General features: G+C 42.8%; 1 protein-coding gene across 3 annotated transcripts; it reads right to left on the bottom strand.

Annotated features, from left to right (window-relative positions):
• Positions 1 to 46,363: 46,363 nt before the first annotated feature.
• Positions 46,364 to 132,120, bottom strand: LOC116514874 (carboxyl-terminal PDZ ligand of neuronal nitric oxide synthase protein-like). Of its 3 annotated transcripts, XM_032226671.1 has the most exons (12): positions 131,691 to 132,110; positions 113,579 to 113,650; positions 93,498 to 93,590; positions 91,193 to 91,251; positions 89,608 to 89,716; positions 78,684 to 78,825; positions 71,993 to 72,150; positions 70,868 to 71,035; positions 69,619 to 69,784; positions 65,132 to 65,284; positions 50,446 to 50,743; positions 46,364 to 47,210 (listed from the first exon to the last, which is right to left on the bottom strand). In XM_032226671.1, exons 1-12 carry the CDS (start codon positions 131,811 to 131,813, stop codon positions 46,748 to 46,750), a joined length of 2,004 nt encoding a protein of 667 aa, XP_032082562.1. In that variant the 5' UTR covers positions 131,814 to 132,110; the 3' UTR covers positions 46,364 to 46,747. The 3 variants fall into 3 exon arrangements, with proteins under 3 accessions (XP_032082562.1, XP_032082563.1, XP_032082564.1); XM_032226672.1 differs by lacking the exons at positions 113,579 to 113,650; positions 131,691 to 132,110 and having other exon boundaries at positions 91,193 to 91,264; positions 93,498 to 93,586; XM_032226673.1 differs by lacking the exons at positions 46,364 to 47,210; positions 50,446 to 50,743 and having other exon boundaries at positions 63,152 to 65,284; positions 131,691 to 132,120.
• Between the last annotated feature and the right edge of the window lie 12,059 nt (positions 132,121 to 144,179).

Raw genomic sequence — 144,179 nt, 5'->3', positions numbered from 1 at the left:
AAACACTTTTTTTAAAAATCTGAATGACCAAAAAAATAAAAGGAAGCTCAACTAAAAGAATCCGAACGTTTATACGATTTGTTCCCTTAATGGTTGTTTCACCAGAGGACTTTTTTTTCCCCCTTTCAAAGTTACATTAATTCACTCCAAACTGGATTTGCTGCAGTAAAAGTATACTTCTTGAGTTTTTACAGCTTTTCCATAGTGGGGCCCATTTCCTGCTCAGTTGAAGAGAAAAACCTGGCCTCAAGATGAAATGACTGCTTAACATTACACTAAAACATCTGGTACCATTTTATACACAGACCCATGTCTGAGAGCAGGCAATTCCAGCGGTCTCACCAGCGGCACAGTACATACCCAAACCTCCCTAGGGTGACATCATCCCATATATGGATGCTCAGGCCCAACCCTCCCCCCCCCTCCTGGTCCTAAATTCATTGCCAGATCCACAGTCTACTGCAAATGTGCCACGTCAAGGCTAGAAACTGTAGCCCTTCAGTGCATTTGGAGAAGTGCGGAGAACAGACCCTGATGCAAGGAAGGAACTTTTTAACCCACAGGTGAAAGGCGGATTAATGTAACCCTAACCCCAACCTGCTCCGTCGCCCCAGTGTTCAGACTACCTGTTCAGGACAATGCTGTTGTACAGTAGTCTGCACATTGGTTAGACTGGGCAAGGGAATCCAGCGATACCGACGCCAGAGGAGGCCTTGAGAAGACCAGGATGGCTTCTTTCAACTTTTGAAACCCAGAGCTTTGACTTCACAGGTTTTGAATGCTAGGAAGTAGGGGCTCTGTCCAAGCACATGGAAGACTTTTCAGTTCTGCATGGAAGACTTTCGGGTAAGGCCTCTGTGCTTCAGATGAGCTTCTGACCTACCAGGAAAGAGTAAGGGAAAAAAGAGGGGATCTTCCTTACCCTGTTCTGGCAGGCAAGAATAGAGGAGCTCTTCTAGTTCAAGTGCAAGACAAACAAAAATAGAGCTTAAACATGCAGTGTGCATATTAAAACCCAGAGAGCTAAGGCAACAATGCATTTAGAAGTACAGTTGAAATAGTGCTGATTTGAAATTTTAAATTACTAATACTATTTATGTATTCCTTGTAAACTATTACCCATAACTAATGTTGAAAATGTATGTTTTGTGTTTTACTGATATTTTTTTGATGTTCAGATATTTCAGAATTTAAAGTGGAATTTCAGAATATTATTTTTATTTGTGCGAAAGAAAACTAAAGAAATTTAGCCGCAGCCTCATTAAAAAGCAAAGTTGCTTATAAAAAATATCTACACTTCCATTCTGATCCATGGAAAATATTTATTTATAAGCAGCAAAATCATTTCTACTCTCCCCTTTTCCCCAACAGAGATGCTCACATTTCAATGTTATTGTGAGCATTCAACTTGTTCTACGCAAGCAAACTTCTAGACGCAGGCACACAGATAAATTGCATGCAAATCAAGTATTAGCACATGCCTGAGATGGCAGGTAGAATCCACTCAGAGTGCAGAAATGGATCAAGCCTCCAATGCATGAGATGCTCTTTGGTTTTCCACAAACAACTAGATTTCTTGTTAGGCTACAGAGCTAATGCAGCCTACCTCTGCCCCTCTTTCCCTCCCACTCCAACCATATGTCCTGAACTATTTCATATGGAGGCAAGAAATCACCCTAAGAAAAAGTGCTCAGAATGGAGTGCCAGATTAAAAACTTTTTATCTTTTAAAAATGGTTCTAGTCAGTTTATTATCTTCCAAAGCGATAACTACATGGAAGCGCTTCTAAGAAGCCTTTGGCTAACAAGATGGACAATGGAATTTGAGAGAAAGAATTTGGTTCCTTTGAATGATGAGAATCATTAGAATTTGTAAATAAATGCAAACATTTCCTTTGGTGAGTTTCCAAACTATCCAAAGAACTGGGAAGGGAGGGGGGAGCATTCAGTACTGAATGAGGACTGAGAATACTGTATGCAGAAAATGTTTATGCTGTGATTTGATAACATCTCAATTTCATAGGCCATTTCTCTAGACTTGCTATTTGTTTATTTGGGGGAGGGGGAAATCTCTATTTCCATATCATAATTTAATAAATGTTCAAATTCTCTATGAGAAAGATTTTTATGTTATAGTTACAAGCAAAGTATATCTGCCATGATTAAACATGCAGTACTTCCTAAAAAACAGTTAACTTTCTCTAGTAAAATTTATATAGCTTCAACATTTTATGCTTCATTGTGTTTAACATGACTTGTTGTTATTCCAAACACAAGACTAAAGATTCTTACAGAACACAGCCACTATGTGTCTCCTTCTTGGGGAAAATCCTGTCCCCAACAGATAGAAAATATGCTCTGCTCCAAAGACAGTTTTCCTTGTGGAGTGAAGAGCAACTGAAGAGCTTTTTCAATAAGGCAAAAAAAGCAAAACCCTTTCTTCACTTGTGCCGATATTCTGATTTGGCAGTTTTATGCCTGATATCTGTAAAGGAAAAGCAAAATGTATTGATACAGACAAATTATTAATAGATGTGTTATCTACTTAGATACTATTACTTTTTTTCATTAAGTTTACTACTGATCTGCCTGTCTATAACTATAATTCATTGTCACTGATTCTGTTTTCTCATACTGGATATAAACCTATGCAGTCTGCTCTTGCACATTTTTCTGGATTTACTCCCAAGAAATCATTTATGCATACTATATAAGATTTTATAGCAAATGCAATCAACGGGAGATTTCACTTTTTACTACATATAGGAAACAGCAAACATCCATTAAAAACAAAAAAGACATAGCAATTGTTTTTTTAAAAGGAGTGATTCACTAGAACAACACATGCTCTTTAATATTTTTAAAAATCATTATTTTGATTGCTAGATTAATTTTCTGATCTGTTTCTAGATTTGAAAATGTTAATAGCTCACTATTCATTTGATTTAGGGAAAAAGAAGGTCCCTCTCCCCCAGATAACTGTAACAATTATAAATAATGAAGAATGTTGTAGAAGTTTCTAACTATATATTATATAATTTTAAGTAACATTTCCAGTCTAAAACTCATTGTGGCAATAAAAACAGGAGTAACATTGCCGGCATCCACTATGTAAGTACTTGCTTTGCTGCATTTCCTTTCACATCCCTCATTATTACAACTACAACCCCACCCACCCACCCAAAAAAAAGCTCTCTTAGCAAACAATGCAGACAAAGAGGATGAACAAACAAAAATCACGGAGGAGGGGGATAAGCAAAGAAGGGATTTTAGACTTCATGATAGGAATCAGAATCATTTTGAGTTTTAAACTCGTTTGAAATCATTACTATCAAGTAACAATACTTAGTAGGAACTAAAAAAATACAGAGAGTCAAGAATGCTTAGTGAGTGAACATTTGCAGATGTGATTACTGAGAAATGAAATCTGTAGATGGATTGCTGTAAAAGTAAGGTTTCCTGGGGAATGAAAGTGCAGTTTTTAGTAGTTTTAAGTAGGAAAGCAGAGGCTTCTGGAAAATTCAAACTGAAATTAAGGTTTATGGGTCCCAGCACCATCTAATCATTCATTGCTTCTGAACAATAGTCTGATATAGGAAAAAAATAGCCCTACAGTCCCTAATAAATTATCAACTACAATGTAGTTCTTTAGATTGAATATATTAAGCAGTCTGGATCTTTCTTTGTCTCTCTGGCATCTATGAATATGATTTCACCATAGAGAATAAATAAGAGGAATGGTGAAACTATTGGAGAGAAGTTACTGTTGTTTTAGAATTAAATGGTTAGGATACTATTTTCCTAATTAAGTAATAATACATAGATCAAATAATAATTTAGTGACTTACATAAAGATCTTAAAAACACATCTAAATTCAAGTATCAGAATCAACAACAACAAATTTTGTTCCATTCATTTCTAGATTCCCCTATTATTGCGTCAGAGCAATGATTCAAACATTTTCACCAGTTCGGTATTCAGACTATTTCACTGAGGTATGTTTGCCAACCACCCAAGTTTCCTTATCTTATAGAAGTTCTACAAAAGTAAACAAAATTCAAATTATAGGAATTAGGAACCATGTAATTAAAGACAAATAAGTAGCGTTACTCAGCAAGATTTATGAATTATAATAATCTTTCACATTTTCAGTGCTACCCAAGTTTTCCAACTTTTCACATCACATAAATCCTAACATTTCTATTTATGTGATAATTAACAAATGGTTTGTTTACTTGAAACAAACAAACTCATGCAAATGGAATAGTTCATAGAAAATTGATGAAGCATATTTTCATTAAAGATATATAACTAAAGTCTACATATTAATCTATATAACTCCACTCCAGAAACATGTAGAATTACCTGCAAACATAGGAAATAAAATATTAAGAAATAACAATTTTAACGTAAACATGTATCTTTTCAGAACAGTTCTACAAATTAAATCTAAGTGAATATGATCACAAGCCAAAAATCTACCAATGAAAGGCCTATGTAACCTGTGAACATCAGCTATCTACTTTATAATGTAAACTGAATTGGAGGAATTTTATGATAATATTGCATTCAACTGAGTTCAGAGTTTTAGTTATTAATAATGTTTCATAAGAATGTATAGAGCAGTGTTTCTCAACCTTGGCAACTTGAAGATGTCCGGACTTCAACTCGCATTCGCTGGCTGGGGAATTCTGGGAGTTGAAGTCCGGACATCTTCAAGTTGCCAAGGTTGAGAAACACTGGTATAGAGTATTATAAAACCATGAGCCAGAGCTGTGTAGCGCAATATAATTAGAAAAAAAAATTAGTTTTAACATAAACATGTATGCAATTCTCTCTGTCTCTCTCTCTCTCTCACACACACACACACACTTACACACAGCAAGACATCAATAGAACTCAGAGGTAAAATGGTGGCTTCAATTGTTGTGTAGATATCACAATATAAAGAACATTATTTTAATTCTAAATTAATAACAAAATTTGGGTGTGGGTGTTAATTTGTAGTAAGCCTACTACAAAGAACTGAGAGTGTTAGCATTTCTTTGTATGCAATATATTATGTAAGAGTAGAACATAATATTTAAGTTATGAAACTACCACATACACCATTTAGGAAATGGTTTCTCCCATATGTAAGTCGTAATGTTCATTTTTAAGTATTGTATGTAGATTTGGTAGACTTCCCTACCAAAATCCTTGTGGAAATGCATCTTTGCTCTTAATGGCAAGTATTTTACTGTTTTAAAGAACAACACCCCATGATCACAGAAGAATCATCAAGACTGCAGACAGTTGAAGTGGATTCAGAAATTGTTCTTTGGAAAGAAATTTAGGGCCATGCTTCCTTGCAGTCTTTGTATATTTTGCAGCAACTGTAAAAGACATATTCTGAATAAAGTAAATATTGTCTCTGTTTGATAGCTCTTTAATGTGTTAAAGCTTACTTTTGTAATGTGTCTTTCTCTGCAATGAAGTCAGTGCTCTTAATCCCAGAGTTCCCTGTTGGAGCTAATGGGCTGGCTGGATAGAGTTGTCATGTGTCTGCCTGTCTACACTTGCTGTGCAGAACATCCTCTCACCTGTACAGCAGGCACAGACAGGCAGTCACATGACAATCCAGCCTGAAAGACAACCAGCCAGTAAGAGAGCCACTCTAACCAGAGCATCTTCATCATGTCATTTCTGGATCTCAGTATGTTGGTTCAAGTATTAAAATCATGTAAACAGTTGATTACTAGTTTGTACAAAGTTTTGAAGACAGTCAGATATGAACAGTACCTACAAAACTACAATAAAACCAACTGCTGAAATCTTTTTTTTACTGTGCTTTCTATAGTTCTCATTTCCTAGTGACCATTTGAGTACTTCATGCTAAAATACAGTATCCTTTGTTTCATGGCATAACTGCAAAAGAAGATGGATGACACCATCTCTATTTATGCCAAAACATGGAGCAAAACAAATTCTGTTATTCTTTGCATAAATCAATCATAAAACAACTTTAGAGGACACAAATGTTAATGTACCCACGCCCATACTTTAAATAATTTCATTTAATTTAATCTCAGGATACTCGGATATTGCCATGTAAGCAGTGAGAATGAAATCCATTATTTTCTCTTTGTATATAAAGTGGAGAGAGAGGGAGGGAGGGAGAGGGAGAGAGAATCAGGCATGCAAGGGTGGGAGGATGCCCTTATCTAGGGAGCCTCAACCCAGGTTTTCTTTTTCTCTTGTTAGCATTGTAGTTATGTTAGAAATACAATGGCATGCTACTTGTATGTAATGTGATTTTGGAAAAGGATAATTTTGAATTTGGAAAGTATCTGGGGATGTCAGCAAAATGTCTTGGTCATGTAAGTATGGGAATGGGTGTGTGCATATGTTCATTAAACGGTTCCACCACAAAACCACATTCGACTAAACTGCGCTCGACGAAACCGCGTAGCTGACATCATCAACAGCGCGACAACAGCGCGGAGACAGAAGCACGCTGTAAACGCTAAACCTAAAATTAACCCCTAAACCTAAACCTAACCCCCTAAACCTAATCCTAAACCTAACCCTAAACCTAACCCTAAACCTAACCCTTAACCTAATCCTAAACCTAATCCTAACCCTAAACCTAACCCTAAACCTAACCCTAACCCTTAACCTAACCCTAACCCTAACCCTAACCCTAACCCTTAACCTAACCCTAAACCTAACCCTAACCCTTAACCTAACTCTAAACCTAACCCTAAACCTAACCCTAAACCTAATCCTTACCTTAAGTTGAATCGGCTTGCTTTCAAAGCGCTATTTAAAGCACCCTTCTTTCTCCATGCTCGCTGTTGTCGCCCTGTTGATGACGTCAGCGACGCGGTTTAATCGGGCGCGGCTTAGTCGAGCGCGGTTTTGTCGTGCCACGTCATTAAACTAGGGCATGGAGATGAAGAAATAAGTAAATGAATAAGGACACAGATAATCCAAAGAGAAGAACATGATGTAGAATATTTGGAGGGCATTAGGGAGACACATTCTCAATTAATGCTTGTAACATCTATTTCACCAGTCTGAAATATAAATCAATATACCTGCTTACTGGAGTAAAGGAAAATATACCAACAAATAGCAGATAATAAAAAGTTGCTATATAACTATTCTCCATTGCCTTATTTTCAAGAAAATGTCAGTATGTACCCCAAGGCCTTTCAGTTAGGATAATTCATTTTTCTTGACTGCCATGATAACTATGGTGCTGTCATAATAGATCCTTGGCCCAATATATCTAATGGATATCCTTGGATGTAGCTTTGAGGGGGAAGAGAAAGATGATGATTTGAATGAGATGAAGTCAACATCAATTCCCTCCTCGAGTTAAGTCACATTCTGCAAAGATTTAGTTTCTGTCCATTTTCTCTTTGGAAGTAGGAGAGGGATTGTTTAAATGGCTGCACATGGAGGTTGAAGGGAGCTTTCCTATAGATTTTTTTTCTTCATAAAATTAATGCATCTGTCGTTGTCTGCTCCCAGTGGCTTGTATGTCTGGTAAGTGACATCACCTTCTTCTGGAGGAAATAACATTCTTTCCAAAGTAGGACAATATAAGTTACAGTCCTCCAAGCATTGCCTGAAGCCACTTAAGCTTCTCTGACAGAAAAAGTTTTATTGTGAGAATGATCATTTTAGTTGCAATTAATTACTTTACATAGTATTTGGGACCACACTGCTGAGCATATCACTCAACTATTGAATGAGTTTAGGATTAGGGCTGCAATCCCAGTCCTCAAAGGATCAGATTTGTAATTTGAGAGGGCTGTAATTAGAGCCGAGGTGGCGCAGTGGTTAAATGCAGCACTGCAGGCTACTTCAGCTGACTGCTAGTTCTGCAGCTCGGCGGTTCAAATCTCACCGGCTCAGGGTTGACTCAGCCTTCCATCCTTACGAGGTGGATAAAATGAGGAGCCGGATTGTTGTTGGGGGCGATATGCTGACTCTGTAAACCGCTTAGAGAGTGCTGAAAGCCCTATGAAGCGGTATATAAGTCTAACTGCTATTGCTGTTGCTATTCTGGCTCTACTGTTGTAACTAAGAGCTATGTACATTTACCATTGTACGTAAATAGGGAGGAGGTGGAGAGGGTTGATAGTTTTAAATTTCTGGGCATTTATATCTTGGAGGACCTCTCATGGACCATGAATGCTAACATACTTGTGAAGAAGGCACAGAAGAGGCTGTACTTCCTAAAAATGCTAAGGAACATAAATCTATCTCAGCATCTACTTCTGTCCTACTATCGCAACACTATTGAGAGTGCCCTGACATACAGCATGAGAATAATTAAAACTGCCCAGAATATCACTGGGCTCCAGGTACCAGCCCTGGATGACATCTTCGCATCTCACTGTTTGAGGAAGTTGCATAACATTCTCAGAGACTCTACTTACAATTTTTTTTAGACTGTTGCCTTCTGGCAAAAGATACAGAACAATTAAAAATAGGACCACAGGTCTTCTGAATAGGTTTTATCCCAGAGCTATAACTGCACTCAACAATGAACTAAAGGGCCACCATCAGTGAGCTATTGGACAGCACTACTTGGTCTGTTGTGTGGATGCTTGGGTGGTTAAGGGGTGGGGAATTTTTGTGGGGTGGGTGGGGGTGTGTTTGGAGATTGTTATGTGCGTTGGGCCTGGTCTCTGAGTGTTATGTGGATTTCATTGTATGTGTATAATGTGTATATATGTACAATGATAATAAAGTAAAGTAAAGTAGAGCTACAAGGTGATTTATTCTGAAGTTAAGGGAATTACCCCTAATCAGTTCAGGCCAATGAATTACTTACTTAAAACATAAGCTTCCAGAACAAATAAACAGCAAGCCATCTTTTCTTTTTTGGATTTCAGGCCTGCCCTACTTTGGATTTGGATTTATTCGATTTGTATGCCGCCCTATTCCCAGAGGGACTCAGGGCGGCTGAACAAAAGCCAAGGGGAGGGGAACAAATACAAAAAGTAAGACAGAAACAAGACAACAATACAGACAATTTAAAAAACACAACAAGCACAACCAATTCGAGTAGGGGTGGAACTCGGGAGGATAAATGGGAGCGGGGATTATACGGAGTTTGCTGATATGTAGCCATAATAACACTCTTCTTAGAAAGTCAATGTCGCTTTTGTCTTTGCACCTGGCCAGATGTGGATGGAAGGAATCTGTCTTCATGGCAGTGAAAGATTGGACCATGTGATGAACTTGTGGGTGTTGGGGGAGGATCTTGAACTTTCAACCGGGTGGGAAAACTTGGAAGCTTTCAGATTCGGGTTTTCCCAGATATGCCAACATGACATCTCAAATAAAGTGGAACTTTGAGGAAACACAAGCCTCGGAGTTTTATTTCATTGGAAGTGCTATTTGGAACTCTGATACCCTTCACTAACCTTTAATGGTTTCCAAATAGACATGTCTTGCAACAATTATTAATATAGTCTCTTGTTTAGGTTATTACAATACAAGTGGACCTGCACTGGGAGCCCATCAGCTAATTGAGAATTGGTAATAATTGATAACTGATTATTGATGACAACTGATAATAGCTTTTTGCTATCAATATAGTTGCCAATCTCAAATGTAATTCCAACTTTGAACATTATGTAGACTAGTTCACATTAACTATTTTTTAAAAAAAATATTAAACATATTTCAACATTTCCACCACATTTCCACTCTTTACAGCATTCCAATACTGGTATTACTCATATTTACATCATGGCTATTTCTATTTTCTTTCTTTCCAATTATATACATCACTCTTCTATATATTGTATAATTATTCATTATAAACACACACACACACACACAATATCTTTTAGTTATTTGTATCAATATTCACAAATGCATACCATACCTTTCCATTTTGATATAATTCTTCATACATGAACTTTACATCTATTTTCAAGCCAATTATACCATATGTTCCAAATCATGTAATAATCCATTACTTCTCTGTCTTTTAATTCCATAGTTAACCTGTCCATCTCCGCACAATCAAGCACCTTTTTTATTACCATTACATCAGAGGGAGTGTTATCTTTTTTTCAGTTTTGGGCAAAACGTAATTCTAGCTGTGGTTATTATGTGGAGTATAATATATTGGATTTTTTAACTTAGATTTTCTCTTATTATGCCTAGTAAAAATAATTCTGGTTTCAGTTCAATTTTTTGTTTTGTAGTTTCCTCTAACCATATCTTTATTTTGATTCAATATTCCCTGGCTTTTGGGCAGGTCCACCATATTTGAAAAAATGTGCCTTGTTTATATTTACATCTCCAGCATTCAGCCGATCTATTCGGAAACTTTTACGCCAGTCCTACCCGAGGTAAATGCCATCAATAAAACATTTTTTATAAATTTTCTTTATATGCTGCTGACATCATTAATTTGTAATTTTTCAATATATTTTTCCCCAATGTTCTAATTCAATTATATAGCCTAAATTTTTTGCCCAAATTATCATGGTCTCTTTGACTGTTTCTTCCTCCATTTTGAATCTCAAAAAGTAATTATATGTTTTAGTTATCATTTTTCCTCCATCCCCTGTATTATTTTATCTAATTCTGGTTGCTCCTTATAGAAGCCATATTGTTCTAAGTCTTTTTTGTATTTTGTCGGAATTTGCAGGTATGGCCACCAATCTCTGTTACTTGACAATTTAACTCTTGATTAGATTCTAATTCTCCTTGCTCATCTAATAGCTCTTTATTTTTAATTTTTTATTTTATTTATTTATTTTTAACATCCCATAGATCCATCTTATATTACAACGGTCCTACTTCTTCTTCCCTCCCTCCCTCTTTCCTTCCCTCGTTTCTTCTCTCCTACTCCCCTTCCTTCCCTCCTTCCTTCCCTCCCTCCTTCCCCTTCCCTCCTTCTCTCCTTCCTTCCCTCCTTTCTTTTCTCCTTCTCTCCTTCCTTTCCCCCTTCCTTCCCCCTTCCTTCTCTCCTACATTCCCTCCTTCCTTCCCTCCTTTCTTCTCTCCTCTCCTTCCCTCCCTCCTTCCTACCCCCCTTTCTTCTCTTTCTTCTCTCCTTCCTTCCTTCCTCCTCTCCTTTCCCTTCTCTCCTTCCCCTTCCTCCCCTTTACCCTTCCCCTCTTCTTCCCATTCCTCCCCTCTTTCCTACTCTTACATTCCCTCCCATTCTTCCTCTGCCTTTCCCTTTCTCCTATTCCTCTCCTTTCTCCTCTCCTTCCTATCTTTCCTTCTACTCCTCCCTCCATCCACTCTATCTAATAGCTCTTTATATGTTACTATCTTATTTAGATCGAGTACATTGGGATATATCACTGCCTCCATAGTTGATAGCCAAATTGGAATTTTAATATAATGGTTTTTCTTAATTTTCCCCAAACACATAGCAGAGCATCTCTCACTTGATTCCTCTGAAAGTATGTGTGTGATTTGTTTTTCCCTTCTCAGATTGTCAATACCCTTTTGTTTTTTAAATTTATCCAATCTTTAACTAAGTCACGACTGCTGCTTGGTAATAAAGTTCCCAATCTGGGAGTCCAAAGCTTCCCTTGTTTCTGCTGTCTTATAAAAGTTTTAATTTTATTTGGGATTTTTTCCCCTAGCCAGATAAATTTTAATATTACTTTATTGAATTCTAATTTTATCGGTACTGTTTGAAAGAGGAATAGGAGTCTAGGTAATATGTTCATTTTAATTATAGCAATTCTTCCAATTACTGATATCTTTAATTTCCCCCAATTGTCCAGAGCTTTTTTATTTGTTGTATTAATTTATTATACTTATCTTCTTTCATGGATGAGCATTTTGCTGCCAGCCAAATTCCAAGGAATTTCACTTTCTTAACTATCTGTATTTCCAATTTCTCCTGCAGTTCCTCTTTCTGATGATGGGTAAGGTTCTTAGTTATTATCTTTGTCTTATCTTTATTTATTTAAGCCCTGCTACCTTGCCAAATTCTATTTCTTTTATTAATTTAGTTCCTGTATCTAGTGGGTCTTCTATAATAAAGACCAGATCATCTGCAAAGGCTTGCATTTTATATTCTTCCTTTTTTATTCTTAATCTATTTTTTCTTGTTGTTGACTAATACGCGTCAATAGTACTTCTAATGATAAGGTAAATAAAAGGGAAGATAGTGGGCATCCCTGTCTTACCCCTTTGGCTATATTAAATTTTTCTGTTATTTCCCCGTTTAGCAATATTTTTGCTCTTTGTATATCACCCTAATCATCCCTACAATTTTTCTCCAAAATTCATGATATTTAATTGATTAATAAGAAACTGCCAATTTAAATTACCAAACGCTTTTTGCGCAACCACAAATATCAGTGCTACATGTTTTTTGGGATGGGCTTCATAATATTCCAACACAATCATTATCATTCTCGTATTATTTCCCAATTGCCTTTTTAGTAAAAATCCATTTTGATCAGGGTGAATAATTTTATTTAATATTTTTAAAATCCTTTCCACAATTACTGTGGCAAATATTTTATAATCAGCATTTAATAGTGAGATAGGCCTATAATTTTTGATCTGCTGGTTGTCTGTATCCTCTTTTAATATTAATGTGATATATGCCTCCATCCATGAATTTGGTAGTCTGGCTTGTTTTAGCACTTCGTTATATAAGTCCAACATTGGCATTTCAAGTGGCTCTTGTATTTTTTATACAGTTTCACAGGGATTCCATCCAGTCCTGGTGTTTTATTATTATTTTTTGGTTTTTAATTCCTCCTTCATCTCTCTCTTGGTAATTTTATCATTCAACATTGCCCTTGTTATATCCGGTATTGTAGACAATTCATCCACAGCATGTCGATTCTTGACCAAGAGTTATGGGGGTTTGAGAAAAAGGTATATTGAGTCTTCTTTGGGTTTAACTCTCTCCATGTATCTTGTAAGTTTAACTCTTGTATCATTTCAAAAATGTATTTGGTAGTGTTCTTCTTGTTTTTTATTACTTATATAATCTTTCTCAGTATCTACCACTGTATTCAAATCTACTATTAGGCATATATTTTCATGATCTATTATTTTCCTATGCAATTTATAGTAGAATTCCTTTTGATTACTATTCGGTGCATAGATTACTGCAAGTAATATTTGTTTTGAATTTGTTATTATTTCAATCAGTAGTGTTCTTCTTTCTTCATCGGCATAGATCTGTTTCAGTTTCAGCCCCCTCATTTATATATACCATTATACCCTTCTTCTTTTGCTTTGCAGAGCCAGATGAAGTCTCCCAATTTTAGGTAATTCTAAAATATTACCATGTGTACCTCTTAATGTGTACCCCTTGCAAGCAAATAATATCCATATTCTGTTTTTGAAGTTTTGTCAATATTTGTTTTCTTTTTGCTGGGAAGTTCATTCCATTGATGTTAATTGATAACATCTTAATTTCTTCTTCCATCTTATTGTTTATATGTAAGTCTTGGTCCTCTCTTTGCCCTTGTCTCTCTCTGCACTCTTGTTCTCGCACCTTCTCTTTCATGGCATTCCATTTCCATCTGTTCTCTTACGTCTTGATCTAACTCTTTCTCTTCTGATTGCTGTTCTTCTTAACTTTTGCTTTCTATGTTTTCTCTACTATCTTGTTTTTTATCAACAGCTAGATAATGTTCATAGAATTCTTGTGCTTATCCAGAGTATCAATTTTATTTTTTTTATCTTGCCATGAGATCAGCATACCTTCTGGAATAAGCCATCAGAACATCACCTTATATTTAACCAGTTGCGAGGAGAGAAAATGGTAATGCCTTCTTTGTACCCTAACCCTTCTTGGAACTTGCTTTAAAGTTAAAATTTCTTTCCCTTTGTAGGTCAGCGGTTCATCCCTTGTCCTCCTGTATACTTCATCTCTTGTTGTTTTCTTTGAGAACCTCATATGAACTTCCCTTGTGAGTTCGTGCCAACGTGCATAGTTGGTATGGATTCTATAAATCTCATCTATGTTGTTTTGAGTCTCTTGTTTACTTTTCTGTAGAATGTCAGCTAGCAGTTCTACCATAAGCTTTAATAGGTCTCCCTCCTTATTTTCTGCTACATTTGGAATCTCAGAAAGAAGGCTGATTTCTCCATTTCCAAGTGAGCTATTGCCTCTTCCAGATTCCTATTCTCTGCCATCAGTTTTTGTTCCATTGTTTCCAGTTTCTTCTCTGTTTGTTCCATTCTGGCTTCCACTATATGTGTTTTCTGTTCATTTTTAACTATAGCCTCTTGTATCGTTCCTATTTTATTGTCCAGTTTACACATGTCTCCTTTTACCTCTCCCATCTCATACTTTATTTCTGCATGGTTTTTCGTTATTGACTCCTGTGTTTTCATCATAGATTCTTGGATCATAATAAGGGTTGACTGCATGTTCTGCAGACTCAATGTAGAGCCTGATTTCTCATCACCCAACATACTTTCTATTGATTGCTGTCCCAATTGGGAGGCTACCATTGGTATTGGGTTAGATCAATGGTTCCCAAACTTTTTCAGTCTACCGCCCACTTGGTGCTACAAACTGATCCTCAGTGCCCCCCACCCAGTGCTGGAATTCAATTTTTTTTTACTACCGGTTCTGTGGACATGGCTTGGTGGGTGTGGCTGGGGGGGTCATGTGACTGGGCAGTTTACATGATGGAAGGAAGATAGCAACAGTAAAATTCAAAACTGTAACTGTAAATTGCACATTTATTCAAAATCCAATTTAAAAACCTTTTTAGTTAATGTTAATTCAACAAAATTGTTGAACATGATCCAGTGATACCAGGTTTTCAAAGTCTGATAGTCATTTATCAAGAACCTTAGTAACTAGTAACTTAGTAAACTCAGTAAAATTTAGTAACTACTTCATTGTTCAGTAAATTCTTAATGTGATGGATGGGCTTGATGAAGTGATACCAGTTTCCCAATGTCTGGTTTTAAGTCACTTAGCAGGAGTCTTGAATCACCACATTCAGTAATCTGGAGTTGATTTCTTTGCTTGGAAAGAAGTTGGATGACCACACTGAAGCCATGTTCCACCAAATATGATGTTGGAAATGCAACAAGGAGCTTCTTAACCACTGTCCATAGTGCAGGATAGTGATCAGAAATTTCTTTCTGTAACCAAACTCTTGATACATCCCTGCAATAACATCACTGTAATTTTCAGTTTCATTAATTCCCACAATATCAACACTAGCTTTGCTACTAACCCCTTCCAAACCATCTGCATAGTCTTTAAGATTTGGTGGTCTAAATATCAAAAACGGTTGACTCGCATCACACATCTAAGCAAAACTGAAGTACAATCTATTTTTCCTTTTTTTAAAAAAAAATCTCAATTTTAAGATTTATATTACTGTTTTCATCCAGTCCCCATCCAAAAATGGCAAGAAACTCAGGTGTCATTTTTTTAAAGCAACCATGGACAGATAATTGCTCATCCTTGCCTTAATATTATTGGCCAAGTTTCTTATTGGCTATGCTAACCAAGAGGTGCTCTGGTCATTGTTAACCCTGCTGCAAAATTTATGTGTGCACATATCCACACATACAAAGGCATACAATATAATCTTATCTCCTTCAGATTGCCAATTATTTTGCACGACACAGACATTCTGCCTTTAAATGCTTACGTGGTTTCAATGGCTAAACTTCTGCTCGCTGAACCAACTATTCAAAACCAATAATTCCACAAGGAGAGTAGATGGGAATGGGGATATTTCAAAAACTGAACACATATCCATTTCAAATGTCAATTTACTCATTTCCGCACATTCCATTATTTTTGGATAATTTCCTCCTGTGTTGGTATTTTTTCATTTTTCCAATTTTTTGCAAATACAATTCATCTTTATATCTTCCTTTTCCAATTCTTGCATAGATTTAAGTTCACCCTCTGCATTCAATATTTCACCATATCTAACTGTTTGTTACTTATTGTATATTATTGCGTATGAAAAAACTTCAATCGTTGATAGCCAGACTGGAATTTTTAAATAATATTGTCCTTTAACCTTCTCCCAATTTAATAGCAAGGCCTCCCATAGGTAATGTCTTTTAAAATACCCCTGTGTTTTAGTTCCCTTGTATCATAAAAAGGCATGCCATCCCAGCAATAGATCATGTCCTTCAAGAGTCAATAATCTGGTATTCCTTAGTGTTATCCATTCTTTAACCCACATCAAACTTCATCCTGATAGTATAGTTCCTAATTGGGCAGGCCCAATACTCCTCTTGTTCTTGCATGTTGTAACAATTTTAATTTTATTCTTGCTTTTTTCTCTTGCCATATGTACTTCAACACTATTTTATTTAAGTCATCAAAAAAATTCTTTCCCTAGTCTAATTGGAATAGTCTGGAGCAGATATAAGATTCTAGGTAGAATGTTCATTTTAATTGTAGATATTCTCCCTATTATTGATAATTGTAAATTTTCCCATTTCTTCAAGTCCATCACAATCTGTTGTTTAAGTTTATAGTAGTTGTTATCTTTGAGAGCATTGCATCTTGCTGTTAAATATATCCCCATATTTAACCTTATTCGTAACTACATCTCCAAAGTTTCCGCCAACTCTTCCTTTTGTCTTGTTGGTATATTCTTTGTCAAGATCTTCGTTTTGTCTTTATTTGTTTTCAATCCTGTTACTTTCCCATATTCTTCTATTCTTTCTATCAATTTAGGTGCTGTTTCTAATGTTCTAGGATGAAGACCAAGTCATCTGCGACTGCTTGTAACTTGTATTCTTCCTTTTTAATTTTTAATTTTCTCTTGGTCATATAGTTTACCATAGTATTCTTGTATTTTTTTTTCTTCTCTTCATTCCCACAACAAGTTTGTCCTTGTTCATCCATTAACTGCAGTATCTTCTTTGAGTCTCTCTCTTTTCTCAATTTGTATACCAACCATCTGTCTGGTTTATTAGCATTTTCAAAATAATTCTGCTTAGCGCCCCTAATTTTTGGGCTAATTCCTCCTTTTCCATTAACTCAATTTTGTGTTTAATCACATCCATTCTTACTTAAATATCCTTCTTTTTGGGGGAATTCTGGAGTTCTTTCTTAAGACTCTTATATTCATTGTCAAGTCCTTTAAGTCCTCTGCACCTGACCAGAACTGGATGGGTGGAACTGCCAGCATGGCAGTGGAAGATTGGGTCATATGATAGGACTTGTGGATGTGGGGGCAGGATCTTGAACTTTCAACTGGGTGGGGAAAACCGTTAAGCTTTCAGATTTGGGTTTTCCCAGATGTGCCAACATGGCTCTCTTAATAAATTGGAACTTTGAGCAATATTTTGCCTTGGACTCTGATTTAATTTTGGATGTTATTTGGAACCCTGACATTAACTGAATCTAGCATGTATCTGGCATTTTTAGGAATCTAAAGTGGCCTCCTAGTTTCGCATCATGGCTTCGCTGTAGAACCTGCAGCCTCAACCCTGCGGGGACATAAAATTTGGACCCCTTCCAGGCTAAGCCATCTTTCATCATTAGGATGTCCTTGTTATTGTTGAGCCACGGGTCTGCCAGGAGCAACAATTAATATAGGGGTTAACATAACAGAATTAACTCCCAACCCAGGGGGACCTTTGGCTTATCAGGAAACTTATCATGGAATTGTTTTACTAACTTATCCACTTTTAGGTTCCAGCTTTTCAGCAAAGTAGCTTCAGACAAAGGGTACTCCTTCCAATGCACTAAATACTGTAAGTGACCCCTATACAAAAAAATCTAAGATTTTTTTCACCTCATAATGTGTTTCCCTTTCTATCACTACAGGTGGAGGAGGAGGCTGGTTGATGGTCTTATGCTGGACCCAATTACTGGCTTCAATAAGCTACAATGAAATACTGGGTAAATTTTCCATATAATTCTGGGTAGACTGGGTTGAACTGTACCTGGGTTAATTATCTTCACTATTGGGAACGGACCTAGAAATTGTAGGCCAAATTTCTTGCTAGCTATTCTTAATGTTACGTATTTAGTAGATATGAAAACTTTGTCACCCACATGAAAGGGGGGTTGGAACGAGTGGTGTTTATCAGCTTGTTTCTGCTGCTTCCACTAGAGCTTTTTTCATATTTTCCCACCCTTTTTAGGGTGTCCATCCATTCAATCAGAGACATGGAAGAGAGAGGTTCTCTAGGCAGCTCAGGCATGGGAACAAATTCCATGCCACTGGTAATTTGAAAAGGAGTTAATCCAGCGCTGCTGTGGACCACGTTGTTGTACACCACTTTGGCGAATGGTAGCAAGTCCATCTTGTTTATAGTCCACCTAACACTGGATGTATTGTTCCACCATTGCATTGGCCCTTTCTGCTGCTCCATTCGTGCACTCTGTCACGTATTTCCAGTCGACTGGTTCCTCCCAATCCACAGGTCTCTAGGATTTCCACTTTGATTCTCAGGTCACAACCACCCTTGGTGGAATCAGAAAGAACTGTGCCTCAGTGACCTTCCCCACTTTACCCTGCCACAGCTCAAGGTGGGGCCTCCCAGTTGCAGCTCTTGCACTGGTGGCTGCTCTGTTTTTTCCTCTCACCATTTGGATCAAGTCATGACCATTGCATTCTGGAATCCACCAGAATCCCCACCGGCACTTCTTTTAAGAGCCAAGGTGGCGCAGTGGTTAAATGCAGCACTGCAGGCTACTGCTAGATCAGCAGTTCAGCGGTTCAAATCTCACCGGCTCAGGGTTGACTCAGCCTTCCATCCTTCCGAGGTGGGTAAAATGAGGACCCAGATTGTTGGGGGCAATATGCTGACTCTCTGTAAACCGCTTAGAGAGGGCTGAAAGCCCTATGAAGCGGTATATAAGTCTACTGCTATTGCTATTGCTATTTTGAAGGGGCTGTTCCAGACTTGGCTGCTGTCTCCACTTTCCACTCTGCACCAGTTATCATCCTTTTTTCTCCCCTTGTAGCAATCTCAGAGGTGACCAAGTAGGCTGCGCTGGCCACACTGGCTATTGGCAGCTGCACTCACTTATCCTTCCTGGAGCCTCAAGGCTATCTTGCTGCAGCTGCAACTCCCTCTGCCCAACTGAGCTGGTTGCCCATCCAGTCATTCCAGCTACGGTTGCTCCATTGAGTTGGAGCCTATTGCTTCCTGATCAATTTCTCCAACAGTCGCCAGGCTCACTGCCCTGTTGCCCCAGAACATGCCAGGGACCAGCTTTTCTTGCTTCTCCAAACTAGCTGTTATGGCCCCATCGGAGCCCAGTTTGGAGGAGGAGGGAGGAGTTGGAACTGGGACCATTCGAATGGATGGCACATCTCCCTTGGCATGGAGAGGCCAAGGGCTGAGGACGATGCTGTCCTAGCCCCTAAGGCATTGGGGAGGTGGTCAATCAGGCGGAGAGGCAAATTGTCTAGATCCCTTTCAGTCGGGGTTCAGATCAGTGTTTGGGAGTGAGACTGGATTGATCATGTTCTTATACATAACATGACCTCTGGTGGGAGCAGGAGGTAGTACATCCATCCTGGCACTTCTTGACTGTCAGCAGCATCCAATACTATTGATCTAGGCCAGCTCCAGGAATTGGGACTGGGCAGCATTTTATAGTGCTGGTTCTCTTCCTTTTTCCAGGGCTGGTTCCAGTCAGTGTTGATAGAGGGAGATAGATCCAGCCCTGACCTCTACCCTATGGGATGCCTCAAGGTTCTGTTTTCTCTCTCCTATTTAACTTTTACATGAGGCCTCTGGGTGAGGTGATCCATTGGTTTGGAGTAAGATATCATCAGTACACAGACAATGTACAGCTTTACATCTCTACCCCAGGGCCTTTAAGTGATGCTGTGGATGTTCTACACCAGTGTCTGAGGATTGTTGGGGACTGGGTGGGGTGAAATGGGTTCCAACTCAATCCTAGCAAGATGGGGTGGCTGGTATTTGAATCCCCTGGGGACAAGGTTCTTCCATCTCTGGTTCTGGGTGGGATTGTACTGCCCAAGACAGACCCAGTGCACAATCTGGGGGTGGGGGGCTCCTGGACTTACTGTTCCTGCTTGATGAGCAGGTGACAGCTGTTCCTAGGAAGGCTTTCGCACACCTTTGGGTGGTGCAACAGTTGAGCCCATATCTGGACAGCACATTCCCAGTAATCTCTTTGTTAGAGTACTGTAACATGCTTTACATAGGTCTGCCCTCTAAGACCATTTGGAATTTCTATTTGGAAATTTGAACTGGCATGGAATGTGGCTGCATGAATAGTAAATGAAGCCAGATACATGGCACTGATAACATAACTTCTGCATGACCTACATTGATTATAGGTGTGTTTCTGGCAAAGTGCTAGAGGTTATTTTTAAAGCCCCTGGGACTGGGATGGCTGAGAGATTGCCTTTTTCCAAGATTTCTATCCATTCAACTACCTCAGCGGTTCTCAACCTATGGGTCACGACCCCTTTGGGGGTCAAATGACCTTTTCACAGGGGTCACTAAGACCATTGGAGCTCTAAACTTTAGACTCCCCCTCGTGTTCCTTGAAATCCCCCGCGGATGGGCTCCAGAGTCATTGCCGGCTGCGGAGAGCATCGCCTCGGCTCCACACCATGGAAAACATAGGTGCACATGCACACCCCATAAAATTACAGCCTCAGAGACTTCGTAATGGCGGCAACTTGTTCTTACTTGCCCGGGCTTCTGCAGAAGGTGCCCTCCGAAGCCCTCCAAGGGTACTGCCAGGTACTTTTAAGAGTGAGTAAGTGAGTGAGTGAGACAGACAGACCAGGGGTGGGTTACTCCCTATTCTCTGGTTTGAATGCGGGCGAGTGGGCAGTTTAGTGGTCCACCCTCTTTGCTAGATCAGGCAGGTGGAGAAAGGATGCATGCAATAGTTAAGGGCCCTTGGTGGCAGGGGTGCTTTATCACAAGCCTCCTTTCTTTCTCTGCCTGCCCGTGTGAGCGAAGGAGGTGCTATCCCCATACCGCCCACTCGCCCGCATTCAAACCAGCCCGCCGCCTCCTGTCTTTCAGCATGGGTTCTCTAGAGGGGGGGTTTCTTTCCAAAGACTGGCTTCTTTCCTTCCTCCTGCCGCTGGAAAACAGACATTTTCACAGCGGCAGAAACACAATCCTGGGCAGTCAGTTCTGGCTTTCCCTTCCGCAAGAATGTCCCATTGTTGCTGGAGTCACTTTTGCTGAATCCGTTTCGGTGGCGGGACTCTTGCCATCACTGAGAGCTTTGCTGGCAGCCACTTCTTGCCATTGCCGCCACGTTGGATTCAGCAAAGTGGCTCCAGTAACAATGGGACATGCTTGGGGAAGGGGGAGCAGGAACTGACTGCCCCAGATTGTGTTTCTGTCACCGCTGTGAAAATGTCTATTTTCCAGCTGCAAGAGGGAAGGAAAGAAGCCAGTCTTTGGAAAGAACCTCCCTCCCCTCCAGAGAGCCCATGCTGAAAGACAGGAGGGAGCAGGCTGGTTTGAATGCGGGCGAGCGGGCGGTTTAGTGGCCCGCCTTCTTTGCTAGTACGGGCAGAGAAAGAGAGGAGGCATGCGATAACCGAGGGCATGAATTCAGTGCTGGATTCAGAAAAAGCAGCTCCATCAACAACGGGACCAATAGGGGGTGGGAAATCCATGCAGAGGGAGGAAAACGCATGCATTCCCCACCCCCTCCATTGGAAACGAGGCAACTGTCAAAGAGAAGAGGGCTGTAATGGCTCCTCTCCTAACTTGAGAAAGAAAAGACTCTTGAAATGGATTTTTTCGAAAGGAACCTTTAATCAAGCAGGATGGAAATCATTAGAAGCAAAGCAGCATCTGAAAACCTTTAGGCCATGCAAATGGGATTAATCTGATAATGACCCCTTCCCTTTGTCTGAATGCAGATTCTGACCAATACACAAGTGTGAAGATGCTTCCTTAACTCTTCTGCCCTGGGAGTCAATAAAGCACACGTTCCCATGGCTATCTCTAGTTAGACATCAAAGTTATATATCCCACATGGCTACCATAAACATCCCTCCAGAGATGTTGGAACCTTCAGTCTCCCGGTGACAGGAAACCAGTTGTAAAGTTGTAAAACTCAGTTGTTTCAGATGTAGCTAATGATTTAACTCCGAGGCTCCTCTCCTCCTAATTCAATGGCAGTATCACTTTTAGGGATCTGACAAGGGCAGCGCTTGTCATGTGGGCTTGTGCAGCAGCTGAAGAACGGGATGCAAGGTGACCACTGTGTGTGTGTGTGTGTGTGTGAGAGAGAGAGAGAGAGAGAGAGAGAGAGAGACAGAGAGACAGAGAGACAGAGACAGAGAGAAGGAGAGAGACAGACAGAGAGACTGACAGAAGCGCAGAGAGAGAGGAAGGAAGGGGAGAGACATTTTTTTCTCTGTGTGTCTCTGTCTCTCCCCTCCCTTCCTCCCTCTCTATCTCTCTGAGTGTGAGATAGAGAGGGAGGAAGGGAGGGGAGAGACAGAGACACACAGAGAGAAAAATGGGGGAGGGAGGAGAGAGAGACAGAGAGGGAGGGAGGAGAGAGACAAAGAGCCAGAGAGAGAGAGAGAGAGACAGACAGACAGGCACAGAGAGAGAGAGAGGGACAGAGAGACAGAAAGAGAGAGAAAGAAAGGATGAATTGGTGGCTGTTTTCTTTTTTCTTTCCTTTCTTTCTTTTTAAAAGAAAGGCACGCTTTCCACTTAGAGCTGGGAGACTGCTCTTAAACTTCCCAGTGGGAGTCATGCCTTAAGTAACGGGGGACGACTGACTGGAAAAGTTGAGGATCTTGTTTCAAGCGGTTAATCACTATGCTTTAATTATGTTCAATTTATAACAATAAAAATACATCCTGCATATCAGATACTTTACATTACGATTCATAACAGTAGCAAAATTAGTTATAGAGTAGCAACGAAAATAATTTTATGGTTGGGGGTTACCACATGAGGAACTGTATTAAAGGGTCGCGGCATTAGGAAAATTGATTACTAGATTAAGCAGAAAGGGCATTCTGTAGATCTTATTAGCAAGGGACCAGGAAAATGAACTTTTTCAGCAGTGGCCCCTGATCTGTGGAACATCCTCCTTCAGATATTAGAATGGCTCCAACCATATTAAGTCTTTCATAAGGCCTTTAAAACATGGCTATGTTTTGGGGCCTGGGTGCTGGATATGTTTAGGGCCCTGTTTCCTGGTTCTGGTTATAATTGGCCAAATATCTTGTCCCTATCTTTATTTTATCTGAATGTTTTTAGTATTTTAGTGTTTTTACTAACACTAAGTATTTTTAGTACTTTTAATTATAATATTTTTTAAATTGTAAACTGCCCAGAGTCATTGACAGAAATGGACAGCTATAGAAATTGAATAAATAAGTAAATTTCTTCTTGAAAATTTCTTTGCAATCTGTAACATTAATTTGAAACTATCTAATAAATACTTTTTTTTAACAAGACTTTGAGGAAAAGAAAGAGGAATTTGTAGCAAACCAATGTCATCCTATGGCTGATGTCAGCTCTTCAAGGTAGGTCAGATCTGGCAACAAACTGTGTATGAGCTACTGGAATTCTATTTTACTGTGATGGAGGGATACACTACTAAAATTATCATCATGACCTTTAACTAGTGAAACAGTGTCTCATAGGATTTTGAACTAAAGTACCTCAAATGGACTACAGCTAGTCCTCAAGTTATGAATGCAATGGAGCCAGTCCATTCCGTTCATAACCCAGGGATTCATGGGAGTGACTCTTGTACCTTGAATGGGATCACTCCCTGAGCCCACACATTCACTAATTGAATGTGAGGCTCGTTAAGTGCACATGAGGTATTTCAAGATGGGGAAGGCAGGGGGGCTAGTGATGGAACAGATCACCTGCCTAATTCACCCAAGTCCTCCCTGATCCACTGAAATATCTCATGCTCTCCACAATTCCCCCTCCCCAAACTGCCCCCCCCAAACTGCCATGCCAGGTCACTTACCTTGTTAAGATCTAACTCTTACCTTGTTAAGATCTGACTCTCAGCCATGTGCACCCCTCTGCAATTGCATTTGGGCCTCTGTGATCCTTCCCCGACCTGTTGCCAGCCGAAATGAAGCTTCCGGGAAGGAAGATCCGGCCCTCCGATGCTTTGTTTGGGCCTTCATGGGCCTCCTCCAACCTGTTGCAGGGCGAAATTGAGCTTTGGAGCTTCCAAGGGGTGGATCTGGCCCTTGGAAGCTCCATTTTCACCTGCAACGGGCAAAGAAGGCCCACGGAGGCCAAGACGGAGCATCGCAGGGGTGGATTCGTCTCTCAGAGGCTCTATTTCGGCTGGCAACCTGCCGGACAAGGTCTGCTGAGGCCCAAATGGAACTGCAGAGGGGCGCAGGTGTGTGAGAGAATGGAGAGGAGGCTGCTTGCTAGATCTTCACAAATTAAGTGATCCGGTGAGGCAGCTTGGGTGGGTTGAAATAAATTGTGGGGAGCATGAGGCCTGAATGGAGCTTCTGAGGGGTGGATATGCCCCTCAGAAGCTCCATTTCGGGACTTCCGGGGAGGAACTTGGCCGTCGGCAGTGGCTTAATTGAGCCGCTCCCAGACTTCTGGTTCGTTATCTAATTAAACACCCTTTAGATAACTCAAACTTCAGATAAGAAGATTGTAGTGAGCGTCTCAGCTGGTAAGAACTTTTCCTTGCAGTTTGTAGCTTTTTTTTTCTGCTGCAAACGAGGGGGGGGGTTGTTTTTTTTTAAGCTGAGTCATCTCCGGCCAGATCTCTCTGCTGTATTAACGGCACAAGGCCAAGAACCCCCCCTTAGGACAAATTAATGAAATTATTTTTTTTTCTTATGAAATTAATACAAGCAGAGCTCATATTTGAGAACTTTACGTCTGTTTTTTTAGGTAAACTCAAGCTTCAGTGTTAAATTTTTTTTTTTTAATGGCGATTCTCCAGACTTTGTATTTGCAATGATGATACATTCCGGCAGCTTTTCTAATCAGCCTTATTCCCTTTGAAGAAACGTTCTTATCTAATTAAAAGTTATCAAAGGCCCTTTATTGACACAGAGACATTCCGAACAGGGCTTTTCTCTGTTTTTTGTTTTGTTTTGTTGAACTGTTTTGGCGTAATGCCAGCCCTTTGAAATCCTCCGTAAAATTCTTGGCAAAAAAAGGGAGAATTTTTTCCCCTCTTCTCGGCATAGTGGTTTGTTAAGTGCTTGAAGCAAAGATATTATGGCTTCCAAGTCGAATCCTGCGAAATTACCTCCTAAATCTGCTTCTCCCATACCTGGCACAAAGTCACAGCCCCCACCTTCTATGCCCCCTAGTGGAGATGTATTAACAAAAGAATTTTTGTTGGAAATGTTTAGAGAATCAAGGGAACAGAATTTGGAAGCTCTCAGAGAGTTCAGAGATGAAATAAGGAAGGAGATAAGCAATGAGATAAAAGTCTCATATGATAAATTTGATACCAAGATTACCAAAATAAATGATGATATGTTGGGAATTGTAAACGTACTCACAGAATATATTTCTGGAATGGAAGAGAACTTAGAAACTCTCAATGAAGCTAAAATTAATTTGACATCTAAAACCGAAGAGGTGGAACGAAAAGTTGAAAATGCTGAAAAACAAATGATTATGATACAGTATAACCAGATGGAACTTGCACTAAGAGTTAGGGGGCTGCGCGAAGAGAGACAGGAGAAATTAAAGCAGATGTTTTCTGAGGCCTTTGACTGTCTGGTGGGAAGACCGGGATCCAATTTTGATTGGCAGATTGATAAAAATTTTCGCGTCAACTCCTGGGCGGCAAAACAAAAGCAACTCCCCCGAGACGTGGTAATATATTTTGTTACAAGAGAATCCAGAAATAAGATATTACAAGAGTCCTACAATACCAAGCTTCAAATTGGCGGACAGGATTTGATGGTTTTGAAAGAGATACCACCTCAAATGCTAAGAGCCAGAAGAGACTATACTTTTTTGGTAGAAGAGCTCAGAAAGCGTCAGATACAGTACAGATGGGATGCCCCGTTTGGCATCATAGTTACATTTGATAAGCAAAGATATCGTCTCAACTCTGTATGGAAAGCTCGAGATTTCTATCATAAGATTTTGAAAGTGGGGCACTCTGAACCATCGGGATATGGAGAAAAACCACAAGCAGGACAAGAGAAACAGCAAACTACACAATCACCAGACAAAACATATCATCTCCCCCTCCCAGAAGGGCAAGGGGTTAAGGAACAAAGATCTAACCATATGACCACCAGACAAACAGAAAAACAAGCCACAATGCAACAATCTTTACAATCTTCGGCCATTGACCAAGGAGCTACAGCAACAAGCTCAGAAGCTTTGGGAGGAGCTAGACCCAAGGTGAGACAGGCCATGCGGGAGGCTCTAAAAAAGCTTCAGGCAACCAAAAATGACAACTAAGATTCTGACATGGAATGTTAATGGACTGAACTCTCCACAGAAGAGAAAGAAAATATTTCATTATCTTAAACAATCTAAGAATGATATAATTTGTTTGCAGGAAACTCATATCAAAATAACTGATCAAAAATATCTGTTCAATCCCAAACTTGGTCAACACTTTGTGACCTCTGCTATGGAAAAAAAATATGGTATAGTAGTATACTTAAGGAAAGACATTAAAGCTGAGCTAATCAAAGCAGACCCCTTTGGAAGATATATCGCATTAGATTTAATCTTAGAAGGGAAAAAGACACTGCTTTTGGGAATCTATGCTCCTAATCAACAACAAGATGGATTTTATAGAAATCTCCATGCTAAATTAGTACAGTGGGACTTTAAGTCGTGCATACTATTGGGTGATTGGAATGGCGTGATTGACATCAAAAGAGACAAGAAGACATCTCGCCCGAATACTAAATTCCGAGCTAAACTACCCAAATCCTTTTTTGACATGATAGACGACTTCGAACTGCGAGACGTTTGGCGTGAAAGGCATGCAGAAGAATATGACTTTACCTTCTTCTCCGACAGACATCAATCTTTTTCAAGGATCGACTTTATATTAATTACTAATGATTTACTTTCTAGGATGAAGAAGACAAAGATTACGGCCAGAGTCCTTTCGGATCATAACCCAGTCTGGATGGAGCTGGGAAGGGTAGTTCAGGCTAGAAGGTCCTGGAGGCTGAATGAAAATTTATTCAGATATGTTTGAATGTTTGAATGTTTATTAACATTTGTAGGCCGCCCTTTTCCCTGATGGGACTCAGGGCGGCTCACATAAAATCAGGAAGGGGGAATACAAACAATGACGTAGACACATAATAAAAGTAATAAGCAACATTCATTCATCATTCGGGAGGGGCGGCTATCCTTGTCCCCAGGCCTGACAGGCTAGCCAGTTCTTAAGGGCTGTGCGGAAGGCCTGGACGGTGGTGAGGGTACGAATCTCCACGGGGAGCTCGTTCCAAAGGGTCGGGGCTACTACTGAGAAGGCCCTCCTCCTTGTAGTTGCCAGCCGGCACTGGCTGGCCGATGGAATACGGAGGAGGCCCAATCTATGAGATCTAATTGGTCGCAGGGAGGTAATTGGCAGAAGGCGGTCTCTCAAGTACCCAGATCCACTACCATGCAGGGCTTTATGAGTGACTAATAGCACCTTGAAGCGCATCCGGAGATCGACAGGTAGCCAGCGCAGCTCGCGGAGGATAGGTGTTATGTGGGTGAACCGAGGTGCACCCACAATCACTCACGCGGCCGCGTTCTGCACTAGCTGAAGTCGCCGGATGCTCTTCAAGGGCAGCCCCATGTAGAGCACATTGCAGTATTCCAGCCTAGAGGTCACAAGGGCCCGAGTGACTGTTGTGAGAGCCTCCCGATTCAGGTAGGGTCGCAACTGGCGCACCAGGCGAACCTGGGCGAATGCCCCCCTGGTCACAGCCGTCAGGTGGTGGTCAAACGATAGCTGTGGATCCAGGAGGACTCCCAAGTTGCGAACCCTCTCTGAGGGGTATAAAATTTGACCCCCCAGCCTGAGTGATGGAATATTGGTCGAATCTTTGGGAGGGAAGCACAACAGCCACTCGGTCTTTTCTGGGTTGAGTACAAGCTTGTTAACCCTCATCCAGTCCATAACGGCCTCAAGGCCTCAGTTCATCACGTCTGCCGCTTCATTGAGTTGGCACGGGGCGGACAGATACAACTGGGTATCGTCCGCATATTGATGGTATCTGATCCCGTGCCTGCGGATGATCTCTCCCAGCGGCTTCATGTAGATGTTGAATAGTAGGGGGGATAAGACCGAGCCCTGAGGCACCCCATATGTTAGGGGCCTAGGGGACGATCTCTGCCCCCCCACTAACACCGACTGCGACCTGTCCGAGAGGTAGGAGGAGAACCACCGCAACACGGTGCCTCCCACTCCCACCTCCCGCAGTCGTCGCAGAAGGATACCATGGTCGATGGTATCGAAAGCCGCTGAGAGGTCAAGGAGGACCAGGATGGAGGAATGTCCTCCATCTCTGGCTCTCCAGAGATCATCGGTCAATGCGACCAAAGCGGTTTCTGTGCTGTAACCGGGTCTGAAGCCTGACTGGAAGGGGTCAAGATAGTTTGCTTCCTCCAAGGACTGTTGGAGCTGGAAGGCCACCACCTTCTCAACAACCTTCCCAAGGAAGGGAAGGTTGGAGACTGGGCGATAGTTATTAAGAACAGCTGGATCCAGAGATGGCTTCTTTAGGAGGGGTCTCACCACCGCTGCTTTCAGTGCGGCGGGGAAGTTCCCCTCCCAAAGAGAGGCGGTAACAACCGCCTGGATCCAGCCTCGTGTCACCTCACTGCTGTTAGTAACCAGCCATGAGGGACACGGGTCCAGTACGCAGGTGGAGGCACTTACAGCCCTCATGGCCTTGCAGATATGAAAAGTATGTTAATGATTGTAAAAAATTGTTATCTGAATACTTTGTTTTTAACATGAATAAGGGTACACCTATGGAATATGTATGGGATGCAAGCAAAGCCTATATGAGAGGAGTATTGATAAATATAAACAAAATACATAGACATAAACAAGGGCAAAAACGTAAAGAATTGGAAGAGGAAATCAAAGGGAAAGAGCAGGAATTAATATTGAACCCAGGTGTTACAAAGACTAAAGAAGCAATTTCCATATTAAAATCTCAATTTGATATGCTGATCTCTGAACAGGTAGCCACCAGTTTATTATATGCTAAACATAATACTTTTTGCAATGCAAATAAACCTGGTAGATGGTTGGCTTATCAGATCAGGAAAAAAAGGAAAATTCGAAATGTATCCAAATTGTGTTACAGAGGGAAGGAAGTGTTTCAGCAGGAAGAGATCCAAAAGGGATTTCGAGAATTTTTTACAGAGTTGTATAAAGGGGACAAAATTAGGGACTTAGATATAAATAAATACTTAGATAAAGAGAAAATCCCCCTAGTTAGCGAAGAACATAGGTATAGGTTGAACCAACCAATAACCTCTGGGGAAATCCTGCAGGTAATCAAACAATTAAAGCTAGGGAAAGCACCAGGTACAGATGGCTTAACAGCCGTTTATTATAAAAACTTACAGTTAGAAATGGTAGAACCTCTTAGAGAATTATTTAATAAAATTCAATCGGAAGGTAAAGTGCCCCCTTCATGGAAGACAGCGTTCATATCGTTGATACCTAAAGAAGACCAAGATCTTACTCAGCCGAAAAATTATAGACCTATTTCATTACTTAATGTAGATTATAAAATTTTTACCAAAATCTTAGCAAATAGGTTAATGGTGGTTATCCAACAACTGATACATACTGACCAAACAGGTTTTATACAGGGCAGACAGATGAAGAGCAATGTTAGGTTAATTACTAATGCTTTAGAATACTTGGGAAAGAATAATCAAATTCCTGCCGCATTCATATTTTTGGACGCTGAGAAAGCCTTTGATCGAGTCAATTGGCAATTCTTGTTGAAGATACTGCAAAAAATGCAGATAGGAGATGGTTTTTTAAGGTCAATTGGTGCAATATATCAGCAGCAAAAAGCCCAAATTATAGTTAATGGAAGTTTAACAGATTCCTTTCAAATAGAAAAAGGTACAAGACAGGGTTGTCCTTTGTCCCCACTATTGTTTATTATAACTTTGGAAGTATTGCTGAATAAGATACGGGCCTTGGATGCCTTAAAAGGGATCAAGATCAGACAGCAAGAATACAGAGTCCGCGCTTTTGCGGACGACTTGGTCATAATATTGAAACAACCGCAGGAATCCAGTAAGGTTTTAATGAATACGATTAATCAATATGGTCAAGTCTCTGGATTTAAAATCAATTTAGGAAAAACCAAAATATTAGCAATGAATATGAATACCAAACAGAAGGAAGAATTGGGAGTGATGTTAGGATGTGAAGTTGTTAAAAAAGTCAAATATCTTGGAGTTAATATTTTAACTTCAAATGGGAAATTATACAAGCATAATTATGAACCACTCTGGCATAGTATACAAATGGAGATGAAAAGGTGGGAGAAACTGCATTTATCTTTGTTGGGAAGGATAGCGGCCGTGAAAATGAATATTTTACCAAAATTTTTATTTTTGTTTCAAATGTTACCAATACTCAAAAGAGATGTGAACCTTTTAGAATGGCAGAAGGGTATCAACAAATTTGTATGGGCAGGAAAGAAGCCGAGGGTTAAGATGAAAATAATGCAAGATGTACATGAAAGAGGAGGATTGAAATTACCAAATTTAAAATTATATTATGATGCAGTGGCTTTATCTGCAATTAGTGATTGGATCCATTTAACCAATGATAGAATATTGAATATTGAGGGACATGATTTGGTATATGGTTGGCATGCTTACTTGTTATTTAACAAAAAACTGGATAAGAATTTCAAAAATCATATTTTAAGAAATGCCTTATTGCGGGTTTGGAAAAAATATCAACATAAACTAAATGACAAATTGCCCATGTGGGCAATTCCTAGACATGCAATTGAAAATATGAATATAGAACAAAAACACGATAGAACCACTTATAGACAACTTCTTATTACAGAAAGTGGGGTGTTGCAATTAAAATCCTTAGAGGTACTTAAAAAAGAGAAGGTAGTTCAAACGTGGTTTCAGTATGGCCAACTACAGGCCAGGTGGAAAATAGACCAAAAAATAGGTTTTGTAATAGCTGAGGATAACTTGTTTAAACAAATAAGAGATCAAAGTTTAATGCACATAAAGAGGATATATAATGTATTAGTACAGATGGACTCAGAAACCGAAATGGTTAAAGATTGTATGATAAAATGGGCTCAGAATATTGAAGAACCTATAATGCTGGACACATGGGAAAAAATATGGGTAAGAAATGTAAAATTTACACAAGCACAAAATTTGAGAGAAAATTTTTATAAGATGTTTTATAGATGGCACTTAGATCCCAAAAAGCTTGCTTCTATGTATTCAAATGTTCAGCCTAAATGTTGGAGATGTGGTTCTTTTGATGCTACGTATTTTCATATATGGTGGACATGTCGTAATGTTAAGGCATTTTGGATAAAAATTTGGTGGATCCTGCAAAATATCTTCAAAAAAAGGATAAAATTCACTCCCAAACTGTTTTTACTAGGTATATGTATTGACTTTGTAGCAGTAGAGATTAATTTGGTTCTGTACTTAATAACGGCAGCAAGACTCTTGGTGGCGCAATACTGGAAGAAGAAAGACCTGCCTACAATTCAAGAATGGACTTTGAAGGTTACAAACTTAGCCAAAATGGCAAAAATTTCAGCATATCTTAAAGAACATTCAAATGAGAGGTATAAACGAGACTGGAAAAAATGGATTGATTATATACAAAGCAAATACGGGACTAGGAAATTCCAGATAGCTTATGCTTAAAATTAGTAATAACTTAAATTGTTAAAAATTTGGGTAACAGCAAGAAGCTGAGTTCAATGTAGAGATATTTTAGACTGTGATTGTCAAAAAGTTATACCATGTATGGGCTCTGGGAAGTCGGGGGGAGGGAAGGGAGGCGGGGATCTAGGGGGAGGGGGGAGGGGGAAAATATAATATGTGTTAAATTTTAAAGCATGATTGCACTTGTATACTGTGGTGTTTTTTTAATGTTAGTGTCAAAACAGAACAAACTGAATATATTGGAAAGTAACAGAAGTATACCGAAGGGAGGAGCTGAATGAAAGAAGAAGGAGAGTAGAGAGAGTGAGAGAGAGGAGGAGGAGAAGGAAGGGAGGGAATGGATTAAGAGAGGGAGTGATAGGGTTAGGGTTAGATAGAGGGGGAGGGGAAGTAGGTGTAGAGGGGTATGAGAGAAGGAAGAATGAAAGTTGGAGGGGGATGAAAGAGGGTGTATGGTGGGCTAAGGCAGTATATTGGGTTTGTATTGTAGGGGGCATTTTCTATAAAAGTGAGGGCTGTGTTTATTACCCAATGTTATATGCCTCGGTTGCACAGTAAACATGTGATTGTATAGAATGAAATGGAAATAAAAAAGATTTGTATTAAAAGAAGCTCCATTTCGGCCTGCAACATGCCAGGCAAGGCCTCTGGAGGCCTGAACAGAACATCAGAAGGGTGGGTCTGCCTCTTAGAAGCTCTATTTTGGCCGGCAATGTTCAGGACAAATGTTGCAGAGTGTCTGCTGTTGTTTATATGGGCAAACAACTACTGTGGTGCTGCAAGATTTGTAATTTTGGAACTTGTTCACAAACGCTAAGGGCTGCTATCATGTAACTTTGAATGTCCGCTAAGGGGATTACCTGTAATTTACAGAATGTGTCCAAAAGGTGGTACCCATGACTCTTGAGGGAATAACTTTTGGGAAACTTGTGGCTGCTCCATTGTTACTGGCTACTTCTGGGCTGATGCTTAAGTCATGTGATTTTTAATATTCTCTGAGTTTCACAGCCAATGTGATAGAATATAAAATAACAGAGGTGGAAGGGACCTTGAAGTTCTTCTAGTCCAACCTGCTGTTTCAGTAGGGGACCCTATGGCATTCCAGACAAACAGTTGTCCAATCTTTCTTGAAAACCTGTAGCAATAAAGCACCCACAGCCCCTGGAAACAAGCCATTCCATTGTTCCCAAAGTAAAAAAAATCACCTTGCAGCAGACAGGTAAGTAGCTGTTCCTGTGTGGGGAAGAAGTTAGGGATTGCAAAACTGATGTTGAGACCCTAAAAAGTATGCCAATAAGGGTCTGGAGGCTAAACCATATGAACAATTAAGGCAATTAGGTATTTCTAGGCTGTTGAAGAGAAAGATTAGGGATGACATGATAGCAGTCTTATGATGTTTGAGGGGCTATCATAGAGAAGGGGGGGGGATTGACCTACTATCCAAAGTATCTGAGGGCAACACAAGAAGTAATGGGTAGAAGATTGGCAATTCTCACTGGCTCAAGGCTGACTCAACCTTCCTTCCTTCCGAGATCAGTAAAATGAGGACCCAGATCTTTGGGGGCAATATGCTGACTCTGTAAACCACTTAGAGAGGGTTGTAAAGCACTGTGAAGCGGTATATTAAGTCTAAGTGCTATTGGTATTATTGAGAAATCCAACCTAGAACTAAGGTGATTAGCACTGGGTGTGATGTGTTGAATCAGTAAATAGTGGTCAATTCATGTTTGCCAATCACCTGGGCCCATCCTAATGAGGGCCTCTTTTGACGATCTTACCATTCTTTCCGCCTGACCATTGGAGGCCGGATGGAATGGCACAACCAGGGCATGCCTGACTCCCTGAGATGCTAGAAAAGTCTCGAATGGCATAGCCGTGAATTGGGACCCATTGTCAGAGACTAGGACATTGGGCAGGCCGTGCATGGAGAAAAGTCTCCATAGTACCTTGATGACTGATTCCGCTGTAGTGGAAGTAATCAGGACTACTTCTAGCCATTTTGAGTAAGCATCCACAACTATGAAGAACATTTGGCCATGAACTGGTCCAGCAAAGTCAATGAGTACCCTGGACCATGGTGCTTGTGGTCGCTCCTACTCCTTAGCGGGTGCCTCAGGGGGAGCCAGTCTGGACTCCTGACAGGGTGTGCATGTAGCCACCCATTCTTCGATCTCCCTGTCCATATTAGGCCACCAAACGTAACTCCTTACTAGAGACTTCATCCTGATGATCCCAGGATGCCCTACATGTAATGCTTCTAATACTGCAATGCGCAGTTGGTTAGGAATAATTACCCGGTCCCCCCACAGCAAACACCCGTTGATGACCAACAATTCATCATGTTTGGCAAAGTAGATTTTGAAATCAGCCCCAACAGGCCTTTTGAGCCACCCCCTCCCCACTCAGTTCAAAATTTGCTTGATAATAGGGTCCTTTGCAGAGTGGCGTGCAACGTCACTAGATGAGATGGGTCCGGTTTCCATGCAGTCAATGAGGAGGACCAATGTCTCGGGGGTGGGATTGGAAAGGACTTTGGGCAATGAGCAGCGGTTCAAGGCATCCGCGTGCCCTAAAGTAGAGCCAGGTCGGTGAATGAGGCGGTAGGAATAGGCTGCTAAAAAAATAGTCCACCTGGTCATGCGGGGGGATAATGATACTGGGGTGGGGTGATCCCCAGCCAGTAAACCCAACAATGGCTTGTGGTCTGTAACCAGTTTGAAGTCTCGGCCGTAGAGATATTCGTGGAATTTCTTTACTCCAGCCACTGCAGCCAAATCCTCACGAAGTAGCCAACTACTAATTGGCTGTAGTTCCTCTCTGCGGCGGACAATGTCTTGGAGTAAAATGCAATGGGGGCTTCGGTTCCGTTGGGCATGCGGTGGCTGAGGACAGCACCAACACCAAAAGGGGAGGCGTCACAGGTCAACACCAATGACAGGGTCTGGCTGTATTGTACTAGGAAAGAGTCTGCTGACAAGAGTCGTTTTACTGTGGCAAAGGTGGCGGTCTCGGTTTTGCCCCAGGACCATTTTGCGTTCTTGGTTAGGAGGCGATGTAATGGCTCAACAACAGTGGCTTTCTGTTTGAGAAAGACACTGTAGAAATTAAGGAGCCCGAGGAACACCTGCAGTTTGGTCTGATTGCGAAGTGTGGGGGCGTCTTTGATAGCTTTGATTTTTTGTGAGGTCGGGTGAATTCCAGACCCATCGATCATGTACCCTAGGAATTCGACCTTTGGTACATTAATTTGACATTTTTCTTTTTTGAGGTGGAGACCCTTGTCTCTAATTCTGGCCAAAACTGTTTGTACGCGTTTTAAAAGTTGCACCTCATTTGCAGCCGATACCAAGATGTCATCAAAATAGGGGATGACTCCTGGAATCCCCTGCAAAAGTCGTTCCACACTTTGGAACAGTCTAGGGGTGATACTAACGCCAAATTGCAGGCGGTGGCATTTAAATGCACTCCTGTTCGTCACAATGGTTTGGGCCTCCGCGGTAGTGCCATCTACTGGCAATTGTTGGTATGCCTGCACCATATCCAATTTTGCAAAGATTTTTCCTAGGCTCAGCGAATGTAGTAGGTGCTGTACAATGGGTACAGGGTAGGCACTTTGTTGTAGCGCTTTATTAAATGTGCACTTATAGTCCGCACAGATGCGGACAGACCCGTCAGACTTGACAGGTGTCACAATTGGCGTCTCCCAGCGTGTGTGATCTACTGGCTCTAAGATGTCCTGGCTCAAAGCTTATCAATTTCTTGATAAGGTTTTAGCCTAATTGGGGCTATTGTGGGGTCCAAACTAAAGGAAATTGGGGTTCCTTTGTACTTATACAGACCGGTGCCAAAGACGTTCTTGAACTCCTTAAAGATGGCTTCAGCGCCGTCATTCCTCACGGAATTGATTCCGGTCACTTCCATCCCCAAAGCTTGGAACCAATCAAGCCCCAGGATGCTCTGAAGGTTTCCGCTGACCACCATCACGGGGAGGTTTTCGCAGAATTGTTTGCAGTTCACCCAGAAGGTGCCTTGGCCCACGATGGGGATCTGATTCCCCTGGTAATCGCGCAGGCGGATGTCGAGGCTTCGGAGGTGTCGCTTCTGTAGCTTGGGGATCTCTTGCTTTAGGACTGACCATGGGATTATGGTCAGTGATGACCCGGTGTCAATCTCCATCTCACATGGAGAGTCCTCGATGAGGACAGTGACTTTCAACTTTTTGGGGAGCTTGGTGCGGATTTGTCTAACTGGAACAGTGGCATTCAGCTTTTTTGGCCACCTGGTGCGGATTTGTGTGGCAGACGTATGGTTGGCAATTCTATCGTCGCCTTCTGACTCCCATGGGTACTTATGCCAAGACCCTGGCTTGGGTCACTATTTACAGTTTTGTGACGCTTTGGGCTGTCTTGTGGCGGTAGGGAAATTGCTGCAGCACACCTTGGCGATGTGCCCCTTCTGCTCGCATCGCTGGCAAGTTGCTTCACTGAAATGGCAGGATGATCGGGCATGGCCTCCTCCACAGCTGGTGCAGGGCGGAAATTGTGAATTGAATTTTCGCGCCGGCTTTGTGTGGCTACTGCGCATGCAGTAACTGTCCTCCTCTTCGCTTCCAGAGCTCTTGGGCTCTGTAGTCTCACAATGTACGCGGGTACTTTTCCGTGTGTCCTGAGGTGCGCTCTGATGCTGTAGGGTTTCCGTCGATTTGGCGGCTGATTCGGATGCCCTAGCCTTGTCTAGTGCAATCTGCAGAGAGAGGTTGGATTTAGCAAGTAGCCTCCTCTGCAGAATAATGTCTTGCACGGCGCAAATTATGCGATCCAGAATCAGCTCGTCAAGGTCACAGAACTCACAGTAGGCTGCGGCTTTTTGGAGTGCCGCCACATACTTATTGATAGATTCGCCCTCCATCTGGTTTCAAATGTTAAATTCGTGCCAGTGAACTTATTTGGACGACTTGGGCATGTAATGGGTCTTCAGCATTTGTTGTAGTGCAGACCAGGACACTGTTTGTAGTGTGGTTGGTTCCGAGAGGTTTTTCGCCGTTTTGAACACTTCCCGGCCACAGTAACCGAGGAACATGTTCTTCTTACGGGCTTCTGGAATGCCCGTGAGGTCATTCGCTTCTAGGAAACACTTGAATCGGAGCATGTACGATTCCCAGTGCTCGGTGGCTGGATCATACGGAGTTGGTGGGGCATGCATAGCTATCCTGATTCAATCTCGTCGTGTTGTTCAGTGATGGCTTGCTCAATGCCGTGCAGGATACTCCAGCCTGGATGTACTTGCAGGATCGCGTTTGCTCTTTTTGTTCGCCTAGTTGCTTTCCGATCTCAACCTTCGTCGCCAGTGTTAGATCGGGTAAAGGAAGGCACATCAAGGCTCCAGTAACAACAGCTCTTTATTGCAAGTCAGGTAAACATCTGGCTGGAGAATGGTTGGGCAGCATCCCCTTTTAAAGGGATCTGTCAGACCTCTTGACCAATGGGGTTAAACCTCTGTTCCCGCCAGAACAGAGGATCTTGGTGGAAACCTCTGTCAGCGGGGGGGGGGATATCTAACAGTAAGATGCTGGCTCTTGTTGGGGCAGCTTTCCCTAACACAGCTCCCCTGTCACCCCTCCTCCTCTCCAGAGATCTGTCAATCCCATTTCAGATAGATGGCGGTCCAATCTTTTTCTTTAAAAATGCCAATGATGAAGCACCTGGTGATACTTATTCAGTTACTTGTACTTACAAAAGAAACCAGATGCAAGGAAAGTTAAAAGGCCCAGAACTCTCAGTAATGGGGGGAAGGTGGGGGCTGCTGAATCCCATGCTGGAACCTTTTTAACAGTGGCAGGAGTGCTGTGGAGAAGGTTGGGAAGCTTGATCTTCCCAGATGACAATATTGGAAGGAGAGGACCTGGAGGCATTTCCCCTATATGGCTTGGAGAGATGGGCAGGTGCCCTCGGAGAGAGAGGGGGTCCTAGAAATATCCTGACCCCATCCTGTTCCTAGCTTTCCAAGTGATGGGGAATTGCTTCCTCTTCATCCGGACCTTTATAGCCTCCAGGCACTGGGTGATTGCCCAAATGGCATCGCCTGACTAACCAGGCATAGTAATAAAAGACAGTGCGTGGGTGTCTCAGGGATTGGTGTCTTCCTGCTCTTTTGTGATATTTTCCTAATACTATGAAACAAGAATCAAGTATTGCACCCTGTTCTACCAAATGACATCACCCAATTATTTCATCCACAAAGGAACTGGAGGCTGCAAAGATCGGTGTGGGGAGGAACATCAACCCAAACAATAGGGAGGTTTTGGCCCACCAGGGTCATCGTTCATATTTGCTCACAGGGCAGACAAAACCTCACCTTCTCCAGATGTTGCTGTCTACAACAACAAGGAAGAGAAGAAGAGCCTAGCTTTCTCCCAAAAAGCCCAACCTATAATTCCAAATGAGATCAGGCTGTGTGGTGGAGAGAGCCCCTGGGCATCAGCCCAAGAAACAGTTGACAAAGACAGAGGAAGAAAGGGGTCTTGGGGGACAGTGTCCATTGGCTGCCCATCCACTGACTTCTTGGCAAGCAGTTGCCAGGCAGAAGGAGCACCACCCTTGGTGTGCAGGGCTGGAAAAAGTTTGGAGGAGTGACATGGGGGGGATAAGGAAAACTGGGGTGTCTTTTGAGATTCTGGGAAGGGGAAGTTGAGAGAATTCGAATCTGCAGATGCATTAAAAACTCCATGGATGTAGGCAGAAAGGAGGATTTGACACTTCTTCCCAGAGGAAATTTGCTTCTTCCCATCCTCTTACATTCCAACTTGGTGCTGCCGCTGCTACTCATCCCCCACTCCCCCAGTGCTGGTAGTCAATTGCGGAGCCAGCACTGTTTCTCCCCAGCCAGACACATTGCAACCTGGAATGGAAAGAAATCCACGAGGCTTCCTGAGCCCAGTGCTGGAACCCGGTGGGGACTGATCCACTCATCCCAAAAACAACTTCCTCACCTCCTTTCAGCTCTGCCTCTGCAGCCCAGTCTGGCTGGCTGTGTCCCATGAGGTGGTGCTGAATGAGGATGTGCAGAGCTCCCCCAGCAGATCCTGGGACAGGCCGTGGCACGACAAAACCGCGCTCGACTAAAGCGCGCCCGATTAAACCGCGTCGCTGACGTCATTAACAGGGCGACAACAGCGAGCACAGAGAAAGAAGGGCACTTTAAATAGCGCTTTGAAAGCAAGCCGATTCAAGTTAAAGTAAGGGTTAGGTTTAGGGTTAGGTTTAGGGTTAGGTTAAGGGTTAGGATTAGGTTTAGCGTTAAGGGTTAGGTTTAGGGTTAGGTGTTAGGTTTAGGGTTAGGATTAGGTTTAGGGGTGTTAGGTTTAGGTTTAGGGGTTAATTTTAGGTTTAGCATTTACAGCGTGCTTTTTTCTCCGCACTGTTGTCGCGCTGTGATGATGTCAGCTACGCGGTTTCGTCGAGCGCCCTTTAGTCGAACGCGGTTTTGTGGTGGAACCGGGACAGGCTACTTGCCCTGCCCACCCTCCAGTGGTGGGTGCAATTTTTTTAACAACTGGTTCTCTGCCCTAATGACTGGGTGGGTGGGTGTGGCTGGGTGGGCATGGCCAGGGGTGTGAGGCAGCACTCAGTCTCCTGCAGCACTCTGCCAGTCAAAACAGGACATGGGGATTAACTACAAAATGTGGGCTTTGCTTTGTGACATCCAGATCCTGTGAGCAAGGGGTGTGAACTATACAGAAAATACATTTTTGTTTGGTTATGAAGAAATATCCCCAAAGTCAGATATACACTAAATGTACATCTGACATGACTTTTAGCTACACATCTTCCCAGCAAATAGCAAATTTTGAAGATCTAGGTAAAGAGGATTCATTTTAGGATGAGTAATCACAGTTTGCATGTTGGAGGTGCCTTAAGGAATGCTGGGAAACTCTGTATTTTCAAGAACATTTGAGGGAGGGGTGTAGAGAATAGCCCTTCTCTGCCTGAGGCTGTAGAGACCTGGCACCAATCAAAACACTGTTTGTGAAGCAACTGATCAACACTGACGGGGGAAGCCATTAGTATATGAAAATAAGAACAAACTCCACTTCCTTCTAGTACTGATGATGTTACTTAGTTTGGTAATGAAACATTTGGAAGAAAACCGTCAAGCTCAGAGAGCACCAAGGACTCCACAGTTCAACCCTGAGCTACAAATATTTTCTTCTATCGATAAACACTTTTTGGTTAGAAAAACTCAGAGCCTACCTTATATGAGATGACTCCCAGTGGAGTTCATTCTAAATATACAGAGAAGGATTTTTCCATTCCTCTTTTACTTACTTCTGAGCAATCATAATGCAAAAGCTTCACTTCCACCTATTCCAGACTAATGATAATGCAAAATCCTGACTTCCACCCCATCCCAGACCAATGATAAACCCCTTAAAACCTGGCTGTTCCGACAGGCCTGGGACTAAAGACCTGTAGCCCCACTCCGAATGGTATGATTGTTGTGTTTCTTAACTGTGTATGTCTTATATTTTGTAATTTTGTTGTTTTCCCCTCCCTTGAATTGTGAGCCGTCCTGAGTCCCTTTCAGGGAAAAGGGCGGCATACAAATAAAGTAAATTGAAATTGAAATTGAAAAGCTTCACTTCCACCCCATCCCAGACCAATGATAATGCAAAATCCACATTCCCACTCCATCCCATTCCCTGACTAACCTGTTTTTCAGTACCGTTCTCCTGTGTGCAGGGCAACAAAAGAAGACCATGTGACTTCCAGTTTAAAAAAACTGGAAGTTTTTAGACCTTCCAACTCCTTGGGTGCGTGGGTGGGAGATCTCATGAAGTTGGAAGGTCTAACTGAACTTTTTTAAAAAACTGATGGTCACATGGTCTTATTTTGGGCTGCAGAGGGTGGCAGTCTCTCAGCTGATCAGTGTGGCTCCCAGTCAGGTACCTGCAACTTTCCCACCCTGAATGGCAACCCAAGGGGGAGAAGTGTAGGGCAGGGGGAGAGCGGGGGTGGAAGTGGGTGGGCGCAGGGGTGTGGGGGAAGGCTAGCCAGTGGTGGGATTTGCCGGTTTGCCAAACTAAGCAGAATCTTAACATCTGGCTCGCCTGAACCAGTGTGAACCGGCTGCAGCCCACCACTGCCTCCCTCCTTGGCTCCCCAGCTGCTCTCCTTGGGTGGGGCACCTGCAGGGTTTTGGAAATGGAGTCCCCAACTCAGCCCGGAAGGGAAGAGGCAAAGAACTGGCCAGAGCCTTAATCCCTGCAGCCCAGCTGCCAGCCAATGAGCAACTGAGGGGCCAACAAGCTGCAACTGCCCAGGGAAGGAGACCGGCTGGGTGGAGGTGGGCAGGGGCCAGCCCCTTGCTGTTTCCATGGTGACCCCATGGGTCAGATCCAAGCACATCGCAGGCTAGATCTGACCCACAAGCCTTGAGTTTGACACCCCTGCTATAGATGAAGCAAGCTCATCACAAAGTTGTTGTAAAGCAGTTACTAATGTTAAGTGATATTACAGTCCAGAAAGACTGGGAAAGTGGTCTAAAGGGACGTTTTCCTAGGAAGTCACAGCTGTTTAAACATTTATTGTGAGGGAGATTACAATTCTTAGTATTCTTTTTAGATATTGATTCTGAACCATAGCTTATTATAAACCGCAACAATGTTAAGGTGCAATAAAAGCTTTTATTGTGCAATCTGAATAATTAGACAAAACCTGCATATATTCCTTTACTAACTTAGATTATATAACTAAAAAGATTTAAATCATTATTTTAAAAAGTATGATTTTAGCTGCTACTTCTATTGCAGGTGCTCCTTCATTAAAACAGTGAATTAAGTTAGCAATAGCAATAGCAATAGCAGTTAGACTTATATACCGCTTCATAGGGCTTTCAGCCCTCTCTAAGTGGTTTACAGAGTCAGCATATCGCCCCCACAGTCTGGGTCCTCATTTCACCCACCTCGGAAGGATGGAAGGCTGAGTCAACCTTGAGCCGGTGAGATTTGAACCGCTGAACTGCAGATAACAGTCAGCTGAAGTGGCCTGCAGTACTGCACCCTAACCACTGCGCCACCTCGGCTCTTTATGCAAGTTTCTATGTATCAACATACAAGTCCTGCAGGATCACACCAAAGGCCTATGTCATCCAGTATCTCTTCACATAATGAGCAACCAGAGAAATGTCTTTAGAAAGTTGTCAAGAAGGACATGAGTGCAATAGCACCATCACAGCAGATCCCTTTGTTCCCCACTGAGAGGCACAGCAAAATACTGGAGACGATACATAGTCACAATAATTACTATTCTAAAAAAAAAAAAACATTATACATTTTCTACAGAAGGACACAATATCTTTTAAAAACAGGGTTGAGTTTCAGCATTACATGTCTGAAAATGTGGATACTTCAATAGGTGGCCTTAGAAATTTACCAGGAGTCCTCAATTTATGATGAGCCATTTGTTCAGCTACTCAAAGTTACAACACTGCCGGGGGGGGGGGGAAATGGACTTATGACCCATATTCAAAATTACAACGATTGCAATACGTGTGCAGTCACATGATCAAAACTTGGGAGCTCACCTAGCCGGCTGCACTTATAACAGGGATACATCAATTCCCCCACCTGCCTCTTCCCCCCTCCCTCCGCTGCTCCTTTGGCTGCTCTGATTCCTGCTTTGTGGAGTGGCAAGCAGCCGAGGAACTACACTACTGTGCGAAGCCTCAGCTGCCCCAGCTTTGTGGTGAACATTTGTTCACCTAGTTGCCTTCTCTTTCGGTGCTAGCCTTTCATTTTTTGCATCCAGCCACTGTGGTTGAATCAGAAATGCCTTGTCGCGTCTTTGCTGTTCTCTTTTCAGTCATGCTATCCCACACACTCTAGCTCAGTGTTTCTCAACCTTGGCAACTTGAAGATGTCCGGACTTCAACTCCCAGAATTCCCCAGCCAGCGAATGCTGGCTGGGGAATTCTGGGAGTTGAAGTCCGGACATCTTCAAGTTGCCAAGGTTGAGAAACACTGCTCTAGCTTCTATGGAGAACATTTCCTACACGTGGCTCCTTGAGTCTTTGGAAAGCTGAGCTGCCTTCAGAAAGCTTTTGAGGCTTGCCAAAGAATTGGGAATGTGGCATGTTTTTGAAGAACACTAGGTGTCCCTATTCTCGCAATACTTTGCAAGATCTCAGAAGCTTTTTGAAACCATGTGTAGGAAGCCTTCGCTACAGAAGCTAACCTAGCCCCCAGCACCTTCACATTGGACAAAATGACTTCTGACCTTCCCCACTGAGTAGCATTCTTATTTGTGCCGTGCTGTTGAGCCAGCCTGGGGAGCCACGTGTAGGGAGTGTTCGGTTTGCTCCAGGAGGGTTTTTTCTTTTTTCTTTGCAAAAGGATGTTCTGTCACACTATGGCTCGGGGACCGTTTTTAGGGTGGGGTGTTTTTTGTATGTGAAGTCAGGGTGGGCAGGCCTTGTCAGCAACAGAGAAAGAAAACCGTGGAGGTCAGGAGAGCTAAGAGTGACGGGGCTGGAAGCGCAGGGTGGTGAGGACAGCTGTAACTGGGATTAGTCTGGGGTGGCTCTGGCTTCCCAGGGCATGGCAAGCAGTCCCAGAGCCATGCAGGTCTGGGGCTGCTTGTCGCCACTCAAAGCAGGTGCAGGGCAGCCAAAAAGTAAGACATTGGTGAGTGAGAGGAGTTGAAGAAACCAAGTCCAGAATGGCTAGGATTCTAGTGGTCATTCGCTTAACAGCCCACTATTTTCAGTTAACGATAGCAAGGGGGAGAGCTGGAGTTCTTGTCATTATTTAGTATGATCCTAAGATGTCTCACTTTATGACACATTGCTTAACAATGGGAATTCCGGTGCCAATTGTGATCATAAATCAAAGACCACTTGTAAACTGCAGCTTCAACTTGCTTATCTTTATATATATTTATATACAGACCTTCTGGTCCAACTCCCTGCTCAAGCAGGAGACCCTATACCATTCTGGACAAATGGCTGTCTAATCTCTTTTTAAAAACCTTCAGTGGTGCAACACCCACATGTTCTGGAGGCAAGCTATTCTAATGGTTAATTGTTCTGACGAGAAATGTCTCCTTAGGTCTAGGTTGATACACTTTGTTTGTAGGCTAGGAATAAAATAGATTTTTCTAGTTACAATCGACAAGAGTTGTGCAGAATTCCCCCTTCATAAATTGGGATAAAATCAAAACAATAGACAGTAAACAGCCATACAATGTAATGAATATAATAATCAGTATAAAACCCAGGAATAAAACACCATCAGCAAAATAATAACTTCAAATTACTTGAGGAAACAATTGGTCAAACCGCTGGACCTACTTAAATTGTAGACATCCTAAATGCCAAAAAGAGAATTAAAAGCTTAGCAAGTGCTGTTCCATAGAAGGATGGCAGCAATGGAGAAGTCATGCTTTTGTGGCTTCTCAAAGTGACATTCCCTGAGCAAGAGGATATGAAGAGAACTTTACCTACTTGATCTTGAGCCAGACAGGATGATGTTATTGGGAAAAGGCAGATATCCAGATCCTGAAGCATGAAAGGCATTAAAAGTGACAACCAGCAGCTTGAATTACACCCAGAAGCCAACCGATAACTAATGGCAACAGCAATTACATTGGTGCAATGAGAAATGTTTGAGACTATTTGGGCTGCCTCATTAGTTTTCAAAATTTCTCAAGAAAAGTGCAAAAGTCCAGTTGAGAGGAGACTAAGATCTGAATATTGCAAGCAAAACTATTCATTCGAGGAGTAGTTGTAACTGTTGCACTTATTTGCCACTCACTCCTTGAGTAGGAACTATAAAGTTATGGCTAATCCCTTTCAGAGCAATGCTGGGTGCAGAATTAAAATCAGAGCATTTCTGAAATTGGGAATGAGACTTACAAACCAATCTATCTCACTGGAATTAAGCCTCAACTCGGTCCTCGTCATCCACAACTAATTAGGCTTCAAACATCTGGACAACATTTCAACAGGATCTCCTGCTTGACCCAAGGTTGAGAGGTAAATCAAGTATCATCATCAAACTGGTATTTTATGCCATGACAACAGATGGCCTTCTTCTGGGGCTGATTAAAGTTGAGGAGATGAATGGATGGCTCAGAACTCTGTTTCTGTATAGGAATTGGCTCCTTGCCCTTCCAACAAAGCAGAGGTGGGTTCTGGCAGGCACTACTTCTGTTTTACTTGTGTGCACGCCGTGCACGCACTTGATGTGCACTATGCACACATGCACAGTGCAATAAAAATTATTCTGCGCATTCGCAGAAGTAAAAAACAAGATGGTGGCCCCTATGGCGCCACCCGGAGAACTGGTTCGGGGCCGTGGCAGGCCTGGGTCACTGCTGGCTCCAGCGACCCAGGCCGCCAAACCACTACCGGTTCAGCCGAAGCGGTCTGAACCGGTAGGAACCCACCACTGCAACAAAGGCAATGTGCTTTGTAGTAATGATTCAAGAACTACAATTTTTTTGATAAACTAGCAGCATTAGAAAAAAACTTCATTTACTGAATTTTTGCCTAGCTTTAAAAGCACAAAAATGAATTTTCTATCAAAATTTTTCATAATTGTTCTTCACAATCTTTGCTGAAGATATATTCTTCAAGCAACCAATGTCTCTATTTGACATTTAGTGGTATTTTATTTCAGTAGTTGATTTTTTTTTACAGTAATCATGCATGCTATTTAGTGTTTGATCGCACTGAAAACTAAAATGCAGTGGAATGTCACAATGCGTTTCTAGTTCTTTTCGTCAGCACTTCCCATTTTAGTGAAACTATCAGGGAACCTCTGCTAACAGTTGATGATTTAGACCGGAGGTGTCAAACTCAATTTGATTGAGGGCCGCATCAGGTTGGTTTGACCTTGGGGGGCTGAGGTTGGCATGGCCAGGATGAACGTGCCCAGCCTGACTGCATTCCTGTCGGGGGCACCTTTGGTGGTTCAAGTGCTCTGCCAGCAAAACAGGCTCTAGAGCTCCATTTTCGGCTGCCATGGCCTCGTGCAACCCTCTGGCAGTGAAAAAGGAGCTCCCCACAGAGCTCAGGAGCCCATTTTCACTGGTAGAAGCACCACAGGCTGGTCCTTCACTGTTTCCAAGGCAGCCCCATGGGCCAAATCTGGCCCTCTGGCCTTGAGTTTGACACCCCTGAATTAGACTTATCTTGGAGCTTGAAGCTCAGTTTACCCAAAACCACTTCTACCTTCAGCCTGATGCATCATAAACATAGATTGGGCAACTTTTGTAGACCTAACTACAAAAACAGTCAATATTCTTTTGTGGCTAAACCATAAAAGAAGGTGAGGGTGGTAGTTAGGAAACAGTATTTCATGGAAGCTTATTGTACACATAAGAAGAAAAAAGATGTTTCCAAAGAATCGATTGGTATAAATCACCATCCAATAAGCTGATACTAATTAAATTACTGTGTATAACACTGGGGAAATTATATACAATCAAAAGGAATATTCAGCAATAACTGACAGTTGAAATAGATTTCATATTTGAAATTTACTAAAATCAAGAAATGCAATAGAAACCTCAAATTTTAAAATGTTCACTTTGGATGATCAAACAGGAAATTTACTGACTTTTAGATGTCCATGCATATTTTTTTTTTTTGATTTGATAAAAATCCCTGTGGGAAAAAGAGAGCTAGGAATTAGAGTAATAACAGAAGTAAACTTGCAAAAATAGCTAGATTCCGAGCAGACTTCAATATTAGAAATAATAATATGAGGATTTATGTTGCTTTTTCAAATTTGGACAAGTTCCTATATGAGATTGATACCAGTTATAGGTGCATATAGAAAAATGCATTGGGAATGTTCATTGTCAATCTCTGTCAGCGAGGCACTGCTGCAAATAAGGCAGTTTTACTCAAAAGACAACAAGTCTGGATTATGACTTTCACTTTCTACGGGTGGTATCTTTGCTTCTGAAGGCGCCTTACAGCTTTGGTGTTCAGGAATGTTTTTACCAGCACTTAAATCAAATCTAAGAGCCACATTTTCTGGGAGAGTGGAAGAAGATACACTGTGAATTGCACTTTGTTTGGGCTCCATATTCTCCTTATGAATGAGATCAGGCACACATGTCCTATTGCTGGTTCCAACTTCCATCGGGGTCAATGAATTAATCTCTCTAAAAGCTGCCTGTGTATTAGTAGGTAGGCACTGAAGTTCCTGGAGCTCCTCAGGAAGTAAGGTTTGTGTAGTCTTCATCTGTGGTTCGGAAGCAATCAGCAGATCTTGAGTGGTTTTCAGAGCTCTTGGAGCACGCTTTTTGGTACTTAACGGGGGCGGATTAAGTCTTGGAATTACACTTGTTGGTGTCTGCCTAAAAGTTCAGGAAAGATTAAAAGAAGTATTACATTAAAACTCTCACTTAAGCAAAAGCATCTCCTTGTCTCCTTTCCATCCAGTATTTATTCTCAACTGCTTCCCAGGCAAGGGAAATTGTTAAACAAGAGTCCTAAATATCAGTGCTCAAATTGACATGGAGTTATTGGCAAAATTAAGTTTTTAAGTTGGTTGGCTAAGAACAAAACTATTTTTCAATTTGAAAAATACCTGTCACTGAGCCTATTCTAGACCCCTCCGTCTGAGTTGTTGGATTCTGTGGCCAAATATGGGCTCTTCCACTATCTGCTATATCGTGAGAGGTGTATAATGTGATGATTAGCCACCAAAGATATTGTTCACGATTGGCAACTATATGCCGCTCTTAGGTTTACATCCCTAGTTGAAAGAACAGCCCACTAGAATTTGACTTGCAAATTGTCCTATTTCCTCTTGGACTCTAACCTATACTCTGTGAGCAGAACTGCTAAGTTTGCAGTTAAGGAAGTTGATCTAAGAACTCATTATATCAGTCAAATTAAGGTATCCTGTAAAGATGATGTATTTCTCTGAATGTTGATTCTTTATCATTATTTATGTATAAAGAATGTAAAATACATATGTATAAAACACATATGTATTTTATTACTGTATTTTCTTTTATCTACTTTACCCTGGAGTTAGATTCTGCATTTTATTTTTGTTTATATTTTTGTCATAAGACTAATCAATTAATCAGTATCTACCCTTACCTTGCAATTAATAAACTAATAACTATCAATTCTTTTGTAATTAATCTCAGATTACGGATTTGATTATCAACAGCTTTTTCACTAAGAGACAACTTTTAGAATTACTAAAAGCGTTTTTTGGCAATCAAGAAACACTCAATACTTTGGCAACTGGAATATTTTACCTTCAGGAAGTAGAGATGATATCTAGGGAAGACATATTTTTAATGTCTCTAGAGAAAGCATCTTCCAAAGGTTCCACACAGTAGTCCTAGTGCTCATATACTTGGAAAAAACTTAGCAACCTCCCCCTTTCCAAATTTCCTCCATCAAAACCCAACTGTGATTTCCTTCATGTCTCATTCTAAGCCACCACCATCAAAGCAATTTATGTATGACTAGCTGAATGCCCATGCTCCGCTACGAAAATATTTGATCGGGCTTGATAAATCAACATTTACAGCTTAAAAATTAATGCGTAGTTGTGGATTGGCCCCTCTTCTCCCCTTCTTTCCTTCAGGCTTGCCCCACAGAAACCTCTTCTCTCCTATCCCCTTCTCTCCCTCAGCCTTGCCCCACCGAAACCTCTCCTAACCTATCTGCCTTCTCTCCCTCAGGCTTGCCCCACAGAATCCTCCCCTATCCCATCCCCTTCTCTCCCTCAGGCTTGCCCCACAGAAGCCTCCCCTATCCTATCTCTTTCTCTCCCTCAGGCTTGCCCCACAGAAGCCTATCCTATCCCTTTCTCTCCCTCAGCCTTGCCCCACAGAAGCCTCCCCTATCCTATCCCTTTCTCTGCCTCAGGCTCCTCTCCAAACTCCCAGCCAGCAGACCAGATGAGTTCATATATTAACCGCAGTTAGAATTGTATTTGCACAACATTGGAAAAGTATAGAGATTCCTATTGAGGGGAAGGTGATAAGGAAAATATTAGAATGTGCAGAAATGAACAGTTTAACATTTGCAATTAAGGAGAAAGAGCAAACTGAATATTATAAGATTTCAGAAGTATTTTACCAATGGTTGGAGAATAAAAAACGCATTTGGAAATGAAGAAGGCTACAAAATAAATAGACAATATATTTAGATAGAGATATAAATAAGATGAAAACTTAGTTTGTGTATGATGAGAATAATGATGTTTAATGTTAATATGATATGATTACTAGAAGATATTAAGAAGAAAAAATGAGTTTTATCATGTTTAAATGCTTAATATATTATAATACTAAACTTAGGAAATAATTTTAATATGAATGTGAAAGATGTGGTAAATGAGGAACGATGTTGCACAGAGATGTTTGTACCCAGACAACACACTGCATAAGGAAAGATGGAATGTTTATTTTTGTAACTGAAAAATAATAAACTCTTTATAAAAAAGAGAGGGGCCTGCCCTATCCCATCCCCTTCTTTTCCTCAGGCTTGCCCCACAGAATCCTCCCCTATCCTATCCCTTTCTCTGCCTCAGGCTCATCTCCAAATTTCAGATGAGTCATGCGCTGGCCACGCCCAAGTGGCAGTTTGAACAGAAATCTTTTCAGGAGGGGAAGAAATTTAGGTTCAAAGATATGCTCTTGAATATTTCATCAGTCAGAATTTCCCCTCTGCTTTGCATTTGTTATAAGAAAGTTACTTGTCATTCAAGTCCTCCGGCTTGGCCTATAGCAATATCTCTTTAATTAGTAGTGAAATGTAAATGGAATCATTTAACTGAACCTTCTCCTCTAGTTCCTTCCTTAGCAAAGGTAAGACTAGGGTTTGATTAGTTAGTGGCAGAGAACCAGGAAGAAATGATTGTTTTTTTAAAAAAATTGCCCTTCTTGATATACCCCAGATTTATTTATTTTATTTATTTATTTGTCTTGTATGCCGCCCACTCCCGAAGGACTCCGGGCGGCTCACAATAGACAAGGGAAGGGGGATAAATAGACAAAGACAACACTTTAAAAAAGAACGCAACATTCACAGTTTCCGTGGGGCTGGATGTTTCACAAGCCCCCCGGCCTGCTGGAGCAGCCAGGACTTGGTGGCTTTGCGGAAGGCCGGGAGGGTAGTAAGGGTCCGGATCTCCACGGGGAGGTCGTTCCAAAGGGCTGGAGCTGCAACAGAGAAGGCTCTTCCCCGGGGAGTCGCCAGCCGACATTGGCTGGCAGATGGAATCCGGAGGAGACCTAACTTGTGAGATCTAATCAGTCTATGGGAGGTAATCGGCAGGAGGCGGTCTCTCAGGTACCCAGGTCCGATGCCATGTAGGGTTTTATAGATAACGACCAGCACCTTGAAGCGGGTCCGGAGACTAATGGGTAGCCAGTGCAGCTCGCGGAGGATAGGTGTGACGTGGGTGTACCTGGGTGCACCCATAATCGCTCGCGCGGCTGCATTCTGAACTAACTGAAGTCTTCGAACACTCTTCAGGGGCAGCCCCATGTAGAGCGCATTACAGTAAGATCAGGGAAAGATGAAAAAATAACTGCTAACAAACCTCATTGAGCCACTTACCTATTTTCCTGGTGTTGACCTCCCAGCAATGTGCCTTGTCCACAACAGAGGGCTGCCTCAGCACGTTCATTGACTTCTGTTACCCCAAAGATGCTGTGGTTGGTGGATTCTTTCCTGCGCAGGAAATCACTGACTTTTGCACCAACAGTCATGCTGAGGTTTTTTAGATGTTGGCTGCCAGTTTTCCACTCTGACTGCACTCGCAGATTTGTACCAGTGGAGGATTGGAAAGCAGATTTGACAATGGGCAACTTTGCTGCCAGGGTAGTGTTTGAATTCTCAAACATACTTTGGTCAACTAAAAAAGAAAGAGAATTTCTCTGTGAATAGGAGTGGTGCCAGGCAGAGACATTATCCAAGAAAACAATGGAAGCAGTAATGGAATTCAGGTTGGTACCTGTTGTAAAAATGTGGAAAAATCTCTTTCTTTTTCTTGTTGATCTGCTGTGTTAAATTAAAAGGAACTTTAATATTTACTAACAAAAGTTGGACTTTATGCAAGGTCTGTAACATTTTTTTCCTTGTTCCTCCCCTAATTCTTAATTTATTTGAATTTAGTGAATATTTTTAAATATCTTTAATCAATCATAACGCTGATCCAATTTATCCTAAGACAAAAGAGAAAAATCTGGTGGAGACAAAGAGGGAATTGTATTTCATAGATCTGGTCCTCTGCAGCAGCTAAATTCATGTATCTGTCTTTCTTTCATCTTGATTTAGGAATTTTCTGCCATGTAGAAATAAGTAAGCAAATTAACATAAAAGTAGTAACAAATTAATTGATCACCATTAATGGTCATATTTTATTTACAATCAATGCATCTTCAGGGATAGCTTTGAGGCAGTAAAGGAATTTGAGATGTGTTTGCCAACGTGACCAGTCAAAACCGCGCTCGACTAAACCGCGCCCAATTAAACCGCGTCGCTGACGTCATCAACAGGGTGACAACAGCCAACGCGGAGAAAGAAGGGCGCTTTAAATAGCGCTTTGAAAGCAAGCCGATTCAACTTAAGGTAAGGGTTAGGTTTAGGGTTAGCTTTAGGGTTAGGTTTAGGGTTAGGTTTAGGTTTAGGGTTAGGTTAAGGGTTAGGGTTAGGGTTAGGTTTAGGGTTAGGTTAAGGGTTAGGTTTAGGATTAGGTTTAGGGGGGTTAGGTTTAGGTGTTAATTCTAGGTTTAGGGATTACAGCGTGCTTCTGTCTCCACGCTGTTATCGCCCTGTTGATGATGTCAGCGACACGGTTTAGTCGGGCGTGGTTTTGTCGGTGAACCGTTTGCCAAATGATCTGTAGAGAAATAGACTATATCTGAGGGAATAAAGAAAAAACAATTGAAACACTATTCTTTGTATTGACTGGAAAAGCCCAAAACTGAAAATTCAAGATAAAAACGTCTGTGTTTTAGTTCTTAAGAAATAGAAGTTAGGAGAAGCAAAATTTTCCATTCATATTTCTGGCACTTTTACGATGGTTGCAGTGTCCCACAGTCACATGATTACCATTTGTGATCTTCACATCCAACTTCCAATAAGCAAAGTCATTGGAGAAGCAAGCAAGAAGTTGCAAGTGGTGATCTCATGGCATTGCACTTAACAACTGCAGATGATTCACTAATGATTGCAGCCAGAACTGCCATATAGGTCAACAAACTGCCAAGGAGGTGAAATTGAACATTGGTTAATATCTGGTAAAATCTATGTGATAATGGAAGATCCAGCAACATGAGTAGCACCAGGCAACTACAGGCCAATTACCTGCTCACCAGCAACTTTTAAATTGCTACCTGGAGTTATAAGTGAAGATCACTGAAGTTAGTATACTATACCATGAAGACTTACAGGTAGTCCTCAATTTCTGATGGAATGAAGTCTACCCATTATGGTTGCAAGTTGAGATGGTCATCAAGAAAAGTATCCACGTAATTACTTTGCTTAACCATCTCAATCATCGTTTCAGTTAAGTGGAGCCTATGCTGTCTCAGGCCTGCATTGTAGCACATCCCCAGCTCACATGTGGTCTGTCCCAGGTCTCCCCCACTCTCTGAGGCAACCTGTACTCCATTTCCTACTCTTACCCTTCTTGGGCCTACATCCCACCCCACCCTACCCCACTGGGTCCCATACCCTTCTCCTACTGCTGTTATGGCTCAGGTTGCTTACCTTTTCCACAGATCTCTTTTGGGAAGCTATCCCTACACCATGTGACCTTCCTACACTTCAAACTACATGGCGGATTAGACTAAGTTGTTACAGCCCACACTAAACATGCTTACATTCTCCAATTTCTTCAATTGATGCTTGTCAGGCAGGCCAAAAAACAAAGGTGGTAAAGTGATTTTTCAAGCTGATTTCTTCATTGTTCCACTTCTATAGATAGCATTTTGCCAAAATGGAGCATTTTATCTGCATCTACTATATTCTGAGAATTATTAGGGAGGGGCTGTCTTCACTCTTTCTCTCACACAAAATATCTTGTCTGAGCTGCTGCTTATTCATCTGAAATACACCCTCTCCCTCCTGGGAATTCAGCCTACTACAGTGATGGGCAACCTTTTTGGCGTGGTGTGTCAAAAATCGGCAAAAAATCGAGCATAACTCGCGTTGTGTGTCACTTCGACAAAAACATAATTTTGCGCAATTTATAGTTTAAACTACAAAAATATATAATTGCAATATAATTGTATTTAATAAACCAAAAACAAATTATTTAACATAGCTGCTTAGTAACTTCTTTGTTCATCAGTCGATTTTGTATGTTGCCCTTGATATTATTATCAGTATCACTTACCAACGGTCCTGCTTAGCAACCAAAATGTTGGCTCAGAAACTCTGGCATTGAAGCGTGCAAGTCTTAAAGCTGTCAAGTTACAAGAACCTTGCACCCCTAACCCTTTAGGAAAAAAACCCCAGGGGTCTTCAAACCTGACAGCTTTAAGCCTTGTGGACTTCAACTCTTCAACTAAAAGAGAGACTGATAAATATTAAAAAAAATAAAACCAAAAAGCAGCTACTGCAGTGGCTTAGAATTTTACTCAATTACTGTTGAGCCCATGGAAAGTTCTGCAGCCCCAGGAGCAAAGGAAGGGGGACGGAGAGAGAGAGGGTGGCTGTTTGGGGTGCTTGAAACCACCTGGCCCTCCCCAAAGGAAACCCTCATTTGCAGGATGAGCCTCGACTGGCTCTGCCCAGCGGGGTTACCCCAAGCGCCATTGGGCAGCGACGGATGCTTATCCTTTTTCCTTCGGCTGCTTCAGCTGGGACTTCAGACACCCCAAGGGAGGGACTTTATCGGGCCTCCCCCTCCCCACCCTTTGAATGAAGGTGTGATATGGCTCCTCCATCCCTGCTCTTTAACCCAGCCAGAATTACAGGAGGGCTGCCCCCGTTCTGCTTTCCGGGGTGGATCTTAGCCGAGGGACACCAAGACCCCAGAATGGGTGGGGGGTGGGGGAAGAGCTTCTTGACGGAGGCCACGATCGACTTTTGGAAGTTGTGTTTTCGTAAAATAAGATTAACCTTTGGATGTGTTTGTTCCGCTCGGCCAGCGGCGTTTTCTCCCACTTAATCCCGGCGGATCCTGATATCTGAGCTGGAAAACTGCAACCCCCCGGAAATGATGACGCCCCACTGAGTAGCTGGGACTTGCAGAAAAAGGCTGCAGAGAGAGAAGCGTTCGATCCGTAATCCGTCTGTGGGGGGCGCTGGGGACAGGCCGGGCCCCTTCTTCCCACCTCTATCCCCCCCCACTCTTGAGGGACAAGCCCTTTCCCCTGTCCCAACGGTGGAATTTGAGGCTACCTCTGCTTTCCCTCTCCCTCCCTCAGTTGTGCAGCAGCGGCAGCGGCAGCTCTCAGCCTGGGCGGCAGCGTCACGCAGGCTGTCGAAGGAGGAGGAGGAGGAGGGAACCAAAGAGAGCTTTTACCGAGTCTGTGCCCCACAGCCAGGACCGTCCTGGCGCCTCAAGCCACGTTTCTTCCTGTAAAGCCCTTCTGGCGTCAAGTGGAACTCTCGGGTTGCCCGAAGGGCTTTGCAGGAAGAAACGCGGCTTGAGGCGCCAGGACGGTCCTGGCTGTGGGGCGCAGACCCGGTAAAAGCCTCTCTTTGGTTGGTTCCCTCCTCCTCCTCCTCCTCCTCCTCCTTCCACAGCCTGTGTGACGCTGCCGCCCAGGCTGAGAGCTGCCGCTGAAACAAGTTTGGGGAGCATGTGCGTGTCACCCGAAATGGCTACGCGTGTCAGCACTGACACGCGTGTCATAGGTTCGCCATCACTGGCCTACTATATTCTATTGCCTCTCTTATTCAACACATTTTCTTCTTGTAAAATTAAATTAGGGCAATAGGTCTCCTTGTTTATTTGTTTGTGTGTGTGTATGTGTGTCTGTGTACACCTAAAATAAAGAATTTTTTATTACTATTTTTACATTCTAATTGATAAAATTCCAATGACAATCTAAAGCATTGTTTGATGATCTATTTTTTGTAGAATTAAAGTCTCAGCTTATCTCAGAATATTTGAAATCACTTATTATTAAAGCTCCCTTATCTGAAAGGTTTACAATCTTTATTAGAAAAGAACTATCCATGTTTTCCAATTGGCTGAATAATTTGCAAAACGCGGCATACAAAGGTGTCGTCTGTGTAATTCCCAAAAGACCAATTTTGCTTTTCTCTCTTTATATTCCTACCCAGATGCATTGAACAGGTGTTTGTTCTCAAAATCTTGAATTTCTACACAAAGGGCTTATTAACATTCCTCTAAGCCTGATCCGAGGTGGCGCAATGGTTAGAGTGCAGTACTGCAGGCCACTTCAGCTGACTGCTAGCTGCAGTTCGGCAGTTCAAATCTCACCGGCTCAAGGTTGACTCAGCCTTCCATCCTTCCGAGGTGGGTAAAATGAGGACCCAGACTGTGGGGGCAATATGCTGACTCTGTAAACCGCTTAGAGAGGGCTGAAAGCCCTATGAAGCGGTATATAAGTCTAACTGCTATTGCTATTGTTTTTATTTTCAATTTTCTTCAATCTTACTTTCATTGAAAGCATTATTCATGTTATCCTCAGATACAAAGTTGGCAGATGTCTTGCTGGTCACTGGAACAGCTCCCTCTAGATTTATGGAATCATGGAATCATATGGCTAGAAGGGACCATGGAGGACTCCCTGCCCAATCCTGGAAAAATGGCTGTCAAATCTTTTCTTAAAAATCTCCAATGATGGAGCATCCACAACTCTGGGAGGTAAGCTGTTCCATTGATTAATCGTCCTTATTGACAGGAAGTTTCTCCCATGTTCTAGGTTGGATTTGTCTTTAACAAGCTTTCACCCAACAAGTTTTTGTTCCTGCCATCAGGGGCTTTGAAGAATAAGTCAACCCCTCATCTCTGTAACTGTTTAAGTACTCGAACATAGTTATCATATCGCCCCTAATTCACCTCAGTCAGGCTAGAAATTACCAAAAGGTCACCTTGAGATAAAACATATGCTCCTTTTCCCATGAAAGCTGATTCAGATCATTGATAGTTTGCAAAGCAAGTCCTACTAGTAGATGGGACTGGAGAAATGCCCGAACTGCAAGGAATAAACAAAATTGCAAAGTGAGAAATGGGCTGAGAGTATATTTCAGGAACCTAAACAAAAGGGAATACCGTCTCTGGTCTCAGACTGTCTCAGACCAGAGTTAGTATTTCCACAAATATTTCACTGGGTCAATAAATGGTTGAATTTGTACAGAACGTTATCCTTGTTTTATTTTGTTTTGTAACTTGGAATGTTTCATTAGTTTAGCCTATATGGTTAGTTTATGGTTCAATATAGTGTGCGAACATAGCCAGTGCTTGAAAATGAGAAAATCTGAAAGAAAGAAAAAGACTATGTCAGTAGAATAACTAAGACTATATATTTAATTTTTCCTTTTAAAAGGTCGTAATGTATGTAGTTGCAAAAATGAGGACCAAATTTACAAATCCCTCAACAGATTCAGTTAAAACTCCCTCATTTTTCTACTATGCACTCATTCACTTTCAGGAAACATCCCACAAGCTCTGTTCCTTCTCCCTCTGCCTAGCAGGCTGAGTCAGAAGCCAAAATTCTCATTTCAGCAGATAAATGTTGCATTCAACAACTGGAAGAGACTGCATAGCACATTTTCCAGCTCACAGCACAGGAAACAAGAGATGGATGTCTTGAGAGAAGCAAAGGTGCATTTGTTACATTGTTTAGGCTAGCAATGTCTTTGATTTCTTCTCCATTTTGCACCAATTTTGAAAGGAATTACTATGTAAGAGATGTGAGAAGAAAGCAGTTAAACGGCGCATTACATTTCTGTTTTTAAGAGTGGAAATGCCAAACATAGTGACCTTGTGTACATTAGTATTGCCTGGCATTTTAAAAAGTTTAGTAATTCATAGTTTCAATTAAGATTAAACACCCTATGCAGTGTACCCAACTTTACTGCCAGCTATACATTTTGGATCTTTGCAAAATTTTAGAAGACCCATGTTAAGTGGCAAACCTATTGATGGTGAACTATTTTGCAGGAAAATAGAAACTAAAAAAGTGCAGACAGTGTATGTTTAATGATGCATTTGAAAAAAAATTGTATGCCTCTAATTCAGGACTTGGTCCAATCAAGACATTTAAAAATCTTGAGTATACTTGTCTACTCCTTTCCAGGTTTGCTGTAGAAAGCACCAATCCAAAATAACTATTCTCATTTTGGAGCATTCTGTATACTGTTCAGCTTGTCTATTACTGAGAGTTAATCCTGTAATTGTTTTTTTTAACTGTTATGGAAGAAGGCTTCTGTACTGACATAGGCTAAGATTTTTCAGCATTTAAACCTGCAGTAAAAGTAATTCCATGTATGATCAAAGAAGATTGCTTAAATACATTGTTAAGATGGAGGGTTATGTATTTGAATATATGTCTACATTTTCATCTATCTTCAGATTCTAAACTGCAAATATTTAGTAAGAATTTTATAATATTCCTCTTCTGAAATGATTGCCTGAAAATAGGAAGCATAACCTGTGTTAATTGAAAAGCAGATATAATAACAGCTCTTAAAACGTTTTTTGTATTTCTGCTTGACCCTTATTTCTCATCCTTTTAACAGCACTTTGCATGTTTAACTTCTTTCTAGGAAGAAAGGACAACTTGCTTTGAAAACATGAGAGTTCACTGCAATTTATGACAAATATATCAATACTCCAAGTGAATTTTCGGAGTAATTTTCTTCCTGTGCTATTTCTCTTTTACACTGCAAGAAAAAAAACCCTCAACATTTAAGCATCTGAAAGAAAGGAACAAATGATTAATTTCAAATGATTTCTTAGAAAAAGTAAAAGAAAGCATCACTCTCTTTTCCTGCATGTTTAATTGATATCGTTTATGAGCAGAAAAGCGTTCAATTTCTGATTTACTGCGTGCCTAAACACAGAAATCTCTTGTCTTCCATTATACAGGAATAACTGCTATGTAGCCACCAAGAGCTTTAGAAGCTCCCTAAGTTCATTCTGAAGAGATCTTAAGTCACTTCATTGTAGAGTCTCATTTCTCAGAATCACTTCAAAAGTACTGGCCACCATCATTTCTCTTACATTTCCCCATTAAGTAAGAGGTAGAATCTGGATACTTCCGGTCATGGGAAGTCAACAGGCTCCAAATGATGCCACTAAAGATCAGCTCCTGTTAAATTATGGCATATATTGTATGTTAACATTCAAGTAGTCCAATCACATTATTCTGGTTTCTTATGCGTTCTCTGCTGCTCTACTTCTGTATCCTGTTGAATGTGCTTTCTCACAAACAAATATTTATTCTCTTCCATGATAGTGACATTCATTAAATGGTTTTCATAGAATAGGGGGAAGAGCCGAGGTGGCGCAGTGGTTAAATGCAGCACTGCAGGCTACTTCAGCTGACTGCAGTTCTGCAGTTCGGCTGTTCAAATCTCACCGGCTCAGGGTTGACTCAGCCTTCCATCCTTCCAAGGTGGGTAAAATGAGGACCCGGATTGTTATTGGGGGCAATATGCTGACTCTGTAAACCGCTTAGAGAGGGCTGAAAGCCCTATGAAGCGGTATATAAGTCTAACTGCTATTGCTATTGTATCAGCATTTCAGAACAAATCAGTTCCTACCCCAAATTTGGTTATAGATGTTGTCTGCATTTGAGACTAACTCGGGATGTTACAGTCTAGTGGAATTAGTGTACCAAAATATTATAAATAGCTTTGAGCCGCTATATTTTTCTGGATACTTGAGTCTTGGATAAAGAGGGATGGTGAAGTTTTTGCCTTTGATACAACAAAGGAATCACTCAGTTTGAATCCACCCAGGAGAATTTCCAGGCTAACATGACAAGAATGATCATATGGATATGTTACCATCATTTCATGAAATCTGACCTGCCACTCTTAGCAAGTGCCTTGGGGCAGGAGGTTCCTGTAGGAAACTTTTTGTGTGAAAGAAAGTTGCTTTATAGGAGAGATACAGGTCTGATATTTCTTACTGACACCTCTCTATTGACAACATTAGCCACTGATTCCCATGCAGCTTTTCTCTGCAGAAGAAGATGCCTTAGCTGCAGCTTTTTAGGAACCTTGAACAAATCACCCATCTCTTTTCGTGATTCAATTCACAAAATGTAAAAAAAAGCAGGTTTGCAAAGAACAGAGAAAGTAAAGGAAGCAAAGAAAGCAGAAACAACAGTTTTGCTTTAGAAATAAGGAAGATTTATTTAGCAAAAGCCAAAAAGCCAACATCATCACAACCCTGGGCTTAAGTGCACTTACAGAGAAAATAATTCCATAATAACCATTGATCTAGCAAAAGAACACAAGAGATATAGAAATACCAGGGGGCTTTCTGAGGAAAATGCATGCAGTATAAAAATACACTAATATTAGGAGATCAGACTGACAACCTGAGTTGACTCCTAGGGATTCTGTTCTGGATTTCCAAGTGGGTGGATGGAAGCCTGCTAGAAATGGACTCTGCTAAGTAGAGCTGACGGTGTTCTTTTTACAATTGTATGTTCATCTAATGTATCTGTGAGTACCACTGCTGAGGATGCTATTGCTAGTGCTGCATTGATTGCTCTAGCTTTTGCTACTTTCAGCCTCATCTTCTTAGTGTCCCATCTCCATCTCTACATCCTCATACTTGCTTTCTTGCCATATATACTCTTTCCATTTCTCAACATTTATTTCCTGTTTATGACCACTCACTTCGTTGCCTTGGCTATGCCCTTAGCACAGCCCTGAGATTAATTTTTCACAATAGCACCTGGCCTGAGCACACAGGAGTTGGGAACGGTCCTTCCTCCTCTCCCATTACTTTTATCACGATTGTCAGACACCAGAGGCCACAGTGCTCTCTTTCTATCTTTCAACTAGGTTTGCAGGATAAAAGATAATGGTGAGGAAATAAGTCACTCATCTAATTCATTCAGAAGGCACTTTCTCCCTGAGTTGCATTCCTGAAAATCCAGCTGAAGAATTAAGAAAGGGCCTTGATTTATGGCTTATCTGCTCCTGTTTTAGCAATGCAGGAATGGGTTATGTTCTCTCTACTTCCCATTCATGTGATGCCACAATGAAGCTGATTTGATTTGATATATTCCTTTGAGATATAGTGATTTAAGTGTTTTTGGGAGACCAGGGTACATTTTTGGCTTTATGGGGAACTAACTTAGAAAAACAAAGAAGCTTTGCTGAAGTTACACACCAAGCAAGAAAGGAAGAGTTAGGAAAGGAACATGGGGCATTCTCCTTATTCCTGGCCCATTACCCTAGGGCAGTGGTTCCCAAACTTGGGAGTTGAAGTCCACAAGTCTTAAAGTTGCCAAGTTTGGGAACCACTGCCCTAGGTTTTCACCTGAATGGCCTGGATCTCTGAAAGTAGACCTTCAGAGGAAAGCAAGGGGAGTTTAGGGAGGAAGGCTAACACTCCCACACACACACACTGCAACATAAAGGAAAGGCTTTATTTTCACCTCGGTTTTCTTCACAAATACCCATTTCAGGTTAGGCAGGACAATGTCCATTGCCATTGGTGTAACCCTTACAGCCAGGAACGCTTCCATTCTTATCCCTCAGTCAGCTACCACACTTTTCAAACTTCCTACAATTTCGTTAGAATCCAGGGCTGTTCCAGGAGATATTCAGAAAAACTATGTTGCACGTAACCTCCTCCATAATTCTCTTCAAGAGTTCTCAGTAATTTCAATTCGCCAAAAATATAAATAATATTATAATTAGTTTAATGGAAAAACACAACAGGCATCTGCTGTATGTTTGAGGCCACCTGAGGTCCATTTGACTACCTCCTATAACCAGCATCTGCTGATTTTGGGAACATGCAAAATGCCCAGATATGTATTACTTCTGACCTCCCATTGCTGCTAATCCTACTCTAATTAGAAAGTCTGGAGGTAACAATTCCTTAATCTTAGGTGATGTTTTGTGAATGAAATGACACAGCTGACAAACGAAAACAGGAAAGCAAAGCAGAATTTGTTTGACAATTTTTGAAAAAGAAAAATGAAAAGAAAAGATACTTGGCTCTCTGTCATGAACCCCTATTGAACCCCAATTTCAGTTTGAGGTACTTCCAATGGTAAAAGTAGGAATGAAGAAAGGGCCACCACTACCACTGACCACCAATTATAATTATATACAGGAGCATAATTTGGAATATTTCTCACTATTCAGTACAAATTAAATTGCCACTTTCTTTGCACAGAGAGAGTTTAGAACATAGAACAATAGGGTTGGAGATGCTATATTAATCTGGACAAATGACTGTCCAATCACTTCTTTAAAACCTCCAGTGATGGAGTACCCACAACTTCCAGAGGCAAGCCTTTTCATTGATCAACTGTTCTCACTGTCAAGAAATTCCTCCTTAGTTTTAGATTGGATCTCTCTTTAATGATCTTGACGTGGTCAATCCCTTCTCCAAAGTACCTGAGGGCAGGACAAGAAGCAATGGATGGAAACTAATCAAGGAAAGAAGCAACCTAGAATTAAGGAGATATTTCCTGAGAGTTAGAACAATTAATCAGTGGAACAACTTACCTCCAGAAGTTGTGAATGCTCCAACACTGGAAGTTTTTAAGAAGAGATTGGACAACCATTTGTCTGAAATGGTATAGAATTTCCTGTCTTGGCAGGGATTTGGATTTGAAAACCTCCAAGGTCTCTTCCAACTCTGTTATTCTATTCTATTCTATTCTATTCTATTCTATTCTATTCTATTCTTCTAATTCTCATATGTTTTAGCCTCCAAATCCCTAATCATCTTTGTTGCTCTTCTCTGCACTCTTTTAGGGTCTCAACATCATTTTTGCATTATGCTGAACAGAACTAGAGACAGTATTCCAAGTATGATCTTACCAGTGCTGTATAAAGTGGTACTAACAGTTTATGTGACCTTGAAAATATCCCTCCAGCATAGATAACCTAGGATTGCATTAGCTTTTTTTGGCAGTTGTAGCATACGGTTGGCTCATATTTAAATGGGGCTCTACTATGTGTGACCCGTCAAAACCGCACTCGACTAAACCGCGCCCGATTAAACCGCGTCGCTGACATCATCAACAGGGCGACAACAGCCAGCGCGGAGAAAGAAGGGTGCTTTAAATAGCGCTTTGAAAGCAAGCCGATTCAACTTAAGGTAAGGGTTAGGTTTAGGGTTAGGTTTAGGGTTAGGTTAAGGGTTAGGATTAGGGTTAGGTTTAGGTTAAGGGTTAGGTTTAGGGTTAGGGTTAGGGTTAGGTTAAGGGTTAGGGTTAGGTTTAGGGTTAGGTTAAGGGTTAGGATTAGGGTTAGGTTTAGGTTAAGGGTTAGGTTTAGGGTTAGGTTAAGGGTTAGGGTTAGGTTAAGGGTTAGGGTTAGGTTTAGGGTTAGGTTAAGGGTTAGGATTAGGTTTAGGGTTAGGTTTAGGTTAAGGGTTAGGTTTAGGGTTAGGGTTAGGTTTAGGGGGGTTAGGTTTAGGGGTTAATTTTAGGTTTAGGGTTTACAGCGTGCTTCTGTCTCCGCACTGTTGTCGCCCTGTTGATGACGTCAGCTACGCAGTTTAGTCGGACGCGGTTTAGTCGAGTGCGGTTTTGTGGTGGAACCCTACTATGACACCTACATCATTCTTACAGTTACTGCTGTTGAGACAGGTACAATCTATTTTATACTTGTGCATTTGATTTTTCTTGCCTATGTGCATTATTTTTCTCACCACTGAATTGCATTTTGTTGGGTAGGACTTAGCTTTTAAGTATGTCAAGATCCTTCTGAATTTTGAGTCTATCTTCTTAAAGTGTTAGCTATTTGCCACAGCTTGATGTCATTTACAAATTCTATGAGTTCTCCTTCTAAATCATTTTTGAAGTTGTTGAAGAACACTGGGCCTGGGGCAGAATCCTGAGGTTCCCCACTGCGTGCTTCCCTCCATTTAGATGTAGTTCCAATGAGGACTAGACATTGAGTGCAGATATGTATCCAGCTGGTGGTGATGCAGTCTACCCCAGATTGTTTTACCTTACTAAGAAGTTTGCTGGTCTACTTTGTCAAATGCCTTACTGAATTTCAAGTAAACTATCTGTTTGTGACAAACCCATGTTGACTTCTAGTGATAGCTTTGCTTGTTTCTAGATGCTTACAAATGCAGTGCTTGGTTATCTTTCCCAGAATTTTCCCAGCTATTTATATCGGCTCATTAGTCTGTAGTTTATTGGATCCACTCCCTCACACCCTCTTTTTGTAGATTGCAACCACATCAGCTCTTTTCCTGTCATCTGATATTGCCTAACTCTTCTGCAGCTTTACCTAACTACTGTATTCCTTAAAATTACTACAATCAAAACTAAAAATCTAGTGATCCATTTTGCAGAAATTATTTCTGAACAAAAGCAAGCTCTACCGTGTTCCAAAAGTGCTTTTTCAGCAGGCAACTGGACTCTGTTTTTTCTTTGAAGACATTTTGCTTCTCATCCAAGAAGCTTCTTCAGCTCTGGACATCACAGATCTCAAGCTCTGCAGTCTTAATTCCCAAGCAGCAATCACAATATCAAGCAGAAAATATTTTAACTGCTAATGGCTAAGAAGTTAATTTGGGTACATTTCAAAGGACAGATCCATGTAAATGTATCACACTGCCATAACATAAAACAAGCACTAAAGGACATTATTTATCATTTGAATTAAAATACAAGCTAGAAAGGAACTTCACATGCCAATTTAACCCTTTTCCACATCCGCTGCAGGCACAAAGGCCACTTGTGTATTTGGGCTATATGCAAATGTCATATCAGCCACACAATTATGAGAGCAGAGTCTTTACTAGACAATCAGCACCCAGTTATATGTGACAGAATCTATCATGTGGAGAAGCTATAGGTGATTGGCTGTGCTAAACCTCGTTGCATCAAAGATACAACTGGGTTCATACATTGCAAAGGGCAACCAAATGAAAGACAGTAGATAGGTTTACACATGTTAAATTGGAACCAAATAAACCACTCCCATGAGATGGTTTATTGAGGCGTCAGGCTAGCCACATAGTGTGCATTTGTTTGAGATGGATGACGGAGAAACTGATTTTACAAGAACTTTCTACTCCAAAGACAAAATACTATAACTATTCTTTTGGAATTGCGGGAGCCGTTTCTAAAATGTATTTATGAATGACCAGGTTCAAATTCCAAAAGGGTATGGATGTCAGGTTATCCACATGTAATTTGATCGAAGCGGAACCATTTTCTTCAAATTTTATAGGCATGAGGCGGTTACCAGTCCTTTCTGAAGATTAAATAGGGAGGCTTAAACAGGAAAGGCAGAAAGTTGAAAAGTTTTGGCTAAGAACAGGACTCTACATATTCTACCCACAGAAGGCAGCACAATACAAACGAGGCAATTCTGTACCAAAGTCAAACACATTGTATACAACGTGTTCTCCTTCCTAATGGCATTTTGAAAACCAGGCAAATGAAATACATTATTCGACTTGCATAATTCATTCTATTTCCCACATTTATAGGGAGAGGCAAAGGGAAATATTGTACACTAAAGACATGCCTCCAGGCCTCTAGTATCTTCTCCACTCCCATTGCTGGCTTTGGGTTTTTATTCATGTACTTTCAATACTAGCCTTTCACTCTCAAACTTGCTTTTCTAAAAGAAAGCTAAATTTTTGAGATGCCAATGCTCTAAAGTGATAGAAGATCAGAGATGTGGGACATCTGAGGTAATACTTGTTCTGTCAGTAGAAAAAGAGTTTTTCAAGTGGCCTAACAGTATGGACCAGGAACCATAATTCCTCCAAAAATTCACTCTTTCACAAGAAGAATCTGTACTCAGAAGAGAGAACAGAAATAGACATGCTTGTTGAGACCTTTTAAAAGGAAATGTAAACATCATTTTAGATATCATCAGACCTATGACACTTCCTTTTCCTTTCAAAGGGCAATCTCATCTTCCAGGCTATCTCCCAGCCCCTGATTGTCCAGGACATTAAACAGGTGACGTGGCTCCTTTTGGGCCCATGAGTCCCACTCCTCGCTCTCATCCATGTTGGATTCATACTCAGAGGCAATACCAGACTCATGAAATTTGATGAACTCCAGGCTGCCCAAAGGAGGGTCCATACTAGGAAGGAAATGGAAGCATTCCAGCTTCACCAAATAGTCACTCCTACCTAAAGGGCTGCCCAGAGAACTGGAAACATTGGAGAAGCTGTTGTCAGGCTGAAGAAGGTGGGTGTCCTCAGGCATAGGGGTAGTGGGATCACACAGAACAGGCAGGGCACCTGATGGGTAGGTGATTTCCAACAAGTTGTCTTGAGAGTCCACTGCAAGACAAGAAGAAAGAATGGTGCATCAGAGCAATTACCTTTGCTATGTTTATGTCAGTGAAGATGGCTACCCTAACCATCCAAGAGAACAATTACCTGTTGCAATTATTTCTGCTGCTCTTGAAGATTACTGAGAATATATGGTTGATCCAAGGGTATGACTGCAAAAACAGTTTCGGGTGCATCACGGTATGCTTATAACACATCTCAATTCTCTCAGCTGCACTGATTATTCATAAGCCCACTAGTAATCAATGCAGGTCACAGAATGGAGGTGTGTCACAAGCATACTTGTCATGGTTGACTCGCTACATAGCCCCTCTCGCAACCAGACAACAGTAACGAGAAGGGGGAGGGAATATATTGGAATGTAAGGGAGGCTTGGGAAGGAAATGTGGAAAGCAAGGGTGCCAATTGGAAGCCTGAGAAGGACCCAGCACCCCGAGGTCACCAGCTGAGAATATCCAAAGCAAACAGATCGTTCCCAAAACAAAGGGGGTGCAAATGATTGAGGGACAATGGGAGGTCCAGGGGAAAAAGGGAAGGTTTTCCTATGCTGTTTTCCAAGAACAAAATAGTTAGAACTGGCTTTTTTTTTTTTTACTTCTGTACTAATATGGAATTTTCAGTAAAGTTATACTCTTGGTAAAAAAAAATGTCCCAGAAGTTTATTTTGCTGTCTAATCCAGTTGTCATCTATAAAATCTCACATAGATTTGGGCCTTGTATTTATAGGACAATCTTTCTGCATTTGTCTCTGTTCATCCCATAAGATCAGATATTGTGGATGTGCCAAATGCCCCATGAAGTATACCTAAAGAATGATGTTCATAGTCAAGAGGTTGATTGACTACAGCCAGTCCTAGCATAGTGGAAAAACTGAGGATGTGTCTCAGGGAACTCAGGGTCCCTGTAGCGTTCTGCCAACTGGACGGCTCAGTAGCAGGAGACACCTCCACACATTCAACAAGCAAAGTCATTTATGGCAGCACCTATATTTTTTTCAGGAGAAAAAGGGTGGGTCCCTTTGTCTATGTGTAGATTGCTGTGGGCTAAATGCAATTTGCATTTCAAACATCTACTGACTGCCACTGATGAAGGACATGCTCCCCCACCTAGCCAAGGAGAACATCTTCACCAAATGATATCTAAGGTAAGCATGTTACCGGGTATGCATTAAAGAAGGAGATGAGTGGAAAACAGCCTTCAATTCACCTCCCATAGACCGATTAGATCTCACAGGTTAGGTCTTCTCCGGATTCCATCTGCCAGCCAATGTCGGCTGGCGACTCCCCGGGGGAGAGCCTTCTCTGTCGCAGCTCCAGCCCTTTGGAACGACCTACCCATGGAGATCCGGACCCTTACTACCCTCCCGGCCTTCCGCAAAGCCGTTAAGTCCTGGCTGCTCCAGCAGGCCGGGGGGCTCTCAAAATATCCAGCCCCACGGAAACTGTGACTGTTGTGTATTTTAAAGTGTTGTTTTGTGTATTTATCCCCTTCCCTTGTTTATTGTAAGCTGCCCGGAGTCCTTCGGGAGTGGGCGGCATACAAGACCAATAAACAAACAATTGCTCCTTAGGGTGTTTTCAGTTCTGAGTGCTGCCCTTATGGGTCTAAGGCTGCCTGCAGTCTTTATGCAATTAATTAACAAAGTCCCACATGAACAATTATATAAAGGGGTCCTAGTTTATCTCAATATTTTGATTTACACTGAAACTATGGAGGAAATGTGAAACTGATTAGAGTGGTAAAACTCTGTGTTATACACAAAACTAACCAAATGTGAGTTTCACAAAAACAAGATCGACTATTTGGGTTACTGCATTTCCCACAAGGAGATGGACCCCGAAAAACTGCGAGCAGTACTAAAATGAGGAATACCACTTACCAGAAAACAGCTTCAAAGCTGGAATTTGCCTGGGATTTTCCCATTTCTATCAGCAATTCATCCCATCATTCGCACCAATAGTGCTACCAACTACTGACAGGGAAAACTGAACCCAAGCCAACCTTCAAAGGGGCAATGGAACGCCAAATGTCAGCCGGATCTCCAGCATGGGTTTATCCTTTGATGCTTGCTTGATTTGGGGAAACTTTCAATATGTAACTTTTGTGTTTTTGGCTCAGATCTTGCTTTTCTTTCGCCACTATCATTTCAAACTCAGTAAAAGTACCTTTTCTCTACTTCAATGGAGTTCGGGTTTTTCTTTCTGATTAAGGTTTTTTTATTTTTCCATTTTCATAACATATCCACATGTATACTACTACATAACCAAAGTTATATTGTATTGTTAAATGTTTACATCAATTCATTTTACCAACAACTCCCAAAAACCAATTATTGGCTCTTCTGCTCTCCAAACACCATATTTTTACTTTATCCATCACTTTCTTCTCCCTCTCTCCTCCTCCTTCCTATCTCCTTTCTTCCCTCTGTCCTTCTCTTCTCACTTCCCCTTCCTCTCTCTTTCTCCTCTCTCCCCTTACAACTCATTTCTCTCCTCCTCTTCCCCCTTTGCCCTCTCTCCTATCCCTCTCTTTTTCCCTTCCCTTTCTCCTCTACTTCCCACTCTTCATCTCATTTCAACTAGATAGCAACTCCATTTTATTATCATATTTGGGAATAAAGCCCTTATCTTAATTTTATATTTTCCCATATAGTAATTTCTAATTATCTGTTTTTCCTGGTAAGTCTTTTGTCCCACTTCTCTGCTTGTCTTCTCCCTTTTTTTAAAATATTTTAACACATCCACTCCATTCAAATTTCCCCAGGTGACCAAAGGAATAATTTATATTCCTCTTTGTTGGGGAGTAACCTCCAGCTTCAATTTTCCTTATACGAGTAACAGCCTCCAAAATCACTTTTGTCAGCTTTCTTTTCCCTTTTGTTGGGGCATCTCCCCTTTTCACAATTTTCCCTATACCATTGCCAGGACCAAAGGAGTTTTTTGTCTGCTTTTTATTTACCTCCGTTTCTACCCCTTCAATGTCTCCCCCCCCCCCCCGCCTTCTTCTTTGAGTTCTTCTATAGCTATCTGCTTCTCTGGATTCAAAATTCTAATTAGGTTTGATTTTACTGATTTATGTATATTTTTTAAAATTCCACATAGTTCTTCAAATTCATGTGAGTCTCTTGAGAGCCCACACCCCCCACGTCTGTCCAGCTGAAGAACTTCTTGTCAACTCTCTCTTTCTTGGATATTGAAGGGAGGCAGGCCTGACACCAAGCAGATTTTGAGAAACTCAAATGCTTGCTTGCAGCCGAACCTGTACTGAAACACCCAGACCCAAATGCCCTATTTGTTATCCAAGCCGATGCACTGACATGGCACTCGGAGTTGTTCTACTACAAAAAAACCATTGACAGGCTTTAGAGCCATTCACTTACACCTCTAGAAAACTATCCAATGCTGAGCATCAATAGGCAGTGTGGGAAAATGAGGCTTACATCATATGCTGGTCCTCCTCATGTGGGACACTTTCTGAAAGGCATAAGCCCCCCTTCAAAGTATTAAGGCTTTGAAAACCCCTGAAAATTATCCCTCAAACAATTATGATGGGCTCAATACAACCAATTTAATTTCACATGCTATCTCCTGGGAGGGGGGGGCATTTTAGCTGATGCCCTCTCCCAGCTGCCTCAATAAAATAGCTCCAAAAGGGAAGTCATTAGCTCAGTCACCCCCTCTAATCAACTCTCAGCCCTGATATCACCAAGGCTCAGAAAAAAATCTACTTTAGAGGTAGCTGACAACCTACTAATGTCGCTGAAAGAGTCCTTAATTAAATATGAGTTTTTTCACCCTCCATAGCCTCCTGCAGCACTCTGAAAATGGGGTATGGGGTGCTTTACCACACCCTGTTTTCAGCCTTCCAGGCTTTCAGAGGACTGTGCTGTCCAAAAATGGGCCACAAGGGAGCCTCCGGAGGCCCCCCTCAGTCCATTTTTGGTTTCTCTGGCCTCCAGAAGACTCTGCCGGCCAAAAACGGGCTGTGGGAGGGCTGCATGTGCCCCGTTTTAGCCAGCAGAGGCACTGTAAGCCGGTCATTTGATATTTCCAGGCCAACCCCATGGTCTGGATTTAAGCACCCCACAGGCTGGATTCTGCCCACGGGCCTTGAGTTTGACACCACTGCTTTAGATCCTTTGCTTTTTCCTATAGGCATTTTAATTTTTCCTCAAGTAATTCAATTAGTTTACATTTGGTACAGATATAACTCGCTGTAAAGAAGAATACAGCACTAAAAACAAATGGAAAGTGTGTTCTGAACAGAAAACTAAAACAGGAAAAGAAATGGTTTTTGTAGACAGGAGACGGAAGAGCTCTTACTGGTATTGAATCCGAGCAGTTTTGACTCCAGTTCCTGCACTTGCTTTACCAGAAGTGATATATGCTGGAGAAGGTCCTTATTCTGAAGCAAGAGCTGGTGTACTCGAGCCTGGGCCTCAAGGCGGGCAGCTGCCTCTGTAGCTAATTGGTCTTTCAACAGATGTACCTGCAGAACAGAGACAAAATGCACATGGTTATACACAACTGCAGTGAGAGGTAGACAGTAAAGAAGATTTGTCTTTCCGACAGAAACTTACACTCAGAATATAGAGGCTGAATATACTTCAAGATTACTTCCCCTGAGATAGCTAGTGAAACTCTCTTTAGGACCTGCAGAAGACTGAGGAGAAGAGCCCACCCACCAAATGATTTGCAGAGTCCTTAGATACTAAAGAGAAACCAAGATATTTGCTTAAGTCAGTGTTTCTCAACCTTGGCGACTTTAAGTCCTGTGGACTTCATTTCCCAGAATTCCCCAGCCAGGAGTTGAAGTCCACAAGACCTAAAGTCGCCAAGGTTGAGAAACACTGGCTTAAGTATAAAAAACAATCAGTGTGATATCAGTCTCCACTAGAACTGCCAAGAGAGCAGTTCATAAGTAAGAAAACAAATGTTGTATTGTCTCAACCACCACCAAATATTCTTAAATTTTCATTAGTATCTTGGCAGCAAAGACAAGGATATTCCATGACAGCAATGAAATGAAGTTGGCATTGAAACTGCTGGGCTAGGGTTCTATTCCTTCAAATCTTTTGCTCTTTCTTAGCTAAAGGACTGAACAGGGAACTATTGCAATAGCAATAGCAGTTAGACTTATATACCACTTCATAGGGCTTTCAGCCCTCTCTAAGCGGTTTACAGAGTCAGCATATTGCCCCCAACAACAATCCGGGTCCTCATTTTACCCACCTCGGAAGGATGGAAGGCTGAGTCAACCCTGAGCCAGTGAGATTTGAACAGCCGAACTGCAGAACTGCAGTCAGCTGAAGTAGCCTGCAGTGCTGCATTTAACCACTGCGCCACCTCGGCTATTAGCCAAGCTCAGGTTGGAATAGGATTTCTATGCAGTCCTTTCTTCAATTAGATTAGTGGTTTCAAATTCGCGTTGTCACGGCATCATCACGTGACGCATCGCGACTTTCCCCCCTTCGCTAAACCACGTAAGCGTGGCCAGTGCATGATGCATCCAGCCCGTGGGCCACGAGTTTGACACCCCTGAATTAGAGCTCCCTGCAAAACAGATAATAACCTGAGCCACAGTGAACTGAGTCTGTTGCTGCTGCTGCTGCAGAAGCTGTTGCAGAAACTGCATTTGGTGATGAGCGGAGAGAGGAACCTCTGGCACAGGCAATTGGGTAGAAGGAGAGAGAAGCATCTTAGGAGAAGCCATGAGGATATTGTCTTTGTGAACCAAGTCCTATGAAAAAAAAACAGATGCAGTGATCAATTCAGGATTCAGCTTAGACTTTCCTATACCCACTATACATCTCTTATTTTTCAGAAAGACAATTCTTCCCCACCCAATAGGCAGAACGGAGGAGCTACAGTGGCACAACCAAAACACAGTTACACTCTACTTTAGGAAGGAGACCACAGAGATTCCAGTGCTCACATAGTTCAGCAAGCACAGCTAAGCAGGATAATCTACTCCAGCTCATTCATAGTTTTGGGGAAACCATCCATATTACTTTCTCTTTGCCCAATTAAAAAAAGTAACAGCATCAACCATGACGATGCAGAGAGGCCTTGATCCAAGAGGATCTGATACTATTATTCTGGCTAATATGGAAAGTATCCAGTAATTTTGTCACCTACGTATGTAGCCATTTTAACATCAGGGACTTTAAAATATCATTGTTTCCTGCCAATATCAAATGGAGGAGATGGAAAAAGCAAAGGGGTAGACATCTGGCAGCAAAACAGAAAAAAAGCTGTGCTTCTGAAGTACAAAGTTTTTAAATATTGTGTGGCATCAAGAATAGAGCTCATTTGCTGAGAACACTTGGAATGGGCCGACATGTATTACAATAACATTCCTTTGGGAAAGGCTATGCTGAGTAGGGTTGATTTATTTCCAATGAATGATACATTCCCCACAAATTAAATATGCATAGATAATTCCCATTAATAAAATGATTTTTTTTTTCACAAACAATGCAAGAAAAAGAAAAAAAATCAGTTTTTCAATTCAAGAACATAAGAATTTTATTTTATTTATTTTCCTGATGACTTTCAGTTTAGGATTAGAATAGCGTACGGAAGGTAGTGGACCATGTGTCAGTTAGATTTTTTTTATTCTATAAAAGGCAGAGCTATATTCTTCCTAGAGCTGTTTTCTTTGAATATAAGCCAACACTGACAAGGATACATATACCTTGATGCAAAGAAGACCAGACGTCTCTTTACCAACAGCGTCAAGATCTGTCACCCCCCTGGTAAACTCCAAGTGATCACTCCCCGGTCTGATGTCCACAGCATCAATGTCTGTTTCCTCAGTAGTGTTGACAGGTTCAGGTTCAATCAAACCACAGGCTGTGAGAAATTATCAGTAGCAAAAATTATTGTCAAGGTTGAACCGAGTAGCGAACTGTTCCCAAAACAAATGGACGATTCATAACTGGACAATGTGACCAAACTGAGGTGGGGAGAAGGAGAAGCTATTGTTTAACTATACAAGCATTGCATGGGAAAACCAGAGTTGGCTTTGATTCTTTATTGCCCCAAAGTTTTGCTTTAGGGATTTAGAAGTGTCTATTTTTCTTGGGTTTACTGGTCAGACCATTGACAATAAACCAACTCTCATTCATCAACCCCAGAACAGTCTATTTGGTCACCTCCCAAGAGTGCTGTGAGGAGAGGAAAAGGACGATGTTGTTGTGGCCCGCCAGTGGCCAGTGAAGCTGGCAGCAGATTCGGACAGTGAGGAGGTTGGGGAGGAACATGGGTGAGTCCTGGAGTCTGGGGAAGGCTCTGATGAGGGCTCTGTGTCAGAGGCAGAGAGGGGGCCAGAGCCATATGCCAGTTATCAGCTGTCTTCAGAGTCAGACATTAGTGAGGCAGATGAACAGCTGAAGCCTGTTCCAGTGTGCACATGCACAGAGTTGCCAGACGAAGGGAACAGCTAAAGAACAGGGGTTGACTTGGGAGTTAAGGCCACAGGTGGATGATGAATGGCCCCTCCCAGAGGAAATAAAAGAGGAGCTAAAGGGGAGTGGAGTTTGCAGGAGATAATTAGTTTGCTTAACTGCCTCGTGACTCTGAGACTCCTTGCAGATATCAGCCTGGCAGCTCTCTATGCCAGATAAGGTAAATTCTCCCTTGAAAGACTTTGCTGTGTGTGAATGAGCAGTAAATTAATAAAAGGGTTTTTTGTTGGGACCAGGAGTTTGCTTCATGCTCTTGGGAATCCTAGGTCAGAACAAATGCCTAGCATGGAGTGGAGAGCACAGGTGGCAGCAAAGGATGGAACAAAAGAAGCACCGGTGTGGACTCTGGAGTGCAAGTGGTCATAACTCGATCCAAAGGGTGAATGGAGAAAACGAAACAGCCACCAGCGTGAGAGGAAGGAGTGGCAACTGGGGATGGGACCTTCCTTGAATTGAAGAAACTATGGCGGGGTAAAGTGGCCCCGCTGAGGCAGAATTACCTCTGATCCCACCAGGGGTGGCTGTGACCCGGGGATTGAAGTGGAAAACCAAGAGTGCTGTTGATTGGGAGGAACCAATGGACTGGAGGTACCTGATGGCATGCCACAGCCCTTCAGTGGAACAACTGAGAGAGAGGTTCATTGGGATGGAGGTGCACAGAGCGGCATTAATGTACCAAGGAACACTAGCTCCAGAAGTGGGACCTGGACAAGCCCAAGCCTCCATGTGCCCCTTGCCATCCCAAGTGCCTCAGGGTGCTGCAGAACTACAAGCACAAGTGATTCCACAGGCAGTCGGGGTGCCACCAGATTATGTGCTGATCCGGTACAACTGAGAACCCCCTCCCTTGGGAAGAACATTCGACCAGAAGCCAGAGAAGTTAGCCTACTTCCTAAACCAAGTGGACCAGTACGGGGCCAACTATCCAGATGAAGTTGCATGCTTGAACACCATCACCGTGAGTCTGGAAAGGTAGGTTGCGGACTGGGTAGTATTCCTCCATGATTCCTCCATGATGAAGGAGCTCCGGAGTTGGGGAACATTGATGCCTTCACGGAGGAACTTCGGGTCAGATTCAGGGATCCCTCACATGCTGCTAGGCTGAAGCAGAGATCTGGACCATCTGCCAGGGAGCCAGACCAGTGGCCGAATATAGCTGAGAATTCCGAGGCTTAGCAGGAAAGCTGAGAGGATGGCCAGAGCAATTGCTGGTCTAACAGTTCCAAGATGGACTGAATTGGGAGCTGTACCAAAACTGCCTATCCCGAGGGATCTCCAATGAGCTCCTCAACCCTGAGAGAGAGAGCCCATGGCACCCAGCAGGAGCCTATTTTCTGTGTGGGAAGGAGGGCCATCAGGCTGCTACTTGCCCAGTGTCACAATCAGCAGCAGCCCAGAGTCTCAAGCCAACCAAAGACCAAGAAAGTGCCAAATAAGGCAAAGGAGAAAATGTGGTTGGTGCATCATATTGTGGAGGTTTCTCCCCAATTCAGTGCAGAGGGAACTCTGACTCCTGTCAAGCCCAGTGAGGGGGAGGCTGGCGCAATGGTAATCAGAACCATTGCCCCTTTCACTGCTCAAGTGGACATTGCGGTGTGCCACTCAGGAGCCGGGGGGGTTTCACCGTCCTAATAGACTCAGGCTGCACCTGTTGCTTGGTCAGCTTGCAGATGGTTGAGAAGTTAGGACTAAGAGTAAGGAAGCTGAGACAGGTTATGAAGTTCAAGCGAGCTAATGGCTCAATCACAAGAGCAGGGGGAGGGGGTGCCTGCCACATGCCTGACGGAACCAATGGGCATGAGAGCAGAGAGCTACAAAGAGGCTATCCAATTCATAGTAGCCCCCAAAATGGCAGAGCTAGTAGAAAAGATAAGAGGGACAGGTGGAGCATGGATAAGAGAGGAAGAGAGGGCCAAACTAGTGAATGCCCTGGCAGACTCCAGGTCAGGGAAGCCACACATCCCAAGAGAGTACTTTATGAAGTTCAACACCTGGTGAAAGTGAAGAGGAGTCCAAGATGCTCCTTCCACATCGTCCCACGAACTGTCCAATTGAGGATGAAACTGACTAAGCACAAGATGTATGTGATGACCCCCGTTGAGATGGAAAAACTGAGGAGTTTTAGGGACAAGAACCTGGTGAGAATATTCATTCAGCTAATGAAATCCTGGGTGTCAGCTCCTGTACCTTTCAAGAAGGATGGGTCCATGAAACTGTGCGTGGATTTCTGTGGAATTAATGGGGTGTGCGTCAAGAATATGTGTCCCTTCCCTGTCAAAGGGAAGATACTCACCTTGAGGGAAGCGTATTACCAAGTAAGTATTAAAGAGGGAGATGAGTGACAGCTTTCAATTGCCCACTGGGATGCTATCAGTTCCAAGTGATGCTGTTCGGGCTGCACGGCCCCCCAGCCCTATTCATGCAATTGATAAATGAGCATCTCTATAAAGGTGTTCTAGTGTATCTGAATGGCATCCTCATCTACTCCAAAACAATGTGAAGTTAGTGCATGAGATGCTGAGGAAACTCCTAGATACTGAACTCTATGGCAAACTATCAAAACATGACTTTCATAAAACTGGCCTGGATTATTTGGGTTACCAGGAGTCAAGTGAGGGAGTGGACCCTAGGAAGGTGAAGGGCATATTGGAGTGGGATACCCCTTGAACCAAAAAGAGTTGCAAAGTTTCTTGGGTTTGCCAGCTTTTATAGGCAGTTAATTCCATCATTTGCTTAAATCAGTCTGCCAATCACCAAGCTGCTAAAGATGGGTAGAAGGGGAGTAAAACCCAAGTGCAGTCAACCATCGAACTGGACCATGGATTGCCAAGTGGTTTTTGAGGAGCTCAAGCGACTGTTTGCAGCAGAGTCAGTCCTTAAACATCTGAACCCAGATGAATCGTTTGTCAAAAAAGCCAACACCAGCAATATGGCGGTGGGGGCTGTCCTACTTCAAAAGTGGGGCTGTAGCTGTGTGCCTACACATGCCATAAACTCATCGACACTGAGACGCATTGCGCAGTGTGGGACAAGGAGGCTTATGCAGTCTGTTGGGCATTACTGACCTGGAGGCAATTCCTAGAAGGCAGTAATATCCCATTTGAAATACAACATACCACAAGAATTTAGAGTCCCTAATGACCCCAAGGAAGCTTTCTCTGAAGCAAGTACGATGTGCTCAATATTTTAACTGATTCAATTTTATGCTTAAGTACTTGCCTGGAGAAAAGAACTTTCTGGCAAGCCCATCAGGATGAGATGACAATGAGAGAAAACCTGGCCTGAAAGGGAGACAAACTGTATGTCCCAGTCAGTCAGAGAATCCAGATCTTACCCTGAAGCCAAGATGCAAAATCAGCTGGCCACTTCAGCTTTGTAAAGACCCGCTACCTGGGCCAGGAGACAGTTTTGGTGGTCAGGACATAGAGAGCTACGTGATGAGCTGCCTAGTGCCTGTGTCTATGAAGCTAATGCCAGGAAAGATCCCTGGGCTGCTGAACCTAGTCCACCATGGGAAAAAGTTGCCATGGATTTTATTATGGAATTGCCAGTGAGTGAAATAAGCACGGTAATTTGGACAGTTGCATGGGCCTCTGTCAGCCCAGAAGCTAGCCAAACTGTTCATACAACACATCTACCAGCTACATGGTGTTCCAAAACGAATCTTCTCAGACCAGGGTGCAGTCCATTGCAAATTTCTGATAGGAGTTTTTGAAGTTGATAGGTTTCTCCCAGGGGCTTAGCTCACGGTTGCATCTGAGCACTAACAGGGTGGCAGAACGGACCAATGCAATAGTCTAGCAATATTTACCATGTTTACCTAAAAATAAGACCGGGTTTTATTTTCTTTTGGGCTCCAAAATAAGCACTAGGGTTTATTTTCAGGTGTGTGTGAATTTAAAAGATAAATATGATTAATTACTTGTCTGCATTGCCAGCTAGTGGTAAATAAAAATTGGCTGACCTATTCCAAACAATACCGATAAAATTAGAGAAAAAATACTTTGAAAGATTGAATAAAATAGTGGGGAAATATACATGGCAAGGGAAGAAAGTAAGAATTAATATAAAAATGTTACAAGATGCAAGAGTTTGAGATGGATTTGGATTACCAAATTGGGAATTGTATTATCAAGCAGCAGGATTAGCTTGGATGAAAGAATGGATCATACTGAGAAAAAAAAGATTATTGACATTGGAGGTTCATGATTTGCAACTAGGTTGGCATGCTTTTTTGTGGTATGGTAAAAGCGAGGCACATGACTATTTTCAAAGACACTATGTAAGGAATGGATTGTTAACAATATGGGAAAGAGTGAAAGGGAAACACTATTTAGAAATACCAATGTGGCTTTCAACAATGGAAGCATTTACACATCCAAATATTAGTCATCTGAAAAATATTATTAGATACAAAGACATCTTAACAGAAAGGGGGGATTAAAACAAAAACAAGAATTAGAAAAACAAGGGATTGATATAGGTGGGTTTTCACAACTGCAAATACAATCAAGATATGGAAAAGATAAAAGTGAATATGTTTTTAACTTGGGAAGCTTGGAATTGGATAAGATACTTATGGGAACAGAAGAAAGAATAATTAAGAAACTATATAGCTACCTATTAAGAACTAGACTAGAAGAAAAACTGGTTTATGATACAATATTAACTTGGGCAAAGAATTTTGGCCACATGATTGAGCTAGAAAAGTGGCAACAACTATGGGAAAGGAACTACAAATTAACCATGTCAACAGCTTACAAAGAAAACTTATACAAAATGTTTTATAGATGGCACATGTCACTGGAAAAAGATGTTTAAAGACAAATCAGTGAAATGTTGGAAGTGTCAACAAACAATATGTTCCTATTATCATATGTGGTGGACATGTGCAAGGAAATATTGGACTAAGATAAGAGTATGGTTAAAGAAAATGTTACAACATGAAATAGAATTTAGACCAGAAATATTTTTACTAGGTATTATTCCAGACAAATTCAAGAAAGAGAATACTTATTTGATTATACATGTAACTACAGCAGCAAGAATTGCATTTCCCCAAAATTGGAAATTAAATAAGCTACCAACAGATGAAGAGATAATAAAAAAGATATTAGATTGTGCAGAGATGACTAGGTTGACAATGAAAATAAAGGATAAAGAGAAATTGTAGTACTTCAAGACATGGGGAAGATTTTATGATTGGTTAGAAAAAGGAAACTAGAAAAGAAAGTAGAGAGAAGATATAGAACCCAGACTATGCATTGTTAAATGGAAAAAGGGGGAGGGAGAAGGGGAAAACAGAAAATAAAATATTAAATATATAAGTATATATTCAAGAGTGAGATATAAAGGGAGGGAAAACATAGTTAGGATAGATTAGCGAAGGTAAGGGAATAAGAAATGATACAAAATTTTATTTGGGTTTGCGGAATATCACCCCAAGGAAATACAAACCGAGATCTGAAAGAGACACCTACAACAATAGAAAAGAAAGGGAGAGAGGAGGAGAGAATGAAAGGAAGGCAGGGGAAAGAAGAAAGAGGTAAGGAGAGGAGAATGGAAGGGATAGAATAGAAGGAGAGAGGGACGGAGGGGAAGAGTAGGAGTAGGAGAAAGGGAAGGGAAGAAGGAAGGGGAAGGAGAGGAGGAAGGAAGGAAGTAGAGAAGGGAGGGAGAAAGAAAAGGGAAAATAAGGTGGTGTTACAACAGGAGGAAGGGATGGTAAATAAAGCAACCCAAACTGTATATTATAACCTATTAATGAAATAATAAATGTATAAGAATGACAAATGTAAAGAAGAAAAACTATGTGAATGTATACTTAAAATGGTATGTAAGAGAACAAAAATAAAAACTTTCTAGAGAATTTTCTATTTGTAGAAAGATAGAACCTTTCCCATCATTGTTTTTTTTTACCTGATGCTTCCAAATCCTCGCTGCCCTTTTCACTATGGCTGTCTTCTTGGCCATCAGCATTCTGCTGTGTATGCTGAAGGCTCAATTTATGGCAGACTTCAAACGCTTGCCCCACTGTTCGGACAATGCGCATGGCTTGACTCTGCAAAGTAGAGAGAAAAAGGGCAATAAGAACATTCCATCTGAAGACCAAGGCTAACAGCTATTCCTAAGGAAAAAGATCGATGCCTTCTCTTAATATTCAACTATGTAAAGTACCAGTAAACTAGTTACAGTTTGAAACTGTCAAGTTTGGTAATAACCCATTTTCTTCCTTGTGCTACTAAAGCTTTGGTTTTCTCAGATTTCTGTAGCTAAACATATTGTCTCAATTAGACAATTTGCTTCCAAGGAACCTATTTTCCTATATTCCTCCCTTTCAACTTTGGAGTCTTGCTGTTTAGTGATATGAAAAGAAACATTTTCCAAATTTGCAAATCAGTTCATTGAATACTGTACTGCGTGACTCAGAAGCTGCACTTTGACTTTAAGCTATTCATTCTGAGTTTATTTCATAAATATACATCCTGGTAGGCTTACCTAATACAAATTTATAAACTTCTATTTGAATCAGAAGGCAGATATAGAACACTATACTCAATTTTGAGTAAGCAACAAGCTAGATACATTTTTGAAATATGTAGTTTGTCACTTAGACAAGAGGGCATAACAAGGAATGCATTTTTGGAATGGCCATTCCTGAATTTTATCCCGAGAGCGCAAATTAATAACTGTCATAAAAGTTATGGTATCGTTTAAGTTTAAATGGGGGGGGGGAGTGTTTAAAGTAAAAGGTAATGGTAAAGGTTTCCCTGTCAGTCGTGTCCGACTCTTGGGTATGGTGCTCATCTCAGTTTCTTGGCCAAGAGAACCAGCATTGTCCAAAGACAATTTCCATGGTCATGTGGGCAGCATAGCTATATGCCACAGGCTCAATTTAAGTTGTTATCTTCCCACCAAAGTGGCACCTACCGTGTTTCCCTGAAAATATGACATGTCCTGAAGATAAGGACATGCCAGATTTTCGGGGTGGGCAAAAATAGATGCCCTCCCCTGAAAATAAGCCCATTGGACAACCCGCCCCCCCTCAGGCCAGGCTCTTCAGGAGCCCGGTTGCAAGAGAGCAGTCATCCGGCAATCCCCCTCTCCAGCCGGGCAAAGCACCACTCACCGACCCAGCAGTATCAGAAGGCAGCAAGCTACAGGAGCCAGGAGGAACAGGTGCTCATGCGGCTTGGTGCCTTCAGGATACCGCTGGGTTGGTGAGGCACTCTGCCTGGCCGGAGGGGTGGTGCTGCATATGGGCCCATTGCACCCCCCACTCGTGCGCCTCCAAGTCTTACCACATCCTGGGCCAGCTCTCCCTGCAGGGTCAGGGCCACTGCTGCCAACTGAGGATGGCTTCTTCTGTGGCTTCCAAACCCCGGAAGGCTGCTGCCGAGTCTTCCAGGAGCCAGGGCATACCGGCAGCTGCACCACAACCATAGAGCAGGAAGCTCAGTCCCAGAATGGCCACTGCCAGAAGACTGTCTGCCCCGGCTCCCAGAAGACTTGGTAACAGACTTCCGGGGTTTGGAAGAAGGTGGCTCTGGCCCTGCAGGGAGAGCTGGCCCAGGTTGTGGTGAGGATGGGAGGCTCATGAGCGGGGGCGGAACAGGCGCTCATGCAACCCCCCTCCAGCCAGGCAGAGTGCCACTCACTGACCCAGCGGCATCCCTGCGCAAGCACCTGTCCCCCACAGCATGGCGCCTTCAGGATACCGCTGGATTAGGGAGTGGCGCTCTGCCCAGCTGAAGAAGGGGGTTTCCGGGTGACTGCTCTCTTACGAGCGGGCTCTCAAAGACCCTGGCATGGGGACAGGAGGACACGGGCACAGCCTCAGGGGCGAATGGCTTTGTTGTGCTGTCACACCAGCGCAACACAGCAGCCAGGTGACCATGTTCACTACCTCCCCCTGATAATAAGGCCAAGGCTATATTTCTGGGGAGGTAATACAGTATTAATCTATTTACATTTGCATGCTTTCAAACTGCTACCTGGGCAGGAGCTGGGGCAAGTAATGGAAGCTCACCCTGTTGCATGGAAGCTCAGGTCTTGAACCTGGGCTGTCAGCCCTCCAGCTGTCAAGCTCAGTATCTTTAAGACTAATGCAACTCTCAAGACGATGGGGTGTCAACTTCCATAATTCCCACCAATACTCAATGTGTAAGGATAATCTTCTCTCAGTCTTTCATCCCAGACAACCAAAACACATTGGCTTTGCTTCAAAGCAAGCAATGTGACATGTTCTGGCTCTTTTAAGAAGAGTCGGCCTAACCCCTTCTGGTTCAAGTTAAAAATAATCTTGTCTATTTGAAACAGAGAGCTGAAATGGAATGAAAATAAGGAAGATGTGTTGGGATAAAGAGAAGGGGAAAGCTAAGATTATTCAGGCCCAGATTTAAGCTTGAATTTTCTAGAAAATTAAAAAAAACAATTAAATTTTACAAGTAAAATTGAATCCTTCTGATTCAAAGAAATTCCTAACTTGTGTTGACATATCCTTTTATTTTCACCAATTTCTCTTAGCCATCTAATATGGTTTTCAAGTTTTATTTCTACCTCCTAACTCACTCAATTTTGTATAATCTGAATTTATTTGATCTTAATGTGTTAAACTAATTAACAGAAATAAAGAACAAAATAACAGCATTATTTTTGTTTCCGGTGCTTATTTTATTTATGCAGTTACTGTATATTTGAGACACTCTGGGAACTCTCTGCAGAATGTCCTATATCCATTCTACCATCAACCTTAAACTTATTGTTTTCTCTATAACAGAAACAGATCCCCATCTGTGATTTAAGTAGTATTATGTTTTTCTAGCCTAATCTTAATTATATTTTCATATGGTTATATGTTCTGACCCCCCGGCCTGTGAATAAACCAGAACACAGGCTTGACTGTTTGCCACTATTCAATTACTGAGATAACCAATCCTTTGGCTGAGGGCCCAGGCAACTCACGTTCAATAGAGTAGCTCTGCAGCAACCCAGATAGTCCAACAAACAGACACGACTAGAATACACAGATTTTCTTAACTACTAATTCGAACGGTTGTTTCCTGCAAATGTCCCCTCCCAACGCCTCACCTATAATATCTCTTGGGAGGGGCCAATCAACAACCACCTGTGCTTAATCATCTTCTGTGAGTCTGCCTATGGAGTTGCTGCTTCCATTTCTCAGCCCTTCTCAATCTAGCATCAGGGACAAACTGCCTTTGATCCTTCCCCACTGCTCCATGCCTCAGGCGCCTCCTGGTGGCCAACCAGCCTCTCTGGTCCCTGCTCTGAGTCTGAACCCTGCCCAGGGTCCTCCACATTGTCCAGGGCAGACTCATATGGTTCCTCGCTATCCGAGTCCATCAGCAGCTCAATCGGAACCTGCTGGGCCACAACAGTTATGTAAAATAATTGAATTAATTTTTATATACTCCATCATGCCCTAATCACACATCACACACTATAGTCCTGGGAGGTGGTGTTATAAATGTATTATAATTCTATTTGCTTGTTTTGTTGTTATTTGCTAGTGAGAGCATAGAATATGGGATTCCTATCTATCCCACACCTCAGAGTTAAGGAGGAGGAGAGCAGGTAAAAGCATCCCCTTAGAAGACAGGTAATGGCAACATTAAGAACCAAGCAGTTATATCAAGATAGGAACACAAGTCCAGAATGTAGAATTAGAAGCACTTCTGGGAAAGGAGAATGAAACAACAGGATGAAAGAGCTTTCTGTAGAGGCCAAGTCTATGATTCTACCTGCCAATAAAAGAACTTACTGTATTTTTCGGAGTATAAGACGCACCAGAGTGTAAGATGCATCAAGATTTTGAAGAGGCAAATTTTTAAAAAAAGGTTTTGCACTCTGCAGACCTCCCAAAAACGACCCATTTTTCACTCATTTTTGCCCTTCCCAGCCCCCAGGGGCACTCTGGAAGCCTCCTAAAGGCTATGCATGGCCATTTTTGAAAAAGGGGTGAGGTTTCGGGGGGGGCAAAAAATGCTGTATTCAGTGTATTAAGATTTTCAGCCTCTTTTTTGAGGGAAAAAGGTGCGTCTTATGTTTCAAAAAAATACGGTATATTCTATTTTCTATTTTCCCTGTAAAAAAAGGAATCTTTCTGACTAAGTGGTGATGACAGATGATATTAAGCCATCTGCTAAAAGGGTCATTCCATGTCAAGTGATCTGAGTCTATTAAACAAAATAATAAAAACATTCTCATGAGGGATCTCATCTAGGTAATTTGGTCAAAAATGCTGCAGCTCAAAAAAAGGTAAAGTTTGGCTTTTTATATCTCTGGAAGGAAAGGTATGCGTAATAACTTAGCACTACAAAGTTTTTCAATACAAAATTTTATTCTCCTTCTGCTTTCCAATAGTTCAAAAATTGAGTGTAAAGTTGACGGTTTTTGTAAAAACACAAAAAATAGGATATTTTCAGTCTGCTTTTACAAAAAAGGCCTTCTGGAAACTCTGTTAAATCATTCTCATTAGAAAGAGCATGTTTTAAACCCCCTAAAAAAGCAGGGTTGTTTTTTCATCGCTGACATATAAAGCCCTAAATATAGGGAGAAAGTTGAGGACGTTGTATGGCAACGTGACATGCATTGTATTATTGTTTCGTCTTATTTTATATAGACATCATTACTACTATTATATTGTGTTGGTCCATGGTGATATTGTCACTACCAGTTCAGGCACTTGACCCAGTAACCCCATTTTCTCGTGAGGATTGACTCATGATTGTATTAGTTTTTTTGGTGGCTGCTGCACACTGCTCACTCATATTCAAGAGACCATCTAATTACTGTTCTTGAGTCAAGTGTCACCTAATTCGTACTTGTACGTTTGGTTTTTCCTGCCCACGTATAAAATCTTCCTTTTCTCCACATTAAATTTCATTTTGTTGGAAAGGCCCATTGTTCAAGTTTATCAAGATCTTTTTGGATCCCGAATTCGTCTTCTGGGATGTTGGTGATTCCTGGCAATTTAGTATCATCTGCAAATTTAATGAATTCCCCTTTCATTCCCTCATCTAAGTCATTTATGAAGATAGTGAAGTGTACTGGCTTATGGTATCCCACTGCTTACTTCTCTCCATGTGGATGTAGTGTCGTTAAGGACTACCCATTGAGTATGGTTTGTTAGCCAAATCCATCTGGTGGTGATGTTGCCTATTCCATGTTTTTCTAGCTTACCAAGAAGTAGATTGTGGTCTACTTTGTCAAATGCCTTACTGTATACTAAGTAAACTATTTCTACAGCTTTTCACTGGTCTACTGATTTAGTCACTTTATCAAAGAATGAAATAAGATTTGTTTGGCATGATCTGTTTTTAACAAACCCATGGTGGCTACTAGTTATAACTTTATTTTCTTCCAGTTGTTCGCAGATCTGTTTTTTATATTGATGTTAGACTGATTGGGCTGTGGTTTCCTGGGTCTGTTTTTTCCCTTTCTTGAAGATGGGAACCACATCATTCCTTTTCCAATCCTCAAATACTTCCCCGATACTCCAGGATTTTTGAAAGATATGATACAATGGTTTTGAGATAACATCTGCCAGCTCTTTCAGAACTCTGGGATGTAAACTGTTAACTCCCAGTTATTTATCCTTGTCCTTTTTCTCTTTCGGTTTGTGAGAGATTTTTGTGCAGCCATGCTTATTTCTTCTTGAATTTCTTTTTCAGTGGTTCCCATGCTTCTTGAGTTTATTTCCCCTTTAGGATTTTCATCCGTGGAATCTTTCCTAGGCTTTCCCTGGGTTTGTTAAAATCGGCACTTTTAAAGTTTAAGACACTGGTTGGATTATTTTCTATTGCTTGTGTTTGCTTTTTTTTTAAAATTGAAGTCCAGTATGATATGGTCATTTTCACCCAAACCTCTGGCACCTTCAACTCCCTCTATCACTTCTTCTCTATTAATTAGAATTAAGTCCAATATAGCTTTACTTCTAATTCCATCCTCTACCTTTTGAATGATAAAGTTGTGGGTTAGGTTGGTTAAGAGTCCGTTTGATCTCCCACTTGCTGCAGAGTTGGTCTCCCAGTTGATATCTGGATAGCCTCCCATTACAACCATGGAATGCTTCCTACATACATTTGTTAACATTGGCAAAGAGTTCATCTATTTCTTGTTTGATTGGGTGGCCTGTAATATACCCGGAGGAGAGCCTTCTCGGTGGCTGCTCCGACCCTCTGGAACGACCTCCCCGTGGAGATTCGTACCCTCACCACCCTCCAGACCTTCCGCGTAGCCCTTAAAACCTGGCTGTCCCGACAGGCCTGGGGCTAAAGACTTCAACTCCACCTGAATAGTATGACTGTTGCATTTTTTAACGATGTATTGTTTTCATGTATGTAACGTGTTTTGTCCTTCCCTCCCCCCGAATTGTGAGCGCCCTGAATCCCCTCAGGGAAAAGGGCGGCATACAAATAAAGTAAATCTAAATCTAAAATCTAAATATACACCTATGGCAATGTCACTTTCTGCTCCTTTTATATTGACCCATATACATTCTGAAGGGGTTTTATCTTTGATCATTTGATCATGTGCATTTCTGTAGATAGCTGGTGATCTCTCACATACAGTGCAACTCCACCTTCTCTTTTTGTAGTTCTGTTTCTTTTGAACAATTTGTATCCATCCATCGGTACTTTCCAGTCATGGGTTTTGTCCTACCAAGTTTCTGTAATGGCAACTACGTTATATCTCATGTACTACTGCTCATGTACTGCTGCTTCTAGTTCACCCTGTTTGCTCCCCAAGCTTTAAGCATTTGTATATAAGATTTAAGACTTTAAGACTTTTATGCTTTACGGGTATGAGTCCTGCATCTCCTAATTGTTGTTTAAGCTTTTCTTTTTTCTCATCACTTCCTACCTCATTGTTTGATTTGTTTTCTTGGTAATTATGACTGGTTTTGTGTTCTAGAGTCTAAAGATTGGTCACCCTCCCCCACTCAATTTTAGTCTAAAGCTCTTCTGGTGAGTTGGGCCAGTCTTTTTCTGAGTACATTTCCCCCCTATTTTCATGAGGTGCAGCCCATACCTTGCCAATAGTCCTTTTTATAGGTAATGCAGTCCATGGTCCAGGAAACCAAAGTTTTCTTTGGCAACACCAACCCTTTAGCAAGTGGTTTATTTCTAGATGTCTTTTTTTCCTCAATGGGTGTTAACCTTTCATTGGGAGTATTAATGAGAACACTACTTGTGCTCCTAGCTCCTTAACTTTATTGCCTAGTTGTGGGGCTGCATATTTTTATCTAGGGGGAGAAATCAATTGCTCAGTTTTAATGGTGCTGCTTCTGGTTGTGTTGGGTTAGATTAGGCAGTAGAGGTTTGTTAGATGTATGGTGCTTTTTTCTTTGATTATTGTATTTCCTTCTGTGTGTGACATACCTCCATTTGTCTTCCTCCAAGGGTTTATCAGCAGGGTCAAGTTCTGTGAGAATTATTTGTTCATTATTTGGTTCAATCTGGGTATAGCTTTCTTGTGTAGGTTGGAGTATGGCTAGAGCCGAGGTGGCGCAGTGGTTAAATGCAGCACTGCAGGCTACTGCTAGATCAGCAGTTCAGCGGTTCAAATCTCACCGGCTCAGGGTTGACTCAGCCTTCCATCCTTCCGAGGTGGGTAAAATGAGGACCCGGATTGTTGGGGGCAATATGCTGACTCTCTGTAAACCGCTTAGAGAGGGCTGAAAGCCCTATGAAGCGGTATATAAGTCTACTGCTATTGCTATTGCTATTTGATTGATCTTTATTAATCCTATTCTTTCTTAATTTCGAATGTTCCACTTTTGTCTTTATTATTTGCCTATTTATCTTTTATTTTCAGTACTGTATTTATTTTTATTCTCTCCTGGGGTCTTCCCAGAGGTGGGTTCCTACCAGTTCGCACCAGTTCGGTAGAACCGGTTCGTCAAATCTACCGAACTGGTTAGAAGATGTTCCACCAGTGGACCTGGAAAGCAGGCCACACCTACAGAAGAGGTTCCAAAAATTTTTGAAACCCACCACTGACACACACACAGAGACAGACAGACAGACAGACTCACACAGAGAGAGAAAGAGAAAGAGAAAGAAAGGAAGAAAGAAATAAAGAAAAAAAGAAAGAGAGATGAAAGAAAAAAAGGAAAAAGGGACGAGAGAAAAAAGGAAGGAGAGAGAGAGAAAGAAAGAAAGAAAGAAAGAAAGAAAGAAAGAAAGAAAACACATGGCCATGGTCCCTGCGTGCTCCTCTCTTGCTGCCCTATGCCATCCTCCAGCTCCCACCCATCCCATGCCTCACCTGGTCCACCTGGGAACAGCACAGCACAACCTCATCAACAGCTGGGTGAGATGGAGAAAGAGCTGTTCCAGCTGCTGCTACCACCTCACCCCACCAGCATCAGGGCTCTCTGCTGTTTTGGAGCCAGAGGGAGTGATAGCAAAAATATTCTGCTGTTGCTATGCAACAGTTACATCCGCTGTCGGAGGGCTTTCTTTCGTCACTCCTGCCCCGCAGATCACTTGCTTGGCAGTGGCTGCCTCTTCCTCCTCCATCTGCCGCTTCGATCCTGCGGCCCCGCCACACGCTGCCTGGTCCCCATTTCAAAGGTGGCAGTTCTGGAGGCCTGCAGCTCTGCCACTGAGTTTCAGTATATTGCCAGCCGGGCCTGTTTCAGTGCCTAGAACTTTTGGGGATATTACCTTGGCATCCGCTTTCTAGCTCTGTTGCATATCTCTGTCACTGCATACAGAGCAACAAAAGAAGTTTGTGGGACTAAAAAAAATAGTTCAATCAGACCTTGCTCTGATTGAACTTTTTCTTTAGTCCCACAAACTTTTGCTGCCCTGCACGCAGCAGCGGAGAAACACAATGGAACTGGAAAGCAGGTTAATGAAAGAATGCTTTGGGGAAGTGAGGGGAGCTGGGCAGTGGTGCTCTAGGCTCTCCTGTTCTACGGTGGTGGAATTAACGTGAAGGAGCTGGAAAGCTGGTGGCAAACATCCCGAGGGCTCCAGGTGCTAAAACATCTATTGAAATGCAGCGGCAGAGCTGCAGGCCTCCCGAGCTGTCACGTTTGAAACAGCAGAAAGGGCCAAGGCAGTGCAAGGTGGTGCCACAGGACTGAAGCAGCAGGGGAGGAGGAGGAGGTAGCAGCCGCTGGGTAGGTGATCTGTAGGGTGGCGGCAGTGGGTGTGTGTGTGTGAAGAAATCCCCTACTCTGGCAACCACGGCTGATGCACAGCAGCGACGGAGGCCTTTCGCCATTACTCCCCCTTGGCTCTGAGACAATGGAGGGGTAACCAGGTAAGGGGACCAATGTCACCCACCCATCCTCACCCACCATAGCACCCATCCTCACCCACCATAGCATGGCAGTCTGGCTCAGGAGGGGAATGACAGGGTGGGCAGCCGGGTCACTGAATGGGCTTGGGAAGGTCACAGAACAAGGAGTGGCCTGGCTACGGGAGCACTGAGGTGCGCATGTATGGGGGCACTTGCCTTGCCTCACGTCACCTCGTGGTGGTGCCGCATGTCCTCCTGCCCCACTGCGGCTGCAAGCAACCAGATAGTGGGATGGCATGGACAGGGCTTAATTGGGGCTTATTTGGGGGTAGGGGTTATATTAGGTGCAGGTGTAAAAATCGGGCTAGGGCTTATTTTCAGGGTAGGTCTTTCCTCCAGGGAAACAGTATGATCTCCCCTCCACCGATTCTGCTGTTGTATTTCTCCCCTCCTCCGATTCTACTGCTGCGTTTCTCCCCTCCACCCATTCTGCCACCACTGATTTCTCAGCCACCATTTCCCTTTGTTGGATGGTTGCTCCAGGCCCTTTGTCCTCCACCACATGAGCCACTGGGAAGGATTGCCAGGCTAGCAGGAGGCGGGTGGTAGTGATCTGCTGGGGAGGCAATGTTGATCAAGTCCTCCACCTGGGGCAGGTCACTGGAGAGAGCTGCCAGCTGAAAGCTCACAGTGGGAGGGCTGTGGTAATTGAGATGCTTCTAGTTTGCTTCGCCCTGGGATGACTGGCTGCCCACTCAAGCCAGACAGCCTGGATTGGAGTATGGGTCTAGGCAATTACCGAACATACTGTAACCCACCGGTTTGCTGCCTCCAACATCCTCCCTTCTTGTTCACTGTTCAACCGCTGGTTCACTGCTCCCAGTCGCCTCTTTTCCAGCATTGAGCTGCTTAGTTGGGCTCCTGAGTGAGATTTATTCTCTGTTGCTGGCTGCCTCCAACTCAGCGTGCAGTCATTCATTTGCTGCACTGCTATTTTGCTGGCGTTTTCCTTCTTGCCCCAAATTTCTTCTTTTCCTTTATATCATCGATCTTCCTTATTTAACTTTCTGCTCCTTTTTTCTCCATTCCCCCCCTCTTCTTATATTTCCCACTTAATTTAGTAACTTTTCTTCCCGTGATCTGATACTGCTCCCTTTGCTGCCACCATTTTAACTCATTGGTCTGTAAGAGAACAGTATAGGAATCCTCCATCTTGTCAGGACTTTCACTTTTTGACCCATTTCCAGACATCTTTTGATTAGCTACTTGACCAGCTGTTGAGGAAAGATGCTGGAGGAAATGCATTGTTTCAAGTACCATCAACACACAGCATAAGTAAATATTTTGTTTAGAGAATATAAAGAAGCTCCTTCCCCATGGCACCTAATCTCCTTTACCTAATGAGAGGAAAATACTGAAAACCTGTTTACAATTCCCGTGTAAATAGACTCCATGTAAATAGAGATACAAACTATGCACAATATCCCCAGAGTGGGATGATGACCTTCGGTTATTAGAGGGGTTTATAAGAGGTCCTAAGCTTGTATCTTGTCAATTTGCAACATACCTTTTTCTTGGACTTGAAAACATTACAGCGGAAGATGTTACTGGAGCCATCTCTTGCAATATAACTGAAGATCTTCAGGTCTTGGGAATCGTGGGACACATAAAATATCCTGCAAAAATAGCAGAACTATATATACAATAATACATGACACATAGGAAACAGGCTATTCTGTCACTGTCTTGGAGAAAAGCAAGCCAAGTCAAGGTATGGGTTCTCATTGATTGACTCATTAATACTGGCAAATACAATCATATCTTTCCATTATTACCATTTTGCAATTTATTCCTTTCCTTTAGTCTATCATTTACACGTTATTGTTTAACCAGATACTTTATTATTCAGGGTATGTTATTACCACCTGCTAATATGATTAATACACTGTAATAATATTCCAATGCATTCGGTTTAGATTGACACTGAGCCGAGGTAGCGCAGTAGTTAGAGTGCAGTACTGCAGGCCACTTCAGCTGACTGCTATCTGCAGTTCGGTGGTTCAAATCTCACCGGCTCAAGGTTGACTCAGCCTTCCATCCTTCCGAGGTGGGTGAAATCAGGACCCAGACTGTGGGGGCAATATGCTGACTCTGTAAACCGCTTAGAGAGGGCTGAAAGCCCTATGAAGTGGTATATAAGTCTAACTGCTATTGCTATTGCTAAATGCATATGGTCAGTTACCAATTAATATTTTCTGTCATGCAAGTTATAGGTGCAGCATGATAGAATTATAATATGAATTCTAGAATTCCATCCAAAGGATTATTAATTCTCCTACAAATACTTCTGCATGTACAGTGCTCATGTACTAAAACATGAAGTTGGGCTGGTGAAAAGGGAAGTCTGAAATAGACACTATCATTCAAAGTGCTGTCACTGTCACATCAAGACCTAGAAACCTCTGCCAAGTGCTAGCTTGATCTTAGGTCCCAATCTGGATTCATTCTGGACTATGTGCAGAGTTCAAATATCCTACAACCTAGAACAAAATGACCTGGGGAAAGAGAGACAAACCCACGTAAATATCAGCTTTCTACCAGCAGTTTATACCTTATTTAAGAGCTATGGTGATTAAAATGCAGCCTTATAGGCTAACTCTGCCCACAGAGCCAGGAGTTTAATTCTGACTGGCTCAAGGTTGACTAAGCCTTCCATCCTTCTGAGGTCGATAAAATGAGGACCCAGATTGTTGGGTGTAATATGCTGGCTCTGTAAACCACTTAGAGAGTTCTATAAAGCACTATGAAGTGGCAGGGAGTGTCAAATTTTTTAACTTTCAATTTCCAAATGGGTACTCAAAAGGACCTTGGAGATTGTAAAAGATATTTTGGTTACTTTAATATAATTTAGATGTGTTTGGTAAGTAACTACATAAATATCATAGCTTTTTCTCATTTTGTTTGTTTCATGAAGCAATATGTAAGTCCCAGTACTATTGATTTTGCTCTCAATAGACCTGCCTGCAAAATGGAACCTTGTTTAAGTCATTGGAGACCTGCCTATAATATGAACACTGCTAGTTAATTTTTCTTTCTCCCAGGGGCCAATACTGAGGCTGCTAACCCATGCTTTGTTTACTCACATCTCTTACCTGTAGATTGGGTCATGCATCACCAGTAGCTTGCTGTCATCCCAGTCCCACTCTTTCTTCTGTAAAAGAGAGCTGCGTATAAGCAGGACAGATGCTTCACTGAGTGACCTAACATTTATAAAACTCCTAAGGAAATGAATGTCCTTGAGACAGTATTACTAAGGAACCAAGCATTTTCATAGCTACATTGTTCTGGGAAGGTGGTTATATCATATTCAATGAGAATGGAAAATATTGCTGAATAGGAGCCAATGACTGCATTCTCTGCAGCTAAAAAGCATGAAAGCCTTTGAAGATTATCTGTCGGCCGCCAATTGGGTTCATCCCTACTGATTGTTTAATTATTTTAATCCTTTTGGTAATGCCTGGGCAGGTTTTCCCTTTCTTTACTTTTCTTTCTTTCTTTCTTTCTTTCTTTCTTTCTTTCTCTCTCTCTCTCTCTCTTTCTTTCTCTAATTACCTTCTCCCACTCATCCCAGTCCAACCTTTCTGTTTCTTCCTTTCCCAATGCTATTACCCCATATCCAATCTTCTCTGCTCCCCCATGCCTTCTGCTATTTTGCTGACCAGAAGAAAGAATAACAGAATAACAGAGTTGGAACAGACATCGGATGTCTTCTAGTCCAACCCCCTGCTCAAGCAGAAGACCCTATACCAGTGATGGCAAACCTTTTTCACCTCGGGGGCCAAAAGCACGGGCACACTATCACACACGCTCGAGTGCCCACCCCATAATTTAATGCCCTCTATGCCATGCCCTCTGTGCCATGCCCCTTGTCCATGTGCGTGTGACACACACATCCTCGGCTGCCCCATGCATGTACACACGGGTTTCTAGGAGCCTGGGGTGGGCAAAAACGGCCCAACGCACAAACCGGAAGTTGGGGAACGGACTTCCGGGTTGCACATTGGGCTGTTTTTCTCCCTCCAGAGGCTTCAGGGGGCTTCAGCTCCCTTCCGGTTAGCGCGTTGGGTAGTTTTTCGCCCTCACTAGGCTTCAGGGAAGCCTCCGGAGGGCGAAAAACAGCTGAAAATCAAAGCCGCAAATGAGCTGATAGGACAACGCCTCATGTGCCCTCAGAAATGGGTCTGTGTGCCACCTGTGGCACGTGTGCCATAGGTTCGCCATCACAGCCCTATACTATTCCAGACAAGTGATTGTCCAGTATCTTCTTAAAAACCTTGAATGATGAAGCACCTACAACATCTGAAGCTAAGCCGTTTCACTGGTTAATTGTTCTCCCTGTTAGGAAACTTTTTTCTTACTTGTAGGTTACTTCTCTCCTTGATTAGCTTCCATCGATTGTTTCTTGTCTTGCCTTTTTGGTTCTTTGGAAAATAGGTTGAGCCTCCCTTCTTTGTGGCAGCCCCTCCAATATTGAAACCCTATTATCATATCACTTCCAGTCCTTCTTTTCAGTAGACTAGACAAACCCAATTCCTGCAGCCATTCCTCATGTTTTAGTCTTCAGACCCCTAATCATCTTTGCTGTTCTTTGCTGCACTCCTCCCAGAGTCTTTTTTTTTAATAATGAGCAAAACTGGATGCAGTATTCTAAGTGTGATATGTTTCTGTATGTGAGAGCAGTAAAAAAACAAAACAGTTCCTATATGCAGAGGGGGGGTGTCAAATTATTTTAAGTTCCATTAATTCATAGGAAATTAATTTAAATCAGAGCTGCAGTCATTTTTGACCAAATTATCTAGATGGAGATCCCTCATGAGAATGTTTTTATTATTTTGTTTAATAGAATCAGATCACTTGACATGGAATGACCCTTTTAGCAGATGGCTTAATATCATCTGTCATCACCACTTAGTCAGAAAGATTCCTTTTTTTTACAGGGAAAATAGAAAATAGAATATAGTATACCATATTTTTTGGAATATAAGACGCACTTTTTTCCCTCAAAAAAGAGGCTGAAAATCTGGGTGCATCTTATACATCGAATACAGCATTTTTTTGTCTCCTGAAGCCTTCACCAAAATGGCCATGCATAGCCTTATGGAGGCTTTCAGAGAGCTCCTGGGGGCTGGGGAGGGCAGAAATGAGAAAAAATGGTGGCTGCAAGAGTAAACAACCACAGTCTCACTGCAACAGACAAAACTTTGAAACCAAGTCATAGGTAGCTTTGGGGAGAGGGGTTTGTAGTACCTTTGAATGGTTGCTATTCAACTGACCATAATCGAAGATTATGTGTACAGATATTATTTCAGAGACCAAAATTTCCAAAGCACTTGTAATTTACAAAAAGGAATTTTTAATTGTAGAACAGGATACAAGTTTTAAAAATGAAAAACTTACCTTCTTCTTCTTCTTCAGTACCACTTTCACCCCATCTACAGATACCAACAGATTCACTTTCTTCTTCTTTATACTTTTGGCTTTGAATTCATACTGTCAGGTGTGAAACACAGGTGTTAGTAAGGCCTAAATTCAGTACTGTTCAGCAAGCAATAGGACATGCCAACCTGTGCTGGCCTACCACATTTTCTCACAGCTGTTACTGTCCCTCTTATAACCACTTAATCATTAAGGTACACAACCCCCTTCCACAACAAATAATCTGCAAGCAGTGCTACATTTCTGGATCTCTATGATGCAATTGGATTTATGGAGTCTTTTCAAGTTGACTCAAATCAATTCAATTCAGTAACTGCCCCAAAGAAAAGCGGGAGCATAAGAGTTTTACAATGGGCAGTTTCCCATTGGAAGGAGCCAGTTCCTGCAATTTCCATACTCCCTTGCGGTTTGCCAATAATCTTTGGAGAAGTAGCTTTGTTATTTGACCCAACATAGGAGAACAAAGCCATCAGCACTAGATTCAGCAGTCCATCTGTATTTAAAAGACAGAGGCCATTCTTCTGAAGACAACAAAGTCCAAATTTTGGACAGAGAGGACCAGCTGGTTTGAAAGAGGGGTCAAAGAGGCCATCTATGTGAAAATTGAACAGCGCTTTCTCAACAGGGGGAAGACTATGACATCATCTATCTCCAGTCTACAACACAGTCAACAATTCCAAGAAGGCTCCACACCCGTTTGCGCTACTCAGATGACCTTGACAACACAGATAAACCTCTTGAAAAAGAACCTTTGGGACAACCATCACCTGGATGACTGAGAATCTCCATAGACAAGTAGCTTTGCAGTTTTCCCTCTCCCATTTTCTTTTGCTACCAACAGCTGGAATGCAGATTTAAAGTATACAGAATAACAGATAAGGGGGGGCGGGGGGTGTTGGAGATCTTCTAATTGAATAAGAGTTGGAAGGGACCTTGGAGGTCTTCTAGTTCAACTCCCTGTTCAAGCAGGAGACTCTATACCATTTCAGAGAAATGGCTGTCTAGTGTCTTCTTAAAAGCCTCCAGTGATGGAGTACCCACAAATTCTGAAAGCAAGTTATTCCACTGGTTAATTGTTCTCTCAGTCAGGAAATTTTTCCTTAGTTCTACCATGTTGCCTTGAAATTAAGACTCAGTCATATATTTTTTTTCCTTCCAAAAGATGCATTGGGGAATATTTTCAGGGAAACACGATACCGGAGATGGTGAGGGACTGGCCTCCACTGCACTGACTGTGGCCCTGCCCAGCCAGACGACCCAGCTCCTTACACACACACAAGAGGCAGCAGGTGTGTGGCTGCCAACAGTGTCTGGCAGCAGTTGCAGCCCACCAGCCTCTTGCTCTGGGGCTGTGCAGCCCACCCCACTCCACCCACAATGGCCCTGGCGAAAGGGAAGGGAGTGGAGTCTCGGCTGCCTCTTAGGAATTCCTGCCATTGCACGTGGGGAGGTGAGCAGGAGGCTCATCCTGCATGTGGGGTGGAGTTGGAGGATGAGTTGGATGTCGGGGGCTCAGTGTGCAGGGGCTGCAGCATTGCACCATCCCTGTTTCGCCACCTGCCTCGCCCGATGCCTTGTGAATTATCACAAGACCTGAATTTCAGTTTTGCTCTCCATAATGTGGTTTTTCAGTACCATAAAAAAGATAGAAACACATCTGTTAAGCTCTCTTCTGAGGTGTACACTTTATCAAGACAACACACTGTGTTACTTCTTCATTACCCTTTCCATCCTGAGATATTTCTTTTATTTTAGAATTCATGTTATTTTAAAAGACAGAAAATGGAGAAATTGCCTTTTGACTTTCTTCTAATTTTTATTCTGCCTTTTCAGGCTAAATCGTCATGAGAAGTGCTTTAGGAGTCTGATTCAAGTGTGTTATGGTTTCTATTATTGCTAGTGTTGTTATTCTGTTGAAATAACATTATTTATAGTATCTCAGATTCAACTGATATGACATGAAGTAGTGTATGCATAATTTTAGCGCCCGAGTAAATAAATTTCATTCTTTTTTGACAGTTTTTCAACTTCCTAGTTTAGCTTGCAAAGTAGGACATGGAATTTCCTGTTCTTTTCTTAAGTAGCAATAGCAATAGCAATAGCAGTTAGACTTATATACCGCTTCATAGGGCTTTCAGCCCTCTCTAAGCGGTTTACAGAGTCAGCATATTGCCCCCAACAACAATCCGGGTCCTCATTTTACCCACCTTGGAAGGATGGAAGGCTGAGTCAACCCTGAGCCGGTGAGATTTGAACAGCCGAACTGCAGAACTGCAGTCAGCTGAAGTAGCCTGCAGTGCTGCATTTAACCACTGCGCCACCTCGGCTCTTGGTAAGTATTAATCAGATCTGACTCTACTTGGCTTTTCAAGATCAGCCAAAGTCAGTTAGCTCCTGCCACCATCTAACTGGTATTTCATGAAAATAAGAAAAAAGAAACTAATAATCAACCAGAATATATTTGATATCTTGGTTTTCCCTGAGTTAATTGGGGATGAAAACATTTTTTGTAGCAGAACCAAACTGGGATATTGAATATTCTCATAAGTATGATAAAATTCAGAATCTTTATGAATGTTCAGAAAGACTGTTTTGGTGCATATTCTTCTCAACTAACTATCTTCTCAAAAAGTTGTAAGTATCCAAGTGCTTTGGCCATGTTTCTCAAACCTTGCCTGCACTTCAATTTCCAGAATTCCCCAGCCAGCAAAGCTAAAGTTGGCTGGGAAATGTCCATACATTTTCAAGCAGCCAAAGATTAGAAACACTGGTACATACTCTCTGTACTGATTTTTCAAAATCCACTAAGGAAAGTAAAAGGTGAAAGAGGGATAAATAGGAAAAAAATATGGAGCATTTCAGTAGTACTTATGAGACACACACTTATGAGATATTTTTAATGGTCACATTATGTGAAGATCATCTGGTGGTGAGGTCACCCTGGCTGATCATGTCATGTGAGGAACCAACTGAATACATAAGACTGATAAAAGGAAAACTGAAACACTTCAACCAAAGTTCTGCTCATGATGTTACATAGCCTGATGATGAAACTGTCAGCGTTCCAAATATCATCCAAAATTAAATCAGAGTCCAAGGCAGAACTTTCCTCAAACTTCCAATTTTAATAGAGAGCTGTTGGCACTTCTGTGGAAAACCCGAATCTGAAAGCTTCCTGGGGTTTCTCACCCAGTTGAACCGTTCATGATCTTGCCCCCACACCCACAAGTCCTTCACATGCTCCAATCTTCCACTGCCACGCTGGCAGTTCCACCCATCCAGTTCCAATCAGGCTCAGAGGTGTACAGACAAAGAATGACCTTGGGCTTCTAGGAGTTTATTTTGACAACAACACATTGTACTCCTTACTATTCCTCCTCCCAATTCCCCACTAATGAAAAAGCATAGTAAAATAATAGAGAGTGTGGCAGGCCAAAGATCCTAAAAGGAACCAGCTGCAGGACTGACAGAAACATTCGGAAACTAAACAACAAGCTCGGAGAATAAACCACCACCATTATCTACCACCCGAGCTCAAATATTTTCCAACATACCCACCGAGTCTTGTGTACTGAACTTTATGTAAAGGCAAAAAATATATAGAATTTATTAGGTATAAATTTTAGGTTTCTATAATGTATAAGCTGCTAGACTAAATATAAAGTTTATATTTCAACCCTCCACCTCACTGCTTCATTGTTGTGAGCACACAATGAATCTAGGACAGATTTCAGAGCAAAATAAAATGAAAGGATGGACCCTAAGACATATCATCAGGAGACAAGAACTGCATTAATGTTTAGTGTTTTGGTAGAATGGAGTTAGCAAATGTCATTCAAGTTAATTCTCAAACACTATGCAGCATCTTGGCAGCAGATCACAAAATCCTTAACACAGGAAAAGGTGAAAGGTCACAGCAATTCCAAGCATTCCAGACAGATGCCAAAGCCACACACACCCCCAACGCTGCTACTCTTCATGCAAAGCAAGGAGAAATATAAAGCAGAGCAGAAACGGAGGATTTGGGAAGTACTCCAACTGACAAAATCCGACAGGTGAAAGAGCGTGAGCAGAATAGCAAATCAGTCTGTCCTTTCTAGTTTTCAGTAGAGACAAACAAGCAGATGACTTGAAGATGAACAATTCTTCATCTTTCAGATGAAACAACTTTTCACTTGAAAGTCCCAAGAGCTCTCCTAAAAACTGAACTGAGAATACTGGTATAGCTCTCAATTACTCACAGTCAGGGGTGCCCAACCTTTTTGAGACAATGAATATACTTAATAGCAATAGCAGTTAGACTTATATACCGCTTCATAGGGCTTTCAGCCCTCTCTAAGCGGTTTACAGAGTCAGCATATTGCCCCCGACAACAATCCAGGTCCTCATTTTACCCACCTCGGAAGGATGGAAGGCTGAGTCAACCCTGAGCCGGTGAGATTTGAACAGCCGAACTGCAGTCAGCTGAAGTAGCCTGCAGTGCTGCATTTAACCACTGTGCCACCTCGGCTCTTAAAATGTTAAGAGCATATTGCAGGCGCTTTCACAAAACCTTTGCCATAGTATGCTATCAATCATAAAGCACCAATATACCAGAAAGGAAACAAAATACTGACCTACACATTCCCACCATTTTATTTTTCTGATATTGTAAATACAGAACATGCTTAAAGCTGGTTTTTCTCCCATACAGAACTTCTAGCTAACAAAATCTTCCGGAGTGGATATCATATGATTTATTCCCTCCTAAGCTCAATGTTCTGAGCATGATCCACTACGGACTTTTCCTTCTGGTCTAACTTTATTTTTTCAATATTACTACAAAGTAAAATAAAGAGTGAAGATGACCTTGATGCAAGTTCAACTTTTGTTGACTACATAGCAGTTTCATGGTTATGGTAAGACATTCTATAATTAACTCAAGTTCTTGTGGTAATACTTGCTTGTCTGCTTCTCCTCTCCTCTCTCCCTGTCTAATTCCATTAGGAGGAATAATAAAGATCAAACTGAGGGGCAGAGCAGAAGGAAAGTTGATTGTCCTTTACTATGCGTAGCCTTTTAGAAAAAATAATAATAGGAAGGCTTGGGGAAGTTGGGCAGGGGATTGGAGAAATTATTGCCAAGACATACAGGCAACAGTGCCATTTCTTCAACACTGAGTAATGATAACTTTAAATATCCTATAATGCCACACATCAATCACTATAGTGATACCGTCACCACAAATAGTAGGTGGCAATTACAATAATAATTGGATGATGCCAAGAGTCATCCAGAATAATTGGCCCTGCCTGGTCTGCTCTTTGGTATATAATGTATATTGGGGAATTGTCTTCTTTTTTAAAAATATTAATAGTCATATAGAAATATATAGTTTTAATTAAACATATATTCTTGAAACTATAGCTTAGTTCAAGATTTATGCCACAACTAGTGTAACAATAAGTAAGTGTGATTACAAAATATGGAACCTACTGACCTGGACCCTATCTAGAAAGATGTTCACAATTCCATGGAAGTTTAGATGCTTTTTCAAGAGGGAACTGGATGTTTCCCTTGTCATCCAAGAATCTTCTTCAGCTCTGACTGGATGGTGGGGAATGGAAAGATTTATATTCCTTGCAGACTGCTGGTCATTTGCATTGTTTCAGAGCAGGCCTGCCAAACTGGCAGCCCGCGAGCTGGATGTGTCACGTGCAGTTCATGCCCACCGGAGCTCCGCAAAGGCCCAAAACATTGTGATATGGTGCAATTTAACAGATTAACAGCATTGGAAGGGACCTTATAGGTCAGCGATGGTGAACCTTTTTTGGCTCACGTGCCATAAATGGGGGAAGCGCAGGGGGGTTGTGTGCAGGCGTGCCACACCCATAATGCAATGCACGACACCCCCCCCCCAGTGCACGTGCACACACTAGAGATGCTCCCCCCATTTTTTGCATGCTTTTTTCGCCCTCTCCAGGCTCCAGAGGTTTTATAGGAGCCTGGGGAGGGCAAAAACAGCCCCCCCCGGAGGCCCTCCGTAGGCTTCAGGGACCTTCAGGAGGCTTCCTTGAAGCCTCCGGAGTGCTCAAAACGACCCTCCGAGCAAACCGGAAGTCCATTCCCGAACTTCCGGTTTGCCAATAGGGCCGATTTTTTGCGCTCCGGAGGCTTCAGGGAAGCTCATGAAGCCTCCAGAGGGCCTCTGGGGGGACGGGGGGGGGGGCTCTTTTCGCACTCCCCAGGCTCCTATAAAGCCTCGGGAGCCTGGGGAGGGCGAAAAATGACTTTAAAAAAGGGTGAACTCAGTTGAACTCAGATGACAGGGCAACACCTCGCATGCCCTGACAAATGGCTCCACGTGCCACCTGTTTGGTTTGGTTGGTTTGGTTTATTAGATTTATATGCCGCCCTTCTCCCAAGGACTCAGGGCGGCATACAACATTAAAAGAAGCACATAATACAAAAGTAAAAAAAAAATTAAATAGAATATCCCAAACAAACCCAATTAGAATTGACAATAACATTTTTTTAAAAAATTAAAATTAAAATTAACAATGATCAATAATTTGTTTTGTTTTGTTCAGGCCAGGCTGGCTTGCTGGGAAAGCCAACTTTTTAGGGCACTCCGGAAGGACCGGAGATCCGGGATTATATGAAGCTCCGGGGGCAGCTCATTCCAGAGGGAAGGCGCTCCCAAAGAGAAGGATCTCCCCCTGTGGGTTGCTAGCCGACACTGTCTGGCCGACGGCACCCTGAGGAGGCCAACTCTGTGGGATTGCACTGGACGGTGGGAGGCTACCAGTGACAGTAGGTGGTCTCGCAGGTACCCTGGGCCTAAGCCATGGAGCGCTTTAAAGGTCATAATTAGTACCTTGAATCGCACCCGGAAGGTAACCAGCAACCAGTGCAGGCCGCCTAAAAGGGGTGTAACATGGGAGCACCTAGGGGCCCCCATGATAACCCGCACAGCCGCATTCTGGACCAGTTGAAGCCTCCGGGTGCTCTTCAAGGGCAGCCCCATGTAGAGAGCGTTACAGTAGTCCAGGCGAGAAAGGACGAGGGCATGAGTGACTGTGCACAGAGCATCCCGATCCAGGAACGCATGCCATAGGTTTGCCATCCCGGTTCTAGGTCATCTAGTCCAATCCCCCCCTCAAGCAGGAGACTTTACACCATTTCTGACAAATGGCAGTCCAATCTCTTCTTGAAAGTCTCAAGTGATGAAGCCCCACAATCTCCGAAGGCAAGTTGTTCCATTGATTAATTGTTCTGTCAAAAAGTTCCTCCTTATTTCTAGGTTGAATCACTCCTTGGTCAGTTTCCATCCATTATTCCTTGTTTGGCCTTCAGGTGCTTTGGAAAATAGCTTGACCCGCTCCTCTCCATGGCAGCCCCTCAAATATTGGAACACTACTATCATGTCTCCCCTGGTCCTTCTCTTTTCTAGACTAGCCATGCCAAGTTCCTGTAACCGTTCTTCATATGTTTTAGTCTCCAGTCCCCTAATCATCCTGGTTGCTCTTCTTTGCACTCCCCCCCCCCCCCCTGTGATACATCACGTGCCACAATCAACTTTGACATCCATGCTTTAGAGAGTCATTGATGCCACCTGGACATTTATCTGTGTTGTCAGGGTCATCTGAGGAGTGCAAATGTGTGTGAAGTCTTCTTGGAACTGTTGAAAGGACTGTGTTGTATACTGTAGATAGATAATTTTGTATTCTTTCCTCTGTTGAGAATTTTGACACAGATGGCTTCTTTGGTCCCTCTTTCAAACCAGTGGTCCTCTCTGTCCAAAATATGGACTTTGCTGTCTTCAAAAGAATGGTCTGTGTCTTTAAATGCAGATAGACTGCTGAATCTTGTCCTCATGGATTCGTTTTCCTTTGTTCTACCATGTGTTTATGAAGTGGTTGTTTTGTTTCCCCAATGTACAGATCTGCACATGGCTCACGGCACTGTACTGCATATACCACATTGCTCAGTTTGTTTTATCCTTGGATGTTTTATCCTTGGGGTTGACAAGCTTTAGCCTTAGTCTATATAGAATAGAATAAAATAGAATAAAATAGAATAGAATAGGAGCTGGAAGGGACCTTGAAGGTTTTCTAGTCCAGCCTGCTGCTAAAGCAGGAGATCCTATACCTTATACATATATTATTGGGTTTGAAGTGTGCACGCATGTTGTGTTGGCTGAAGATCCTTCTGAGCTTTTCTGATATTCCTGCAACGTATGGAATGAGGTTGCTTTGTTTATTGTTCAGTGTCTGTTATGGAGGAGTTCCTGCAGCATCTTTTTTGAGATTTGATGGAGGCCAACTTGGGATAAGCACATGTCCTGAGGGCTTCCTCAATGTGTTTTAGTTCCCCCCCCCCATCTTTGCAGGTCTTCAGCTCAGTGGTGTAGGGTTCTGATGACTCCCATTTTGTGCTCCAGTGGGTGGTGGGAATCAAAATGTAAATATTGATTGGTTAAGGCTTGTGTTTTCCTTAATGTCTACTGCACTGTCCAAGAAGGCTAGACTATTGTCCTTAACACATTTCCATATGAATTTGTTGTATCTGTCCAGAGTTGATACATTTGATGAATGTTTCCAATTCCTATGTTCTGATCTTGACCCAAGTATTGTCCACATACTCATATCAGTGAATGGGTGGAATTCCTGTGAAGGAGTCTAGGGCTTTGGGTTCTATCTCTTCCATGTAGAGCAGGGGTCCTCAATCTACAGCCTGCTAACACAATATATCTGGTCCATGCAGTAGTGGGATTAAGCCCTGCCCCATACCTCCCAGCCAGTCTTTGCATGGCTTACTTTTCCCACCATCCTCATTGCCCCCGCTCCAGCCGTCGGCCTTATATATACCTTGCAGAATCTAGCTAGCTGCACTTCTGCACACTTCTGCTAATTGCTGCTTGCAAAGATAAGGCCAGAGGGTGCAGGCCAGTGGGTGGATGGGGGAGGGCAAGCTGTGGCAGAGGCATGATACTGGTGGTGGGTGGACTAATGCGCATGGGGAAGAAGGAGAGCATGCAGGAGACTGTAGCATTGGAGCGCTTCCTGGGTGTTTCCCGAAGCCACCTGGCCTGCAAGGGGAGTGCGTGGGAGATCGCAGTATCCAAGTCCTTCCCAGTTGCTTCCCAAAGCTGGCCAGGCTTGTAAGGAGAGTATGTGGGAGATCGCCGGCCAGACTAGCCCGGAAGCAGCATGTCCCCTGGTTATGGGCTGGATGTGGGGCCTGATGTGGAGAGGAAGGCGGGTGGGCAGCCTTCAGGAGAGTGCTGTGCTGGGGTGCTGTGTGCTCTCAGGCCTCCCGCCCACCTCTGCTTCTTCAAGGTAGAAAGAAAGCCTTTGGTCACATCCTCACGGACCCCTGGTCTTGGCATTGATTCGAACATGTCTTCTGCGGACTGCTAAGAGCCCGAGGCTAGTGGTGCCAAGGCAACCCACGCCTCTCGCTGCTTTCAGCTCGGAGCTGTAAGCCACATCCATTCCTAGCTGCAGTTTACTCACAAGCACCGTTGGCCAGGAGAGGCAGGGAGAAAGACGATGGGGCAGCACTGTCAAGGTCACCAGAGCCGGGCGCAGGCAGGCAGATTAAAAGCAGCCAGCAGATCATTGGTTTGCTCACTTGGCTGCTCACCACCTGAAGTGTGCAGGCAGCAAACAAACCCCATGTTGTGGCTGCTGCCTCCTGCCTCTATGCATCGAAACCGAGCAGCAGTGGGGACAGCATGGATCCCGAAGCTGTCCACTAGGAAGACAGAGGCATTGTTTGTCTCATTTCAGCCGTCTGCTAGACAAACCTATAAGGTCCGTGAACCAAGGCCTGTGCGGCCAATACGGGGCGACTATGACCTCCGCCCCTTCTACCACTATTTTTCCCAGTACCTCTGGTATTAGGGGAAGAGGGGGGAATGCATAAAGCAACCCCTGGGGCCACTTGCTGCGCAAGGCACTACTCCCCTCCGCTCCCTGAGTCGGGAACCGCATGAAAAACCTGGGGAGCTGGCTGTCCAAATCTCCTGCAAATCTCCTCAAACAGCTCCGGGTCCAGTTGCCACTCCGTCTGATCCACCATGGCCCTGCTGAGCCACTCCGCCTGGTGGTTCACTTCCCCGGAGATGTGCTCCACCTTGATGGACAGCAGGTGCCTCTTTGCCCAGCGTCCCAGCCTCTGAGACTTCTCCCAGAGAGCCTTGGAATGCGTCCCTCCCTGTCTGTTCACATGTGCCTTTGTGGCCATGTTGTCTGTCAGCAGCAGGATGTGGTTGTGTGCTACAAGAGCCTGAAAGATTTGAAGGGCCAGATGAGCTGCCTGCAGGTCCAGCCAATTAATGTTGTGCATAAGATCCGAGGGAGACCAGCAACCCTGAGCGAGCTGGATCTCCAGCAATGCCCCCCAGGAATGCCCCCCAGCTATAAAAGCATGCGTCCATGGTTAGTGTGAGCCTATGCGGCTCCCGGAACATGCACCCTTTAGATAAGGCTAGACAGGTCCACCACCTCAGGGAGAGCCGCACCTGGGGAGGCACCTGAACTCAAAAGGGGGAGGCACTATGCTTGCTCCTCTGGTATGAGAGCAGGAATCACTGGAGGGTCCTAGCATGAAGCCTCGCCCAGGGGACAAGATCTATACAAGATATCATCAGACCTAGCAACTGAGACAAGGTGACAATGGGCACGTACTTCTCCCTCTGCACCTGACAAACTAATTTCACCAGACTAATCCTGTGGTCCTGGGACAGAAAACCATTCCCGCGGCAGTGTCTATGACACCCGGATGCAACAACTTGGAAGAAGGCCTCAGGTGACTTTTCTGAAAGTTAACAGAGAACCCATACCTCTGCAGGGTCTCCACCCAGATCCTGAAGCGACCACTCCGGCAACTCTGCCTGGAGGAGGATGTCATCTAGGTAGCATTGTAATCTGATAGGGACAGCCCTAAGATGAGCCGCTAGGGCTGCCAGGACCGTCATAAAGGTCCTGTGGGCGGACGCCAGCCCAAAGGGAAGAGCCCTGTACTGGTAGTGAGTACTACTACTCCAACACCTGTGCTTCTACTCCAACACCAAAGCAGCCAGGTTCCCACTGCAGCTTTTTCTCAGGCCGGTGAGGGAAGAGGCTCCTGTAGGAGAACGAGCTCCAGGGGACCCAAAGAAGCAAACAGCTGGGTCGCCGTTTGGGCGGCCCTCGTATGATGCCTTTGGATGGCATTTCTCAGCTTTTTCGGCATTTTCAGCTGCGTCTTCCCGACCTTGAGGACTGTGAGGAGTTCTTAGAATTGCACTGGACTATCCACCTTTTTTGCCCCGGGGAGAAGGCGGTTAGCCTGGGACAGTACTGGGAGAGAATGGGAGGTCGTTTCCATCTGCTATTATTGCACCCCCCTTCCTCTCCCCTCGGCCTGGCCTCTCCTGTCAGTGCATTCTCTCTCCCACTGGGCCCCCGCCATTGCAGGGCCTTTTACTGCGTGAGACTTGACTCCTTCCTGAGAGTGGCTTTTGGACTTTTTGGATTGTACTTTCATCTGCCCTCTTATCTGCACTTCCATCTGCACCTTCATCTACCATGCCCATCGCTGCCTGATGCCACCTTGGACCTGCTGCCGCAGACAGCACCACTATTGGACGAGTGGAGGGCACTTAAGGCCCTCTCCCTCCCTCAACCACTCTGGACTTTCTTTTGGACTTTCCCAGAATTTGCACCTTTTAAGTAACTGCGCAATTTCCTTCTTTTCTTTTCCTTCTTTTTCTTTTTTCTTCCTTTGTATGGGATATGCATGGGATACGCATGTGATTGAGCGAATGGTTCCACTTTTATTGACTTATCTGCTGTATTTTGTGTTTTAATTATCGTGTGGAGACTGCTTGGGTGAGTGAATGAGTATGTGTGCTTCGGAGGACCTGCCGGGGAATGCGGGGGTCATCGGGGTGGCTGTGGGGACCAGGGACACGGGAGAGGGTCGGAGCATCACGGTCGTAACGGGGAGGGGCAGATATGGCGGGGACTTTAGGGCTGGCCATTACCGGGGAAGGAGGGTTCACTACGTCACAGAGATCCCTCCTTCCAGCCCTATGAGTTCCACTCTGAGGCCAGATGGCGTGAGTAATCAGGACCCTGGTCTCAGGCTGTTGTCGCTAAATGCCAGATCTGTTGTTCACAAGGCTCCCCTCGTCCGGGACTTAATTTTAGACGAGAGGGCAGATCTGGCATGTATTACTGAAACCTGGCTGGGCACGGAGGGAGGAGTCCCCCTCGTAGAGATGTGCCCAGACGGATTTCAGGTGCTTCATCAGCCGAGAGCCCAGGGAAGGGGTGGCGGTGTGGCTATCGTTATCCGGGAGTCTTTAGCACCTCGTAGGATCCCTGCTCCGGAGCTTGTCGGGTGTGAGTCCCTGCTGGTGAAGTTGGACCTCAAGGGTCAAGTGGGTCTGCTGCTAACGTACCTGCCTCCCAACAGCGTTGCAGCAGCCCTCCCCTCGCTCCTCGAGTCAGTAGCCGAGCTAGCAATTGAGTTCCCCAGGCTTATGGTCCTGGGGGATTTCAATTTGCCTTCGCTCGGTGAACACTCTGATGGGGCGCAGGAGTTCATGGCTTCCATGACAGCCATGGGCTTGACCCAGGTAATTCGGGGCCCAACCCATTCAGCGGGTCACATGCTTGACCTCGTATTTCTCTCGGAGCAGTGGACTTGTGATCTTGGTCTGAGGGGTAATGAGATCATACCCCTGTCGTGGTCAGACCACTGCCTACTGAGGCTTGACTTCCGGAGGCCAAACCCCCACTGTAGGGAGGAGGAACCGACCAGGTGGTTCCGCCCCAGGCGACTGATGGACCCTCTGAGGTTCCAGACGGAGCTTGGGGTTATTCCTGATACTCTCGCCCACAGTTCGGCAGAGACTCTGGTTGCTGCCTGGCACTCGGCAGCATCGGAGTCCCTTGACCGGATTGCGCCACTACGGCCCCTCCGGGTCGGCGGATCCCGGAGGCCTCCTTGGTTCACCGAGGAGCTCCGGGAGAAGAAGCGCCGGAGGAGACGCCTAGAGCACCTGTGGAGGTCCGATAAGTCCGAAACGAACCGAGCACTTTTAACAACTTGCACCAAGGAGTACATCAGGGCACTTAGGGCAGCAAAAAGATCTCACATTGCCACCTTGGTTGCGTCCGCTGAGTCTCGCCCAGCCGCCCTGTTTAGGATAACCCGTTCCCTCCTGAATAGGAGGGATACGGGGGAACCCTTGCAGGGTAGAGCTGAGGATTATGCCCAATTCTTAACGGACAAAGTTGCTCGGTTTCGGTCGGATTTGGACTCCACCTTTGCAGTTCCAGCCGAGGCACAAGAGGATGAATTGGTAGATCGCCCCTGGGTTGAGTTTCAGGATGTTGCCCCTGGGGACGTGGACAAGGCCATGAGAGCTGTGAGTGCCTCCACCTGTGTACTGGACCCGTGTCCCTCCTGGCTGGTTGCCAACAGCAGTGAGGTGACACGAGGCTGGATCCAGGCGGTTGTTACCGCCTCTCTTCGGGAGGGGCACTTCCCCGCCGCACTTAAAGCGGCGGTGGTGAGACCCCTCCTGAAGAAGCCATCTTTGGATCCAGCTGTTCTCAACAACTATCGTCCAGTCTCCAACCTCCCCTTTGTGGGGAAGGTTGTTGAGAAGGTGGTGGCCTTCCAGCTTCAACGGTCCTTGGAGGAAGCCAGCTATCTTGACCCCTTCCAGATGGGCTTCAGACCTGGTTACAGCACAGAAACCGCTTTGGTCGCATTGACCGATGATCTCTGGAGAGCCAGAGATGGAGGCCACGCCTCCATCCTGGTTCTCCTTGACCTCTCGGCGGCTTTCGATACCATTGACCATGGTATCCTTCTGCGACGACTGCGAGAGGTGGGGGTGGGAGGCACTGTTTTGCAGTGGTTCTCCTCCTACCTCTCGGACAGGTCGCAGTCGGTGTTAGTTGGGGGGCAGAGATCGACCCCTAGGCCCCTAACATACAGGGTGCCGCAGGGTTCGGTCTTATCCCCCCTACTATTTAACATCTACATGAAACCGCTGGGCGAGATCATTCAGAGGCACGGGTTAAGATACCATCAATACGCGGACGATACTCAGTTGTATCTGTCCGCCCCGTGCCAACTCAATGAAGCGGTGGATGTGGTGAACCGGGGTCTTGAAGCCGTTAGGGACTGGATGAGGGCTAACAAGCTTGTACTCAACCCGGAGAAGACCGAGTGGCTGTTGTGTTTCCCTCCCAAAAATTCGACCAGTGTTCCATCGCTCAGGCTGGGGGGTCAAATTTTATACCCCTCAGAGAGGGTTCGCAACTTGGGAGTCCTCCTGGATCCACAGCTGACTTTCGACCACCATCTGACGGCTGTGACCACGGGGGCATTTGCCCAGGTTCGCCTGGTACGCCAGTTGCGACCCTACCTGAACCGGGAGGCTCTCACAACAGTCACTCGGGCCCTTGTGACCTCTAGGCTGGAATACTGCAATGTGCTCTACATGGGGCTGCCCTTGAAGAGCATCCGGCGACTTCAGCTAGTCCAGAATGCGGCCGCGCGAGTGATTGTGGGCGCACCTCGGTTCGCCCACATAACACCTATCCTCCGCGAGCTGCGCTGGCTACCTGTTGATCTCCGGGTGCGCTTCAAGGTGCTACTCACCACCTATAAAGCCCTCCATGGTAGTGGATCTGCGTACTTGAGAGACCGCCTCCTGCCAATTACCTCCCTACGACCTATAAGATCACATAGATTGGGCCTCCTCCGAATACCATCCGCCAGTCAGTGTCGACTGGCAACTACACGGAGGAGGGCCTTTTCAGTAGCAGCTCCGACCCTTTGGAACGATCTCCCCGTGGAGATTCGTACCCTCACCACCGTCCAGACCTTCCGCACAGCCCTCAAAACCTGGCTATCCCGTCAGGCCTGGGGATAAGATCACAATCTGTCCCCACCCGAATGAAGAATGAATGTTGTGTTCTATTTTACTCTTATGTATTGTTTTATGTTTATTGTTTACACCCCCCCTCCCTATTTTATGTAAGCCGCCCTGAGTCCCCGCGGGGAAAAGGGCGGCCTATAAATATTAATAAAATACAAAAAATACAAATACTAGCATAGGAAAACCTAAGGAACTTCCTGTGTTGGGGAGAATTAGAATATGAAGATAGGCCTTTGTCAAATCAATAGAGGCCAAAAAATCACCTTCCCTGACACTTTCCAGATTGGAACGAAGGGAAGCTATCTTAAACCGCTTATACACTAGATAGTGGTTTAATCTTTTAAGGTCTAGAATTGCTCTCCATCCCCCTGAAGACTTTGGAACCACAAAGAGGTTTGAGTAGAACCCTATGCCCCGTTCCTCCTGAGGAACCAACTTAACAGCTTGGATCTCCACCAGGTGAGCAATTGCCTGATGCATAAGCTCCTTCTTACCCTCACACTTGGACGATGTGAATGTTTGAAAGAAATTCGGGGAAGATGGAGAGGAATTCAGCCGTAGACCAAATCGAACCGTATTTAGGACCCATAGAGCTGATGTAATACTCTCCCACTGGTCGGCAAACAACGCCAACCGGCCACCAATGGGGGCAGCCGAGGCCCGCTCATTTATTCTTGCAGAAGAGGTGTCCGCCCACCCCTTGAAAGGGACGCTTATTCTGGGGTTGAAACCGGGACCTATCCCTGTAGGAAGACCTATCCTGCCCCCTGTCCTGAGGCAGCTGAAACCCCCTAGGCTGATAATGGTAATCAATATCATTACCCCTATAGGGTGCCCCACTTGTGTAAGGTGTGAACTGATGTTCTTGTTTCTTAGTCATGGCAGGCAAAACGTTACATTTGTTCTTATCTTCAATAAGGATTGGGTCCAGGACTTTGCCAAACAGATTCTTCCCTGTATACAGACCTGCAGCCAGCTTCCACTTCACCTTAGCGTCTGCCTGCCAATTCCGGAGTCACACCATCCTTCTAGCTGAAACAGAGGAGGAAAGAGCCCTGGAGGTAAACCTTGAGGCGTTCAAGATCACATCAGCCAAAAACTGGATTGCTGCGATGACCTTGCTGATGTCCTGTAGCAACCTCACATCATGCACAGGTACCCACTCCTGCATCTGTTCAAGCCACATCAACGTGGCGTGGTTGAAGAAGAACGCAGAATGAGGAAGCCTTAATTGCCCACTTTGCTGCCAGGAAGGTCTTACGTAATGCCAGTTCAGTCCTCTTGTCCTTCGCCTTCAAGTTGTCTGCCACATCACTCGCTACCATGGGGACCGGGGATACCAGGGGAGCCACAGGAGCATCTACTGCCAGAACCTGCAGCGCTTGAGAGAAATCAGGCTCCATATTATAGAAATGCCTGTCATTCCCACCTGGGGTGGGGAAAGTATCTGGCTTGGCCCATTGCTTCTGAATGACATCCAGAAACAGCTTTGGCGCAGGAATCTCCTCCTTCTGCGCCGTAGGCTCCACAAAGAAACCCCACTTCCTCGGGGCCTTCTTCGATGTTGAAGCCTCGACCGCCGTCTCCTTCTCCTTCTGCTTGTCAGCCTCCGTCTCAACAGTTGGAGTGCTCCTGGCCTTGAACAGCAAGAAATGAAACAAATTGGGAGGAAACAAACCCGCAAACGCGGGGACATCGGGTGCCAAACCATCATCAGAAAGCTCTGTCTCCTTCTACTCCTCATCCTCCTGGACCAAAACCTCGTTCCTCAACGAAGGAGACACCTCTCTCTGTGCATGTGGAGGTGTCGACGCTCTTCCGACATGTCCTCGCACTGTAGTATCGCTGCCAGCCTGCCTGAGCCCCTAATAGCCAGCGGCAATCGCAGGAGCCTGCCAGAGTCCTCTGTGACCAAGTGGCACAACAGCGGAGCCAACGAAACTGCAACAAGTGCCCCGATAGCCAGCCAATGGCACTCTCCAAAGCCCAGGAAGCTTCCAAACAAGCACCCGGCCATTTGCATCACAATGCAATTCAAAGGTGTAAACAACAACTTGTGAGCCAAGTTAGCCACCCAGCCGAAGCAGGCAAACCAAAAATACAAAGGAAAACCAAATAAAGAAATGACAAAACCAACTACTAAAACAACAAAGCAAACCAACTCACAAGCAAGTAAAAAACACATCTCTTTTCGGGCAAGACTGAGTCGGAATTGGAACCAAGCAGAGGGGAGCTGGAGGCGTGGCCTCAACTATGATTCAGTCTCTTGGGCAAATAAGGATTGAACAACCCACTTCTGGACCGTCCTGCGCCATCAGCTGGAGAAGGAATCCTCCTACACATTGGGGAAAGTATTTATGAATTATGAATGTTCTTAATTGTAGTCACATATATACAATATTTTGGGCTTAATTTTTTTTCCTTTGAATGAGTTTACATTTCCTAGGTTAGATGAATTCCATCCTAAGATCCTGAAACAATTCACTGACAGTTTGATTGATTTTGACATGTTTAAAAAATCGTTGAGACCTCTGGTGAAATGTCAGAGGACTGGAGAAGGACAAATGTTCCCATTTTTTTTTTATCATTCAAAAGTTTTATTTCTTTTAAAACACAAATATTTCATCATTCGTCAATCATTAAAACATCAAAGTACAATTTTTTTGTATGCCTCTCCCTCCCTCCACCCCCCAACCCCCCTCCTCCTCCCCCCCGACTTCCCAGAACCCGTACACGGTATGGATTTTTAACAAACACATCTAAAATCTATTGAGAAAAAAGAAATAAAGAAATTAATGACATTCTACATTGACCTTAGCTTCTTCTTGCTGAACTAACTTTAAACAATTTAAATCATTTCTGATCTTAAGCATAGGCTAACTGGAATTTCTTGGTCCCATATTTATTTTGTATATAGTCAATCCATTTTTTCCTGTCTCGTTTATATCTCTCATTTGAATGATCTTTGAGATATGCCGATATTTTAGCCATCTCGGCTAAGTTTGTGACTTTCAATGTCCATTCTTGGATTGTAGGCAAGTCTTCCTTCTTCCAGTATTGCGCCACCAACAGTCTTGCTGCCGTTATTAGATGCAGAATCAAGTTAGTCTCTACCACTGTAAAGTCAGTACATATACCTAGTAAGAATAACTGAGGAGTAAACTTTATAAATGTTCCCATTTTTAAAGGCGAATAAAGGAAGATCCAGCAAGATCTAAAAATTACAATCAACTTAATATCAGTACTTGGATTGTTTCATTTTTTTCATTGATGACTTCATAGACTTTATGTTCTGCACTACTTGTTCCCTGCCATCTGCCACACAACACTTCACATAACATAACACTCATACCGTAGTAACTGAGAGAACCTTACCAAAGTTTTAAACACTTGATTTTCTATATGTTAAAAATATTAAGTTATTAAATTTCCTGCTTTAATTCTTTTAGCTCTATGATATCACTCCCCTTCCTTTCTGACTCTTAACTCAAAAAGGAATTCAGAGCAACTGACTAAGACAGAAATATGTGGCATTTCTGTTATTTTCTTTGTAAGCACATGACAGAGCAGAGGAGATATAAAGGTAAAGGTTCCCCTCACACATATGTGCTAGTCATTCCCGACTCTAGGGGGCAGTGCTCATCTCTGTTTCAAAGCCAAAGAGCCAGTGTTGTCTGAAGGCGACCTTATAGAGGAGATATAGATACCAGTAAGACATATCTATGCTGATCAAATATCCTCAGTAACAATACTTAACTTCCAATCTTACAACAAACAAAGCAACCCTCTTTCAACACTGATGGGACTCCACCACTACATAGAAGTGCAGACCTGTTAGGCCTCCGTATAATACAGACTAAAAGCCTTTTAGTCTCCCAACACCTGCTTTTTCAAAACGTGTGAACAATGTATAATCTTCCCCTCCTAATTCTGGCCTCTACCATCTCCTATTCCTCTCTGCCCTGAATTCGTATGATAAACTCCTTCAGGTAGAGACAAGCCAACTTATGATTACTTTGTAATGAATCCTGTCCACCAATTATGCCAACAGTTATATTAATAATTAAATCTATTATTAATATGCATTTTATACAAGGCATATACTACTCTACAGACTAGGACTGTGATGGCGAACCTGTAGCACGTGGAGCCATCTCTGAGGGCATGCAAACCATTGCCCTAGGTCAGTGGTTCCCAAGCTTGGCAACTTTAAGACTTGTGGACTTCAACTCCAGCAGAGCTGGCTGGAGAATTCTGGGAGTTGAAGTCCACAAGTCTTAAAGTTGCCAAGTTTGGGAACCACTGCCCTAGGTCAGCTGCAGCGTACATGCACGCACTGGCCAGCTCATTTTCGGCCTTTGAAGGGCCTCCAAAGGGCCGGGGGAGTTCATTTTCACCCTCCACAGGCTTCAGAAAAGCCTCCGAAGCCTGGAGAGGGCGAAAAATGGCTCTACCAGAAGTTACAGTTTATTCATAAGGCCGGTTTAAGCCCTCCGGAAGCTTCAGGGAAGCCTCCTGAAGGTTCCTGAAGCCTCCGGAGGGCTTAAACCGACCCTACGAGCAAACCGGAAGTCTGTTTCTGAACTTCCGGTTTGCCCATAGGGCTGTTTTTTTGTGCTCCAGAAGCTTCTGAAGCCTCCGGAGGGCCTCGGGGGGAGGGGAGGCTCTTTTCGTCCTCCCCAGACTCCTATAAAGCCTCTGGAGCCTGGGGAGGGCGAAAAATGGCTTTTAAAGAGGCTGAACTCAGCTGGCCAGCACACGCATGCACGCTGGCCAGCTAACAGGGCAACGCCTCGTGTGCCCTGACAAATGGCTCCGTGTGCCACCTGTGGCACGCGTGCCATAGGTTCGCCATCCGGTTCTAAGGCATTCAAAACTGATCACGCCACTCTTAATTCAGCACATTGGATTTTCCACCCATGTGGAAACAGTCATATTTGGAAGAGTTTACAGGACGAAGAATATTCCGAATGCAATAATGCAGAGAGCCAGTATTTAATGGGAAAGTGCTCACATTTAAATGACAGAGATAGCAAATAGGGTAACCCAATCTCTCTTTGAGATGTTTCAAAGATGTATAAACAGCTGGAATAGTATTGCCATCACTTACCCGGATGCGTCTCATAGCAGTCACAATCTCTACCCTGCTGTTTGGCCGAGGTACATCCAAGCTGCCAATATACTGGAGGAGGAGAAAGAATAGAAGGGTTACAGCAGAATATCAGAGTGCCAAAGTATTCTAAGTCTGGATGGCTAAAATTTGTTTAGCAAGAAAATATTTATTGCTACTCCTCTTTGTACCCAGGAAATACATAAACCAGTTTCTCCAACCTAGTATCCGCCAGACACATTCATTTGTAGAGTGAAGGTGGAGACAAGATGATGCATGCTGCAAACGTTGCAAGTTGTATAATTGTACCTGAAATCTGGATACAAATATATAAGGATAAGGTTCGTACGTGATACGACTATGCACAGATGGCTTGCTCTGGACACTGGTATTTCACCGCTGTATCCACATTCTCATTGTATCTGCAAAGAGACAGGTTGGAGTGGGAGAGGGATACCTATTTATTGAATAAGCTATAACCGGAATGGTGAACCTATGGCACGCGTGCCACAGGTGGCATGCGAAGCCATTTGTCAGGGTTTGCGAGGTGTTGCCCTGTCAGCTGAGTTCAGCCTTTTTTAAAGCCATTTTTCACCCTCCCCAGGCTCCAGAGGCTTTATAGAAGCCTGGGGAGAGCGAAAAGAGCCTCCCCCGCCCCCGCCCCGCCCCTGGAGATCCTCTGGAGGCTTCAGAAGCTTCCCTGAAGCCTCTGGAGCACAAAAAACCGGCCCAATGGGCAAACTGGAAGCGGGAGCGGACTTCTGGTTTGCTCGTAGGGTCGCAAATCGGAATCCCGATTTGCTTGTAGTGTCAGTTTAAGCCATCCAGAGGCTTCAGGGAAGCCTCCTGGAGGTCCCTGAAGCCTCCGGAGGGCTTAAAACGACCCTACGAACAAACCGGAAGTCACTGCCTCCGGGGGGCGGGGGAGGCTATTTTCACCCTCCCCAGGCTGCTATAAAGGAGGGTGAAAAAAGCATGCAAAAAATGGAGGGAGTGCCTCTCGTGCGCGCATGCGCACTGGGGGTGGCACATTGCATTATGGGTGCGGCACGCCCACGCACAACCCCCCTGCACTCCCCCCACTTATAGCACGTGAGCCAAAAAAGATTCGCCATCTCTGAGCTATAACATGCATTTAGAATAATAGAAAATAGAAGGGGCCCATGAGATGCTGTAGTCCAGCTAACCTTTTTGTCATCGTGTGCTGAATGCAGGATAATGCGCATGCACACCTGCACCCATAATGCAATATACGTGTAATACCCCCCATATGCACCCCACCCCCATGCATGCACCACACCCCCACCCATTTTTGGCTTCTAGTTTGGTGCAGGAGGCTATCCAAGCCCAAAATGGAGTGCCGGGGGGGGGGGCGCATACGGCGCTATAATTCCCACATTTGCGGGGGGGGGGATTTTTGGCTTCCAGATTGGTACAGGCTTTCCAGGCCCAAAACGGGGTGCAGGGGGGGCCACACGCACCCCCCGTGCCCCATTTTGGGCCTGGAAGCCCTCCTGCATCAGCCTGAAAGCCAAAATGGGATGCAGGGGCACTGCACGAGGCCCCGAAATGCAATGCAAGTGTCCCCCTGTGCATGACCCCGTGCATGTGCAGCAGAGACCAGAAAAGCAGCTGGGCGGTGGGAGGCACGTGTGTGTATTCGCAGTGGAGCTGGGCTGGGGCAATGGCTGGCATTGACAAATGGTTATCAATTCTTTTCTTGGGAACCATCAGTGAAAACTCTGGGAGGCAAGCTGTTTCACTGCCAGGAAATTCCTCCTTATTTCCAAGTTGGATCTCCCTCTGGCTAGCTTCTACCCTTTGCTTCTTATCTACTCTCAGGTAATATGGAGAATAGATTGATGCTGTGGCAGCCCTTCAGGAAGGCTGCTACCATGTCTCTCCTTCATTAAGCTAAACATATCTTTAGCTGTTCTTCATACAATTTCATCTCCAGAGCCCTTATCATTTTTTGTTGCTCTTCTCTGCATTCTCTAGGTCCGTGATGGCAAACCTATGGCACACGTGCTGGAAGTGGCACACAGAGCCATCTCTCTGGGCATGCGAACCATTGCCCGTTGCACTTCTAGGTTCCAGCGCACCAACCAGCTAGTCTTCATGCACTTGGGAGTGCCGGAAACCAGAAGAACAGCCACCCAATACACATGTCCTTGTGGGGCAACTGCTCTTCCAGTTTCTAGTGCATGCATGTGCACTGGCCACCTGGTGTTTCGGTTTGTGATGTGCATGTGTGCATGAAGACCAGCTGGCCAGTGTGCATGTGTGCACCAGACACCGGAAGATCATCTTCCTGGCGGGCAGCTGCTCTTCCGGCGCGTGCATGCACACCAGCCAGCTTGTCTTTGCTCACACATGTACACCACAAACCAGAAAACCAGGTGGCTGTTGTGCTTACATGTGCTGGAAACTGGAAGAGCAGCTGCCTGGTGCGCACATGTGCACCAGGAGGCTGCTCTTCCAGTTTCTGGCATGCCTGCACACTGCCATTTTTGGCACTCGGTGCAGAAAAGGTTCGCCAACATAGGTTCTCAGCATAATTTGTGATATCCAAAACTGGAGGTAGTATTCCAAATATGGACTCACTAATGCAGTATGGAGTAGTGCTATTACTTCTTTAATCTTGATACAATTCCTCAAATTGATTCATCCTCAAATTGCATTGGGTTTTTTTTGGCAGTTCAGCGTATTATTGACTCATGTACTTAAGTGGTGATATACTAGAACACCTAGATCCTCGTCATAGGCGCTACTGTAGAGTCAGGTACTACCTATTCTAAACCTGTGCATTTGGTCTCAACTGTCCGACTAGCGAACCCAAGAAAAGTAGGCACTCTCAGGCATTTTAAAATCCCAAAATTAAAACTTTATTGGATACACCATTTCGGCACTGAAGAATTAAAACCAGCTCTGAGGTTTTCCCACACAATGCTACATAGTTAAACGTTGGTTTTCCTTCTTCCCACCCATCGTGATCACGCTGTCCAATTATGAATCCGTCTTTTGTTTTGAGAACAGTTCATTTCTTTGTCAGACACCTGCATCAGCGATCTTGGTGGGTTCTTGGCTCACACATTCTTGGATCGTCCGCATTCTTTCTTATCCTTTCCTTTCCCCAGTTCATTGGCAAGTGATAAATATTCAAATCGTTCAGAAGCCGTTCACATTTGACATTTGTTTTTTCCTGTCTAAGTCCAGGCTTTACTTTTCTCACCTCTGAACTGCATCTTCTTGGATTGGGCTCAATGGACAAGCTCCTTCTGAATCTTGAGTCTATCTTCTGAAATGTTAGGAATTCCACCTGGCTTTTAAAATATTTAAATATGCTGCAACATGTGGAAATTTATGCTATAAATTTATGCTATTATGTTTAATATTTCATAAAACTCTTATTTTACAAACTATAGGAAATTGCATCCTGAATACAGCATTTATATTGTAATGTCAGCAGGCTGTATGACTTAATCTGAAGCATGAATCTGAAAATTAATTAATCAAATACCATTTTGGATAAGGAAAATGAACAATTGAAAGTTTGGTAAAGAATGTAAAACAGTAAAGCAGATAAACATAAGGAAAAGTATCAAAATATTTTAAATAGCAGAAATGCTAGTAAAAAGGAAGTTATAACACACAGTCTACTGTGAAGAAAATTTTTTTGTCGAAATAAGTGAAAATAACTGTAGTGTATAAGAGCTTGCTTCTGCTCTTTGTTATGGAACTGTGAGTTGGATTTCTCAGAAGAAACATAAAAGTAAGTTCTATGCAACAGGAATGGGAGTCTTAAGAAGTGTGTGCATGGTGAAATAGAGAGAGAGTGAGTGAGTAAATAATATGATGAATATACAACTGCAAAAGGATGTTGGAATAGTTTGGTCATGTAAAGAGAAAAACTTGAACTCAAATAAATGAAGGAGAAATGTGTCAATCAGGAGAAAAGAAAAAAACTGTAAAAAGTCATGCTGAATATAGCTTCTAAAAAAAGAATCCATTCTTTTCTAGTGCATCTCTAGTGCATAAATCTACATGGATATACAGAAGGGAGAATGGTTTACAAGGATGGAGATATTTAGAGACATATAATGAATAGTATTGGGTAAGCTAAATTTAGTGACAACTTGTAAAGCATTTGTATGACTATTATCAAGTTGGCATGAAAACGGGAGGGAGAATTCCATGCATACCTTCAACCAGAGTCGGATCTCATATTTCTACAGTAGGCGTGTGAGGCACAAAGTTCACAGCCTGCTGCAGCACCTCATTGGTGGATATGATTTATGACACAGATTGAGGGGAGGGGAGACACAGGAGTGAAGGTCAGAGAACATTAACCGAAAATCAGTTTCGGCTCCGCAGAAGAACATGCCAAAATGTTGCTCCTAATAAATGACTGGATTGTCTCGAGGCTCGTAAATTAATTAGTGCATCCTTTGGAAACTTCACAGAGAGCCAAAACTGACTTTTTAAAAATCTATCAAGATTTCCGTGTTTCCTGAATCCCAGGCTCTCTAATCACTTCCCAATATTTGGGATGCTTGGGAGAAAATCAGGCAACCATGGCAGACAAGAGCCTGATTGCAGCTGGAGGAATGTGGCTAGCTCCAGACATCCAAGCTCCAGACATCCAAGCTGCGATGCTTTTTCCAGAGGCAGAAGCAAGAAAGGATGAATACTGGTGGAAATTGGCCACTGATAGCTGAAGTTGAGCTCCCTTACCCCAATTCCCAGATAAAGGGAAGGGTCTCGAGCGAGCTGGCAAGGGTGGACTGGAGGTAGGACTGGCTACAAGCCAGGCTCCCAAAGTCCCATATGGAATCCCTGGGGAGTGCAATAGAGAAACTGAGGGAGGATTTTGACCGAACCACCCTTCATAATGAGGGGCCATCATGCCACCCCAAAGAGGAGAGGGACATCTGATCCTATTGAAGGGAGGAGATGCAGACAGGAGCGCAGCTCTCCTCCACTACCCAATAGAAGGAGAAAGAGCCCGAAACTGCAACTAGTGCCTCTCCCACGCAGCAGGCAGGCTGCCCAGGGCAGGCAACCCCCTCCCTCTCTCTGAACTAGAGGTGAGGAAGACAGCCAGCCATATCAGGCGCAAGCATACAGAGGTTGGAGGAGTAGGTCTGAATGACCCGCCCCAATTCAGGGGAAAGTTTGACTGGGATTCAGACCAGCTAGCTCTATTCCTTGATTCACCTGATATCCACCTAGAATGCTATGGGCACCTCTATCCATTCCCCAGAGCCATGATGAATACCATCACAGAGGGGCTAGAGGGAGAAGCAAGGGAATCGGTAGCAGCCCTCCACAAGAGGAGAGCCCCCCAACTGCAAGACATAGATGACTTCTTGCAACTGCTAGAGGCCAGATTTGAGGAGGAAGAGGAGGACCCATATGCGGAAAAGGAACTTAGTAACCTAAAGCAGAGGGGCCACCCCATCAAAGATCACATCTGTGAATTTAGGAGGGTCATTGGAAGGCTACCCCCTCTACCAGAGCGGCTGCTGGTGCATTTTTTCATAACAAGCCTGGACAAGCAAATTGTCCAGGTAACCGCATACCACCAAATTCCAAATCGACTCTCTGATGGTTCCAAAAAGCAACAAAAGTCGACAGCGGGCTGCACGCCAATGACATGAGAAAGCAACTGGACATGAAAGAGAGAGGTCAACCTGACCTGAAACCGCCCAACCGATGAGGAACCACAGCACCACAGCGGGCCCTGAGACCAGCCCTCACTCGAAGTCCGCTGAAATGCTACAGATGAAGGGAGATGGGCCACATGGCATGTGCATGCTCAACCCCAGCCCCGCAATAGCAATAGCAGTTAGACTTATATACCGCTTCATAGGGCTTTCAGCCCGCTCTCAGCAGTTTACAGAGTCAGCATATTGCCCCCAACAACAATCCGGATTCTCATTTTACCCACCTCGGAAGGATGGAAGGCTGAGTCAACCCTGAGCCGGTGAGATTTGAACAGCCGAACTGCAGAACTGCAGTCAGCTGAAGAAGCCTGCAGTGCTGCATTTAACCACTGCACCATCTCGGAACCAAGGCCAGAACCACCACCCAGGGCACGACCAGAACGAGGCCCCAAACAGGCCATCAACAAGTCCCGGAAAGCCCTTCAGGCCGCAGAGGCCCCTCCCCCTCAGGGAAAAGGGGTGGAACCCCAGGCATTGACAACCAGTCGCCCGAATCCTATGACAGCAAGGACGAGGGAGAAAAGAACCCAATGGTGAGTGAACCAATTCACCCTTTCCTTTTTCCAATATGCCTCACAGTCCCCAAAACAGGAAACCAGGAGGATTTTCAAGCCCTAATAGACTCAGGCTGCACTAGGTCCTTGATCAACCTAACCACAGTCCTGAAACTGGGAATCAGGGCAAAAACACTGGCCCACCCGATCCGGTTCGAACAGGTCGATGGGTCCTTAATGGGAGGAGCCTATGCCACCCACCTGATTGAACCAGTGCGGCTAGAGCTAGAGGATCACTGGGAAGTAATTTGATTCGTAATAACCCCCAAAATGACAGACGCAGTCATACTGGAACTTTCTTGGTTAGACAAGTGGGGGCCGACCATCTGGTGGCAAGGGGGTACCCGCAGACTTAGGATACCAAGAAGCCCCCAACCCCTCCCACACCAGCAAGTAGAAAAACCACCCACACAGGAAACCCCCAAAAGAGCCCACCAGAACAACTGGCAACAACATCCGACAAAACCGCAGAGACCAAACAGATTCTGAGGGAATATCAGGACCTTGAAGAAGTATTCAGCCAGGTCGAGTGCGATGTTCTGTTTCCCCACTGTGAGGCAGACTGTGCCATCAAAATCATCCCTGGGGCAAAACTACCCAAGCCCAAACTGTACGCCATGTGCATACGCAACCTATACCCCCTGAAGGACATGCTATCTCATCTGGCCAAGGGAAAATTCTTCACCAAACTAGACCTCAGAGAAGCATACTACCGAGTATGTATCAGAGAAGAAGATGAATGGAAAACAGTGTTCAACTGCCCCCTAGGGAGCTTTCAATTCAAAGTGATGCCTTTCAATTGCAGGGCCCCCCAGCAGTATTAATGCAGTTAATAAGCGAGGTGCTGCATGAGCACCTCTACAAGGGGGTCCTCATCTATCTGATTGACATCCTCATCTACAGAGACCATGGATGACCACATACTCCTGGTCCGCCAAGTGCTGGAAAAACTTCTGGCAGCCAACCTGTACATCAAAGTATCAAAATGCGAATACCACCATGCATAGTTAGACTACCTGGGTTACCAAGTGTCAAATGAGAGAATAGAGATGGACCCAGCCAAAGTACAAGCCGTCCTAGGCTGGCAACACACTCGCATCCATAGACAGCTACAAAGCTTCCTAGGGTTCGCAAACCTCTACAGACAATTCATCCCCTCCTTTGTAAAGATTGCCAAACCCCTGACAGACCTTCTGAAGACAGGGAACCCAGGAATTAAACCTCACCTGGGACAATCTCTACAGTGGGACCTAACCTGCCAAGAGGCGTTCGAAACACTAAAAGAAATGTTTGCAAAGGAGCCTGAGCCTCCTGACCCTGAGCAACCCTTCGTGATCCAGGCAGACACCAGCAACATGGCAGTAGAAGCAGTGCTACTCCAAAGAAACCTCCTGCAAGCTCACAAACACAGAGACGATTGGCCGCATGGGAAAAGGAGGCTTTCGCGGTTAGATGGGCACTGCTAACCTGGAGATACCTGTTGGAAGGGGGCCAGAAACTGTTCAAAGTCTGGCTAACCACAAAAATCTGGAGGCCCTCAGGATCCCGCGGAAACTATCACCCAAACAAGTCCGATGGGCTCAATACTTCAACTGTGTTGATTTTGTTTTAAAGCACATCCCGGGGGGGGGGGAGGAACTTTCTAGCTAGCGCCCTCTCCCGCATGCCCCAGTACAAATGCGAGCAAGAGCAGGTGGTGGACACCATCATTCCCTTTACTCAAATAGCTGCCCAATTGACCACCAGGTGGCAACGCCGTGACCGGCACAACCAACCCGCAAGCAAGACTCAAAACTGAACTGCTAGCAGACCCTGGTTCCGAAACAACCAACACATCTTGACAAAAAGAGATGGCCTCGCAAGGAAGGGGATGAAACTCTATGTCCCGGAATCCCTACGCACCCTAATTCTCCAGAGAAGCCACGAGGCCAAACCGGCAGGCCACTTTGGGTTCCTAAAGACTTTACACTTAGTCCAGAGGCAGTTCTGGTGGCCTGGCATAAAGAAAAATGTGGATATTTACGTGAAAAGTTGCACCATCTGTGCCATAATGAAGAGATGACCAGGAAAACCTCCTGGACTGCTGCAACCAGTAGCAGAGCCAATGAGGCCATGGGAGGAGATCGCAATGGACTTTGCTGAAAAGTGGGGGAAACACGGTGATTTGGACGGTAATAGACCTGTTCTCCAAACAGGCACACTTCATACCCTGCAGTGGACTACCCTTGGCTCACAAGCTGGCTAAACTGTTCTTGAAGTACATCTACCGCCTGCATGGAGTACCTCGAAGAATTATCTCAGACAGGGGGGTCCAGTTCACGACTAAGTTCTGGAGTGAGTTCCTGCAATCCATTGGGTCATTCCAGGGTCTCTACCTACAGGGAAACATTTTTTTTTAAAATGCAGGATTTCTTAACAGTGTAGGCTAAGTAGAATGTCTGGGGGGCACTTGGTATAGTGATGTGGGTGTTTGGGTGAATTCAAAAGGGGATTCCAAATAAATAGATAACAGAAAACAGGAATGAGGACAAAACAGCAAGGCACAAACTGAGAATTTTTTCCCCTTCTCTTTTTTTCTAACAATGTGTATGTCCTGCTCACAGCACAGAAAGGAAGGCTTGATATGAATAACACCAATGAGATAAACTATTGCTCTGATCAAGTTTTAAATTTTCAGCTTACATATCTGGAGTGCAGTTTTTAGCTCTGCTCAACTGCAAGCCATTAATAAAAGTGGGGCTCCCCACCCCCAGATGATGAAAAAAGCACCTCCAACATCTGACTGGGGGGGGGAGTGAAAGGCCTGCAAGAAATAAGTCTATGTCAGATTTTCTGGGCTCCATATTTTTTAACATCTACATAAAATTCCTGGGTGAGTCATCATCAGGTTTGGTGATAAGTCTTATTAATCTACAGATGACACCTACATCTATTTTTTCCACATCATTGTTTTCCAATGCTGTCTTTATGATGGATGAGGGGTAATAAACTGAAGTGGAATATAAGAAAGGCAAACAAATGGGCTAATGTTCTTCTTCTGGACTGTATTGCACCTCTTAGAAAGAACAGGTAAACAATTTGGGAAGCTCTAGGAGTTTGTTCTCAGCTTTGTGTTCCTAGTTTAGGCTCTGGTTGGGGGCAATTTTCATTAGTTGTGCGCCTGTTCCTTGAAGAAAACAACTACTAAACATTGATTTATCGGCTAATAGTACCTTTAAATATCTCTTGTATATCTTAACTGTGATGGCTCAGTGGTTAAAGATGCTGAGTGTCAGGTGCTACTTCATTTAATAATCAGGAAAGAAACCACTCAACTCCATTTGTTTGAAATTAAGTGTACTTTTACTAATTACAAACAAATAGTAGCGAAGCAAAGCTGAATCTGGTTAATTAGGCACGAAAGCAAAGAATATCATGTATAGTTCAATCCCCTCCCCTTGGCATCCCAGTCCATAGTCCAATTATAATTCACCCAACTGTCAGGTGGGAGATATCTTCAAAAAACATCACCAGGGTGGAATGCTGGACAGTTAACCTTGGCGGGAAACTCCCTTCCTCCACATGTGCAATGAGGTGGTCAGGCCAGCGTCTAGAATCTTCCTCCAGCACATATGATTCCCCTCCCATATACCATGCCCCCCCTCCCCGTTTCAATGGCAGCCGAAGCAGCAGCAAAGCAGAGGCTGACACTGAGCTTGTCAGCTGGAGAGCTGGCAGCCCGGGCTACTTGCCCCAGTTCCTGCCCACCTCACGGTTCAAAAGCATGCAAAATGCCAGTAGGTTAATAGGTACCACTTCAGTGGGAAGGTAACTGCATTTCATGCACCTTTGGCATATATCCATGCTGGCCACATGGCCATGCAAAGTTATTATGTCAACCTGCTGTCAGATTCACTTAAGATGCATTTTTTCCAATTCAAAATTTTAATATCATCATAAAGATTAGCATTAGTATTGATAACAATGTCAACTTCTCTCCTTTTTTTACTATTTTATTTTAAAAATATTTAGTCATTAAATTGCACTGCTTTCATTTCAGTTAAACCATTGACAAATGAGATTTATAATCTCATTATGTAATTTCTGAATGACTTGGATGTCTTCATGTTTCAAATCCAAGATGGAAAAATCAAAAACTGCCAAAAAACAGTTCTAAAATTATCATTAGTACACTATATAGGTGATAGTACAATGCACTTTCACCTTTTTTCATATCCCAGTATCACAGTTACAGGGAGAAGCTAATTACACAAATGTACAAATGTCGCATAACTCAAATTTAATAATATTCTGCAAAATACAGGAAAAATAAATTTTTACTTCAAGTAGATAATTTTTCCAATCTTTTTGGAAGTTCTATGAAAAGTGTCAGTAATTTAGATAAGGAAATGAAAGAGTTTTGGTTTAAATCTGATAACAGCAGTATAAAAATTGAATGTTCTACAGAATCAGCATGCAGTTATTATGTGTTGTTGTTGTTGTTGTTGTTGTTGTTGTTAACAACAGAATTGCATCACAGCGGCCAGTTGTTTCACCGGATTTGGCACTGATTACTAGTCGGGCCCCACGAGGGGCCTAGGATGTCGTAACGTATTTTCATAATATACGTGCAGATCCAAGCAGTGCGGCTTTTTGCATTTGACTGATGGTGATTTTGTCGATTTTTAACTGTTTTAAAATGTAATTCCAGTGCTTTTGGAATAGCACCCAGTGTGCCAATTACCACTGGAATTACCACTGCTGGTTTGTGCCATAATCGTTGAATTTCGATTTTTAAGTCCTAGTATTTCACGATTTTTTCATGTTCCTTCTTGTCAACCCTGCTATCACCTGGTATTGCAATGTCTATGATTGTAACCTTATTTTTCTCAACCAGTGTGATGTCACTGTATTATGCACCAGTATTTTGTCCATTTGTATACGAAAATCCCACAAGATCTTAACCATCTGATTTTCGATGACTTTTTTAGGCTTATGTTCCCACCAGTTTGCTGCTGTTTTAATATTATAATTTTTGCACAAATTCCAATGGATCATTTGTGCTACTGAATTGTGCCGCAATTATTACTACTACTACTATTATTGTTATTATTATTAATATTAATATTATTTCTCTGAAACATTTCTTGCCTCTCTTAAATACACACTTTTATTTTCTTCTAGGAGGTCTTTATAGATTTGTAGACACACAGTATAGTAGTAGAGAAAAATTCAGTTTGGAAAACGAAAACAGCACGGAAAATTTGAAGAACTGTATAGATTTTAATAATACAGACAATTATATCTTGGTGATTATCTAGATTTTCGCTACCTTGATTTGATATGCCTATCAATATTGTCTACCACTTCAAGCTACTCTATTGTTATCTCCAGAAATAAGTTGTAAAAATGTTTCCTAGGTTCAGGTTTGTGACAAAACTCCTGAACACCAGGATTAAATCGAGCCATTCATTGCTTAGCCTGCCACATGTGACCACATGTGATATATATTGCTAACTACACATGCATTGGTACATTATTTCTTCCCCAACAACCTTCCTTTAAATGACATTCCTTATGAGGAACTAAAACACACAAAGAGGACAAGCAAAGAGATTCTAAAGTTCTTCACCTAAGGTTTGGTACACAATAGAATATGCAGTCTTTCTTTTTAACATTTGGCCATGGTCTAAATATACCATGGCCATGGCCATGGTCTAAATATACAATTTTCTAAATCAGGGTGGGTAATTAATTTTCCCAAGGGGCCACATGAGAAACTGGTCCTGTTGTGGAGGATAAAACCAATAGGGCTGCGAAGGTGTGCAGGCATACATGCACACACACATTTATGTAAATTTAAAAAATAGTTGCCTTCAAAATAAAAGCAATGGAGTTGTATTACACACATAATGTCTATTTATTTCTATCTGATTTCTAATATCCAATTGACTTCATGTGGGCCAGACAGGGACAGCCAAAGTCACAGATGTGACCTGGAAGTTGTAAAATGCCCAGATCTGCTCTAATTACTTTCTCCACAACATTCCTTAGTGTACTATATTCTTTTTATAACTGTTTAAAAGATCCCATTTCGAAAGAAGGCAGATAAGCTACATCTACACCAGTGTTTTTCAACCTTTTTTGTGCAAAGGCACACTTTTTTCATGAAAAAAATCACGAGGCACACCACCATTAGAAAATGTTAAAAAAATTTAACTCTGTGCCTATATTGACTATATATAAAATAATTCTCCCACGGCACACCTTACACTATGTCACGGCACACTAGTGTGCCACGGCACAGTGGTTGAAAAACACTGATCTACACTATATTTTGACTTTGGGCACTATAGGAAAATCAAAGTATAAAATCCAACAAAATTGGGGAGGGGGGGAGGACTAAATCAATAGACATTGTGTATTGCTGACAACCTAGATCAGTGTTTCTCAAACTTGGCAACTTGAAGATGTCCGGACTTTAACTCCCAGAATTCCCCAGCCAGCTGGTGTATTCTGGGAGTTGAAGTCCGGACATCTTCAAGTTGCCAAGGTTGAGAAACACTGACCCTAGGTTTTTTTGTTAGTAGTATCCACTCTATGTTAATTTTATATTTTAATGATAGTTACTTTTGAATTTACTAGTGGAGGGGAAGTAGGAAATGGCAATGTTAAAAATAAAACAGAGCATTAAATAAAATTAATAATCCTTGGCCAAATTTTATCTTTCAATCGAATTAGTTCACTGCTGCCACTTTCCTCTGAATTTCATTTTAAAAAGAAAATCAGGAAAATACTTCCTAATCAATGTTTAAACTTAAACAATAAAATAAAAGGATACCAGATGGATGGCCTTCATTCATCTCATTAGATTTATGTGGCCCTTGGCCAGAAAAGCCGCCATTGCAGCGAGTTTTTCCATTCCATTTGCTTAATGTAATCATTCGAAGCCTCTACAGAATTCCTATACAAGATAATTTTACAAATTGTTGTTCCAACTTTCATGCCATTTGGCAACCTGTGTAAAAGTTTGAGTTTGAGTTTTATTTTATTTATATGCCGCCCTTTCCCCCCGAAGGGGACTCAGGGAGGCTCACAACTCAACCAGGGGAGGGGGGTACAAACAAGAATTTAAAACAACATAAAAACAATGCATGATTAAAAACACAACAGTCATACCAATTCGAGATGGGGGCAACAGTTCTTTAGCCCCAGGCCTGTCGGAACAGCCAGGTTTTAAGGGCTTTGCGGAAGGCCTGGAGGGTGGTGAGGGTTCGAATCTCCACGGGGAGTTCGTTCCAGAGGGTCGGAGCAGCCACAGAGAAGGCTCTCCTCCGGGTAGTCGCCAGTCGACACTGGCCGGCGGATGGAATTCGGAGGAGGCCTAATCTGTGGGATCTAATCGGTCTAGTGGAGGTAATTGGCAGGAGGCGGTCTCTCAAGTACCCAGGTCCAATACCATGAAGGGCTTTATAAGTGACGACTAGCGCCTTGAAGCGTATCCGGAGACCAAGAGTCATATGATAACTCTGAAAAATTAATAGAAACCCAATCATTTGCTCACTTTAATAAAGTGGTTAGTTTATGAGAGAAGAATGATGTCTGCAATTAACTACTATTGGATGATTTTGATTCACAGCATATACTGGTTAGTTCTGGCTTCAAGCATACCACTCAAGAGTGGTGATTAATCTAAATATAAAGCAGGAATCTAGTGCTGCAACACAAACAAGGTACCGACTTTGCCTTCCTCCCCCCCACCCCCTTACATTAATGTTTGTTAATATAATCTGTAGATAAATAGCATGTTGTCTCAAAAGACAGGTTTGAAGGAGGAGACTCAGTGGTGAAAAGAAGTCAGATTATCCTGTGACACTGAGCAAGCCAGTTCTTTTCTTTTTCAACCTGGGACTACTGAATCACTCAAGGAAGTAAACAAAGTGTGTAATCTGAAGGAGCCGCACATGACCAAGGGGAACAAATAGGCACAAAATAAGCAGAACCAGTTGTGATATGAAGGAACAAGTACAGTTGTCAAATTGTGACTATTTGGTTCACAGGAGACAGAGCAACCTTTTCAGAAATGTACATTTCCACAAATATACATTTCCACATCCATCTAAAACTTATATTATACATGCACGTACATGTATGGCACATGGAAAATAGTGACTTCCAAAAAAACAACAACACAGTTTTGACTTGGTTGTAGCATAATTTTAATATCTAAACAGAACTTCTGTTAAGCCTGCTATATAATTACTTAAGAGGATATGAGTTAGCTAACTAACCACCTGTTCAGAATATTTAAAAGATGAAAATCAGGCTCTCCAACCAACTGTTATCTCTTGAATATAAGCTCTCTACCTGTGTTCTCCTTTTTGGGAAAAACTGATATGATTTCAGAACCTCCCTAGCCAGCCAGGTCCAGTACACGGCATGCCTCCTCTAAATTCCTAGCGTTTAATTCAGAATCTTCCTCCCTGTAATTTAGAAACAGAAATCCCTTTAAATTACAGAGCCAAATGCTAGTACTGGATTATCATCACCAGCTGTCTGCTGAGAAGTCATAGTATGTAGGATGGAAGCTCTCAGCCTGGAATATTCTGAAATTTATGGAAGTGGAAAAAGGAAGGAGATTGTCTCATTATTGTTACTTCACCCCCTCACTACTAGCTGGGCTCCATGCATAATTTACCCTAAAATATCCAATAGTCCCTTGGGACATAGAGGGAATCTATTCTATTAGAATAGCTTGATTAACATTTAGAAGTCATATACAAAGGTTACTGAGACATATAACTCAGTTCAACTAATGTTCCATCTATAAAATAAACTTGAAAAGGGCAAGCAATAATTTGCCTGAAAGCATTTTCTAAAGAAAGCAGTATGACAATGTTATAAAACTCCTTTCTTGTAAGTTTCTTATAGGATTTCAGATACCTTGCTTGGGACTTCTATATTTTGAGTCTGGATACAGTAAATGTAGGAAATATGAAGTTACACTCGCAGAAGTGTTATTACTTAAATACAGCTGTAAGAATTGTCAACACAAGACCCTCAACCCAGACTGACTAAGATCCTACATAGGGATGTTGTGGGAGGAGGTAAATAATATGGATTAAAAAACATTCCACATGCAGCAGTCAGGAGAAAATACAATTAGTTTTATAACTTTCCAGTTGATAAAGATTATAAAGAGCCAGATGGAATCAGAACAGGGCTATGTCAACTTGAGTTTTGATTTTATGTGTGTGTTTCTTTTTTTTTTATTACATAGACAACATCACATGACAATAGAAAAAAAAACAATAGAAAAAAAACATGTGTGTGTTTCTATGTATGTATGTAGGTATGTAGGTATGTGTGTGTGTGTGTATGTGTGTGTATGTGTGTGTGTATGTGTGTGTATGTATGTGTGTATATATATATGTATGTATATATATATATATATATATATATATACACACACACACACATACATACACACACACACACACACATATACATACATACACAGATACATACATACATACATAAGTTTTTAGATGTCAGAGTTCCAGATGCATCCAAAATAAAATCAGAGTCCAAGGAAAGATCTGGTTTGCTCAAAGTTCCAATTTATTAAGAAAGCCACAGGTTGATTCACAGGTTGAAACCCGAACAGTGGTGGCTGGCTAAAGGGAGATGTGCCCCAAGCACCTTTCTGCTGGCTGGATTGAATTCCCCATTTCGGTAGAGGGCCTGTCTACACCCCAAGAGGGAGGATCGCTGAGGTTGGCTTTGCTCCAATGGCAAGGTGTTTGGCCAACTTGCTAGTCGCTGTGTGGAAAGAGCAAAGATCTCCACTCCAGTGCGTTGCAGAGTCTCTGCTAGGGAAGAAGAACGTGGGCTGGGCCAGGGTCCACCTAGATGGTCCTGAGCTAAATCGGGGGCTGATTCCACTCATGTTTAGCTGTCCGAATTGGTCTAGATACCTAACCAGATCTTACGTTAAATGAAAAAGAACCTTGCAAGGAGACAATCAAAGATGAGTGCAATAGAATATCAGTGCAAAACAATTTTGAATGCAATTTAATTTATCTTATGTGTGCCCTTTTAATTCAAGAATTCAAAGTGCTTTTATTAACTGAGAAATAGTTAGCATCGATTATATACACCAAAACAATTTCACAGTCTAAAGAAAAGACCAATTCTGAGCTTGTTTGTGTTATGCAGGTCCCACAGAGCCCAAATGCCCTTGCTGCAAGCAGCTGATCTTTAAGGAGCCTAGGGAAAATATTTGAACTTTTTCCCCTTCAGGGTACCTAACAACAGTTGTCTCCACAATGATCCCTATACCCAAGTGATTGGTTGCTATCTTTGTTCTTTTGGCTCATCCATCCATCCATCCCTGGTACCCAACACTCAGCTCTTTCACTGGATCAATTGCTTATTTCTACATTGTATTCTTTTCATTAAGCCTTCTGATTGTCTATTTCGTCAGGTAATTGGAGAATATACATGATGCGGCAAAAGACTGGGAAGTCACCTCCTCATCTATGTTTCCAGGAATTGTGAAGTTCTCCAACAACACTTGAATATGAAGTTAGTTTTGTTTCCTTTGCGATAAAGTTGACCCTAGGTTTTGCGAGTCTGCACTTCTACATTGTTAAAGAATCAATGAACAGTCAGCATAAGAGCATCACAAACATTAATTAATTTCATTAAATTCCTTAAAGATTAATTAGAAAAAGATACATTCAATAAGCCAGTGTTTCCCAACCTTGGCCACTTGAAGATGTCTGGACTTCAACTCCCAGAATTCCCCAGCCAGCGATGCTGGCTGGGGAATTCTGGGAATTGAAGTCCGGACATCTTCAAGTGGCCAAGGTTGGGAAGCACTGCAATAAGTTACTTCATTTTTTTCATTACAACTCTGTAGAGTTGTAGGTTGTAGTTGTAGTTCTAGCCACCAAAGTAATCTTGCACAGTGACAGTTCTCTGAAAGATATCTATGAGATTTGTAGGTTAGAGGTACAGTAAGCCATAGTCCATTGGCCCTTATTGCTACCCTGAATTATAAGTTCTAAAATAGTCACAGTACAATTGCTGCAGTTACTTGAATCCAGAAAAGAGAACTCCGAAAAGCTGGGTCCTTGAATAAAGGCAGCTGAGAAAAGCACCTGTTCTTGAAACTTCAGGCATTAAATCCTAGCGAAATAAAATGAGGAAGTACAGGTGTAATCTAACCTGAAAACTTAATTCCCAGAATGCAAGCGGAAGATGAACCAATGAACAGCTAGAAAAGCCAACGAGGCAGACTCTGCTCCTGAGGAATCATGCCTGGGAAGAGTCTTTTGCAGACCCATCTACCCATCCAAAGCAACTTCATGCCCTCTCCGGACTTACCCTTGGAGGAATAAGCCTCCATTTGTACCGTAACCCCAACACTTTGACACCACCACCACCCCGAAAAGCTGCGCAAAGATGCAACGGCGAAGCTCAGCAGGAAAGACCGGAGCCGAGTCAACAGGAACCGGCGTTTTCTTTCCCCCCGAAGGTGTTCTGCCTTGGAAGCCGAAGCCCCGGGTTCCGTTTCAACCTTTCTCACATTTGGCGTCGGGGATCCGAGTGTTGAGTATTGAGAGGACCGCAAAGACACCTCCAAACGCGAGTCGAGAACGACTAAAGGAAAGAGCGACCTAAACTGTTCCACATCAGAGCGGAGGAAGTTCCGAAAGACCAATGAAGCCGACATTTCCTCTCCTGCCCAATTCTAGTCCTCCCCGTTCTTTGGAGGCGCTCCAGAGGCTGCTAAACACTCCTTCCCGGCCCCATCAGACGGCGCCCCTTCGGCCAGTCGGCCCCTACCTTGGCCTCGAAGCCGATGCCATGCTGGAAGGCGTCGTCGTTATGCAGCGGGATGCGTAGATCGTGCCTGTCGTCCACTAGGTTGTATCGAGACCTGACCGAGGGAGAGGCTCCCACCGGCATGGCGAGGGAAAACAAGCGACTCGCCGGGCAAAGCCGCGTAGAACCTGGCCAGCCGCGCGCCAAGCTGGCGACGGAGTGAAGGGCACGGCGGCCGTGGCAGCGGCGGCGGCGGGGACACTATCCGCCTCCTCTCCCTGATCTCGAAGTGGGGCGGGACCTGGTTGGAGGCGGGATCTGGGCTTTCTCCCGGTGGTGCCTCAAGTACAAGCGGGACCCCCCGGGAAGAAAAGAGCAGCGCGTTCCCGGGGCATGCGCCAAGCCCGGCGAAGCCGGGACCCAATAGTCTGGTGGGAGGGCTTTCCCCTTCCTGCGAGAAGGAATGGCGAAGCCGGCGGAGGCGGGACTGCAGAGGCGCCTGGTCGCCGCGCTGTCTGTGGATAGCAGTCCACGCGCGCCGTAAAAGTGAGGGCCTGAGGTCCGCTGTCCCCTGCGGGGGAACTATTGGGCGATGAAAGTAGCTCTGTTTAGAAGCATCTTTGTGGAAAGCGGGAGAAAAAAGCGGGGGGGGAAAAAAGGAAGAGTAGCAATAGCAATAGCAGTTAGACTTATATACCGCTTCATAGGGCTTTCAGCCCTCTCTAAGCGGTTTACAGAGTCAGCATATCGCCCCCAATAACAATCCGGGTCCTCATTTTACCCACCTCGGAAGGATGGAAGGCTGAGTCAACCCTGTTGTTGAGTAAGTTGAAGAAGGTCCGCCCGAGCTATTCTATTTTCAGCGTATTTATGTAGCATTGGCCACAGTAGAGAGATAACTTCAAACTCGCTGGAGAGGCATAAATAGAAAAGGACATGGGGGTTCCCAGAGAAATTCAGGGTGGGAGGCAATGTAGTTGTACAGTGAAGTCTCTTCAGGCAGCATCTTCGATCCTACCTCATCTTCTGCATGGAAGATGTCCCTGGCTATTTCAGCAGTTGCGTTGCCCTTAGACGTGGGCACAAGACGGACAAGGCTGCACATACTAATGTGTTTAGACAAGGCTGCACATACTAATGCAGTGTTTCTCAACCTTGGCAACTTGAAGATGTCTGGACTTCAACTCCCAGAATTCCCCAGCCAGCGAACGCTGGCTGGGGAATTCTGGGAGTTGAAGTCCAGACATCTTCAAGTTGCCAAGGTTGAGAAACACTGTACTAATGTGTTTAGTTTTAGGGCACCAAAAGGAAACTTAGATCTGTTATTGTTTTATTCAGGTAAATGATAATTCAGGTAAATGATAATTTACTCTTACCCTTCCCTCCCTTCAGTTCTTTGGCAAGTTGAAAAACAATAATAGTCATGGGACGCTTAAGCATTTTTCAGGCTTGACATGCAGACACCCTGAGAAAAAAAGATACCTGAAAAATATTAAACACATATTAACGTCACATTTACATTTTCTTCCCTTTGACGTGCTTCCCGGGTTTCTGAGGATACCTAGAGTTGAATTTGGTCACTAATCGATCTGCCTTAACATTGTGGGCTTTGACACATTTTGCTTCTGATATAGGTTACCCTTTCCATTGCATAAGGTACTGCAAATTTCCCTAGAAATATCTAGAATCTAAGATCCTTTTTATTTCAGTGTTCTTCTCCCCCCACTATGATTGGGCCTGGAGTTTCTTTTCCTACAAGTCTCAACTTAGACCCCTGAACAGGTTTTAACAAACTACAATGGGACATTGGGTGCACTTTTCCTAATATTTTGGACAGCTGTAACTCCACTGTAACTGGATTGATGATTTTCACAATAGGAAATGGACCTATATCCATGATGGCGAACCTATGGCACACGTGCCAGGCATGGAACACATTGCTCTCGCTGTGGGCACGCGAGCTATTGCCCCACTTCAGCTCCGCCATGTATGCACATGTGCCTCCTGCCAGCTGGCTGGTCTTTGAGTATCTGCCACGCATGCACTGGGGTTGGGGCATCTGTGGGGGACACACACACATGCAGGGGAGTGCATGCATAGGGGGGAACATGTAGGGGATCATGCATGCGCAGGGGGCACACACTTGTGAAGTGGGTGGGGCACCTGTGTAGTGCGGGTATGCATTGCATTTTGAGGTTCAGGCGCACACACATTCGCATGAATGCACATGCTTTAGGCACCTGGTCCAGAAAATGATAGCCATCACTGACCTATATACTTGGGACCTAACTTTCTACACCATTGCCTTAACCTCAGGTGCTTTGTGGAAAAATACACTTTCCACCACACCTTAAACTCTCTTCGTGGAGCCCTCTTTTTATCAGCTTGTTGCTTCTGCCCTTCTCTTTTGCTAGGGCTTTCTTTCACATTTCCTCAAGTCCCCTATAGGGAGTCTAGCCACTCTGTAAGAGTTACTGAGGAGGGAGGCTCTTTTAGATATTTTGGCATAAGCACGGATTCCATAGAGTCGTGTTGGCGCAGTGGTTGGAGTGCAGTACTACAGGCTACTTCTGCTGATCACTGGCTGCCTGCAGTTTGGCAGATCGAATCTCACCAGGCTGAAGGTTGACTCAGCCTTCCATCCTTCCGAGGTGGATAAAATGAGGACCCAGATTGTTGGGGGCAATATGCTGACTCTGTAAACTGCTTAGAGAGGGCTGTAAAGCACTATGAAGTGGTATATAAGTCTAAATGCTATTGCTATTCCCGTGGTTACTTTAAATGGAATAAACCCAGTGCTATGGGTTTACCCATGGGACATAGAGTTCAGGCCATCATGACAGTAGGACACAAGCAACCATGGTGGCCATCCCCTCGACTTCCAGGCTAGGCTCCAAAACTCACAGATGTACTCCGTTACTGGTCTGCTCCCCTGCTTGATGGCTCGGTTCTTGGACTCCACTCTACAGATCTGCATGTTGTCTCTGAACTGGGCACAGAATTCATCCAGGAAGGCATCAAGATTCCCCAGCTCTGGAGCCCCTTTGACATGTAGAAGTGTCACTCACTCTTCCAGGTCTCCCTCCAGTCTCACCACAACAGCATTCACGCATGCTACGTGAGCCAGGTAAATGGGCCCATACCGATCATATGGCTTCACAGTTGACTCAGGAAGAAAGCCAGCTTCTCTGGTCTCCTATTGAACACGGCTCTTATCTTGGGAGGGCTCCAGGTGTCCTGAGGCAAATCACTTCAGCAGCAGCCACATCACTGCATGTGGGAATGGCTGGGGTTGGAAGCCTGAAGCCACAGGTGAAACCTGGGGCTGTCCAGCACTGCTGGGTGGGCGAGCAGCCACCCCTGGGAGATTGACCATGCCCTGGCCTCCTGCACCCCTTGCTGGGGAGCAGTAGTGCCCAATGGTGCTGCTCCCCCAGGCCCCAGCTGGGGCTGCAGGGACAAAGGGACTGCTAAGACTTGGCTGGCCTGGCCCTGCTGCTTGGGGTATGTGCACCAAGCCTCACATCTCCATCCCCATAAACCCCTCCCTCAGCTGCTCCACTGTGGCATGCGGTCAAGTACTTCCAATCCACTCCACTGTCCTCTTTGCTTTCCAATCCAATCCTCGGGTGAGTGTCACCCCGGGTGGGATCAGCAGAAACTCAGTCTCTGCTGACTTTCCCACCACACCTCTCCATGGTGCCAGGGTAGAAAGCCCCAGCCATCGCTTCCTAGTCCTATGTCACTGACTGCTCTGCTTTCTCTGCTCACACCTTCAACCGAGTCATGACTACTTGGTTGCAAAGTCTGTCTGCGCCACCACCAAGCCTTCCTTTGCTGGTGCCACCCTGGTCCTCATTGCCACTTCCACCTTGACACTCGATTCCAGACATCATTCCCTGAGCTCCCCACAGCACTCTTGGAGGTAACCGAGCAGGCTGCAGAGTTTTAGGAAAGTTGGTTTAATGTCAACCATCTGACTTATGGGCTCAATAATAGCAGACATTTTCAGGAAGTTTAAAATCCCAAGAGCAAAACTTTATTTTGGCACTGAAGAAAGCAAAACCAACTCTAAATTTTTCCATGCAACCCAGCATAACTAAAAATAGCAATAGCAGTTAGACTTATATACCGCTTCATCCCCTCCTCCCATGGAATGGATCACATTGTCCAATTAGGAATCAGCCTTTTGTTTTGATAACAGTTCACTCTTGGCTGACACCTGTACTTGGCTCTCATGGTTAAAGATTGTAACCTCCACATTCCATCTCACTCTTCTCCCCCCTCCCCCCAGTTCTTTGGCAAGATAGTCACAGAAGCCTTAAGCATTTTTCAATTTAGACACACACTTCATTCCCTATCCTTCCAAGACCCTCTAGCCTGGAGATCTTCTGCCAGATTTGACTGTGGCAGGACATTGCAGGAGAATCACTGCCAGAAGAAAATGCCTTCAAAACAGTGGCTAAGAATCAGATCATTAGGATAAGACGGGTCCTAACTTTGTATTGCAAGAAGGAAAACTTTATATCTGCAGGAGATAGAAAAGATTAGGATAAAAGAAGGCTATTTACTTGCTAATTTCCAGCTTCAGGAAGTTTGTTGTAAAGCATGAAATAGTAATGAGCCATGCATAGGGACAATGTAGTATGCCTAAACAGGGGCTTTCAATCTCAGCCAAGATAAAATTATCTTGTAATACATGGCTTTTTCATACTTAACAAATTTTAAGAAGTAAAAGCCTCACAAATTCCTCTCTCCTTGGACGTATCTTCTCCTTTCCCCATCCACACCTAGTGTTTTTTTTTTAGCTTTCTTCAGGTTCCATTATTCAAACTGGTTTAGCTAAAATAATCCAGGTGACTACTAGTTCATCACACTTGATTATCATTTTGAGATAATGTCATAGAAACCAAAAGTGAGTTAAAGGGGGCAATTGCCCTGACAACGACTCAGTCAAGCTTGGTCCAGTTACTTGTCTCTGCAAAGTCAAAATACATTTCCATAAGATATGAAATGTACAACACAGCCAATAGTAAAATCCTTAGAAGTGTACATTTATTGCTTAACTCTTCTAAGTGGCAAACATAAAACCTAATAGATTTAATTAGTACTGATTTGCAACTAATGACATTAAATACTAATTATTAAAAGGATTATGGTCTAATCTAGGTTAGTTGAAGTCTGATCTTTTTGTGCCATCTGGAGGGCATGACTGGTAAAAGATTTTAATAAATATAAGGTGATAGAAAAGGAAGAAAGAAAAACAATTCTGGATGTTTTCTGATCCACTGAGAATTACTTACATAGGAAAAGAGCATAGCCAACCAACCATATTCATTAAAAAAAAAAACTCAAATTGTACACAATTTATAAACAAATGGATGGTGATTGTTTTTAAATATGGATAGCTGTAAAGTTACAGATCTTTCTACATGTATAGACAATTGTTTATTGTATAACATAATGATTCAATTAACAGCTGTGCACCTTTTCCCTAACAACAAATTTACACCAGATGAAAACTAATAGGAAGTGATCATTGCCAAATATGGAGCCATGTGATTAAGTATTTCTTGGATTGTTGGATTTGATAGGGAAAATCTAAGCACTGTGGCGACCCACGATCACACAGCTACTCTGTGTTGCTGAACTATAAAACGTGTATGTATGTGTATATGTATATGTACCCATGTTTCCCCCAAAATAAGACCAAGTCTTATTTTCTTTTGGGCCCCAAAATAAGCACTAGAGCTTATTTTTGGAGGGTGTCTTATTGTTTTTCCCATGTATGGGAGGCCACTTCTGCTTGTTTGTGGTGAGGCAGGAGGCTGCACAATGTGTTAGTACTGCCACTGCGAGGCACGGGGTGAAGCTACCCAACACGCTTTGTGCTAGCTTATCTCAGAGCCCCCACAGCCAGACCATGTCCTGATACCTGCCTCACATCGTAGTCGTGGCATCAGCACACTGCTCAGCCAAATACTCCATTGCAGCCATGAGCAAGCAAAAGAAGTGGGCCAGCAGCCATGTATGCTCCTGCTGCACATGGCTGCCAGAGCTGCCGTCGGGAAGCAGGTGTTAAGGCATGGATGGTCTGGCTGTGAGGGTCCCGAGGTAAGCCGGTGCAGAGTGCATGAGGCAGCTCCTCTACCACCATGCCTCACCTCATGGCTGCATCACAGCAAGCAACCAGATGGAATGGGTGGCTGGGCAGGCTCTTAAGTAGGGCTTATTTTGGGTGGGTAGGACTTATATTAGGAGCACACGTAAAACATGCTTGGGCTTATTTTTGGATAGGTCTTATTTTCAGGGAAACTATTTGTATTAAGGAGTTGCAGACCATTATGTGCAGGTTTATTCACATTCCAGAGCATCTTTTCCCATTGACTTGAGGGTACTTGAGAGAGACTGCCTACTGCCAATTACCTCCAATAGACCGATTAGATCCCACAGATTAGGCCTCCTCCGAATTCTATCTACTGGCCAATGCCGACTGGCGACCACCCGGAGGAGGGCCTTCTCTGTGGCTGCTCTGGCCCTTTGGAACGAGCTCCCCGTGGAGATTCAGACCCTCACCACCCTCCAGGCCTTCTGCAAAGCCCTTAAAACCTGGCTGTTCCAACAGGCCTGGGGCTAATGAGTTTTTTGCCCCCCCTCGAATGGTATGGTTGTTGAGTGTTTTAAATTGTGGTATTGTTTTGTTTGTGTTCTTTTTTCTTATTTGTACCCCCCCCCCCCGACTTGGTTGTGAGCCGCCCTGAGTCCCCTCGGGGAATAGGGCGGCATAGAAATATAATAAACTCAACTCAACTCAACTCAACTGACTCTCAACTAGTGCCGAACCACACATATGCTCAGTTACTTGAAAAATGTCTATCTGTACATAAAAACATAGTGAGTTGAAAAGGATCTCAACAACCATCTAGTCCAACTCCCAGCGGTGTGTAGGAGAACCAATTAAACAAGTGAAATTATCCATGACAGATAGCAAAACTTCCACAAGTTAAAAACAAAACTCAAAACCTTAAAGTTCTATCTTTGTACAGAACTTATCTGTTAGAATTTTGGAAAATATTTAAATCAAGCCTAGGTAGCAGCAATTTATTCTCATTATTTCTAATTTCTATGACCATAGAAAATAGTTCTTCACCATAATATAAACTAATAATGTAAACATTGTGGCTTGTTTTATTTCCTACTTTAACATCTTTCTAGAGATTGAAGTTAGGCTTACTGGTCAACAAGCAATGGGATCCTCTTTTTATATTCTTGAAGAGAGAGAGAACCATTGTTCTTGAATCCTGTAGTTTCTTCCTAGTTCTCCAGGGGACCTTAAAGATAATTGACAGAAATCCAGATAGCTCCTTAGCCAGTTCCTTCAGTATTCTATGGTATATTTCATCAGGATCTAGGGATCTGAAGCATTCAAATTAGATAGTTCTTTTATTGCATCCACACTGATCTATTTCTCCTGTTTCCACTTGTTCCAGCATACTGATGTAAAGACAGAGACAAAATTGAAGTTGGTTTTCTCTAATTTTTCTTACAACTCTGCAATCCCTTAATTCAGGGCAGAGTCAGGCAGACTGGATGGAGCTGAGCATTTACTGGCCAGATACCAGAGGTGGGTTTCGACCAGTCCGGTCCGGTACGCACATGCCAGTAGCGATAATTTAGCATCTGTTTGCATGCCAGGGCCTCCAGACGTCCCATACCAGTACAGTCCCTCCTCTGGCCTGCCCCCCCTGCTCGCTCGCCCCATCCACCCAGCCTTGCCTGACTGGCTGGACCTAGCCCCACCTGGACCCCACCCAGTCCCCACCCTCGCCTGGCTGGCTAAGCCACCTCGGCTCCATGCTAGGTGGTCCTAGCTGACTGGGTTGTCTCTATGTCCCTCCAGTCCAGCTTACCTGCCTGGTTGCCTACCTGCTGCCTGCATCCATCACATCGAAGAGCAGCTGATTCTGCCTGCTGGTAAGTGACTGGGTTTTTTTTTCTTTATGCTTTTAATGTTTTTTAAAGGATATTTTATTTATTGTTTTCAAAAAATGTTTTTTTAATTGTTTTTAGGGAATGTTTTTTATTTGTTTTCTGAAAATGTTTTTTATTGTTTTTAGGGAATGTTTTTTTAATTTATTGTTTATAGAAAATGTTTTTTAAATTGTTTTTAGGGATTGTTTTTATTTATTGTTATCAGAAAATGTTTTTTTTTTATTTTTGGTTTTAAGAATTTGTTTTAGTTGTTTTTAGGGAATGTTTTTTTTTATTTATTGTTTTCAGAAAATGTTTTTTTAATTGTTTTTAGGGATTTTTTTTATTTATTGTTTATAGAAAATGTTTTTAACTGTTTTTAGGGAATGTTTTTTATACATTGTTTTCAGAAAATATTTTTTAAATTGTTTTTAGGGAATATTTTTTTATTTATTGTTTTCAGAAAATGTTTTTTTAATTGTTTTTAGGGGTTGTTTTTTATTTATTGTTTATAGAAAATGTTTTTAACTGTTTTTAGGGAATGTTTTTTATACATTGTTTTCAGAAAATATTTTTTAAATTGTTTTTAGGGAATGTTTTTTTTATTTATTGTTTTCAGAAAATGTTTTTTTAATTGTTTTTAGGGATTGTTTTTTATTTATTGTTTATCGAAAATGTTTTTTTAACTGTTTTTAGGGAATGTTTTTTATACATTGTTTTCAGAAAATATTTTTTAAATTGTTTTTAGGGAATATTTTTTTATTTATTGTTTTCAGAAAATGTTTTTAACTGTTTTTAGGGAATGTTTTTTATACATTGTTTTCAGAAAATATTTTTTAAATTGTTTTTAGGGAATGTTTTTTTTATTTATTGTTTTCAGAAAATGTTTTTTTAATTGTTTTTAGGGAATATTTTTTTATTTATTGTTTTCAGAAAATGTTTTTTTAATTGTTTTTAGGGGTTGTTTTTTATTTATTGTTTATAGAAAATGTTTTTAACTGTTTTTAGGGAATGTTTTTTATACATTGTTTTCAGAAAATATTTTTTAAATTGTTTTTAGGGAATGTTTTTTTTATTTATTGTTTTCAGAAAATGTTTTTTTAATTGTTTTTAGGGATTGTTTTTTATTTATTGTTTATCGAAAATGTTTTTTTTAACTTTTTAGGGAATGTTTTTTATACATTGTTTTCAGAAAATATTTTTTAATTGTTTTTAGGGGATGTTTTTTTATTTATTGTTTTCAGAAAATGTTTATTACAAGAAATGTTATTGCTTTTTGGAAATGTTTTATTTGTGATGGAATATGTTTCTTTTAAGTGTGCAGGTTGGTGCATGGTTTGCGAGATTTTGTGTGTTTCTGTAGTGAATTCACTACAGAAATAAACACACAAAATCTTGCAAAGCTGCCTTTCATCACCCTGGCCTGCCCATATAAAAGCAGCCAAACGAAAGATTGTTGTCTTTGAAGAAGTCATCCACAAGTTTCTTCACATCGGCTGCCTTAGTTGTTGTTGTAAGAGGCTTACAAAATAAAAAATCTTCCTTTATCACGTTGTCTTTCACATAGCGCACGAATACTGCAAGCTGGCTTAGATTGGAAACGTCTGTGATCTCGTCGAGTTGAAGGCTGAATTTTGCCGGGCTTGAAATCAGATCTGCAACTACTTGAGCCAAGATGTCTTTGCTCATGTCCTCTATTCTGTCGCTGATGGTGTCATTTGAAAGAGGAATTTGGGATAACTTAACTTCAGCCGCTTTTCCCAGCATGATATTCGCCATCTTCAACACAGCTGGTTTTATGAGTGTTTCAGCAATGATGTGTGGTTTGCCCTGCTTTGCGATCAGGTAAGCAACTTCGTACAATGCTGTGAGGATCGATTTGTTGGTGGGTACAAAGCTGAGAACAGGCAGAGTAGCCTTTTCATTGAATCTAGCTCTCTTCACCTTGAATTCAGCGAGCGTTGTGTTCTTGTATTTTCCATGCAGCTTAAGGAAGTGTTCTCTTAGTTTTGCCGGTGCTAGACTAGAATTGCTCAACTTGGCATTGCAAATCATGCAGTTAGGATGCTGACTCCCATCACACTCCATTATACATGTGAATCCATATTGTACATATTCGTCCGACCACATTCTTTTTTTGCTCGACATAGTTAGTATGAAGGGATTAAAATATTAAGAAAGAAATCACATGACGTACCATTGCGATAGTTACAATTTGACTACTGGGTGCACCAAATTCCCTGCAGCACAGATAGGCCAAGCGACGTGGCGTTATCACCTGCAGCCAATGATGGACAAGCGGGGCGTGTCATCATGAATCATATGAGTCGGGTGTGTGTCTTGACCTCCGCCGAACCCGCGAGATTGACTCACCGAACCCCTGGTGTTCGATCAAACCCAGGTTAAGAACCACTGGTACAAAAGAACTTGTGCTTAAGTTAACCTAAAATAAATAAATATATACACAAAAGAAGCTTGGAAGGCTAGAGTGGCAGTGGCTATCAGACTCCTTTTTTCTTTTTTTCTACTTCATTTTTTTTTTGGAAAAATGGATCAATATCCAGATGAGGAAACCTTAAAATTTCAAAACCTCCTGGCTGGAATTCAAAATATTTTAGAAGGATTTGGGAAATTTGAGAAGAAGTTGGATAGACTATTGTTTATCACAGCAAAAGATGATGGGGTTGGAGCCCCAAAAATTAAAGAAGAGAATGAAAACATAGAAGATAAAGACAAGACAATAGATGAACTTATTAATGGAGCAAATATGGGTGAAAGTGGAAAGAAGGGAAGATGGAAAAGTGAACTTGACAATTTGGAGCTTTATCCCAGATTTCAAGATATAGGAGAAAAAAAGGGTGATAATGATGGCGCTAAGAAGAGAAACCTATTCAGAAATAAGTTTGACAACCAAAGATAAGCTAATGTTAATTACAATTCAAGGGCAATGAGACTATTTGAGAGATCTTTTAAGCAATAAAGTGTGGAGAGAAGTTTATAAAAACTTTATAAAGGAGCTAAAAAGAGAATTGACGCAACAATTGACAAGACAGATAAGACTGTTTTGCCATTGGAAAGATACAGGTTGATAATGAAAGCTGATGATAAAAAGTTAGCTAAATTTGGTGATTAATAAGTAGGGATTTTAGTATTTTGTAGATTGTTTTAGATTACATTGAATGTTTATTCATTAACATATAATTAACTACGACAATAAGAATGAAATGATAACCTTAATTAGTATAAGTAACCTGGTTATAAATTCTAAATTGGGACTTGGTGAAAAGACCTATAAATTTTATTAATATTTTTTTTGTTTAGATCTTGTTATAAAGGTATAATTACTTTGGGTCTGAAGAGAGGAGATGTGATATAAATACTAAATAATTTTTTCATTAACCACAATAATAACAAGGAAATGTTAATGGATATTTTCGGTGATTAATAAGTAGGAATGTTAGCATTTTGTAGATTGTTTTAGATTTTTATTAAATGTTCATTTGTTAACATATAATTAACTATAATAATAATGCAATGATAACCTTAATTAGTAAAAATAACTTGGATATAAATTGTAATTTGGGATTTAGGGAAAAGACCTATAAGTTTTATTAATACATTTTTGTTTAGAGTTTGCTATAAAGGTATAATTTCTTTTGGGCCTGATGAGAGGAGAGGTGATATAAATAGTAAATATTTTTTTGTTAACTACAATAATAATAAGGAAATGTTAATGTATAATGTTTAATGATATATATGTGTGTGTGTTATACTAGTAAAAGCAAATAAGATATAAGCTTTAAACTGTGAGTTGGGGGAAAGGGGGGAAAATGCTTAGATATCTTACTAACTGAATTTGTTTCAGAATATGTCATAAAGGTGTAATGTTATTGTTGTGTCTTTAAATACAAATGATTTTAGCTAAAAACATGTTTAAATAATTGTAATTAAATGAGAAGTGTGGTACAGTGATAGTAAAATACATAAAAACTTTTGATTTAAAATGTACAATTCAATTTGAATGAAGTATATGTAAGGATTGTGGAAGAAACGCACGAAATGTATTTGTAACCAATCGACACGCTTTCTACAAGATGTAACGAAAGATTATTCTTTTTTGTGTGTGTTTTTGTTTAATTAAAACAATAAAACTTTTTCAAAAAAAGAAAGAAAAGAAAAGCATGCCATTGTATGTGGGTTTTTGCACAGGCAATCTTATATTTGACTAGTTGTCTACTCCTGCACTGGAGGAACCCTCCAGATACCCATGTTACCATGACAATAAAGCCATCTGTTCTGCTTGTATATCCTAACACTTGCAATTCTTTGCCATTTTTAAAACACACTTTGTGTTGGTTTATGTTTTATTTCCATAAAGAGTGAGACAGAGCAGTAATTAGAATGTGCATCTGGACCTGCTGGCATGAGTAACCATGGTAACTGCTGAGAGGGCACTAATTTTCTATTCTATTCAACTCAACAATTAAATCACAGCAATATGCAAGAATGAGAGCAATTCAGATGACTCACAATGAAGTT

The sequence above is a fragment of the Thamnophis elegans genome, chromosome 11 (assembly GCF_009769535.1).
Source record: "Thamnophis elegans isolate rThaEle1 chromosome 11, rThaEle1.pri, whole genome shotgun sequence".
NCBI classification, from domain to species: domain Eukaryota; kingdom Metazoa; phylum Chordata; class Lepidosauria; order Squamata; family Colubridae; genus Thamnophis; species Thamnophis elegans.
Note: the sequence above shows the minus strand (reverse complement) of the source record. Positions and strands in the feature narration are given on the sequence as shown.

What these genes read in the sequence shown, in the direction of transcription:
- LOC116514874 (XM_032226671.1), bottom strand. Translation starts at nt 131,813, where the DNA reads ATGCCGGTGGGAGCCTCTCCCTCGGTCAGGTCTCGATACAACCTAGTG. An exon ending in TTTTCAAGTCCAAGAAAAAG is followed by an intron (nt 78,826 to 89,607) that starts GTATGTTGCAAA and finishes TCTACTTTGCAG; the next exon opens with AGTCAAGCCATGCGCATTGT. An exon ending in TTCTCTGGGCAGCCCTTTAG is followed by an intron (nt 50,744 to 65,131) that starts GTAGGAGTGACT and finishes TTTCTTTTTTAG; the next exon opens with TTGACCAAAGTATGTTTGAG.